The sequence below is a fragment of the Protopterus annectens genome, chromosome 1.part2 (assembly GCF_019279795.1).
Source record: "Protopterus annectens isolate FY-2018-M chromosome 1.part2, PAN1.0, whole genome shotgun sequence".
Lineage (NCBI taxonomy): Eukaryota > Metazoa > Chordata > Ceratodontiformes > Protopteridae > Protopterus > Protopterus annectens.
The window spans coordinates 401,419,295-401,563,473 of record NC_056727.1 but is presented as its reverse complement, the minus strand read 5'-3'; positions in this window follow the sequence as shown (position 1 = coordinate 401,563,473).

Genomic DNA, 144,179 nt, shown 5'->3' with positions numbered 1-144,179 from the left:
TTTACTTAAATACAAACAGTTACAAAACCTAGCCAAAAAACATGTCATAAGACACAAAACATCTCACTACAACCATTTACAAATAAATCATGCAAAAAAACCCAAACAATTCTGGAATTCTATTAACTCTCTTCTTAAGACTGGTACAACAAAGAACCCTTGCCCTGATACTAGCAAATCTGACCAAGAAATTGCTATTCAACTCCTTCTTCACCTCTTATATTGCTGAGCTAACCAAAACCTTCCCCAACAACATCCCCACTCCCCTCTTCCCAAGTCTCCACATCCTCTCCTCCCTCTTCCCCTATCTTTAAACTCAAACTCGTAACCACCCACTTTATAAAAAAACTTCTGTCCAAACTCAAACCTTGCACCAATGCTCCTGACAACATCCCCTCCTCCTTCTTAAAAATTGCCTCCGACAGTATTGCTCTCCCTATTAGCATCCTGATAAATAGATCTCTTCTCGAGTCTTATGTACCCAAACTATGGTGCTCTGCTTTTATTCTCCCACTCCACAAAGGTGGCAAAAAATTGTAACTTCTCTAACTTCCTTCCCATAGCCATCCTCTCTCCTATCTCACAAATTCTTGAAAAATGCATCCACCTGCAGCTCATGCCATTCCTAACCGAACACCAGCTGCTCTCTCCTACCCAACACGGTTTCTGCCCTGGGCATAATACAAACACAGCCCTTCTCTCCTTCTTACAATCTGTCAATTCAGCTTGAGAGTCTGGTAACTTAGTTTCATCTGTTTTCTTAGATCTATCTAAAGCTTTCAATACCATCTCCCACTCCCATCTATTAAACCATCTATTCAACCTCAACATCTCCCCAAAAACTCTTTCCTGGTTTTCCAGCTACCTTTCTGACAGGTCCCAAGCCATGAAATGGGGCCAAGCCTCCTCCAGCTTCCTTCCTACCCCCACAAGAGTTCCCCAAGGCTCTATACTTGGCCCTCTTCTATTTAACATCTTAGTTAAGGATTTCCACAAAGCTATTCCCAATACCAAAATTGTCCAATATGCAGATGACTCTACTTTGATCTGCTCTGCTTCCAGCTTTAAAGAACTCCAATCCCTAACTCAAACCGCCTTCACAATCACGGAAAAATGGATGCACGAAAATCACCTCTCACTTAACGCTAACAAAACTAAGATTCTTCTTTTCACCCACTCAAAATCCACCACCACCGAAAAAAATCCATTTCAAATTTCTTGCCTTAACAACTCCAACATTAACACCATTCCCTCCGCTAAACTCCTAGGGGGTCACAATCGATGAACACTTAAAATTCAATACCCATATCCAACTTAACATCAAAAAAACCCATATAAAACTCGGCCTACCATACAGAAATAATCAATTCCTCTCCCCCTCTACTCGACATACCTTAGCCAATACATATCTCCTCTCATCTCTTCTATATGGTGCCCCTCTGCTTACAAATCTATCTTCTACCCTAACCTCCAAACTGGAAGTATGCTACAATAAAATTTCCAAATTTGCCACCAAGGCAAATTCCCTCTCTCATCACTGCACATCACTGCAAACTCTAAATTGGCTTGAACTCCCCAATCAACTAGACTACCTCCAAATTGTCTCAGCCCACAAATTAATCTTTCAACCCACCCTCTGCCCCACACTATCCAATATTCTCCACCCTTACACTCCCCCAGACCCCTTAGATCTTCTAACCAAAACCTTATTTCCATCCACAAACCAAACGCCAAGCCAGACAAATTTTACTCTCCTTTTCCCTTGCTAAAAAATGGAATGCCCTTCCCTCTGCCCTGAGGACCGGTGACAACCTACACTCCTTCGAAACTCAACTCCTCTCCTACCTGCATACTCACCAAAAGTGTAACTGCACACTTCACTCTATACCCCCCAAGCTCCCCTCCTCCTTCTCTCCTGGCTAACCTTCATACCTTCCTTATTTCTCTCTTAGTCACACATTGCTAATGTAACTAACAGCTACTCCCATCCCTATGCAAATTGCCTATCATCCTCCTGGACTCTTTCCTTAACTTCAAATGTTACTGAATTGAAGGACTACCAACTTGAATGCATACTACCTACGATTTAAAAAATTCAACCTTTTGTATGTAAATCAATTTTATCTTTGAATTTTATTTGTACTTCTTAAAATTTTATCATTATGTCTTGTAACATTGTATTATGGAGCTTTTCTCCCCGGGCCTCCACTGAAAATGGGCTCTTTGGCCTAGTACACTTCCCCGGTCACCAAACTGGAATAAATAAAATAAATAAATAAATACATAAGTGTGTGTGACAAACAAACCCCCCCAATGCAGACTGACCTGACATCTGTGTACTGGTATGCAGAGGCTGCCATGACTGATACAGTATTACAATGGTGAATACAGGAGGCTTACATGGATGCCCCTCTGCTGTGGATGCTGTGGCACCCACGTCTATGATGTATGGGGTGATGGATGCTTGGGAGCTGGTGGGTGAACCCAGGTTTGCCAGGAATTCCTCTGTGGGCAGGAGTGACTGTTCTGTTGCAGGCCCTCCACCAGTGACAGGATGGTCCCTGGCCACAGCAGCGGCCCTTTGCCATGCAGTGTTTACCATATCTGTTGCCCGATTTTGGACCTGCTTGTAGCTTCTGTCCTATAGCCCTACTAGGTTGACTGCTGTGACAAGGTCAGCCCACAGTGCTGTATGTTGCTCATGATTCTGGCAACTCCTGGACAGTAGAATGTTGTGATGCAGTCTGAGGCCATCCAGGATAACATCATTTTCAGCACCTGAAAATGGGTGGTGCTTCTGCTTATACATCATTTCTGAAAGACAATAAGAGGGGAATACATCACAGGACCCCATACATTGCTGTCCACTATGTGCTGACCCTGCACATCCAAATTGGCCTGCACTATCCACTGCTACCTCCCACATCATACCCCACTGTCAATCAACACAGTATGTATGTGGCTATCAGCAACATAGTAGCAATACCAGTTATGTCCCTGTGTGCCGTGATGGAGTATGCTGTATGTCTCCACTCCCAACAATGCCATCTACTGTGGTCTGTCCCCTATGGGCAACATCCCAGTACCATGTCATGCAGCCACAGTCAGACAAATAGGTGTGAGTTATTACAAGTATATGTGGACAGTCCAGCAACATCCGTGTGCCACACTGACAGACAGCAATGCAAACATGCTGTAGGATATTTTCCCTGTAGGTGTCCTACTTCACCAGTAGGCAGAAGTTTGCAGAATGTGTACATGTGCCTGATATATGTGGTCATTTTGCAAGAAACATGTGAATGTTTGGAAAAAAGCTGGACAATAATTGCTGGTTGTTCTCAGAATGTAGAGAATCTGGCTGTCACATGCCAGAACCCTCAGATAATATCTGTTACTATAGTCATACCCTTATTTTATATGACCAATATGTACACTCTATCTCTGATGTTGGGCCTGTGTCTCTCCAGTAATAATGGCTATGACATTAATTCCTGCTGTAGGGGGTTGACAGGTATGCTAGCCATAGCTGTCAAGTGATGAGATATGAATGTTGACAAAACAGTGACCTAGTCAGAGTACATCAGGGACAGTCAGGGACACCTTTACAATGTCTGAACTATTCCTGTGTGACATGCAAAGACTGAGCGGAGCTGAATGACAGTACATTATGTAATATGACAGCTGTGTCCACCCTTAATTACTATCACTATGTTTGACAGATAATCCAGTAGCATTCGTACAGGAGCCAACCATTGTAGGAGGAAGTTTGGGGGCCAGAGCTGTGAGTTAAGTCACAGCATGCACAGTTGAGAGGCATCCCTGTAGCTTTTGGACAGCAAACTATCATCAGCATGGCATTCCCAGAGATGTACTACAGGCCTACTGTTGTAATCCCTGTTCCACATAACTGCATCCTCCCATCTGCATCCCATTATATGGGGACTTGTATTACATACCTAGTAGAGAGATGTAATCCTTTTGTGCACAAAACCTCAAGAAAAATGTTTCCAAAATTGCAGTCTGTCTTGATAAAGCAAGTTACACACCTGTTTTCCATAGGCAGTTTTGCTTTTGTAGGTAATGGTCAAAAACAGGTAATTTCCTGTGCACCAATAAGTGGCTCAGCCCTGCTAATTGCATCCAGAACAGCTGGGTAGCACTTTCATTAGCCAATGACATGGCACAACAGTACAATATTTAAAGCCTTCATGTAGACCTTAGCCCCTTTCTTAGTCTGTGAGATGGTTATTAGTGAGGTGTGAAGACTACATCGCAAAAGGTAGGTACAAATACTGTCCACTGTTGAGATTTATGAAGTATGTCCACAGTTTTGCATGCTATGTTTGGCCATTCTGGCAGTTCAGTGTTAAACATTGTGGGTTGAGATCAGTAAGTGGGAAGAGACATATGAGTGTCAGACATCATACCCATCAGAATATGCATGTTGCTGCAGTATCTGCTGGTCTGTCAGCTCTGAATGTTTGTAGGGGCAGACTGTGACACATCTCTGTTGCTTGACATTTTCCCCTCACCCCTTTATGTATGGGTGTTGTGTGGATTCCTTCTTCTACAGGGTTGTGAAGTATGGTATGTCTGTGGCAGGTAGCTTAACATACAGTTGCATATGTTGCTGTCTGCAGCTGCTGCTTTTTGCCTAGGACTCAGAGTGGGGAGTGTGAACACTTTGGAGGACAGCAAGCTGTGTATGTCACTGAGGGAGCAGTGTCAGCTCTGTCATTAAAGCACAGCCAGGGTAAGGGTACCCATAACAGTCCAGTTAAGGCATGTGGTCATGGTACATCTGTTATGTAACAGTGCCAATCAGAGAGTAGTAGGCGAGATATAGGTAGGCTATATGGATATGTGCAGTGTGTGCTTACCAACAGTACCTACAGGCCTTTGACTTGCTAACATGGGTAGCAGTTAATTCAGTAGCACCAAGCCGTTTTGGTGAAAACTGCATGACTAAGTCATTATCTGCTGTAATCACAAGAGTGTAACTGAAGTACAACTCACTGTATTCGAACCCAGGAAGGTGGGTGGCAAAATATACTTCATGCAAGACATTTAACAGACTAAGCTACTGAGTCAGTGCTGCAGCAGGTGTGTTTGCAAGACATATGTGCATGCATACAATCTGTGGCACCAGAATTGTATTAGCATGTGTTTTCTGAAGGTATGAGGTGTAACACTGGCATGTCTGTCATGATCTTCTAATCTCAATCTTTAATGACCTGCCAGTAGGTTAGCAGACACATATGTTTTTGTGAAAACTGTGCCAAACTAGGGGGCACAACAGTGGACATTCTGCAACAATCTATACAGTTGACAGCTATACCTGCTATCTCAGGCCTCATGTACATCCATTATTATTTATTTGGCTGTGTACTACTGCAGTGTCTGCATCACAGTCCCAAGTACACTGCCAATTTCCCCATTATATGTACTTGCAGTGTGTCAGTGGCAATCAGGATGTGTTGGTGGAAACACCTATTTTAATTCTTTTAATTCAGAGTTGAGTGGCCTAGTTGGCTACTTCACTGTGCTGTAGTTGATAGGGGCCTGGGTTCAAGATGTGGCAAGGGTGACTGTTTTGCAAATGTACCTAACACTGTCAGAAACACATAAGATGATTGCGGCAGTTTTAAGCAGGTTTACGGGGGTTAGCTCCACTTAAACCCATGCCAATTATAGAAAAAGAAAAGAAAAAAGGAGTGATAGGAAAGTGGTGAAATGGGGGCAAGCAAGGGGAAAAACATACTGAAAGGCAGGTAGGGTTGTGCAGGATGGGTGTAGGAAAGGACCATAATTCTCCATTACTTGTACAGCAACAGCTGTGCAGGGTGTACAGAATTTGGAATTTGGAGACTCACACCCCAGAGAGAGGGGTGAGGGCGTCATAACTGTGTTGATTAATTCATGTAATAATTAATTATGTCCAGTGGATGTGGATGCAAAATGGAGAGCTATGTGCAGGGAGATATTTTTTTGTGGCACAGGTGACCTTTTTTTTTTAGAAGAGAGAGGAATGTTGGGGAAGGGATATAGGTACATGTGATAAGGTAAGTTGGGTAGGAGAGGTTGCATTTGCAGATAGACAAGCCAGACAAGATGGCATACAAGGGCGGTGTGTGACACATGAGTGGGTAAACACCTTGGATGGAGAGGGTGTTGTGGAATCAGAGATCCATGTGCCCCCAGACAGCAGCAGTGTGACTGAGCTCCCCACCCATTGGCAATCAATACTACTCCTTCACTGCCTCGAAGGTGGTTGTGTTAGAGGGTGGGTGCTGGGGCCACATTATCCATCCAGGTTGGCCAGTCTGCCCTAAATCTGGCGCAGGCAGTTCTCATAACCATGATGCACTATCCTGCACACCATCACCAGTAGCTGATCCTGAGTGACAACCCTCCAGCCCTGCTCTTGGGGGGACAGGCCCCATCCCCTGAAGCAGTTCTACCCATAGGTGGTGCAGGGCCAGCAGAGGGGGCACCAATGACTTGGGTCCCAAACATGCTGGGACCTGGTTCCATAGCAGAATGAGGTAGGATAGACAAATCACCAGGAACTGGCCTAACTAGTCGAGCTGTGGTGTTGAGGTATTTCAATGTGTATAGGTTAGTAATGAGCGTAACATGTAGTTAGTTATAACAGCAAGCCACAACATTGCAAATAACCCAGTAACATAACATTGGATAGTATATGGAACATGACAATAAGTGAGATAACAGTCAGTTTAGTAACAGCATGCCAGTAACAGTTATGGCATAAGGCCCTGAACATATATAATTCAACATGTTATGTCAGTATGCAACCACTGTATTATATAACAATAATAAAACTCAAGGCCCAACATAATGTTTAGAGAACAACATTTGTTAATAGCAAACCATAACCAATATATAACAATAATAAATTATGATGAAGATAAGGGATTGGGGAGAGAGAAATACAGTCCATTAGTGCCAGTATAGGCTATATAATTTGCAACAGTACTGTTAAATATTCTACAGGTCTGCCCTTCCTTTATCTATAACAGTGCTCTATAGCTGCTGTAGCATGTACATACCCCTCAAGCTATCCACATGGGACAGTATGGGCCAAGCTGTAACACCTACAGGTACACAACTACAGAAGATTATTACATGTCAGGTGGACCTATATGACTACCAAGGTGTACTGTGGACTGATGTAGTGTGACTGTGCTATGTCAATGGTAGATCTGTGACAGAGGGATTAGGTGACAGTGACTACAGTCTGTGACAGCGTGACATTTGAGAGACATGTATCGTGTACAGTACAGAGATTAAACTATGATGCCATCCTTGGCAGGCATGAGGTTAGGCTGTCAGCAAATGTACAAAGAAACAGCAGCCATAGAGCCATACCAAGATTACACATTTTATTTATTGCATTATCTTTTATTAGTATTGCACTTCTTGCCTTTATTTTCTGACATTTTATTACATTCATGACCAATGCTGTTAACAGTCTGTTACTTCTAAACACACAATTATTAACCCATACTAAAGGCTACTGCACCCATTTACTTGTAATTCATCTGGGGAAAAATCTGTTAACAATACATAACCGATTCAGTGATATTTATTAGTACTTGTGACTAGATTCGAACCATGGTCTGTGTGTGACAAAATGTACATCAGACACAGCATTAAACAGACTGAGCTACTGAGCCACTGCTGACTATTGACTGCCTGATATTTGCCTAGAGCTCACCTGGAAACAAAATATGAACTGGTAATAGTAGTACAGTTTTATACAAGACTGCAGTGACAGTTGAACACACATGTATGAGATTCATGCATGACAGAGATACTAGGTAAACTGTACATTAATACATAGAATGCAGTTGTACACAATAAACTCTTAGTGGGTGAAAATATCTGTGACATGTGCAAACCATATCAGAGTATTGAGTTGTCTACCTGACCCATATACAGTTGCAGATAGTTTTTTGTAGTCTACAGCTATTACAATGTCATACTTGCCTGCAGCAGCATACCTCAGAGCAGGAATGCATATAGCTGAAATGCAATAGTTAACACAAGACAATCCTGATATACCCGATATACCTTTGGTGTTCCTGGTATTGCTTCAGATGTTAGTGCAGAAAATGTCATAATGCGTACATCTTGTAGTACAGCTTTAAATTTACAGTTTAGCATAACACTCTTTCTTAGCTTTACCTTGAGTCAGTTAGTGGTATTCTTTGTGTTTTTATTTCAGAGCAGCTGTCATACTCAAGTTCATGAACAACAGCCCTACTTACACACATATTATCCAACACAGCTTTATTAGGGGTACCTTCATGCAGTTATTGTCATATTTTTGGGATAATGCAGGTGTTGCAATAGAGCTGTAATTCCACAATGATGAATCTTTATTTCATTAACATTGTCAGGTTTAATGCTTTAATCTTTATTGCATTATACTTTGCAGTAGACAGTTATTGCAGAAGAGCCCTACGTCCACTATCATTGCATTACACAAATCTGTACATTATGTATCTATTGGCAGTGACTGAATTACTCTATCTTGTATATTTAACTATAGACTGTAAATTAATCAGTACTCACCAATCTCATGGTGCAACCTGGCCAGGCGCCCTGCATGGGTCTCTAGGTTGTGAACTCTCTCCTCTGCAGCTGTAGGGAGAGAAGTATACCATTATGCATGCCTGTCTATCAAACATTCAGATTAGGTATTGGTAAAACAATGCTAACAGCACTTACTAACTTGAGGGGCATTCCCATCCCAAGCATCCTGGACCCAGATGTCCAGAAGTCCCCTCTTCCACCACTTCGGATTGTCATAATAGTCATGGACCTACTCAACTGTGTAGGGGATACCTGTTGCACTGGTGAGATCACGTGTCAGCCAGGCCCAGGCCTCCGACTTGTACTCCAATCTCTGGTACTCACCCTGCAGCAGCCAAACATCATGGTATTTCACAAGGAGTCAAACCATGGCCGTGGGCTCCAGAATGCCCCATCACTGTACCCTGGAAGCATGCACCCTCTCCAACACCTACCATAGTTCCTGCATGGGTAAAATCCCAACAGATTATGCTGTATTCCCACCTGTTTCACTTAAATAAACCTGTTTTCCCACTCTTACACGTCATTAGGCCATTTTTAAAAATGTGGTGTGCCACTTAGCACCGCACACACCTGCTGAGCTCAGCTGAGCAGTGCTTAACTGGCAATGTTCAGCAATGCTTAGCGGTATGCAAACTAGCTTAGCTGAGATGAGCAATGCTTAAACTGGCATTGCTTAGCAGTGCTTCACACCACTTAGCAATACACAAACTAGCTAAGCAATGCTAAAGTATTCCTAGTTTAAGCAGTGCTTGGGAAGGTTTAGCTTAATGCAGCAAAACAGGAATTAAAAATAATTAACATAAATTGTATTTACAAAACAATTGCTTAATAATTTGTGCATTTAAAACCTGCACCCACTGCAAATAAGGCTGTCACACTAACTATATGGCTACATGGATGTGTATAATTCTGCTATACTTTTACATATCCCTCTCAACTATGTTTAAGCACTGCTGAGCACCACTGTGCAACATGAAAACCTGCTCAGCTATGCTTAAACTTGACCTTTGCATTGATAATTAAATGTATCCTGTTTCTATTTTGACATGTCTGACGTGTCAGTTGCTGCGCTATGCAAACCTAAAAAAATTATTATATATGCATACACTGATATCCAGCACTTTGACAGTAGAGGGGTGTGTTACTCATCTCCAGACACAGTAAGACACTCCCTACACTTATTCAATAGCCGTGTTACATGGCTCTCCCTCAGTAATGTGCCTTCATTAATATGCATGGTGCTCTGCAGAGGGGTAACCCATATGCAGGCACAGCACCTTCCACGTCAATCCTCACCTCACCACTAACACAAGTGAGGGGCATCCACATAAGGAAAAGATAACAAACATACACAATAAAGTACAATTTCCCTTAAGAGAACACAGAGATCACAGTCAGTCTGGGGCTGGTTTCTCCCTTTCTTTCCAGATCCTCAATAAGACTCCCCACTGGCACAGCTATAGGCTTAAGATTCCAGCCGAGTAGGCAAGCCAAAATCTCCAACACCCTCTCTATCCTACCAGTGCTTCATGCCCCTGCCCAAGTAGCTCTCTCACACACACACACACACACACACACACACACACACACACACACACACACACACACACACACACACATACACATACAAACTTTGAGATATGACTTATATACAAAAACACAGACACTCCTGGGGAAGGCTGGCACATGTTCTCCATCTATGCCCCCTTCTGCCAGATTATAAGGTAGTACTGACTTGCCACCACCTACTCCTATCAGCTACTAAAAAGGCCCTTGCTAAAGGGTATCCAATTATTACTGTGCAATGTTATTTTCCAAATAGGTAGTGTTGCCCAAAGCTAAAGCTATTGAGTGGCTTTGTACAGTTTTACCAAAGACATGCAAGTACTCTTAAGAGCTTAAATTATCTCTACACAAAACAGCCACAGTTGAAAGGTTTAAAAATATTTAATAATAAATAATGAAAACACAAGACAATACTTCTTACTACACAGTGACAGTCAAGAGTTCAGAGATCACAGACAAATGCTTAAAAATAATACAGCAGAATAGTTCTGACATCAACACAGAAAAATACTTAGTTTAATCTTCCTAATTCCTAGCTATTTCTAAGAGAAAACACAATTCTAAATAGCTTACATGTAGAGCAAAGCAGTGCTGGTGATGTTGGTTGTGCTAAAGACAAAATGCTCTTAGCTCTCTGATTCTCTCTCTTTAAATTGATAACACCAAGCTGCTTCACATGACATCATTCTTCACACTTCTCTGGTGGTGTTCCCAGGTTAACAGAAACTACATTTACATTCTTTACACCTGGTCAGAAACCAGAGCAATAAAGGACATTTATACATGCAAATTCTAGCCATTACCTCTGGTCTTAAAACAATAGGCAGGGTGCCTCCCTCTAGATATATCGGCTCTGAAATTTGACATCAAAGACAGTCATGAAATGATTGACTTAGCTTTCTTACAGCAGACTGCACTGTAGTTACATTTTTGCAGTTCAATATCCAATGCAGTCTTTTCACATTTAAGAGAACAAGCCTGTGGCTTACAATAATATTTACAAATGACAGAATTATCTACAACATTCTATCTGGCTAGGCTGGCAGCCTTCGCCTATCTTCACACATCTCCCCCACTGGAGAACTCAAGCTAATTTTTCAAGTGACCCATGAGAAATGCTGCTTCAGAGGGTTAGGTCTGTCTGAATATACCTTACCTGATTCCCTGTCTTGAAAGCCCATCTGCATTCGCATTGCTAATCCCACTGCAGTGCTGCACTGACATATTATATGCTTGCAACCCTAGGCTCCATCTTAGAACCTTGGCATTTTGCTGGCTGGCTCTGTTTAACCATGTTAGGGGGTTGTGATCTGTCACTACAGTGAATTTTCTTCCATACAGATAAGGCTGAAGTTTCTGCAGTGCCCACACTATGGCTAGACATTCCTTTTCTACAGCTGCATAGCATTCCTCCCTGAGGTGGAGCCTATGACTGGGATAAAACACTGTGTGCTCTTCTCCCTCTGAAGAAATCTGGCTACGAACAGCCCCCACCCCATGGTTTGAAGGATCCACCTGAACAACACATTCTTTGCTGTAATCTGGACTGGCTAACACAGGGTGTCCTCCCAAAGATTCCTTAAGCTTCTGGAATGCCTGCTCACATGCTGTGGTCCACACTAACTTATCTGGCCTGTTCTTCCTTGTAAGGTTTGTAATGGGAGCAGTTATGGTACTATAACTGTGGACGAACTTTCTGTAGTACCCTGCTGTCCCTAAGAATGCTCTCACCTGCTTTTTGGTAACAGGTGCAGGCCATGCCTGAATGGGTTCTACTTTGGCAGGTTCTGGCCTGATCAGACCACTTTCCACTCTATGTCCCAGGTAGGAGACCGCTGCCATACCCACCTGACATTTGCTCAGCTTAATGGTCAACCCTGCCTTCTGTAGTCTGCCCAGCACATCCCTGATATGCTCAAGGTGCTCTTGTCAGGAATGGATGTAGATGGCAATATCATCTAGGTAAGCAAAGGCAAACCCTCCTTCTCCTCCTAGGATATGATCTACCAGCCTATGGAAAGCTGCTGGGGCATTTTTTCATCCAAAAGGGCATCTTTGTGAACTCATACAAGCCAAAAGGAGTCACAAAGGCTAATCTGTCTCTAGCACAGGGAGTCAAAGGCACCTGCCAGTAACCTTTTCTAAGATCAATGGTTGTAAGATACTTAGCCCCACCCAGCTTCTCAAGGCCCTCATCTGTCCTAGGCATGGGGGTGCGCATCTGACTCTGTGTGACTATTTAATTTCCTTTAGTCCACACAGAACCTGGTGCTGCCATCCTTCTTTGGCAGAAGCACCACTGGGAAGGCCCAGGGACTGTTGGACTCTTAAATTACCCCTAGTTCCAGCATTTCCTGTATCTCCTCCATCAGAGTCTGTCTTGACACTCTCAAGCACCCTATAAGGGGCCTGCCTAATAGGCCTTTGGGGTCTTGTATCTACCTGGTGCTGCACCAGGTGGATGCACCCTGGTTTCTCAGTGAACATTTCCCCAAACTCCTGTATAACTGCTCGGATTTCTTGAACCTGGGTAGGAGATGGCTGCTGGGTCATTGCTGCCCCTTTCACTGAGGTGTCAGTCCAAGCCTCACTGAGGAGATCACTCACCAGATCTCTCTCAGACTCCTACTGCATTCCACCCAAATGCTCAGCACAAGGGCCTCCCTATCATGGTATGGTTTCATCATGTTAACATGGTACAATTTGTGCCCCTGCCTCCTGCTTAGCAGTTCCACCATGTAGTTAACATCACTTACCTTTCTTACCACCTTGTATGGTCCCTCCCAAGCTGCTTGCAGCTTGTTGTGTCTGACAGGAATGAGAGCCATTACCTGCTGCCCCACCGCATACTCTCTAACTCAAGCATTCCTGTCAGACCACACCTTTTTCTGTTGTTGGGCTTCTTCCAGGTTCTCCTGGGCCAAGCCCATGAGTTCCTTGAGTTTTGTCCTAAGGTTCAGGACATATGCCACAACAGACTACTTGTGCAATTCACACTGAGCTTCCCACTCATCATGAATTAAATCTAAAGAGCCCCTCACCCTATGCCCATACAGCAACTCAAAGGGTGGAAAACCTGTAGATTCCTGGGGAACCTCTCTGTAAGTAAATAACAGATGGGGCAAATATTTGTCCCACTCCCTCTTAAACTCCCTGTAGCATGGACTTGATTGTAGAGTTTAACCTCTCAACAAGACGATTAGTCTGGGGATGGTAGGGGGTGGTCTTCATGTGTTTCACCCCACAGGACTTCCACAGACAAGCCAGCAGGTCTGACATGAAATTGGTACCTCTGTCAGTCAGTATTTCTTTTGGGAAACCTACCCTGCTGAAAATCTATTCCAAAGCAACTGCCACCTTTTCTGCCTCAATGGAGGACAGAGCCACTGCCTCAGGGTATCGTGTAGCATAATATACTACCACTAAGATATACTTTTTCCCCTGTGGAATTGGGGTACTAAGAGGCCCCACAATTTCCATATATACCTGTTGAAATGGCTCCTCAATCACAGACAAAGGCATCAAAAAAGCTTTCCCCTTGTCTCCTGCCTTGCCTACCTTTTGGCACTGCTCACAGGTCCTTTAATACCCTGTTACATCTCTGGAAATTCCAGGCCAATAGAAGTTTTGCATAATACGTCTCTTTGTATGTTTTATGCCCATATGACCTGCAACGGGAATATTATGGGCTTTGGCAAGAAGCACCAGATGGTAGGCTCTAGGGACTACCAACTGCTGTACTCTCTCACCTTCTAGCTCTCCCTCTAGGGTCCACTCTCTATACAGTAACCATTTGTCCCAGTATACAGATTCCCCCTTTCCTTGAGAATCAGGTGCCACCCTAGCTACCTGCCTCAGGCTTTGCAATGTAGGGTCTGAGAGCTGAGCCTGTCTCAACTCTCTCTTTGTAACTCTTCTCAGCTCCCCTTCCACAGGAAGTCTGGCATCCTCTGACAGTGGTGCCTCACTGTCATCCTGGGTACTATTACTACTCACCTCTACTTTTGCAGTCACTCTGTCCAAGGGAACATCATTACCCAAAAGAAGCTGTGGCTCACCTTCAGTCTCACTGCTACAGAGTAGCTTGCTCCCTGAAGTAACCACCTTACCAGTCCTGGCTGCAAGTATGCAGTCTGCCGAGGTCTCCCCCAGGCTACCAGACCCACATGCTTGTCTCCTAGCCTGACTGCGTGTAACTGCATAAACACATGGTACTGTCTCATTCAAATCCTTCCTTATCAGGACATCTCCAGGATGGTAGTTTGGTACCCCTGTTGTCTCAAGACAACCTACTATTGGCATTTTGTCTTTCCCACTTACTGGCCCTCTCACTTTTTGTTCCCCACGTTGCCTCCATGGACATCTGTATGCCACATGGCCCCACTGGTTGCATTAAAAACATTTACCCCTAGGTCCTGGATGTGTAGCTGGACTAGTGGCTTTCCCTGCTACTGGCAGATTCTGTTGGGGCAGTCTGTGCTGCCCACCATGGGTTCCTTTAGACCTATGAGCAGTACTGGGGGTCCCTTTCCTATGCAGGAATGCCCTGCTTGCTAGGTTTATGTCTCCCTTCTTCCCTAACTCATCTGAAGTAGCACATTGTCTAACAGCTAACCAGATCCTCATGTCCTCAGGCAAAGTGCTGAGAGGTTGTTCCCTCATCAAAAGGTCTTCCAGCCCTTCAAAAGTGGTGACGTGACATCCACTCACCCACCTATGAAAATAAGTACTCAGTTCAGCAACATATTTACACACACTTCCATCTGCCTTGTGTGTATGCTCACAAAACCTTTTCCTATAAGTTTCAGGTGTTAGCTTAAAACATTCTAACAAGTGAATTTTAATAGCAGTATAATCAAAATAGTCACAATCAGCAAGATTAGACAACACAGTTACAGCTTTACCATGAATTAAGGGGGTCAGGAACCATAGCCAGAGCCTTTGGTCAACATCATACTATTTAGATACTATCTCAAACATATGTATGAAACTATCAAAATTGTCCAACCCTGTAAACTGTGGAAACAATTTACTGACCTTTTGTGCTTCTGGGGTCCAGTTACTCCCTTCCCCATTACCTCCATGACTCTGGCGAAAAGTCAGCACTTCCCTTTCATGCTGCCTCTGCCTTTCCTTCTCCTCAGCTTCCAGGCATAGCAGTTTCTCATTCTCCTCAGCCTGTAGATGTCTCAGTCTCTCAGCTGTTTCTATTTCCAAATGCATGGCCTCCAACTCAAGTCTATTTAGCTCCAGATGGGTTTTTAAGTCCTCCGCAGAAAGGTCGAGCTATCCTTTGTCTGAGGGAGGTACATCTCCACTGCCAGTCTGATTGTCCTCCTATTTGCTGTTTTCTGGTGCAGGTGTGACCAAGGCTGCAATCAGGTCTGCCTTAGTCAGGTTTCCATGCACCAGTCCCCTAGCCTGGCACATCTCAGCCAGCTGGCTCCTTGTCAGCTTTCCATACTCCTCTGCTGACATGCTGCCTGCTCTCCCTGACTCACTAAGAAATAAAACAATTGTGATCTGAACTCTGAGTATTCACTGTGTGGCTGATTTGGAGTACAAAACACCTTCAGTGATCACTGTGCACAAGCTACAGGAATTCACTCTACCCACACCACTACAAGCCAAATAGTATTTGCCAACCAATTAATATGTAGTGTGGATATCACACGACTGCCAAAGAATTAATATGTGATGCCCATGCACTGGCCCAGCAATCAGGGAGCCTCAGTCCTCACCACTAACACCAGTGAGGGACATCCATATAGGGAAAGGTTAACAAATACACACACAGTACAGTACAATTTCCCTTAAGAGCACACAGAGATCACAGTCAGTATGGGTCTGGTTACTCACTTTCTCTCCAGATCCCAAATAAGTCTCCCCACTGGCACAGCTATAGGGTTAAGATTCCACCTGAATAGGCAAGCCAAAACCTCCAGTACCCACACTGTTCTACCAGTGCTTTGTGTCCTGCCAAGTAGCTCACACACACACACACACACACACACACACACACACACACACACACACACACACACACTTTGAGATATGAGTTATATACAAACACACAGATACTCCTGAGGAAGGATGGCACAGGTTCTCCAGCTATGCCCCATTCTGCCCAGATTATATGGTAGTACCGACCTGCCAACACCTACTCCTATCAGCTACTAAAAAGGCCCTTGCTAAAGGGTGCCCAATTATTACTGTACAATATTATTATCCAAATAGGTAGTGTAGCACAGGGCTAAAGCTATTGTTGTGACTTTGTACAGTTTTACCAAAGACATGCAAGTACTTTTAAGAGCTTAAATTATCTCTACACAAAACAGCCACAGTCGAAAGGTTTAAAAATATTTAATAATAAATAATAAAAACCCAAGACAATGCTTCTTACTACACAGTGCTAGTCAAGAGTTTAGAGATCACAGAGAAATGCTTAAAATAATACAGCAGAATATTTCTGACATCAACACAGGAAAGCACTTAGTCTAATTTTCCTAATTCCTAGCTATTTCTAAGAGAAAACACAATTCTAAATAACTTACATATAGAGCAAAGCAGTGCTGGTGATGTTGGATGTGCTCAAGACAAAATGCTCTGAGCTCTCTGATTCTCTCTCTTTAAATTGATAACACTGAGCTGCTTCCCATTACATCATTCTTCACACTTCTTTGGTGTTCCCAGGCTAACAGAAACGTAATTTACATTCTTTACATGTGGTCAGAAACCAGAGCAATAAAGAACATTTATACATGCAAATTCTAGCAATTATCTCTGGTCTTAAAACAATAGTCAGGATGCCTCCCTCTAGACATATTGGCTCCAAATTTTGACATCAAAGACAGTCATGAAATGCTTGACTTAGCTTTCTTACAGCAAAGTGCACTGTTGTTACATTTTTACAGTTCAATATCCAATGCAGTCTTTTCACATTTAGAAGAACAAGCCTGCGGCTTACATTAATATTTACAAATGACAGAATTATCTGCAAAATTCTATCTGGCTAGGCTGGAAGCCTTCTCCTATCTTCCCACATCTCACCCGCTGGAGAACTCAAGGTAGTTTTTCAAGTGACCCTTGAGAAACACTGCTTGAGAGGGTTAGGTCTGTCTGAGTGTAGCTTACCCCATTCCCTGTCTTGAGAGCCCATCTGCGTTGGCATTGCTAATCCCACTGTGGTGCTGCACTGACATATATACTTGCAACCCTAGGCTTCATCTTAGCAACTTGGCATTTTGCTGGCTGTCTCTGTTTAACCACGTTAGGGGGTTGTGATCTGTCACTACATTGAATTTTCTTCCATAAAGATAAGGCTGAAGTTTCTGCAGTGCCCACACTATGGCTAGACATTCCTTTTCTGCAGCTGCATATCATTCCTACCTGGGTTGGAGCATATGACTGAGATAAACCACTGGGTGCTTTTCTCCCACTAAAGAAATCTGGTTGAGTACAGCCCCCACTCCATGGTCCAAAGCATCCACCTGCACAACACATTCTTTGCTGTAATCTGGACTGGCTAGAAACAGGGGGTCCTCCCAAAGCTTCTTTAAGCTTCTGGAATGCCTGTGCACATGATGTGGTCCACACTACCCTATATGGCCTGTTCTTCCTTATCAGGTCTGTGAGGGGAGCAACTATGATACTATAACCGTGGACGAACTTTCTGTAGTACTCTGCTGTCCCTAAGAATGTTCTCACCTGATTTTTGGTAACAGGTGCAGGCCATGCCTGAATGGATTCTACTTTGTCAGGTTTTGGCATGATCTTACCACTCCCCACTCTATGTCCCAGGTAGGAGACCACTGCCATACCCACCTGACATTTGCTCGGCTTAATGGTCAACCTTGCCCTCTGTATTCTGCCTAGCACCTCCCTGACATGTTGAAGGTGCTTTTGCCAGGAATGAATGTAGATGGTAATATAATCTCAGTAAGCAAGGGCAAACCCTTCTACTCCTGCTAAGATATGATCTGCCAGCCTCTGGAAAGTTGCTGGGGCATTTGTCATCCCAAAGGGCATCTTTGTGAACTCATACAAGCCAAAAGGAGTCACAAAGGCTGACCTGTCTCTAGCACTGGGAGTCAAGGGCACCTGCCAGTAACCCTTTGTTGGTTGTAAGATACTTAGCCCCACCCAGCTGCTCTAGGGCCTTGTCTGTCCTAGGCATGGGGTATGCATCTGACTCTGCGTGACTATTTAATTTCCTGTAGTTCACACAGAACCTGGTGCTGCCATCCTTCTTTGGCACAAGCACCACTGAGGAGCCCCAGGGACTGTTGGACTCTTGAATTACCCCTAGTTCCAACATTTCCTGTATCTCCTCCCTCAGAGTCTGTTTGACTCTCTCAAGCACCCTATAAGGGGCCTGCCTAATAGGCCTTTGTGGTCCTATATCCACCTGGTGCTGCACCAGGTGGGTGCACCCTGGTTTCCCAGTAAAAGTGTCCCCAGACTTCTGTAACACTGCTTGGATTTCTCAAAACTGTGTAGGAGATAGCTGCTGGGACATTGCTGCCCCTTCCACTGAGGTGTCAGTTCGTGGCTCACTGAGGAGATCACTCACCAGATCTCCCTCAGACTCTTCCTGCAATCCACTGCAAATGCTCAGCACAAGGGCCTCCCTATCATGGTAAGGTTGCATCATGTTAACATGGTACAATTTGTGCCCCTGCCTCCTGCCTAGCAGTTCCACCATGTAGTTAACATCACTTTCCTTTATTACCACCTTATATGATCCCTCCCGAGCTGCTTGTAGCTTGTTGTGTCTGATAGGAATGAGAACCATTACCTACTCCTCACAGCATACTCTCAAGCTCGAGCATTCCTGTCATAACTCACCTTTTTCTGTTATTGGGCATCTGCCAGGTTCTCCTGGGCCAAGCCCATCAGTTTCCTGAGCCTTGTCCTGAGGTTTAGGACATATGCTACAACAGGCTCCTTGTGAGATTCACACTCACCTTCTCACTCATTGTGAATTAAATCTAGAGGGCCCCTCACCCTATGCCCATACAGCAACTCAAAGGGTGGAAAACTTGTGGATTCCTGGGGAACCTCTCTGTAAGTAAATAACAGATGGGGCAAATATTTGTCCCACTCCCTCTTAAACTGGTATGCAAATGTCTGTAGCATGGACTTGATTGTAGAGTTTAACCTCTCAAGAAGACCATTATTCTGGGGATGGTAGGGGGTGGTCTTCAGGTGCTTCACCCCACAGGATTTCCACAGACAAGCCAGCAGGTCTGACATGAAATTGGCACCTCTGTCAGTCAATATTTCTTTTTTTGTAACCTACCCTGCTGAACATATCTAACAAAGCATTTGCCACCTTTTCTGCCTCAGTGGAGAACAGAGCCACTGCCTCAGGTTATTTTGTAGCATAATCCACTACCACTAGGATATACTTTTTCCCCTGTGGAACCTGGGGTACTCAGAGGCCCCACAATATCCATTGCAACCCTTTGAAATGGCTCCTCAATCTCAGGCAAAGGCAGCAAATGGGCTCTCACCTTGTCTCCTGCCTTGCCTATCTTTTGGCACTGCTCACACGTCCTGCAGTACCCTGTTACATCTCTGGAAATTCCAGGCCAATAGAAGTTTTCATAATACGTCTCTTTTTATGTTTTATGCCCATATTACCTCCAAAGGGAATATCATGGGCTATGGCTAGAAGTGCCAGATGGAAGGCTGTAGGCACTACCAGCTGCTGTACTCTCTCATCTTCTAGCTCTCCCTCTGGAGTCCACTCTCTATACAGTAACCCTTTGTCCCAGTATACAGATCCCCCTTCCCTTGAGAATCAGGTGCCTCCCTAGCTACCTGCCTCAGGCTTTGCAATGTAAGGTCTGAGAGCTGACCCTTTCTCACCTTTCTCTTTGTAACCCTTCCCAGCTCCCCTTCCATAGGAAATCTGGCATCCTCTGACAGTGGTGCTTCACTGTCAGCATGGGTCCTACTACTCACCTCTACCTTTGCAGTCACTCTATCTGAGGGAACATCACTACCCACAAGCAGCTGTGGCTCACCTTCAGTCTCACTGCTGCAGAGTAGCTTGCTCCCTGAAGTAACCACATCGCCAGTCCTGGCTGCAAGTATGTAGTCTGTCTGGGCCTCCCCCAAGCTACCAGACCTACATGCTTGTCTCCTAGCCTGACTGCATTGTAACTGCCTAAACACATGGTACTGTCTCATCCAAATCCTTCCATATAAGGACATCTGCAGGATGGTAGTTTGGTACCCCCTTTGTCTCAAGACAGCCTACTATTGGCATTTTGTCTTTCCCACTTATTGGCTCACTCAACTTTTGTTCCCCACCTTGCCTCCATGGACATCTGTATGCCACATGGCCCCACTGGTTGCATTCAAAACAATTAACCCTAAGTCCTGGATGTGTACCTGGACTAGTGGCTTTCTCTGCTACTGGCAGATTCTGTTGGGGCAGTCTGTGCTGCCCACCATGGGTTCCTTTAGACCCATGAGCAGTACTGGGGGTCCCTTTCCTGTGCAGGAATGCCCTGCTTGCTAGGTATATGTCTCTGTTCTTCCCTAACTCATCTGAAGTAGCACATTGTCTAACAGCTAACAAGATCATCATGTCCGCAGGAAAAGTGCTAAGGGCTTGTTCCCTCACCAATAGGTCTGCCAGCCCTTCAAAAGTCGTGACCTGACATCCACTCACCCACCTATGAAAGTAAGTGCTCAGTTCAGCAATATAGTCGCACACACTTTCATCTGCCTTGTGTCTTTGCTCACAAAACTTTTTCCTATAAGTTTTAGGCGTTAGCTTAAAACATTCTAACAAGTGAATTTTAATAGCCATCTTGTCTTTTGGCTTTTCCTGCTTAGGGGTCACCACAGTGGAACTCCGGTCCGCTAATGATTGGCAGTGGATTTTTACAGTACAGAGGTGCCAGCCCAACAGCCCACCTTCACAGAAGGCACACCCATTCACACACACACCTACCTGCATGTCTTTTAAATGTCACTCGACCATGGGGAGGACAATCAAAATATTCACAATCAGCAAGTTTAGACAACACAGTTACAGCTTTACCATGGATTAAGGGGGTCAGGAACCTTACCCAGAGCCTGTGGCCAGCATCAGACTGTTTACATACCCTCTCAAACATATGTATGAAACTATCAAAATTATCACCCTCTGTAAACTGTGGAAGAAATTTACTGACCTTTTGTGCTTCCCAGGTCCAGTTACTCTCTTCCCCATTACCTCCATGATTCTGGTGAAGAGTCAGCATCTCTTTTTCATGCTTTCTCTGCCAAGACCGTCATGAAATGCTTGACTTAGCTTTCTTACAGCAGAGTGCACTGTTGTTACATTTTTGCAGTTTAATATCCAATGCAGTCTTTTCACATTTAGGAGAACAAGCCTGTGGCTTACATTAATATTTACAGATGACAGAATTATCTACAAAATTTTATCTGGCTAGGCTGTCAGCCTTCACCTGTCTTCACAAAGACTTCTACTTTTTAAATATTGGCTTGCTAAACCTTAAAATATGCAAAGCTCTGAAGTGCCTTTGTGTATTGGCATTCAGACAAAACAATGCAGGCTCTGCATTTCAAAATTGTACCCCATAATACCTTGCACCCAGGCTGATTTCCTCCTTCACCCCACCCTTGCTACACTTCTGCTTGAATATATATTTATGACACTATTAGACTTGTGAATAATATCTAACAGGATGGTGTCTGTTGAGGCTTTATATGTGAGGCAGAGGTCACCTTTCAGTAGCTTGTATAATACTGAGAAGCGGGATAAGGCTTTCAAACAGTCCACATTGTTGTGATTTAGACTTTTGATTTTCTCAGTGAGGTCATTCTAATTGTAACAGGTGACTGCACAAGTACATACTGAAAAGGGCATTATACACAATGATCAACCTAATGAGTGTCAAGTGTAGAGGAATGATTACATATTTGGACCTGAGTGCCATACATTTAGGTATAAGTTATGCAATGAAAAGACTCTTCCCTACAATATATGGTGATCAAAAGAGAGCTCATTGCTGATATAGCTTCCCAGATGCCTGTCTTCTCACACTCCTGTACCTGTTTTTAATGCCTGCTACTTATTTAGTCCATCAGATGAGCATAACCTTACCTATGGTTCAGGTGTATCAATGTTATTTGCAGTTTCATCACCTCATATCTGCTCCGGCTAGATAATGATTAATAGCTCATAAATGTCTTGGTAGCCACATATGCCGCCAACATGCATATCATAGCCAACTATAGAACTGCAATTATGACACCCAAAGTTCACAAAGGCTAACTTAACAAATTAGAATCCCGAATTATTGAGCATAACAATCCTTTTGGGCAGTTTCAGCAATCCATCAAATAACTGTAAAAAATACACTAGAAAAATAAATATGCACACCAGTTCCTGGGTATAATCAGCATCCAATCCCTAGATCAATTAGTGCTTACCCATACTATAGTCCCAAAACTCTTTGAACTGGTTCTCACAAAATATTTATAGTGAAAAGTGTACAGACGTATGAGGGAATATAAAACATCATAAACAGTATGAATAATGCCATTTAAAACACATGACAACCAAGCAATTTCTGATATTAATGTATTTTTTACTGAACATTATGCAAGCGTAGGAAATTATTTAGTTGAAACAATGAATGTGAATCAAAGTTTGGGTAAAGAAAACTGCCAAATCAGAATGCAGAAAACAGTCATAAAACCAATGAGAGAAATGAGAAGTGCAGTGCAAGTAACCTCAGAGAACCTAAATGGTTATTTATAAAGAAAAAGGGTATAGATAATGCACATTTTAACATATATCTTACAGAATATGCTTTAAATAGTGTTTGTCACTGAATATGGAAAAGCGATAGCATAGTATCAGTTCCAAAAGAAAGTACTGGTCATGTTCCATCAAACTTCAGATCAATTAGCTTAAGATGTATAATAGGTGAGACATTTGAAAGGATTTTACTTAAGTTACTGTCATTAATTTGCCTGGGAAACAAGCCATATAAAGCATGCTTTTTTTCAGGGTATATTGTGTAGCACTAATTTGATTTCTTTCTTAACACCTGTTGTGGAACCTTTAGACAATGAGAACCTGACATTGTCTATCTGCACCTGGCAAAGGTGTTAGTATTCTACATTAAAGAATAGTGACATATATGACAGAATTGACTTTAAATAATTATACAGTTGGCTGGATATCAAACTGGCTAAAGTTGACACAGTTGTGTATAAAGATTAGAGAAGGACAATGTGGATATTTTGCAATAAATGTTTACCACAATAATCAGTACTGAAGCTAATACTATTTAATATTTTTATGACAAAATATAAATGTTTAATGTAATATGGACTCAAAACTTTGCTGATGACTTAAGGATAGCAAATATGATGACTAACCCTAAGAATCACTATGAATTATAACATAACTTAGATAAATTGTATAACTGGACAATGCAAATTCAAATAAGTTTCAGTGTTAAAAGTGTAGTAATACATCCTGGAAAAGACATTGGGGGAATTCAATAAAGCCTACAAAAACTGATTTTCCATGTAGGCATAGTGGCATGGAGCTTACATGGAAGCAAGCAGCAGTGTGATCCAGAAAACAAAGCAGAGGGGTGTGCACCAGCATGAGGATATGGAAGATATGTGCAAAACAATGCCCTGTGTGTCCAAAACATAATGCAAAATAATGTAATATAAATAATTTTTTTAATACCCATATTACGTTTGTGCAGAGTACAGCAGTGGACAAATGTGCTTTTATGCAATATATATATATATATATATATATATATATATATGCCGCGGTGGTACAGCAGTAGCATTGTTACCTCACAGCAACAGGTTCTCCCGTTTGATTCTCGGCTTGGCTTGGGAGTGCCTTCTGTGTGGAGTCTGCATGTCCTCCCCGCAGTTGGGTAGCATTCGAAAGACATGCGTGCATAAATGGGGGCACCTTCGTTGAAGGTTGGGCGTCGAGCTTGCACCTCGGTGTTTCATAAAAATCTACTGCCAATCATTAGCAGACCAGAGTTCCGCTGTGGCGACCCCTTACCGGGAAAAAGCCGAAAGACAAACATATATATATATATATATATATATATATATATATTTAAAAGTGTAAAAACAAAAATTAAGAAATATGTGAGAATAATGCATTATAGGGCCCTGCATGGAGTATGTACAGTGGCAGATTTCAGTGGTTGCTAAGGAGGCAGGCCTTGGAATACTCTAGTATCCAGTTTGTATGCACTGATCTGTATGCAAATGAGCTGGGGTTATTGAATAATAAAAATGGGCTACTGTGTCCGCAGATAAAATCCATGTAGCTGCAGGACCATGTTGGTGTCCACAGAAGAGCTAGCTGACATCAAAAGGGGGTGTGTTACTCTATGTTTAAGTGGATTGGAGCTCAGTGGCACCCATTTGTGTGGCACACCTCTCAGCTACGCAGGGGGGTGTCCAGTCTGCTAAGGTTTTTTTTAGCTGTGGGGCATGTGTTTTAACTGGTTTGAGCTGTGATGAGTGTGCCCATCCATGCGGGTCTGTCTATTGACTGCTGAGCATTGTTTATTCCAGCGGTGCAGGTTTGTGCGCTGTGCCACAGTGCTTAACAGGGAAGGCAGTTAAAAAAAATTGCCAGTGAAAGCCAATCATGTATAAATTACTGATAAACCCTGTTCCACTTACACTGGGACATTCAACCCCCCCCCCACCCAGTGATGTACCTGACAGGTGGAATGCATCATAGTTGGCCAATCACACAGGCTGCATCTGCAGCAGACCACTATAAATTATGCATACACCCTACAATCTGATTTCTCCCCCATACTCTGCATCATTGGAGTATAGACCTGTAAATCTTAACTGACTGAATGCTAGGGGCTGCTGCTGCTGCATCTGTATGTGCTAGATGCTGAGTTCAGTGCTTATGCTGCTGCTGACAATAGGCCTAGACTGAGAAGGAGAAGAGTGTTCAGGCCCAGGGTCACCTTCCAGGAGCTACATGAGCTGGAGATTGTAGAATGCTACATGGTGAGCAGGGACATACTACAAGAACTCACTGAGCTCTGCTACCCTCAGCTCAGACCCAGAGCCAACAGAAGGGAACCCATCCCAGTGGAATCACAGGTATGTGTAGCCCTAAGAATACTAGCTACAGGTACTTTTCAAAGACCAACAGGGGACATGATGGGGGTCTCACAGGCATCAGTATCCAGGGTGCTCCACCAGTTCCTGGCTGCCTTGCAAACACATGCAGTGAGCACATTTATTTACCACCGCACCTCTGAGGAGAGAGCCAGCACTATGCATCTCTTCTACCATGTAGCACACTACCCTGAGGTACTGGGTGCCGTAGACTGCACTCATGTCCATATCAAAGCACTGCCCAGTGAGGACGGTAGCATCTATGTCAACCACAAGGGATATCACTCCATCAACTGCCAGGTCATGAGCAATGCCCAGGGCATTATCATGAATGTGTGTCCTGGCAGCCCTGGCAGTTATCATGACTCTCATATCTGGCACGCATCACAGCTGTACCAGATGTTTGCTGGGGGGATATCCCCTATGGCCAACTACTGGGGGATGCTGGCTATGCACTGGAACCATGGATGATGACACGCATCAGAAATGCACACACACCTACTGAAGAATGCCATAATGAGGCACATGCACAAACTAGGAATGTCATAGTGTGTGTGTTTGGGCTGCTAAAGTCACAGCTGCAGTAGGATCAACACAGGGAAGGGACACACAGCCCCCCACCATTGCCAAGGTCCCCACAGCCACACCCACAGGGGGACTCAGAGAAGGAAGTCCCTGAGGCTGTCCCTGTAGGCAGATGTAGGCATGCCCAGTATGCCATGGCCTTGGCAAAGAGGCTAGGCATAGCTTAGGCACTGATAACCTAGGGTCCTAGGAACTGACACCTTACTCCGACTCACATACATAGTAAAATGGATGTCAGCCACATAACCCAATCTGTACCTCACCATGTATTGACTGTGCACTGTGTGCATCAGACAGAGTCCACCCTGTAACACAGGTATCTCAACTGCTGCATTCACAAGGTAAGTCCCTCTCATTTACAACAAATATACAGGGTTTTACACTATGGCAGCATATGTATGGACCTGCTGCATGTATGCAAGGGAATAGAGTGGGCTGCTGGGCTACTTGCAGAGAACTAACAGCTATGTGGGACAACAGGTAATCTGTCCAATGCTGACTGCCCCATAATATGCAGTAGGCCACAAGACAGCAAACCCCACAGCAGTATGCAAGGAAAATGCCAAACAGCGGGGTCATAGGACAGATGCACAACTGTTAATGCTAGAGTCCCCTACCCCAGACACATCAGTGTTCCCATAAAACTGCAGTCACAGTATGCTTGCATAGATATATCAGCAGACCATACAATCTCAGGTCTCTAACAACTTTGCTACATATTCTAATTTCCACAATATGCAGGGGTCAAAGTGTTATGTCTGTCTGCTGTTGATAGTGTGAGGGAGTAAACTTCATGTTCTGGTGGCTGGCATGGCTCAGTGGGCTAAGTACAGTAGCATGGTTGATGGTGTTCATGGTTTGAAGCCAACTGCACCTACAACTTTTGCATACTCGGTACTCCTATGGTAGGAGTCCCAGAGACTGTTAATATGCCCCAATATGTTACTGCAAGATTGATGGACAAAGACAGAGATCACAGAGGGACTGAGGGCCAAACGTATGACATTATACATGCACTGAGTAACCTAGAAGGTGGCTAGTATAACAGCAGGTTGAAACAGGTCAGAGTAGCAGCAGGATGTAAAGGCCATCACATAACAGTGTCAGTACTTACAACAATTCATAGGGCTCCATTTAGGTGTATAGTACTGGAAAACCCAACTGTATGAGGAACAGAGCAGACATATGGGGTGGAATGCTGAACATCCTGCTAAAACAAATACAGTGAGAGGTGTAAAGACTGTCACCCTGTGTGTGGTGTGACATCATGCACTCCAGTCACATTATACCCACAACCACTTACAGTAGGAAATATGGAGAAAGCCATGAACAGTAGTGGGACAAAGGCGCAAGTATAAGGAGAAGGATTAACTACTGGCCAGACAAATGTAGAAAGTGCAGAGAATAATAGGCCATGCAGTAGCATGGATGTCCTGGTGTGTATGGAGTCACTAACTTAAATGTTTTGCTTCATTTCCTAATGTCAATCTATAATGATTTGCCATTGCTGTACTGGAAAATCACAATGCTATGTAAAACGTACCATACATGTGATACCACACTCTGTACAGTCTATTACAATATGTACATAGCTGGGGAATCCCTTGGTCAAAATATCAGGTGCTGATTCAAGTGCAGCAGCAAATTGACTGCAGCACACAAAATCCCGGACTGGAATACAGGTAGGTCTGGCCTGGAGTCACCTTGTAGGTACTGACAGTCACACTGGGCAAGCTGCTACACTTAGCTAACACGCAGCTACACCTAGGTTGACATCCCAGTTTATATATATATATATATATATATATATATATATATATATATATATATATATATATATATAAAACATATGGGAACTTTTTATAGTCTCGAAATACAGAAATGTCGAATTTCAGTATCTCGAGACTATAAAGCCAAATGTTGAAAATAACAAAAGTTCATAATCATGAATTCGAATATCTCGAATTCACGGTTATGGACTTACGCTACGTTGTTTCCGGGTTTATGTTTGATGGTGAGCAGTGCCATGTGTGGATCTAGGTGTTATGTCAGGTGAGTGTTTTGTAAGGGTTTTGAGTGGGAGGTAGAGTGTATGTGAGTGTGCTGATATGTTTGATGTTTGTGTGATGGACTGGAGAATTTGCGTTTGTGAGTTTGCTTTTGTTTCTTTTATGTGCAATCTCGGAGTTAGTATATATAAGTAGGAGGTTGGTGTGGTAGGTGCAGCCCCCCACATGGGGGGTGCGGGGGGGCTTGCTCCCCTATTTATGTGTGTATGAGTTGTGTATGTGTGTAATTTTGTGTTTTAAATTGCAATGTGGGTGTTTTGGTGTATGTGTGGTGTGGTGTGGTGTGTGTGGTTTGTTTATGTTTTTGAATTTTGCAGTTTTGGGCTCGGGGTTTTGATGTTTTGGTGTTTTGTGGATTCGGTTTCATGGTCTCAAAATACTGAAAATTCGATGTTTCAGTATTTCGAGATTATGAAGTGAATTCATATATATATATATATATATATATATATATATATATATATATATATATATATATATATATATATATATATATATATATTATATATACATATATATAGTGGGGTTATCTGCACCTACACTCACAACATTTATCTGATGGTAACACACCAAGGCTGAATAATGACATAATCCATACAATTACAGAACCCCATGCCTGTGGAATGTTACCCTGTAGACAGACAATGATGAGCTGGTGGTGTAATGTGCAAAGGCTTCAATGCAGACCTTGGGCAGGCCATATTGTCACTGGACAACTGTCCACCTAGCAAATTGTAACCAGCCAGAAATGGTGATACTGTTAACTGTACACACATAACAGGGGTATTAACAGGTACCCCAACTCTAGAACAGTAGATACAATAGCAGCATAAAGCATGTTCATGCTACAGGCCACACATACTGTGTAATGCAAGGCCGCTTTGCGTAGCCCACAAGTACTATTGCTGCAACCACATGTACACCAGATGTAACTGGTGGCATGTGCAATAAGTACTATGAGCTATAATGTGTAATAGTAGGTAGGTAGGAGTTCTAATCTCACATCAGCCACCTTGTGTGTGTAGATATTTCCCTTACAGCAGCATGGAGATGCCCATCTGCCTATGTTTGTGCATGGGCAATCATTTCATGACCCTGTGACTAGCGTCCTCCTCAACATCAGCCTTTCTGTCAACACCTGCTGATATCATCCACCTTAACAGCACTGGCTGACAATCTCAAAACAGATAAGCTCTGTGGCACATGCAATAAGTATGTAGTGCTCTAGTGTATACTAATAGATGGGTAGGGGTTCTAATCTCACAACAGGCAACTCTCTGTGTGTGTGTGTGTGTGTGTGTGTGTGTGTGTGTGTGTGTGTGTGTGTGTGTGTGTGTGTGTGTGTGTGTGTGTGTGTGCGTGTGTGTGTGTGTGTGCGTGTGTGTGTGTGTGTGCGTGTGTGCGTGTGTGTGCGTGTGTGTGTGTGTGTGTGTGTAAATGTATCCCCTTGCAGCAGTGTAGACATGCCTATCTCTGTGCAATGGTTATACATTTTAAGGGTCTGTGACAGCCTACCAGCCTCCCCAATGGCCTCTTTTACAAGGCCTGCTGATGTCATCCACCTTAATAGCACTGTCTGACAGTCACAAAACAGGTAAGTTCCATGGCACATGCAATAAGTACATAGTGCTCTAGTGTATACTAACAGATAGGTAGGGGTTCTAATCTTGCAACAGGCAACTCCTGTGACTATTGTCCTCTTCAACATCAGCCTCCCTGTCAACACCTGCTGATGTCATCCACCTTAACAGCACTGGCAGACAATCTCAAAACAGATAAACACTGTGGTGTATACAATAAGTATGTAGTGCTCTAGTGTATACTAATAGATGGGTAGAGGTTCTAAACTCACAACCGGGCAACTCTGTGTGTGCATAAATGTATCCCCTTGCAGCAGTGTAGACATGCCTATCTCTGTGACAACTTGCCAGCCTTCTCATTGGCCTCCTTTACAAAGCCTGCTGATGTCATCCACCTTAACAGCACTGTCTGACAATCTCAAAACTGATAAGCTCTGTGGCACATGCAATAAGTACGTAGTGCTCTAGTATATACTAATAGGTAGGTAGGGGTTCTAGTCTCACTAAAGGTAACTCTGTGCAAGTGTACAAATATATTCCTATGCAACAGTACACATGTGGGTGTACAATTTACATGCATTTTACTGCCCTGTCAGTAGCTGCAGGCCTTAAATAGCCCACATCTACCTAGGCATAAATGCTATCTGCCACCACCTATATTTGTATGTACAGAACACCCAGGTGACACGTATCAAGGATAACAGGCCTTGTCACAGGGTATGCATGCATGATCATGTTGACTGCCCCCCATTGTCCCTGACACACTGTTCTACAGATATGCACCTAGGTAACCACGCAGATATACAGCAGTACCTTGCTGATGTCATATGCCTACTGTGCTGCCATGCCATCCTGTACCACTGTATTGCCACCAAGCCTCCATAGCATAGCCATTCGGACCCCTGGAATAGACACATATACAGTTCTGTGAGACACCTGTCATTCTGCAGCACTACCACCAATCTAACATCATGCAACAAAGGTACACAAAGTTTGATGTGTACTGATGAAACATGACAGCATACAGCACCTTTCATGGCATAAGACTACCGTACTACAAGGCTACAAGTAATGTTTTATAGTCACCCTGTGCATCAGACACATGTGTGCATGTCTCTGCATCAATGGTAGGGATGGCAGGGATGTGGCACAGGTATCATCATGTGCACAGGGTGTGTTGTGAGGGTGCCAGAGGCCTAGGCTGTGCCAAACAGCTGACAGCATGTGTGTGAGTCAGGAAGGGGTGCTGGCTAGCTGGGACATGGAGATGTGCTGTGTGTGTCTGTTGGTGACCTGTATGTGACAGTGATATTTGAATATTTGTGTGCATGTACACAGTCAAGCCCAGTGGTAGCCCTACACATGTGTATGTTGGACAGCTGTGGACTATACATGGCAGAGTGGACAGTTTACCATCTCCAGCCATGAACACAGGCACTGGCTCTGCCAGGAGTGGCACTGGTACCACCATGCCCAACATCAGATGCAGTGCTAGTAGCTGATGGTGCCTGGTGTCTTCTAGGCCCCTGTCCCTCACAGGACCACCCAGGCCCATGTGCCCATGGCCTTCCACATCATGGTGTGGACAGCACACTCCTTTCTGTAGTGCTGGAAGTACTGCCACCATGGGAGCGTGAGTGTGCATGGCCACGTGGACTCTCAACAGATGGTGTTGCTGACCTACATCCACATGTCCGATGCCTGACTCCAACCAGATGTTCCAGCACAGACGATGTACGGTCAAGGACTAACAATGTCTCACCCTACTGTCTGTTCACTACATCATTGAAACAATCCATGATGTCACCAATGTGGTGGAGGGAGTCATGTATGTCAGACTGAGCTGCATCCAAAAACCTGAGCATCCATGTGGTGTTGCATTCAGAATGTGCCTGTGCCTCCATAACAGACTGAAACATGTGTAAAGTGACCCATGATGTGGCACCTGTGACAGGTGGTGGATGGGCAGCAGTCCTCCTTCGAGCACCCCTGTCAATCTGCCTTTGTGGGACCTAGCCAGCTCTCTGGCTTTGACCAGTGTCTACACTCACTGATACTATAGTTGTCACACTCTCCTGTTTGATGTCACCACACTCTGACTGTCCAATATCTGTGGCCTCAGGGGACAGGGTATGTGTGGGCATACTGACTATGTATGGGGACAATGAGGGAGGAAGTGGTATATCAATCCATGGGACAGATTCAGCCCGCAGCAACCTCACCTGTGCCTCACTATGGCCACAATCATCATCGGAGTCCAATGAATCACAAACATCAGGCTGTGAGGGGGACAGACTCCAACCCCCCTCCCGTTTACCTGTGAGGAGGAAGACAAAACAAGTACAATACTACCTGCACTATTATGTATGTTAATGCACACACACACACACACACACACACACACACACACACACACACACACACACACATAGAGCTGAGGAGCCACAACTGCATTACACATACCACATCTTATTTCTGACCCATGCACAACACACAAACAGACTACAACATACACAGACAAGACAGGCCCTTATAACATGCACTGCAGCTATATCTGGTTAATGTTGCCAGTACTATACACCAGTGAGATAAGCAATATGTCAGTGCATCTGCTAGACCTACACCTAAAGCACAGTGCACCTGTCTTGAGCATACTATGCCAGTTATAGTATCACTGCCTCAGGTATGTACCATCTCCATATTGTATTAAAAGGCATCTGTGAGTGATTGCCTCCTGTATAGCAGATTGCATAGACCTTATCAATAATAACTGCAAATGTGTTACTGATTCTGCAAATACACAACTGTGATTACCCATTCAATGCACTTCAGTTAATCCCTCCAAAATAGAACATACAAGTACTGTACCCTGGTTAAAGAAAACAGTTGTGCCTAAGTCAAAATGACAGCCTTTAACATTCTTAGGTTATATATGATCCATAGGACACCAGTATCACACTTACCAGGTACAAGACCTTTGACTCCGGCCACACCTGACATACCTATGGAAATTTGAGGGAGAGGTATTGTCAGCAATACAAAATGTGGTATTGTTACAGGGTAATATGTGCATATACCAGCACGTACAGTAGCTAACATAATACTGCCTACATTGCTGACATTCTAAGTATATGCGCACAACTGTGCATTAAAACCAATCCCCCCAAAGCAGATGGACCTGACATCTGTGTACTGGTATGCAGAGACTGCCACAATGACTGATACAGGATTACAGTGATGAACAACACAGGAAGCCTACCGGGACACTCCTCTGATGTGGATGCTGTGGCACCCTCCTCCATGATGTATGGGGTGATGGACGGTTGAGAGCCAGTGGATGAACCCAGGTTTGCCAGGAATTACTCTGTGGCCAAGAGTAGCCATTCTGCTGCAGGCCTTCCACCAGTGGCAGCACATTCCTTGACCACAGCAGCAGCCCTTTGTAGTGCAGCATTGACCATATCTGTTGCCCACTGTTGGACCTGCTCATAGGCTCTGTCCTGTAGCCCTATTTGGTTGACTTCTGGGACAAAGTCAGCCCACAGTGCTGCACATTGTTTTTATGATGCTGGCAACTCCTAGACAGCAGAATGTTATGATGCAGTCGGAGACCATGCATGATAACATTGTTTTCAGTGTCTGAAAATGGTGGGTGCCTCCTTCAATACATCTGTCCTGAAAGAGATCAAGAGGGGAACACATCACAGGACCAGATATGTAGATATCCACTATGTACAGACCCTGCACAACCACTGCTACCTCCCATGTCATAGCCCACAGTCTATCAACACACTATTTATGTGTCTATCACCAACATAGTAGCAATACTGGTATGTCCCTGTGTGCCATGACAGAGTGTGCTGTTTGTCTCTACACCCATCATTGCCATCTACTGTGGTGTTTCCCCTATGGGCATAGTCCCACTACTATGTCATACAGCCACTATCAGACACATAGGTGTGTGTTATTACATGTATATGGGGACAGTCCAGTGACACCAGTGTGCCAAAATGACAGACATCAATGCAAACCTGCTGTAGTATATCTTCCCTGTAGATGTCATACCTGTCTAGTACACATGTTTGTGGCATGTGAATGTGTGCTTGATATATGTGGTCCTGTTGGCACAAATATGTGGATGTCTGGCAAATGGTTGGCCAATAATTATTGTCAGCATATAGAGAATTTGGCTGTCACATGCCAGATCCCCCAGAAAAAAAGCTTATGCTACAGTTATATCTGTTACTCTTTTCATACTCTTGCTTTGTATGACCAACATGTACACTCTGTTATTGATGTTGGGCCTGTGTTCCCCCACTTATAATGGATATGACCAGAATTCCTGCCATAAGGGGTTGCCAGATATGTTAGCCATAGCTGTCAAGTGGTGAGATACAAATGTCGACAAAACAGTGACCTAGCCAGAGTACATCGGGGACAGTCAAGGATACCCTTACAATGTCTGAACTATTCCTGTGTGACATTCACAGACTGAGAGGAAATGACTGACAGCACATTATGTGATATGAAAGTTGTGCCCACCCATACATACTGACAATATGTGTAACTCGCAATCCAGTAGCTTTCATACAGGTGCCGATCATTGTAGGAGGGAGTGAGAGGGTTAGAGCTGGGATTTCATTCACAGCAGGCACAGTTGAGATGCATGCCTGTAGCTGATGGACAGCAGACTATCACCATTACACACCCATAGATGTACTACAGGCCTAATGTTGTAATCCCTATTTCCCATAACTGCATGCTCCCATCTGCATCCCATTATATGGGGACATGTATGAGATACCTGATAGAGTGCTAGTCTATCAGCTCACTATGTTTGTAGGGGTAAACTGTGAATGATGCCCCTGTCACTAGAACTTTGCCCCCCCCTTTATGTATGGGTGTTGTCTGGGTCCCTTTTTCTAGGGGGTTGTGAGTCATGGCAGGTGTGTAGCAGGTAGCATAACATATAGCTGCATATGATGCAGGCTGCAGCTGCTGCTGAAGCCTAGGACACAAGGGGGGAGTGTGAACACTTTGGAGGACAGTAATGTGTATGTGTCACTGATGTAGCAGTGTCAGCTTTGTCGTTACATCAGAGCCAGGGTGAGGGTACCCATAAAAGTCCAGTCGAGGCATGTGTTTAAGGTTCATCTGTTATGTAACAGTACCAATCAGGTAACATATACATAGGCTATATGAATATGTGCAGTATGTCTCTGCCTACAGGCCTTTGACTTGCAAACATGGGTAGCAGTTAATTTAGTAGCAGCAATCTGTTTTGGTTAAAATTGTATGACTCAGTCATTATTTGCTATATTCACAAGCATGTAATTGAAGTGCAATACACGGGATTCGAACCCAGGACTGTGGGTGGCAAAATGCACTGCATACAAGGCATTTAACAGACTGAGCTACTGAGTCAGTGCTGCAGCAGGTGTATTTGCAAGATATATATGCATGCATACAGTCTGTGACATAGGATTTGCATTAGCATGTGCTTTCTGAAGGGTATGAAGTGTGACAGTCAAGTGTCTGTCATGATTTTCTAATGTAAATCTTTCATGACTTGACAGTACTTTATCAGACAGATATGTCACCCACTGTCCACGCAAAACTGTGGACAATCTGCAGCAGTCTGTACAGTTGACAGATATGCCTGCTATCCCAGGCCTCATGTACATCCATTATTATTTATTTGGCTATGTACTGCCTGCATCACAGTTGCAAGTATACTCCCATTTTTCCCATTATATGTTCTTGCAATGTGTCAGTGGCAATCAGTATATGTTGGTGGAAACACCTGCGTTAATTTAGAGCTGAGTGGACTAGTGGGCTAATGCACTATGCTGTATTTGACAGGGGTCTTGGTTCAAGACTTGGCAGGGGTGATTATCTTGCAGATGTGCCTAACACTGTGAGATACACATACGATGATTAAGGCACTTTTAAGCAGGTTTGCATGATGAGCCGCATCACTGCGTGCCGCTTAGCTCCACTAAGACCTGCACTAAAAATAACAAAAGAAATGAAAAGGGGGTGATAAGAAAGTGGTAAAATGGGGGGAAACAGAGAGAAAGACATACTGAAAGGTAGGTAGGGTTGTGTAGGAAAGAACCATAGCTTTCTATTTCTTCTACAGCAACAGCTGTGCAGGTTTTACAGAATTTGGAATTTGGAGCCACACACCCCAGAAAAAGGGATGAGGGCAACATAAATGTGTTCATTAATTAATGTAATAATTAGTTGTGTCCAGTGGGCACATGTCTGACATGGAGAGCTATGTATGGGCCAATATATTTTTTTAAGGAGAGAGTGGCATGTTGGGGAAGGGATATAGGTATGTGTGGGGAGGTTGGTTGGGTTGGAGAGGTTGCATTTGTGGACAGACAAGACAAAAAAATAGCATACAGGGTAGTGTGTGACACATGAGGGGGGTAAACACCTTGGCCAGGGAAGGTGTTGTGGAAACAGAGGTGCATGTGCCCCCAGATGGCAGCAGTGTGACTGAGTTCCTCACCCATGGGCAGTCAATACTACTCCTTCACTGCCCCAAAGGTGGCTGTGCTGGAAGCTGTGTGCTGTGGCCAGCAGGCCCCTCCAGGTTGGTGAGTCTGCCCTCAATCCGGCACAGGTGTTGCTCATATCCATGATGAACTATCCTGTGCACCATCAACACCTGCGCACCATCACCAGCTACTGGTGATGGTGTGCAGGTGTTGCTTATACCCATGTTGAACTATTCTGCACTGCGTCATCAGTAGCTGATCCTAGATGAGAACCCCCCTCCATCCCTGCTCTGGGGGGGGGGCTCGTCCCCTGAGGGACCAGCATTGGGGGCACCACTGGCTTGGGTCCCAGATGTGCTGTGACCTGGTGCCATGGCTGGCTGAGGTAGAGTAGGCGGATCATCAGGAACTGGTCTATGCAGTTGAGCTGTGGTGTTGAGGTATTTCAATGTGTATAGGTTAGTAAGAATGGAACATGTAGTAGTTATAACGGCATGCCAGAAAATTGCAAATAACCCATTAACATAACAATGCATATTATATGGTATACAACAAGTAAGATAACAGTCAGTACAGTAACAGCATGCCACTAATAGTTACAGCATAAGACCAACAACACAGGTAATTCAACAAGATATGTTAGTATGCAACTATTGCAAAACATAACAATAATGAAACACAAGGCCCAACATAACATTTAGAGAACAACATATGTTAATAGCAAACCATAATCAGTGTATAACAATAATAAATTATGATGAAGAAAAGGGGTTGGGGAGAGAGAAATACAGTCCATTAGTACTGGTATAGGCTATAAAGTTTACAACAGTACTGGTATACACTCTACAGGTCTGCCCTTCCTTTATGTATAACAGTGGCCTATAGCTGCTGTAGCACGTACATACCTCTCAAACTATCTGCAAGGGACAGTATGGGCCAAGCAGTAACACCTACAGGTACACAACTACAGAGGAGTATTGCATGTCAAATGGACCTATATAACTACCAGGGTGTACTGTGGATTGATGTAGTGTGACTGTGCTATTGACATAATCATGTCAATGATAGATCTGTAACAGATGGATTAGGCAACAGTAATTACACTCTGTGACAGCATGACACTTGAGAGGCATGTATCATGTATATTACAGAGAGTATACAACTATCATGCCATCCTTGGCAGGCATGGGGTTAGACTATCAGCAAACGTTTACAGACACACCAGGCAAACAGCCATACCAAGATTACACATTATTCTTTATTGTATTATCTTTTATTACTATTGTACTTGTTGCCTTTATTTTATGATATCCTATCACATTCCTGATCAATGCTAACAGTCTGCTACATCTGAACACAAAATTATTAACCCATAATAATGGCTACTGCACCTATTTACCTGTAATTTCTGTGTGGAAAACATCTGTTAACAATACATAACTGATTCAGTAATATTTATTAGTAGTTGTTACTGGATTCAAACCCTGGTCTTTGTGTTTGACGAAATGTACATCAGACACAGCATTTAACAAACTGAGCTACTGCTGAGTATTGACTGACAGATAGTTGCCTAGAGCTCACCTGGAAACAAAATATGACCTGGTAATAGTACAGTTTTATACAAGACTGCAGTGACAGTTGAACATACATGGATGAGATTCATGTGTGACAGAGATACTAGGTAAACTGTACATCAATACATAGAGTGCAGGTGTATACAATAAACTCTTAGTGGGTGGGAATATCTGTGACATGTACAGACCATATCTGAGTACTGGGTTGGCTCCCTGACCCATATACAGTTACAGATAGTATATTTGCAGTCTACAGCTATTATAGTTTCATACTTTTCTGTAGCACCGTACCTCAGAGCAGGAATGCATATAGCTGAAATGCCATGGTTAACTCATTACAGCCAAGTGCGCCTCCAGGCGTTTCTGCAGTTACCTTCTACTGTGCCTCTAGGTGTCAAATATTGCTTGTTCATATTTGCATTAATAATTACAAAACCATATTACATAGAAGGTATCAGAATATTTTATCTTGAAGTATACATGATGACAAATGCAATTGTATTGATATTTGACCTCTGTCAATGAGTATTTGTTAAAACTGAAAAGTGATAACTTCATTTTTTAAAGGCTCTAGCCGCACCCACTAGGAGTTAAAGGTACACACTCAAAAGAGCTGTACCGGAGGGAATTAGTTAACACAAGACAATCCGGATATACACAACATACCTTGAGTGTTCCTGGTATTGCTTCAGCTGTGAGTGCAGAACAAATGTCATAATGCATATATCTTGTAGTACAGCTCTAAATCTACATTTTAGCATAACGCTCTTTCTTAGCTATACCTTGAGTCAGTTAGTGGTATTCTTTGGGTTTTTATTTCAGAGCAGATGTCATACTCGATTTCATGAACAGCCCTGCTTGCATATATATTGCACAACATGGCTTTATTAGGGGTACCTTCATGCAATCATTTGTATATTTTCAAGTCTTTCTTGCACAACAGTTGATATAATGCAGGTTTTGCAATACAGCTGTAATTCCACAATTATTGCAGTAGAAACTTTACTTCATTAACATTCTCAGGTGCTTTAATCTTTATTGTACTATAGTTGGCAACAGTCAGTTATTTCAGTACAGGTCTATGTCCATATTCATTGCAATGCACAAATCTGTACTGTATGTACCTACTGGCAGTGAATGAATTACTCTATCTTTTGTATTTGTCTATAGATTGTAAATTAATCTGTACTCACCACACTCATGGTGCAACCTGGCCAGGTGCCCTGTATGGGCCTCCAGGTTGTGAGCTCTCTCCTGTTTAGTGGTAGGGAGAGAAGCACACTATTATGCATACCTGCCTATCACACATTCAGATTAGGTATTGGTAAAACAATGCTAACAGTACTTACAAACTTGTGGGGCATTCCCATCCCAAGCATCCTGGACCCAGGTGTCCAGAAATCCCTTCTTCCACTGCTTCAGATTGTCATAATAGTGATGGACCTGCTCACCTGTCTGGGGATACCTGCAGCACTGATGAGATTGCATGCCAGCCAGTCCCAGGCCTCCACCTTGTATTCTGATCCCTGGAACTGGCCCTGCAGCAGCTGGTGTTCATGGTCTTTCACTAGGAGTCATACCTCCCAACCATCCTGAATTACTCATTTTTTACCGAGTTTTGGGGCCCCAATGAAGGAGTACCACAATTCCCGAGTGGCATCCCTTCATTTCCAATTTTTTAAGCAATTTTTTTAGATTTCGCGCTTTCGGAGCTGACATCATCATGTGCGCGATGACGTCAGCTCCATCAGCCTGTCGGAATTAAGCACAGATGCATGTTTTGCCTGTTTGAATACTCATGCTCATCTGTTTGAGTTGCCTGTTTGAATACTCGGTTCGTCCGTCCGGGCACTCGGGCAGATTTTAATGCCATTGCTTTCATTTTAATGGAGTTGCCTGGTAATGCTGCGTTTTAATGCTGTGCTGTGAATTTTAATAGAGTTTCCTGTAAATGCTTTATTTTAATGCCATGCCATGAAGTGAATGCTTGCAGTTATCTGCATCTGCTGTGCTGACTGCTGTGCCGTTCAGCTGCAGATGCAGGGTGATTAGGATTGCTGAGAGCTACTGCAGATTCTTTCTCTTGAGTGTGTGTGCTTGCACTCTATTTATGTTTGTTTTCATTTGATTAGGAACGAGTGTAGTTTACTACCAATGAATTTTTAGAAGTCGTGATTGTGTTATGACAGTTATGTACATTACATTTAGTTTGCAATGTCAAAGCACTCTTAAAATCTTTGGTACTGATTACATTTGTGTTTTCTATTTCTTAGTCAAGTAGCATAGTCCCCATCCAGTTTTGTAAGTATGGTAAACGGAATAGTTCTTACTTTATTCAGTCTGCCTAAAATATTTTTATCATACATAAATCACCCATTTTCCTTGTATAGCAGTATTCAATGATGCTTTCCTGTTATTTTATAGACTGGGTATGACAGATTAATGGCAAACACCCGACCATGTTCCTGCCAGACATTTGTTTGAATAATCATCAGGAAGGACTGACTTAACAATAAAATGTTAATGTTCTGAATTACTTCTGAGTGAGTGACCCTTGAGAATGCCACTAAATGTATATTGTTACCAACCTTTATATAGGGGAAATGCCATACAAGATTTAAGGCTTTTAGAAAAGTCAAACCTGTCATTAAGTGCTGAATAGTTAGTACGATGTTGTTTCATGTTTTTTTCAAAGCATACAATATGATAGATACTCCAAAAGTATTAGTGTTCTGCAGTTACAACTTAATTTGATCTCATTTTTTACTTCTGTTTTGCAGATTTTATATAGTGCACAAAACAGCTAAGCGCAGCCAAGTGGTGCTTAAATAGCGATTGTTTAAGTAGTGCTTATCATGGTGTATCAAGGCTTAGCAGAGCTTAGTTGAGCACAGCAGGTCATGATTTAAAAATAATTGGCATGATTTATCTTGCAGAAACAATTTCTTAGTTACCCTTCCATGTATTGAAACCCCACTTCTACTGCACAAGAGGCCATAACTCTATCTACGTGTATATGTAGAATGCTGCTCTACTTTTACATATACCTCTCAGCTATGTTTAAGCACTGCTAAGCACTGTACCATAGTGCAAAAATCCCGCTCAGCTATGCTTAAACTTGACCTTTTGAATCATAAATTAAATGCATCTGGTTTCCATTTTAGATGTCTGGCACATTTCAATCACTGCAAGCTATACCTCACTGCACAAATTAAAAAAAAATTATAAGATTGAATTTATTATCAGGCACTTGCACAGTGCAAGAAGTGTGTTACTCATCTATGGACATAGTTAGTGACACACTCCCTACACTGATTCAATACCACCTTCCCCGGCTCTCCCTCAGTAATGCGCCTTCATTAATATGCATTGCATGGTACCGAGGTGATCCACATACACAGACACGGTAACATCCATGTAGGCTCTACACTATTACTGCATGGATGTTATTAAATCTGGGGGATTAAGTACTACATCATGCAATAAATTCTAGGATACTGAAACAGGGATCAATTTATAAAGATCCTGGAATTTTGATTACAAGGTTGTTTACTTTCAAAGAGAATAGGCTCATAGGTTCATAGGTGTTTACTAGGCTAACAACTACAAGGGTATTTTTGAGACTAGGCATGCATTCCAAATCTCTGATAAGTTCTGGTAGCCTTGATAAGTGTAAGCAGGGGCTTGGGAGGTGACACATTTAAAGCAGGAGCCTGGGAGATCAAGAACTTACAGGCTGCCTGTGTTCATTAGACATATTTGCCACACCAGAGAAGAATTTCCTGTTCCCCATCCAGTTGTCCAAGTTACACCTGAATTGGATTAGGGAGGAACTCTGCTTCACATGGATAGGGTCCCTGTTCCAGAAAAGGGGTAGTCTCTAGGGGGTCTATATCACATCATCAAACTCTTAATTTATCAAATACCTAATCTTTGAACCCTAACTGTCAAACTACCTATTCCGTGAATGATCTAATCATTGAAGTGGAATTCATCAAAAGATTTTACTTGGCAATTGTGAAAAAAACATTGTGTGATTGACATGCCAACTGACTGTGATTTATCCATTACTTCATTGTAGTGCAATCTCAGAGATGGTATATTTAATTTGCAGGGGGTGTGGGGATGTAGCTCCCCATGGGGAGGGGTGCAAAAAAATGTAAAACAGGTTCACCTTTCACAGTGTTGGCCAAGTAAAATCTTTTGATGAATTCCACTTCAATGATTAGGTCATAAGCTGAATAGGCAGCTTGACAACTAGGGTACGATGATTAAGTATTCAATAAATTAAGAGTTCAATGATCTCATGTAGACCCATCTCCGGGATAAGCAGCAAATATTCGAACAGTCACACCAAATAAATTTAAAGGACACAAACAGAGCAAGGGATCACAATATTATGCTGCAACAAAGGCAGTCAGTACAAAACCATTTATTTTCTTCCAAATTAAATCCACACAATAAAATAAGCACTTTCATCTCTGCTCATTCACAGACTTCTTCAGATAGCCATATCAAACATTAAACCACTTTTTATACAATCCATTCAAGTGTATCATCAAATCAACGCCCCCAATTTTATACAACAAGCCAACCAGCAGTCACAGCTAATTACATATGCATATAACAATTATAAATGCATTACAGATCTTATCAATAAATATGCTAGTTAAAACCATAAATATATATATATATAAATATATGAAAAACATATATAAAAAAATATATTTACAAAATATATGAATTCTCTTACATAATATCTATTAAAATACAGTGGATCCTATTAGAAAAGCATAAAAGCATGAAAGGCATTAAGACCATGTACTGTTATATCCACATAAAATGATACATTAAAATTCATCTATCTAGGGCTTTCAATTTTCGGAAACATGCCAAAGAAAATGAATCATTAAGTCCCGGCCACTGTATGGCATTTGTTCTAAGTTGCCATAACGCCTCATGTTTTTCTAATATAAGTGACCAGGGACCACCTCTTTTATCTAGGTTAAGGACTTCAATAATAGCAAATTTAAAATTATGGCCTACAAATTCCATACAATGCTTTGCCAGCACATTTCTATCAGTTTTATTCTTTATATCTCTGAGGTGCTCGTATATACGATTCTTAAACTTCCTCTCTGTCTTTCCAATAAAAAAAACAAGGGCACTTTGAACAAAATGCACAGTATACAACTCTTTCAGTATTACAGGAACACTTCTGGTTTAACTTTATGATTATATTGTTTATATTAAAACTAGAATCCTCCCTAATGTATGGGCAATAATTACAACTACCACACTGGCTCATACTGACACTGAAAGTACCCTTGAGGTTGTTTCGAAAATAGTATTTAGACATTTTCCCTTTCTATAGACAATACTAGGTTTCTCCCCCACAAGTTCACTGATGTCCCTATTATTAAGCATAACGATCCAGTTCTTAAATAGTATATCAACAATGTTCCTACTAGAACTGTTGAAAATTGTCACAGATGCAGTGTTAAAGTTGCCTGATTTTGTGATTTCCCCATCATACGGGTTATTAGGGCTGGCAACAATGGGACAAGTGGAATTAACACTAGCGTCATTACTAGTATTAGTGTTGATATTGTCAGGAAGATTCACTTCTTGTTGGTTTAAAATGGGTACAAAATGCCACTTGTCTGTTTATTTATTACTTATTACTTATTACTTATTACTTCCATCTCTGGGATGCATACCTATCTCTCCAGCAGGTCCTATGTATATTACATGCAAGGTTTAAGTCTTTGGAATGGGCAACTTTTGTGCTGTTTGTTTTTTGGATATGCAGGAGATTGGGGTCTGACAACACCTTGTATGCCAGGCATATATCTCCTCTCAACAGTCCGTGGGAGACAAAATATAGAAATAGGGCTTTGAGTCAGTCTGCATAAGGCATGTTACTTATGCCCTGTATTATTTTAGTGAGGAACTGCTGTAGACATTCCAATTGTTGGATATGCCTGGTTAGGTATATACAAAATGGGGCACTGTACTCAATGATAGGTCTGATGAATGCTTAATACAGTGGAACAATGACTTCTTTGGACCCAGATGCCATACTTTTATTTATAAGCTGTACACATAGAATGATTTCCTCACTACTTTAGACACATGATGGTCAAAGGCTAGATAACTGTCTATGTGGGTCTCCAAGTCCCTGACTACTGGGTCAACTCATACTGGTGCATTGTCAATATGATAGTATTCAGGAGTGGATGACTTCCAGAAGGATACAATTATGCATGCGTGGGCATTTAGTTTTAGGCCATGGCTCTGGCACCGGTTGTTTTCTGTGTCAGCCTTTCCTGGAGAACAGTGTTAGTGGGTGATTCAATGACAGCTCCTAATTTGTAACCATCTACAAATTTAGTCATCCAGAGGCCACTGACATTGGCCTTGACTTCAGAGAAGTAAATGCCAAAAGGGGCAGTCCCAGGACCAATCCGTGAGGGACTCCACTTGTGACTGGGCTCTTTATAGAGGTGGACTCCCCAGTTCTAACTTCCTGGGTCCTGTCTGTGAGCCAGCTGGCTATCCACTGGGTGCCATAAGGGTTTGTACCTAACCTCTTAAGTTTGTCAACAGTGCTGGATTGGGTGATTGTGTCAAATGCCTTGGCCAGGTCAAGGTATGTAGTGTGAGCCATTTTGCCCTCATCCCTTGCTTTGGTAACTTTCTCAAAGAAGTCCACTAGTTTGAGTAGGCATGACTTGTCCTTGATGAAACTAAATTGGTTCGGGTCCAGCATCTGGAGGTTTGCTAAGTCATTATTGATCATTTCCATGATAATTATTTCCATGGCTTTGCATATGAGGCTACTGAGACTTATGGGTCTGTAGTTTTCAGGGTCTATAAATGGCCCACCTTTGTGCATAGGGATGACTGTTGGTGTTCTCCATTCATGAGGCATGAATTGGAAGCTACAGTTAAATAGCAATTATAGAGGGCCTGATAGATCGTGTTTGATGAGAGTGGTAAAGTTGGAACTGAATTTGTCAGCCAGTAAGTTTGCTATATCTTTGGCTCAGTATAGGTGGCTCTATTTACAATGAGCTCTGCACACATTTGTGTTTTGCCTTTGAGGTAGCGGACATAGCTAATGAATGCCTTGTGGCTGTCCTTGGCCTGGGAGGCAACATTTACCTCAATTTCATCTTTGATAGGCTTTATGTGTGCTCTGAATTGTTTGTTTAGTTTAATGAGAGTGCTTTTATCCTGCAGGGTGCCGCACCTCCTAATTTTTGCCATGATTTTCTTCCTTATGTTATATAGCCTATTGATGTTGTGATTTCACCAGGGTGGCTTGTTGAGTTAGTTATGTACTTCTTCCTGGTGGGTACACTGCCTGTATTAAGCTATTAACATGCTTCTACAGGGTTTCTGTGAACAGTTCTGCATAGGCACAGTGTTTTCAGGGTTTATGGGGGTTTGAAATTTTGTCAGGTTTTCGTTTAATAGTATGAAATTATCCTTACAGTAGTTCCTGAATACTCCAGGGTTAGCTGAGGTCCCAGGTTTTATTTTTACTTTAAAGGAGTCTATTTTGTGGTCTGACCTTACCAGAGAAGACATTACACTAATGGGTGTGCAGCACTCTCCCATATTAATGAGGACTAGTTCCAGTATTGTTGCACACCTTGTTGGTGTACTGACAATCTGGCCCAGAGAGTTTGTGTTTACAGAATTCATGAATCTCTATGCCTGTACATTTGGTGCCATATAAAATTCCTAGTTAATAGTGGGGTAATTAAAGTTCCCCATAAATATGTTATTGGTTTAGATGCTGAGTGCTTCCAATAAGTTTGAATACATGGTATGGGTTTCCTGTGTAATTGAGGGGGACATATAGCTTTCAAGGAAGTGGTATTTGATTTTTCCTATGGTGATTTGGATGTGGAGAAGCTCAAGTGCATTGTCCTGTTTTAACAACCTTGTGGTGTATTTATTTTTTATGCAAATCAAGACACCTCTACTTTAGTCCCTGTCTATGTAGTAGCTGGTCTAAATGTGTGGAAGGCATTATAGCCTTGCACTGTCAGTGTGATCTCCATGACTTTAAACTGAGTCTCAGTGACTGCACAGACATCAGCATTCTCTAGGGTGAAGACAGCTTCTAGGAAGTGGAATTTTTTGTTTGGACAATGAGCTTTGAGCAGTAACACTTTTAGATTTTCTTGTTTTTGATTTGCTATGTCAGAAGTACTTTCAGTTTGGTATTGCCTAAAAAAAGAACTATGGGGGTGGACAATGTTTTAGCTAATAGTAGAACAATTAATGTTATGTTCATAGGTAGGTACTAGGCTATCGGCCCAAGGGCCTAAGTAAGCCTAGCCAACAAGGTTCCCTGGCTTACGCCACCCAAGAAAGCTATTTTCTTGTGCCCCTGTTGAGCAGAGCCACAGAAGTGATTGCTGGGGTATATTTCTTATTTCCCATCCACTTATCAAGATTTTTCTTGAAGAGTGCTAATGAGGAACTTTGCTTGACATAGATGGGTAGCTTGTTCCAGAGTATGAGAAGTCTCTGGGACAGGAATCGATCCCTCCAGCGTGTCCTGTTTATTGTGGTGACAAGGTTTAGGTCCCTAGAGCATGTAGCTTGGAGGGATTGGGATTTCTTTAGGTGTAACATGTCCAGCAGCTCTGGGTTTGACATAGCTTTATATGTTAGGCAGAGATCACCTCGGAGTAGGCAATATGCTATGGAGTAAAGCAGGAGTTTTTTGAGACTGTCAATGTAGGGCATCTGTTTGAGGCCAATAATCCTCTTTGTGAGTTACTTCTGTGGCTTTTCCAGCTGCTGCAGATGTCTTGTGAGGTACATTACAAAAGGGGCATTGTACTCTATAATGGGTCTAATGAGTGTCAAGTTGAGGGGAACAATGACCTCTTTTTTCCTAGATGAGAACCCTTTTGTGATGAGGTGTGCCACGTAGAAGGATTTCCTGACTACTGTGGCAATGTGATTACCAAAGAAGAGACTACTGTCCACCTGGGTCCACATGTCCCTTATCACACATTTGGCATTAAGTAGACTGCCACTTATGTGTGGTAGTCCATGGGTACAGAGTTTTTACCAAAGGGGATGACAATGCACTTTTTGGCACTGAGCTTGAGGCTATGGCTCTGACACCAGGCATCTGTCGCAGTAAGGTCCTTCTGTAGGATGTCCACATCATTTGGGGACTCAACTATGGCTCCTAGTTTGCAGTCATCTGTGAACTTCATTAGCCAAAGGCCTTCTGTGTAAGTCTGTACTTCAGAGAAGTAGAAACCAAACCTGAGAGGTCCCAGAACTGAATGCTGTGGTAATCCACTTGTCACTGGTTTGAAGTCAGATTTGGAGTCTGCAACTTTTACAGTGTGGATTCTGTCAGTGAGCCAATTGACAACCCATCTTGTGATGTAGGGATTTATACCTAGTTTAGTGAGTTTAGCTATAATTCCAGAATGGGGGATGGTGTTGAAAGCCTTGGCGAGATAGGCTGTGTGAACCACCTTACCCTTGTCTACAGCTTTGGTGACTGTCTCAAAGAAGTCAATCAGGTTCAGGAAGCATGATCTGCCTTTCATAAACTCAAACTGTGTGGGGTCCACAGTTTGGAGGTTACCAATGTCTTTGTTTATGAGTTCCATGAAGATACGTTCCATGGCCTTACAGACCAGGCTCATCAAGCTAATAGGGTGATAGTTCCCGGGATCAGTGGTGGCTCCCTTTATGGAGCTTGATGTGAGACTATGATTTAACATGGTGTTTAGGTGGAGAGCCAGTTCGTTCTGAAGTTCATGTAAAACGCAGCCTGGGATGTTGTCCGGTCCAATGGATGCTGTGTTTTTGGCTTTAGAGAGTGCAGTGTTTACCTGCATAGTTGTGATTACAGGGACTCTGCATTCTTCCTGCATAGTTATGGGCCCTTTAGGGGGTGAGAGTGGGGTAAAGTTAGCACTGAACCTATCTGCCAGGAAGTTGGCGATATCAGTTGTTTCTGTAATTTTCATGCCGTTGTGCTGTAACTCAGTGCAGATCTGGGTGTTGCCATTGAAATACTTGACATAACTATCAGTGGTGATCTTGTTTTTATAGCTAGCTTTGGAGGATCTTATAAGGGATCTCAGCTTCTTACTGAGGCTGACCAGGGAACTCCTCCAGTCATGGGATTTTGCAACAGTTTCTTCATTCTGTTGTAGATTTTGTTTATGGCAGGGGACTACCAGACTGGCTTCCTTTTTTTGGAGGATAGCATCTTGGTTCTGTTTGGGATAGCATGATCCATGCACTTGTGTAAGTGCTTATAGAGTGCATCTGTGTAGGATTCAGCAGTCATAACTGTATTGTCCGTCTGCATGGGTGTCATGAAGTTCACCACTTCTGTCTTAAGAAGCATGAAGTTGGCTTTGGAGAAATTTTTTACCGTGATTTCCTTAATGGGGGGCAGGATGTGGATATCTAGGGTGATTAGCTTATGGTTGGATCTGACCAACAAGGAGTTGACTTCAGGTGTGGAACACCAGTCACTCATGTTGGTAATGACTAGGTCTAGAATATTGTTGCCTCTGGTGGGAGTGTGGATAAGTTGATCCAGGGCATTGGAATTTATGAATTCCAGAAAGTGTTGAGTGAAGGAGTTGGTACATGAGTAGTTTTCCCAGTTAATGGTGGGGTAATTGAAATCACCCATTATTAGGGTGTTTGGTTGAACCCTAATATTTTCCAGTACATCAAGAAAAGAGGAGTGGGAATCCTAGGGCATGGTGGGAGATCTGTAGCAAGCTACAATTTAGATTGCAGTTTTGCCCAGAGTTAGTTGCACTTGGATAACCTCGGATGCATTATGCTGAGTAACTAACCTGGAGGTGTGGATATCCTTGATGAATATGGTCACACTTCCACCTTTGGTGTTCTGGTCCAGGTTAGGTGGCCGAAGTGTGTGGTATGAGTTATAGCCTGGTAATGCAGGGGTGCTCTCTGGAGCCTTGAACCAGGTCTTAGTCACTGCACAGATATCAATGTTTTTCATTTTAAGGAGTGCCTCGAGGGAGTGAATTTTGAGTAGCATTACCCTCAGTTTTTGCTTGCCTGTTCCTGTTACTGAGCTGAATTTGTCATTTGAACCTTGCCTAAAAAAGGCACTATAGGGGCAGCAAGAGCCTTAGCCAGTATCCGGAATCCCAGGGGTGACAGGTGCAGGCCATCTCTGGAAAGCATCATGGTCTGTTGACCATGTTGTCCCAGGCAGACAGATACTGGATCCCCTTAGAATGACATCAGAAGCTTAGCCAATTGTTGAAGTCAATCATTTTGTCCTTGTACTGCGGTATCATTTTGGGCGATGGCAGGATCCTACTCAGGGCTAGGGTCATACCTGCCTGGGCTACAAGATTGGAGAGCTCTTCCATGTCACTTTTCATGTACTCCAGGGAGGTACATCTCAGGTCATTCACACCAACATGGACAATGACAGAGTCATATTTGTACTTGTTGTGGAGTGACCTGAGTGCATGGATTATGTGGTGGATCCTGGCACCAGACAGGCAGCTGACAGTAACCTTCTCCTTGTTTAGCCTGGTAAGTGGCACATCAGTGTGTCTGACTATAGAGTCACCTATGACTAGTGTGCTGGGTATGTTGTTTTGGCTTATGGGCTGTGGTTGAGTGGTACACTGAGTCTGTGGACTGTGTGTCATTTGAGTTTTATTTATTTTATTTATTTTACAATTGTTGACCGGGCTAGTGTAACTGGATATATGTCCATTTTCAGTAAAGGCCTGGGGAGAAAAGCTTCAAGACAAATACAGAGAAATAATGTTTAAGGTTACAATAAAGTTAACATTGAAGAATACTGAAATACATCTTACAGCACAATGGTTAAAAGCTATTTACAAAATATAGAACATGATATTCACATAAAGTCTAGCATAACAGCTTCCGGTTAACAGTTCTGCTTACATATGCAATAAAGAACATAAACTCAATTAGGGAGAGTAGATGGAATAGCAGAGGTGATAGGTTAGTCAGGGTTGCTGCAAGGGTATAACCAGTTTGTTCTGAGGTGTATTTTCAGTTGTTGGAGTTGTTGGAGTTTGGAGTTGTGTTGGGGGGAGGAGGTTGCTTGCGTTTCTGCTTTAGAGGTCTCTTTTGCTTGAGCAGACTATTATTGAGAGCCTCCACAAATGTCTTTGTGTTTCTATGTATAGATTTTGGTGGTGTAGGTTTAGTGGGACTATGTGATGAGAGTGGTGTGGTGCAAGTGTTTACCTTCTCCTCTTGACTGTCAAGTTCAGTCTTGGTTGGAGAGAGCTTTCCTTCCAGTTTGGCTAGATAAGTGCATCTCTCACAGGTTGTAGTGTTGGGTGGTAGGAAGAGAGGGGTGTCTGTGTACATGAGGCAATTGCTACATTGCCCCAAGATGCCTAGATTCATCAGATAGGAGAGAACACTGGGAGCTGACCCTTGGACATGCCTGAATAAAAAATTATTTTCCTCTAGACAAGTGAGGAAAGTGAGTATAAGAGCTGTTTTTCTCTAAGCAAGTGAGGAAAGTAAGTACAAAAATGGTTTTCCTCTAGGTAAAGAGGAAGGCTGAGTGCTGTAGTAATCTGTAGCTTATTTAGTGCTAACAACAAGTTCTGAACAAGTGCTGAGCACGAATAAGCAAATTCAAGTGCTAAAACTAAGAATCTGTACCTGGATATTGTGGTAGATAGGCAACCTAGTGCTTATTACTCCCACTGATAAGCTGGAATGCTTCCCTCCAACACAGAAAGTCTTGAGGGGGCTCAGAAGCTTACAAACAGTCCTGGATACAGAAAATATATATCTGGACTAGACTAGTCATGGGAAAGGTGGGAAACAAGCGCAAATTCAGGCTTTTAAACCAGAAAGTTGAAAGAGATGGAAAAACTGCCACAGCGGCCAATATGTTATGCTCAGAAACATTTTAAGGCCAATAGCAGCCATGTTCAAGAAGGTTTCATTGCCAGTGTTAAAAACTGTGATTAATCCAGTAAGAGAATATGGCACTCCAAACAGCAAAAATGTTATAGATGGTACAAACAATGCTATGGAACAACTTGTTACCACTCCCACAAGAGGGGAAAACATACTGGACCTGATCATCACCAACATGGGGACACTATGCTCCAGACCAGAAGTGTATCCCTCACTGGTAAGATCAGACCATAAACTAATCTCACTGGATATTCACATCCCGACCCCACCCCCTGCCCAGAAAACCACAGTGAAAACTTCTCTAAAGCAAATTTCACACGCCTCAAAACCGAGGCGAAATCCTTCAAAGCCCCCGGACCTGTGGAAAATACGTCCCAGACCGCAGAATCCTTTATAAACACATTCTATGAACACCTTCTGGAATGCATGGATCATGCAATCCCAAATAAAACCAAGACCCAATCCTCCAAAGGCAGACGTCCTGTCTGGTGGACCCCAGCCATAAACAAACTATACAATAGAAGGAGGAAGCTACTACATGATAGAGCAAAATCCCAAAAAGGGAAGGCATCTCTGATCAGTATTAGCAAAAAACTACGGGCACTCATAAAATCGTCTAAGGCCAGCTTCGAGAGACAAATTGCACAGGGCACTAAGGATAATCACAAGGCTTTCTTTAGTTATGTTAGAAACCTGGGTGGGAATTCCCAGATATGCTCAGAATTAGTCCAAAATGACAAAAAATACACCGAGCCCACAGACATTGCCAACATCCTAGCTTCAGGTTCAATGCAAACTCCCCCCCCCTCCCCACCAAAAGGGCAAATATATATCCCAACAGAGTGCTGCCCCCCTGACATCTCAGATGCTCAGGTAAGAGCCGCCCTCTCCAAAGCAAAAAACACAGCATCAATGGGACCAGATGGTGTCCCGAGCTGCGTCCTACATGAACTCCAAGAAGAGCTAAACCCAAACATAAAACTACTGTTCAATCTTAGCCTTACTACAGGATATGTACCCAAAGAGTGGCATACAGCAACAGTGGTCCCTCTCCACAAAGGTGGTGCCTCAACGGATCCTGGAAACTATCACCCCATAAGCCTGACTAGCTTGGTCTGCAAAGCTATGGAAAGGATCATCATGTACCTCATAAATAAAGATATTGGGGACCTACAGACACTGGATCCTACCCAGTTTGGCTTTGTTAAGGGCAGATCCTGCCTCTTAAACATGGTCGATTTCTTTGAAACAGTCACCAAGGCCATTGACGAGGGGAAGGTGGGCCACACAGCCTACCTGGACCTTGCAAAAGCCTTCGATACAATACCCCACTTGGGCATTATAGATAAGCTCACCAGCTTAAATATAAACCCCTATGTCACTAGATGGGTTGCAAACTGGCTCAAGGACAGAACCCACATGGTTAGAATTGCTGGAGCCATTTCAGACTCCAAACCAGTTACAAGTGGCATCCCACAAGGCTCAGTCCTGGGACCTCTCTTGTTCAGTATATATTTATCGGCGGTAAAGGCCAACACGGAAGGACTGTGGCTGACCAAGTTCGCAGATGACTGCAAACTGGGCGCCATAATCAACTCTCCAGCCGACACAAGCATCCTCCAAAAGGGCCTCATAGAAACAGACAACTGGTGCCAGAGCCATGGCCACAAGCTAAACACCAAAAAGTGTATAGTCATCCCCTTTGGCAAAAACAAAGTGCCCACAAATTACCACATAGGTGGTAATCCATTAAGTACAGAAGAAGTCATTAGGGACCTGGGGACCCAAGTTGATAGCTATCTCTCATTTGACAACCACGTGGCCAAAGTGGTTAGAAAAACATTTTATATAGCCCACCTAATCATGAAGGGATTCACATCTAGATCAGGGGAGGTCATCATGCCTCTTTACTCATCCCTCATCAGGCCCATAATTGAGTACAATGCCCCTTTTGGGATGTACCTTACCAGACACCTGCAGCAACTGGAAAGACCCCAAAAGTACCTCACCAAGAGGATCAAAGGGCTCAAACAGATGCCATATGCTGCCCGGTTAAAGAAACTCCAGCTCTACTCAGTGGCATACCACCTGCTCAGAGGCGATCTGTGCCTGATGTATAAAGCCATGTCCAACCCAGAATTAATGGACATGCTGCATCTCAGAAAATCCAAATCCCATCGAGCTACGTGCTTGAGAGACTTGAACCTCAGCACTGAAATAAATAGGACATGCTGGAGGGACAGATTCATAACCCAGAGGCTCCCTTCACTCTGGAATAAAATCCCAGTCCAGGTTAGGCAGAGTCCCACATTGACTCTCTTCAAGAGAAATCTTGATGAGTGGATGGGAGATCGTAGGTTTCCCCCGGCTATCACTTCTGTGTCACTGTTAGACAGACGCACAGTATACTAACCTCAAAAAAAGGCATAGCAAAATTAATTTAAAATGGTTGGCGAAAGTCAAACACACTCTGGCTAGGCCTATAAATGCCCTAGGGCAGATAGCCTAGTATGAACCTATGAACAAAAGCATTTCACACACAGAATAGACCCAGTAGAGGAAGTTCCATAGGAGAAACAGATGACCATACTTAAACTTCAGATTTTTTATTATAGACTTAAAAGAAGTAACCTGCTTGGGCATAAAAAAACTCCAAAGACAATATTTTACAAAGTATGTTAATTAGTATGGCAAAGCATAGTAATGATACAAGAAATAATAACATTTTTATTGTAGATAAGTATAAGACATCTATTAAAGGAAAGCTTTTTTCGGGCTAGCATGGCAAAAAAGTTGAAATAATTTACCATTACATTTGCAGGATAGTTAATAATTTAAATGAATTTTAAAAATTGCTAGAATATTTTTTGGGAAAAGAGTTTACTAGACTAGGAAAATGGAACTGGACCAATATGAACATATTAGGGTTTTAAACCCATTTGTACATTGAAACAAATATGAGTTTTCGCTTTACTGGCCAAATCTAAACATTGTACCATAGTAGTTTCTATGAGATCTTAGCCAAAGGCTGTCTTGAATCCAGCTGTTTTCAGAGACTTCATCTAGGCACTGTTATTTATTTATTTATTTATTTATACTTTGCTGACAATGGCCTCTTTTCAAAGGAATAACCAGTGATGGTATTCATACTGACAAGTGGAAATTTGTCCAGGGCACCTGGGAACTTCCCTTACAATTGGTAGTAGTGGAAAGCATTTGTGTGTGACACAACAGACTTCCTGTTCCTGTTTCAGGCACATAGGTGGGCTGGAGAAACAGGGAGAAATAAATGGTTGATACAGCTTGTGCTGAAACTGGAACGAAAGTTGCTGATAATGTAGTCGAAGTGGTAGAATCACTACCAGAAGTTGTTTTTCTGATGATGTGAGTTCAGAAAAGAGACTAGCAATGGAGAAAAATGACATTGTAAAGGAAAATGACATTGTAGCTGAAACAGTGATGGATTCAGAGGAAGTTTTTCAGAGGAGATTGTTTGAAGGAGAGACAGTTACCTCTGAAAAATGCATAATTACAACCCTTCAATCTGTGGGGGGGGGGGGGGAGGCATTTGCTGGATGATTATTTGTAAGAAATGGAAATCCAAAGTGACACAGAAAGTGGAGCAGCAATTTCATCGAGTGACATCTTGGATAAAAATAGAAAAAGAAAATGGAGAAGAAGAGATTGTGCCATTAAACGTTCTAGAAACAAAACCTTATGCACAAACTGCTAGAGAAGGAACAAAGAAGAAATAAAAGAAACAAAAAAGAAGTATACAATACGTATGAGCAGTAAAAAAGAAGAAAGTTTGGACAGGTATGAGGTTTGAGACTCTTTCATAGCACCTCTGGGTGTCAAAGCAAAAGAGGTAAGAGCATATATTTTAATTAATAAATAAATCTTTTGTGACTTGATATTTGAGACTGGGCAGGCCATGGAAATTTTTTTGGGGGTGCATATGAATAAAAGAAAAATATTTACCCATGATCAGAATATGTGGTGCAAGCTTTTTACAGACAAACAAAAAACGAATAATGCTCCAGGTTAGAACTGAAGTTGAAGTAATAGAACTGGAAGAATATTTGTTAACAATATGTAAAGAAGTAATGGACACTGCAAAAATATATGATGAAAGAGGACTACGGACTGGGGGATGGGAATGTGGAGTAATGCTGAAAATTGAAAATGATAATGTTATACGTGTACCTAGTATTATTAATGTTAATGGTAATAGGAGTATTGTGACATACAGGGCTCACCCAAAGAATTGTTATTTCTAAGGAAAAATGATAATTTAATCAATGAATGGGATAAAAAAAAGATGTTATTTATGTGGCAAAAACGGGATAATGCAAAAAAAAATGTGATTTAAAGTGCAAACAGTGTAGCAATACTGATCATTCATGGCTAGAATGTGAGATGAATGTGCAAGAACATGAAAATGAACATGAAGTGATACAGGAGAAAGGGACAGAAGAATGTGTTATACAAGAAAATGTACAAAAAGATGTGACTGATAAACAGGTTATACATGAAGTCAAAGAAAGTAACAAGGAAAAAGAAACAGAGGAGAGGTGAGGAAGAAGCTGACTGGTGCACAGTAAGAAATAAAAATAATTCAATAGGGAAAAGAAATATAGAAAGGAATTCAAAAATATAATTCTTAGAGGAAATAAGAAAGGAAAGGGATAACATTTTCTTATACTAACTGTTCTTAAAAGCTGAAAATATTAGTTTTAAATGTGAATAGTATGAAAATCTTAAGAAGATAATAGGTATATTACAATGGTGTGCCGCAGTAAATGTACATATTATTGTTTTAGAAGATATAAGATTATTAACAGAGGAAGAAAGAACACAAACTGAAAAGCTTTGGAATGGTGCAGTAGTTTGGAACATGGGGAAAGAAACGTGCTCTGGCGTATGTGAACTAGGACAAATTAAAGTAATAGACATGAAATGGAAACATATGTGTATAGAATTGTAGCTTTATATGCATATGTAGCAAAAGAGATAGAGAAATGATGTTTAAAATATTCTTGAATAGGTTTGTGTAAATATGGATATTATAGTGGTGGGTGATTTTAATTGCACTTTAAGAAAAATAAGAGCAACTGTGATATTAAAATGGTTAAAGAAATTATGAGAAATGGAAAGTTAAGTGCATGTGAGAATAACTACTAGGCCTACAAAAGGAATGAAATCAGGACAGAAATTGATTATTTTTAATATCTGGCAGCTTAAAAGTTATAAATAAAGGAAATAAGTATGCTGGATTTTCAGTCCATGTGGCTATATGGGTTAAAGTACAGGAAAATGGACAATATATAAGAATAGGAAAAGGAATAAAGAGAATTAATGAAAAGGAATTAGATTTAGAAGAAAAAAGAGCTTATGGAATTATGAAAAAAATGTATGAATATGAGAGAGTTTTATGAGACTTGGACTTTTTAGTGGCTTAATTTAAAAAAAAAATATAATAAAGTGTTTTTGGAATGTATAAGAAAGAAAAGAAGAAAAGAAAGAGAGAGAGAGATAATAAACATTCAGAGAATTATTAGAGAAGAAAAATTCCTTTTATGAAAAAAAAGAAATATATAAAAGGAATCAAATTAAAATTAACAACTTGTTATATAAACAAAAATATTGTTTACACGGAAAAAAGAAACAATAGCACCATGTTGTTGTTGTTGTTTGTCTTTTGGCTTTTCCCGGTAAAGGGTCGCCACAGCGGAACTCCGGTCCACTAATGATTGGCAGTAGATTTTTACGAAACGCCGAGGTGCCAGCTCGACGCCCAACTTTCAATGAAGGCATGCCCATTTACGCACGCATGTCTTTTGAACACTACCCAACCGCGGGGAGGACATGCAGACGCCACACAGAAGGCACACCCAAGCCCAGCTGAGAAGCGAATGGGAGAACTTCTTGCTGTGAGGTAACAAGGCTACCACCGTATATCGGAGTAAAATAATAAAAGAAGGAAAATAATAAGAGAATTAAAAAATAAGGAAGGTAAGCAAATAAGATAGCCAGAAGGAATATACAAAATAATTAAAGAATATGTATTGGAATTATTTGTTAAAAGAAAAGAACAAATTTATAAAGGTGAAAAATTAAACAACAAAGACAGTGAGCATTTAGAACAAAAAATAACTATGAAAGAATTGAATGAAATTCTGAATGATATTAACATGAATTCTGCAACAGAGCTGGATGGAATTGGTATGTATAAAGAAATGAAGGAGTGGCAAAAATAATTGTTATAGAAGTTATGAATGAATAGTTAGAAACTGGAATTAAAGAGAAAGATATATGTACAGGAGTTATAAAATTTATATTTAAAAGGGAAATAAAGATGAGATAAAAATTAGAGACCTATAACATTGAATAATACAGATTATACAATTTCTATGAAAATAATAACAAAAAAGTTACAAAAATGGACAGAATATATGACCAAAATCTAGTCAGAAGAAAAGGAAAAGGAGGTCAAGAGTTATTATGGATAATAAGAGAAATAACTGAAGATATCATAAATAAAAATATAGAAGTGAAGGTTATGATAGGGATATAAGTAAAGCATATAATAATATTCAATATAAATCATTATGGGGAATTTTGCAGGCATATAATGTAAATAAAAAAATATTACAAGTAATCAAATGTGTTTATGAAAGGAACTTTGTGAAACTAAATATGAATGGCTGGATTGGGGGAAAAATAAAAATAGAATGCGGAATAAAGCAGGGCTGCCCAGCTAGTAGTGAAATTTTCTCATTAGTTATGAATGCAATAGGAAAGGAGATTAGTAAAAATGTCAAGTAATGGTGGATACAAAATGATGAAGGAAGTACATTTGCCAATAATGTATAATTATGCGGATGCTATTGTATTAATTGTTAAAAATAAAGTTTGGTTGGAAGAAGTAAATGAAAAAGTAAGTATAAATTAAAAAACAGTTTAAATATAAATAAAGAGAAAAGTAAAGGATTTGGTTTGGAAGGTATTATAGGAGGTATTGAGTTCAATGAAAAAATGTATAGATATATTAGGTATAATATTTGGAATGAATGAATACAGACAACAACAATGGGATAATGTACTCAAAGAAGTAAAGGATATGACTAATTTTTGAAATCATATAGATGTTCATATTGGAAAAAAGCACACTTGCTGAACACCATGGTAATAAGAACAATTGCTTATGTTGCTAACATCTATATGATTCCTATTAACTATGAAAAGGAGCTAATGATGATTATATTTTCTTTTATATAGGGCTCTAGACTGAATCCAGTCAAGACAGGGATTCTATATATGAAAGAAGAGCAAGGAGGCTTGAGTTTAATAAACCCAATAATACATACAGCATCTTTAATTCCATATAAGGTATTAAAAGAAATTATGAAGAAAAATAAAAACTTGATAGAAATGATACTATATTATAAATACAAAGAATTGTGGGAAGGAATGGAAGTTAGGAAGGAAATAAAAAAGAAAACGTGAGAAAAAATAGAAAGGAATGGTACTTAAATATTACAAAAACATTTTAATGCATTGATCCATGGAAAGATTTAGAAATAGATAAGAAAAAAAGCCATGATGATGAGATATAATAACTATAAAAAGATTAAAGACTGTAATGATTTTTTATGGAGATTGTCTATTAGAAAACTGCCAGTTAAGGCAAATATGCCATACAAGAAAAAGCAAGATAGAATATGTAATACATGTGGAAAATTTGAGACTACTGAACATGTGTTTTTCAAATGTGAAAGAATTAATAATTTGTAGAAAGAAATGTGTAAATATGATAGGGTGAGAAGTTTGTTAAAACTTGAGCAAATAAATATGGACATAATAGAATTTAGTTATTATGGTGCACAAAAACAGGAAGAAGTGAAGAAAATGGACAGAGTAATATTGTATGTTTCATGGGCTATATGGAATGAGAGTAACCACAATAAAATCTTGCCTAGGACACCACGATGGAAACCCGCACTCCAAGTAACACAGTTTATTAGTAGAAATAACACAAAATAACGCTAAAAATCCACAGTGCGTTTTCGATCAACAATCTTCTTCAGCAAAAACTGAAACACTGAATAATGCTTCACTCCTGATTAAATACCCTGCCCTGTTGTCTGTCCAATTACAGAAATTGCTAATTAGTTTAAAAACATCAACTAATTTAAAGTACCAGTATGTAAAAAAAAATGTTTTTAACTTAACACACTGTATTTTAGTCAAATAGTTTTAAAATAAATAAATAATTGTTTACATAGTTAGAATATGAAATGACTTGAACATATTCTGATTAAAAAACATGTATGGTGTTATAAAATTTCACATTAAAACCACTTTGTTGTTTAAAAACCTTTTTAAACTGATTTCTTCCAAGTTATATATATTGAATGTGATAAATGGTGACATCTGGTGGCTTTGTGATGTAAGTACAAGAGCTTTATAATTTTGCAGATCTAAGTTTTAGTACTGGCTTTATAGACAAATAATCATTCAAACCTGGAAATTTATTGGAATCCAGTACTATCTGCCAGTATAACTCTTTATATTCAAGTTTATCTTCCCATAATCCACCCCTAATATCCCTAGGTAAAGAGTCTAGCACAAAAAAAGAAAATTCTGCTTGTGGGCAAGAAACTTGATGTCTAAACAATGCATTTTTCACATTTTGTTTTTTAACTTCATATAAGTGTTCGTAAATGCGACATCTTAGTTTCCTTTCTGTTTTTCCCACATAAAACGAGGTACAGAAATTACAGGTTGCAAGATATACAACACCATTGCTGTTGCAGTTAAATGTACCTCTGCTAGTGAGTGTTCTATTCCTAGCTTCCAAAAAAATCTCCTTTTTGTTGTTAATCCTGGGGCATTGGGAACAAAACCCACATTTGTATGTCCCCACACCCCGGGTGCCAGTTTTCTTGTCTTTAGGGCCTCCAAATTCAAACATTTGTTTGAAATTGGTGTCCCTCCGATAAATAAATTTTAGTGGTCTTTGATTTTTGAAAGGTAAATCTGAAATTTGAACAAATCTTGACCATTCCTTAGATATAACTTGCCTAATAGGCCCTGAATCCCCCGTATAATCAAGTATATACACTGTATCTAAAGAAGTGGTTTCTTTGGAGCCCAAATCGTTGGTTGTACTAGAGATGTTCTGTCCTAGAATAGGGGCAAATCTTTTGTGCCTTTCTTGGACCAGTTCAAGTAAAGCCTCATCAAGTAGTGGTCTTGGATAACCCCTATCCATTAACATGTTACAAACATTGTTACTTTCACTTGAAAATTCTGAGTCGTCTGAGGTCATTCGACTGACCCTAACAAGTTGTCCCTTCACTATGTTTTTCTTTTGAAAATAAGGGTGAGAACTTTGGTAGTGAAGGTATGAATTTGAAAAGGTTTTCTTGCGATGTATACCTGAGGAAAATCCTGTAGCCTGCTTTCTAAGTATAATGTCCAAGTACACACATTGTTCCACATTTGCCTCAAATGTGAAATCCAAAAAGTTGGTGGTGTCTTTCAAATAATCCAAAAATTCATGGAATTTTTCCATTGTGTCTGTCCAAAATATACATATGTCATCCAGGAATCTCTTGTACAAACACCAGCATTGGGTGTATGGACTGTTCAAAATGTATAGTTTTTCCCACCTTTTCAAAACTATGTTGGCATATGTAGGGGCACATTTGGCACCCATGGCAACATCTTTCTTTTGTTTAAAAAATTCCCCTTGGAAGTACATGCAGTTGTTTTTTAAGATAGTTTCCATGAATAAAAGACAATTTGTAAAATCAAGGTGTGACAAAGTGCCTTGGTCCAAAATCTCTTCTTCCAACCATAAAAGGCCTGTCTCGTGTGGGATGGAACCAAATAAATCCACTATGTCTAGGGTAATAAAAATAAGGTCCGGTGAAAATAATTCTGTTTTAACACTCCTAAGAAAGTCCCAAGAATCCTTAAGGACCGTGTCTCCAGTGTATGACAAGACCTTCAGTTTGTCATCTACAAATTTGGCTAGTGGTGTAGTAATAGACCCCTCAGCCGAAACTATTAACCTAAGTGGTGGATCTGTGGAATTCTTGTGAACCTTTGGTATTCCAAATACCGTTGGGATCCGAGGGTGTTGATTAAATAGAAAGTTGTGTTGGTCCTTACTGATGGAACCTTCCAACAGTAAGTCATCCAACATTATATGTATTTTGCTTTTAGCTATGTTCACCTCATTGATCGAGGCCTTAGAATATTTACTAGTGTCATGTAGGGATTCCCTCATCTTGGATTCATACAAAATGTGGTCCATTAGAACTGTCCCCCCTCCCTTGTCAGGATGCATCACCCTCAAATTCTCATTCTGTTTAATTTCATTTAATAGTTTTTTCTCTGTTTGTGATAGGTTAGGAATAACATAATGGTTTGTGATAGTATTCCTTAACTTTCTTTCCATTAAGTTGCCAAAATTCCTACGTTGTGGGTGAAGCAGTGGATTAAAAACACTCTTCCTTTTGAGACCTGGGGTGGATGGTGTAGTTACTTCTGACCCATTGAATAATAAATATAAATTTTGTTTTCTCAAGAATAGTTTCAAGTCTATGATGGATCTGGGAATACTGGCCTTCCTATTGGGAACAAATTTAAAACCTTTTGAAAATAATTCAAAGTGTTCAGGCTTTACCTCCAGGTTACTATAGTTGAAAATTTTGTAATTGTTGAGATCCCAGGTCTTCCCTTCCTGGAAGATGGCCACGTGATTGCCTATCTCCTGTTGTAACCCCTCTGGTTGTAGTAAACCCGATTCTGGTTGCGGATCCGATTGGATCGACGGAGGGGGGGGGCCCTAACCTAAAGGGTATTCTTCTTCCTGAGGTTGGTTGTCTCCAAAATTGTCCCTATGGTCATAATTGGGGTTTGGTGAGAGACACCTCTCTTCCCTAGTGGTCCTGTAGTCTTGCATCCCTGAATAAAACTTAGGTTTAGGGTATGCTACATTGTTCCTATATTCCTTCAGGTCCCTAGCCAGGTTGCCACACTTCCTGTTCATGTTAGTAATGCAGTCTGAGTCTATTTGCCCAAAAATGTCATAATACTGTTGTTTTTCTTTGTCTACTTTAAAAAGCAAATCATTAATTATCCTGTTGTTAGTGGTTTCCATTTCTTTTATCAAACAAGCCATAACCCTCTCGTTCTCTGTTAAAATGGCTTTAACAACCTCAAACCCACACTGGTCAAAAATGTTTATTAAATTCAAGTGAAAAACAGACCCTTCCTCAACTTTGTTAGGGAACTTTGATAGTCTTAACCCCTTCGGTACTACCTCCTTTGCAAAGCACTCCTTTAAATAACTGCAATCACATTCTAAACGTTTGTATTTGTCTAAAAGAAAGTATAATTCATCAAGACTTTGTTGGCATGTTTTGTAAGATTTAGCCCCTTTGTCACAAGTGTCACTTTGCATATTATAACATTTGCGCAAAATACCTTGAAAATCAAGGTTACATTGTTTGTTAATGTCACTTTTGTTAATGTGTCCAGAAAGTCCTTCTCCTGGAATAAATGGTGGCGTTCCACTGTTTCTATTGAGTGAACTGCCACTCCGAAGAAGTCTCGGGAAGTCAACAAAATTTTGGCTCCCATGTGAAGTGGAACCATTGGCTTGGTTAAATGAGCCAATGTCAGGGCAGGGAATAGCTTGGTCCGCTCCTTGGTGCGTTGTACCACTCATTTGTGCATTGCTCTGCAAACCAGGACTGAAAGCCCGTTGAAATGCGCTAGTATTGGAACCGGAATCACTTTGGCCGGCTCCTCGAGGTGAGTGTACTGGTGGTGTGGCGTTCCTACGTCCGGAAGCCCCGCCTACCAGGGAATAGCAAACCGGAGTTAGTAGTTCCACTAGTTGGGTCAACTGACCTATTACCTTCCTGAGTTCACCTCTGCTTTCGTAGCAGAAGTCTGTGTTGGATGCTGCTTCCGTGGTGTCAGCCATCCGAAAATTGAAGCAACAAATACAAAAAGGAGATGTAGGCAAAATGATGAAAGCTAGTAACCACAATAAAATCTTGCCTAGGACACCACGATGGAAACCCGCAGTCCAAGTAACACAGGAAGAAGTGAAGAAAATGGACAGAGTAATATTGTATGTTTCGTGGGCTGTATGGAATGAGAGACTAAATGAAATTAAATACAATGGAAAATGGACTTTGACAAAGATTGTTGAGAAAATGTTTTGGTTGGAGATAAAAGAGTGGGGGAATGCTTTAAATAAAGTTTATAATGTAAGGAGATTTGTAAAGAGATTTAAATAATATAAATATGTAAATATGTAATGTTTATATCAATAACCTTCTCACTCATTTCAATAAGTGTTGTGGGATCTTTTACATCTATAAGAGCTTCTACCAACTCAGGCAGATGGGCCCTCAGTTTCATGTCTCATCTGAAGGATGCCACACTCAGGAGTGCACCACCACCCTCATGCTGCAGTGCAGTATCAGTATTGGAATATTATTCTGCCTGGTGTAGGAATAGAGTCAACAGCCTTCTGACCTTCCAGCACCAGAGGTGAGTGTGCTACCTGTTGAGCTACTGAAAACTTCCTAGTGAGAGCTACAGGCCTTGTGAAATTCAAACGCCTCCCATTAAATGATGACACCCCCCCCCCATAGTTAAAAGGGCATAAACCCCTCTCATTTTTTATTTCTACCTAAGCTCCTACATTGAAGCATCTATTCCCATCCATAACAAATATAATGCCAAGTTCTGAAGCAACCCCCTTTGGTAGAACCCCAGAATAAGCAAATTCCACAGCAAGAATGGACTCAAAATATTAAACTGGGAGCTAAGGCAAACATCCAAGAAATGAAGACCAAAAATGAGTTAAATAATGCAACCACATCCAGATATAATCACAAACCCTTTGGAAAGTGTGTCAGAAATCTTAGAAACAACACTCACTGTTGCAATGAGTTGATATCTGACAGCACCATCTACTAAATCACAAAGGATATTCCAAGTATCCAGGCAGACAAATTTCACCCAAACTTCTCCCCCTGTCCTCACTGTGCACACTATCAAATCTGAGTATTCCCTATTAACATAAAAGAAAAAGTATTAGATCCTCAACCAAAAAAAAAAAAAAAAAGACACTACATTTATGTGTCCAGACAACAAAGTAGAGTGCTTTCTTTTTAGTATGGAACACCGGCTTGTTGACACCCTGAAAGACCTATTTCACCTCAGCCTGTCCAAAGGCTAAGTTCCAGAAGCCTAGAGACCAGCTGCAGTGCCCCCCCATATAAGGGCAGCCTAACTACTTACCCTGAGAACTACATATTGATTAGCCCACACCAGTTTCATATGTAAGGTAATGGATTGTATCATTATAGAATGTATAAACAAGAATATTGGCAACCACCTATTCCTCTCCCATAACAAATATGGCTTTGTAAAGGACAGATCCTAACTACCTATCCTGAGTGACATCTTTGAAACAGTCACTGAGGTGCTAAACAAAGACAAATCACTGCTCACTGCCTACCAAGACTTGGTAAAGACCTCTGAAGGATCCCACAATCAGGAATCATTGATAAACTAATCCAACTAAAAGTGAATCCTAAATAACTAATTGGATAAAATAATGGTTACCAGACAGAAACAATTCCATTATGTAAGGTGGACACTTTCCTCAAAAGGACTTGTTGCCAGCAGCATTCCCAAAGAGTCCATTCCAGGACCACTGTTTATTGGCTTATACTTCTACGAAATCAATGTTAATGTCAAGGGTTTGTGGCTGACCACATCTGCTCATGGCTACAGATTTAAAACCATGAAAAACCACTCTCGTGACACCCCATAGACTCCAAGAGAGCCTAAATCATTTAAATTCATCCTGTCTGGATATGGACTGAAGCTTGATGCTAAAAACTGTAGCATTTTACTCTTTAGAAAACAAGAACACCCCTGCCACTACCACATAAATGACACCTTCTTAACAGCTGATACTGTTATCAGAGATCTGTCAGGTTTGTCGAAAATGAACTCTTCTTTAACAACCATGTAACACCAGTAGTTAGAAAATCCTTTTACCAAGACAAGTTAATCAGTAAAGGAGGAGTATCCTCCGTGTCCAAGGAAGTTTCAGTCCCCTTTACTCTGCCTCTGTTTGCCCATAAGCAAGCAATAATGCCAATCAGGGTGGGTGTTATTAGGGAATTAACACACAGCCAAGGGTGTTGTGAGACCTGATACCACAGATAAGTGTTATGGCACATCTACTGATATGTGACTCTGCTAGATTTCTCCATTTAAGGATTGGATACTTTTGTTGTTTTTTCCCTCTTATAATATTGAAGTTCATAGGTTCATAGGTTCATACTAGGCTATCTGCCCTAGGGCATTTATAAGCCTAGCCAGAGTGTGTTTGGCTTTCGCCACCCATTTTAAATTAATTTTGCTATGCCCTTTTTCGAGGTTAGTATACTGTGCCTCTGTCTAACAGTGACACAGAAGTGATACCCGGGGTAAACCTATGATCTCCCATCCACTCATCAAGATTCCTCTTGAAGAGAGTCAATGAGGGACTCTGCCTACCCTGGACTGGGATTTTATTCCGGAGTGAAGGGAGCCTCTGGGTTATGAATCTGTCCCTCCAGCATGTCCTATTTATTTCAGTGCTGAGGTTCAAGTCTCTCGAGCACGTAGCTTGATGGGATTTGGATTTTCTGAGGTGCAGCATGTCCATTAATTCTGGGCTGGACATGGCTTTATGCATCAGGCACATATCGCCTCTGAGCAGGCGGTATGCCACTGAGTAGAGTTGGAGTTTCTTTAACCGGGCAGCATATGGCATCTGTTTGAGCCCTTTGATCCTCTTGGTGAGGTACTTTTGGGGTCTTTCCAGTTGCTGCAGGTGTCTGGTAAGGTACATCCCAAAAGGGGCATTGTACTCAATTATGGGCCTGATGAGGAATGAGTAAAGAGGCACGATGACCTCCCCTGATCTAGATGTGAATCCCTTCATGATTAGGTAGGCTATATAAAATGTTTTTCTAACCACTTTGGCCACGTGGTTGTCAAATGAGAGATTGCTATCAACTTGGGTCCCCAGGTCCCTAATTACTTCTTCTGTACTTAATGGATTACCACCTATGTGGTAATTTGTGGGCACTTTGTTTTTGCCAAAGGGGATGACTATACACTTTTTGTCATTTAGCTTGAGGCCATGGCTCTGGCACCAGTTGTCTGTTTCTATGAGGCCCTTTTGGAGGATGCTTGTGTCGGCTGGAGAGTCGATTATGGCGCCCAGTTTGCAGTCATCTGCAAACTTGGTCAGCCACAGTCCTTCCGTGTTGGCCTGTACCTCCAAGAAATATATACCGAACAAGAGAGGTCGCAGGACTGAGCCTTGTGGGATGCCACTTGTAACTGGTTTGGAGTCTGACATGGCTCCAGCAATTCTAACCATGTGGGTTCTGTCCTTGAGCCAGTTTGCAACCCATCTAGTGATATAGGGGCTTATATTTAAGCTGGTGAACTTATCTATAATGCCCGAGTGAGGTATTGTATCAAAGGCCTTTGCGAGGTCCAGGTAGGCTGTGTGGACCACCTTCCTCTCGTCAATGGCCTTGGTGACTGTTTCAAAGAAATCGACCAGGTTTAAGAGGCAGGATCTGCCCTTAACAAAGCCGAACTGGGTAGGATCCAGTGTCTGTAGGTCCCCAATATCTTTATTTATGAGGTCCATGATGATCCGTTCCATAGCTTTGCAGACCAAGCTAGTCAGGCTTATGGGGCAATAGTTTCCAGGATCCGTTGAGGCATCACCTTTGTGGAGAGGGACCACTGTTGCTGTACACCACTTTTGGGTACATATCCTGTAGTAAGGCTAAGATTGAACAGTAGTTTTATGTTTGGATTTAGCTCTTCTTGGAGTTCATGTAGGACACAGCCCGGGACACTGTCTGGTTCCATTGATGCTGTGTTTTTTGCTTTGGAGAGGGCGGCTCTTACCTGAGCATCTGAGATGTCAGGGGGGGCAGCACTCTGCTGGGATAGATATTTGCCCTTTTGTTGGGGAGGGGGGGGGAGTTTGCGCTGAACCTGTCAGCTAGGATGTTGGCAATGTCTGTGGGTTCGGTATATTTTTTGTCATTTTGGACTAATTCTGAGCATATCTGGGAATTCCCACCCAGGTTCCTAACATAACTAAAGAAAGCCTAATGATTATCCTTAGTGTCCTGTACAATTTGTCTCTCAAAGCTGGCCTTAGATGATTTTATGAGTGCCTGTAGTTTTTTGCTAATACTGATCAGAGATGCCTTCCCTTTCTGGGATTTTGCTCTATCATGTAGTAGCTTCCTCCTTTTATTGTATAGTTTGTTTATGGCTGGGGTCCACCAGATAGGACGTCTGCCTTTGGAGGATTGGGTCTTGGTTTTATTTGGGATTGCATGATCCATGCATTCCTGAAGGTGTTCATAGAATGTGTTTATAAAGGATTCTGCGGTCTGGGCCATATTTTCCACAGGCCTGGGGGCTTTGAAGGATTCCACCTCAGTTTTGAGGAGTGTGAAATTTGCTTTAGAGAAGTTTTTCACTGTGGTTTTCTGGGCAGGGGGTGGGGTCGGGATGTGAATATCCAGTGAGATTAGTTTATGGTCTGATCTAACCAGTGAGGGATACACTTCTGGTCTGGAGCATACAGTCCCCATGTTGGTGATGATCAGGTCCAGTATGTTTTCCCCTCTTGTGGGAGTGGTGACAAGTTGTTCCATAGCATTTGAGTTTATAAATTCTAGGAACCTTTGGGCTAGGGTGTTGGAGCTAGAGTACTGCTCCCAGTCTATGTTTGGGTAGTTGAAGTCGCCCAATATAATGGTGTTTGGAGAGACCTTTATATTTTCCAGTGTTCTCAGGAAGGCCGAGTGGGGTTCCTGGCTTTGGAAGGTTGGTCAGTAGCAGGCTATAAACTGGAAGGCAGTTTTACCCACTGTTAGTTGCACATGGATAGTCTCTGATGTTTCATGCTGTACCACCAACCTGGAGATGTGGGTATCTTTGACGAATATTGATACTCACCCTCCTTTTGTGGTTCGATCCAAGTTTTGGGGCCGAAAAGCATGGTATGAGGTATAACCTGGTAGTGCTGGGGTGCTCTTGGGAGCCTTGAACCAGGTTTCTGTTACTGCACAGATATCGATGTTCTCCATGCTAAGGAGAGTTTCGAGTGCGTGCATCTTGAGGTTTAGGCTTCTGGCGTTGAGTGGCATTACTCTTAGTTTCTTATCCCTTGTGATACCTATGGAGGTGGGTTTGTCTTTTGAGCCTTGCCTAAAAAAGGCACTATGGGGGGTAGCAAGAGCCTTTGCCAATATCCGAAAGCCCAGGGGTGACAGGTGCAAGCCGTCCCTAGCGAAGCATCGTGGTTTGTCGAGCATGTCATCCCAGGCTGACAGGCATTGGATCCTCTTTGAATGACACCAATACTTAAGCCAATTGTTGAAATTGATCATCTTGTGTTCATATTGTGGCATCATTCTTGGTGAGGGTAAGATGCTGCTCAAGGTCAAGGTCATACCGGCCTGGGCTACATGCTCAGAGAGCTCCTCTATGTCTCTTTTCATGTAGTCTAGGGAGGTACATCTCAGGTCATTCACACCAGCATGGAGAATGACTGAGTCTTATTTTTACTTGCCTTGGAGTGACCTGAGTGCTTGTGTTATGTGGCGGATCCTAGCGCCCGACAGGCAGCTCACCATGACCTTCTCCTTGTTCAGCCTGGTGAGCGGGACATCAGTGTGCCTGACGATAGAGTCACCTATTACAAGTGTATCAGGTGTGTTGTTTAGCCTTAAGGGCTGTGATTGTTCGGCACACTGGCTTTGTGAGCTATGTGTTGCACGTGTTTTGTTTTGGGGTAGCAGTTGCTTGGGTGTCTGCTTTGGAGGTCTCTGCTGCTTAGGCAGATTTTTATTTAGAGCCTCTGAGTATGTTTTTGTGTGTTTATGTGTTTGGTTTGCTGTCATGGTAGGTCTGTGTGAGACCGGAATTGTAGTGAGTGTGGTTTCCTTCTCCTCCTGACTGGTTACGCCAGTACTGAGTTGAGAGAGCTTAGCCTCCAATTTGGCTATATGGTTGAATCTCTCAAATGTGTTGGAATTTGTTGGGAGGAGGGCAGGGTTGTCTGTGTACATGAGGCAGTTGTAATATTGCCTCAAGATTCCCAGATTCACCAGCTGGACCGGAGAGGAGATTGACAACTGACCTTTGGACATGCTAGAATAGTATTGGGAATTCCTTTATAATTGAAAAAAGGGCCAATGGTGACCAAGGTACTCAAGGGGAGTTTGTGAGGGTGTAGTGCTTTTAATTTTTTAGTGCTGACTTATATAATTGCTTTAGTGAACAAGTGCCAGGTAACTTAAATGCAATGTGTTACAAGTTCATTTTATTTTAAATTTTGTTTTACCTTAAGTTTTTTTTCATGTAGGTTCTAGAGTCAGTTGCAAAATCTTTTTCCATTCACTGATTGAAAAAGAATTAAATCTAGATAATTAGTGTGAGGAGCTGAGAAATAGGATTGCTTGTTTAGCTGCATTCTTATTTAGTTACAATGCCGTTACTGTAAATTTGACATTGGAAGCTCCTCCCAGTTTCATCTTTTTTGTTCATTCTACTGGGCACGTAAAGGTCTAACTGGGAAAGACCTCCCCTTTGACTCATAACGCTTGAGTTAGCTTCTGTTTTGTATGATCCTGCTCAATAAGTGCACTTCAGTATTCACAGTATCAATCTCTTTTTCCATATTACTTTTAACATGTGTAACATCTGGGACTAGACTACCAACTGTTGGAGAGCCTAGGAACTGCTTTTAAGGAATCAGCCTGGGAACAGAGCTTCTGTTTTGTTGCTAGTAAGAGAAGGAGCAGAGGAACATTATTTCCTAGCCTTCACAGAGATTACCAATCACCGGAAAGCCTGAAAATTGCTTCTTTGGAGCCATCTTAGGATTAATGCCACTTATTTGCTTCTGGTGAGAGAAGAAGCAGAGACACATTGATTCCTGTTGGTCTTTGATTGAGCAGTGTGTATGGGACTTCAATGAATCGTCAGATTGCAGTTTTGGTGAAGAACTCTTTATGCAGCTTGGCTCTCTGTTGCATCCAGCTGCTGTAGGTTCTTTCCAGGGTATCTATCAAGAGAAGACTACAGTAAGTGCACTGAACACAGCAACATCTGAGTTAAAACAACTTCTCATGAAGCAGCTTGGGATTACTGTTACACTTCTGCTTCTGGTGACAGAAGGAGCAAAGGATCATTGATTGTTAGCTGCATGCAACTGTGCTGAGACCAGCTGTATCTCCACCATCAGTCAGATAGCACCTTCAGTAATCAACTCCAAACCTCATAAGCATTACTTCCCCTTCAGCCCACATTAGTAAGCACCCAGAGCCATGGATTTGCACTTTTCAGCCATCTCTGTAGCCAGCTTGGTTAAAATGGGCATCTTGAGAATATTTAGCAATTATTTATTGTTTAATGGAAACCACCTTTTACTTAAACAAGCTAACACAGTGTCTGTGAGATGCAGTTATTTAATGCTATTTGAGACAAAATTCTTACATGAAAATATTATAAATAAGCAAGTTGTCAGTACCACAAAACACCAGACTAAACCTATCATACACAGATCAGCCCAGTCTCATAGATCTGCATTTCATTATTCTTGAAAGTAACCTACCTAAACCACAAAGGCCTCCTAAATGTAACCCAAGACACAAGCAGTCTCAGCAACCTCACAAACACAATATAGGCAGCACCCACCTTGAAACATACATCAAAGAATCACAGTATCTCAATCCAAAAGCCCATTAGGCAAACCCCCACAAGATCCAACATTCTAAACATAGCTGACGCAGCTGCAAAACACGCTGATGCACCATTTATCAGGCTATGCAAGGAGAGGGGCACAATCAGTTGCTTATCACGTGCCAGGATTCATTACATCACAGAGGCACTCAAGTCCTTGCACCACATGTACACATATGACACAGAGTACATATGAGTGTAAATGATTGAGTTGCACCTCCCTGGGCTATATGAAGAAAGACATGATGGATCTCTCAGAGTATGTCTTTGAGGCAGGTATGAACCCTGCCTTGAGCAGCATCTTATCACCATGAATGATGCTCTATTACAAACACAAGGCCATTGATTTCAATAATTGGCTTAGCTTCTGGTATCTTTCAATAGAGTTCTAATATTTAACAGCTTGGGAAGAGGTGGTAGACAATCCTAACTGCTTTGCCAGGGATGACCTATCCTCCCAAGGCTTTTGTATAGTGGCTAAAACTTTGTCTACCTCCATTGTATATTTTTTAGGCAACGTCAGTTATCAAATGTTTCCAACATAACAAAACAAACTCCAGATAACATAACACTATTGCTGCTCAATGATAGGAGTCTTAATGAAAAATTCCTCTCCCAACAATCACTCCTTACCCTGGAAAACATTGATATATGCATTGCTACTGAGACGTGTGTCAAGACTATTCAGAACACACCGTCAGTGCAGGGTACCACACATTCAGGCTCACTGTATTGGATGAACAGACTAAAGGCAACAGCACCTCAATATTTGTAAAAAAGAGAGAGAGCTTCAGGCAAAATTAAAGTTTTAGGGAGCGAGTTAGACAAGAAATTAAGCATATTGTTACCTTCTGAATTTTTCTCTAGCAGAGTTTGACAGGAAAATAGCTGAATTTTAAGAAAAGTTTTGATATAATCCTTTAGTACACCAAAGTTTATCATAATTCACTTGAGTTGTTTAGGATTATTTAGAATTAAAATTTCCTGTCAGAAATATATGTACTAGCAGAGCAGAATAAAAGCGCTGCTATCCTAGTCTCATACTGGCCACGCTCCTTAACATTAAGGAGTCTTGATATTATTATTGCTTTTGACTCGGTAAACTAGAAATATTACTTCCTGGTTTTAGTATTATTTTTATTGAATACTTTTAGTATTAATAACACATGCATTAGATATACCCCTTTAATGTGTTGCTTTCATTACCCCTCCTACTTTTTGGGGTAAATGTGTATCTGTGATAAATAGCTTGATGTTTTTAAAACATGTTTTTTGTATTATAAACTACTTTAGGGCAATATTAAGCATTGTTTTTGTAAGTAAACACTGTCGAAATTAGGTAGATTGATGCAGTTCATTGTTTGCACCTTGTACTTATTAAATATAACAGTGTTCCGTATGCAACTAGCTGTAAAGGAAGTGACATCAAAAATTATCAGCTGTTGTTTTTTTAAAAAGTAGCGCTTGGCGCTTTTTACTTTTGTCTGAAGAAGCTCTTCTATGTGAGGAGTGAAAACGGTCTTATTAAATATACGTTAACAACATTTCTCCAGCCTGAGTTCCTTTGTGGCTTGCCTTCGCGCTGTGGTCATTGGTTTTAGAAGAATATAATTTCTCAAGTAACTTTACACAGCTTATTAATCTTTTTTATAATGATTGTTTTTCAAAGGTTAAAATAGGTACTTTTACTTCTGATTCTATATAAATTTTGAAAAGAACCAAACAAGGTTGTCATCTTTCCCCTCTGCTTTTTACCCTAATTATAGAACCATTTGCTAATTTCTCAGATCAAATATAGATATAAAAGATATTAACATAAATGAGAATTTAAACTCTAAAATTCAACTGTTTGTTGATGACATTCTACTGACATTAAATGACAATGATAATTCTCTATCTGCAGTTATCTTAGCAATGGTTGTATTTCAAGGAAGATTTGGTTTAACATTTAACAATGACAAAACAAAAATCCTACTTATAAATGCAAATACTGTATGAATAGAATCAACAATGAATTCATTAAATATATTGTCTAAGAAAAGAAAATTAATTATTTAGGAATAATTATAACAGATAACATTAAAGATATAAAAAAAACATAATTATACCAACATTATAAACAATATAAAGAATCTAATGGTCAAATGGAATACAAATTTCTTCATAATGGAAGAGAGGTTATCTATAACCAAAAATCTTATATATTATACAATCACTAGCATTACCTCCCCACACACACACAAAACATTGTATTAAAGAATTTAACACTTTAATTTTGAGATTTCTCTGATAACCCAATAAGCAAAGAATTGTTTTAAACCATCATATGAGAGATTGGGCAGCAGGAGGGATAGGGCTACCAGAACTGTAATTATATTCATTATCATCAATTTTAAAAACAATATATCTTTGGATTAATAATACACCATTAAGTGGAAAGAGTTTTTAGGAAATCTTTTTATAAACTCCCTAAATATTCTAATAATTATCTCATAATAAATGGTCTACATTAGTTATTAAAGGATTACTTATGGGAAAAAGTCACCAAACAAGTCACTCCTTTTTAATTTCTACTATGTTAAGCACTTTTTTAAAAAAGTATATATAGAAACCTGGCATATAAAGCATGGATCTTCCTTATATGTCCTATGGCATATACCCAAAATAACATCTCCACCTCAAAGTTAGAAACAATGATCACATTTAAAAAGAAAAATCTGTTATATTGGTTTCAATTAATGAAAGATGAACAACTATATTCTCTTGATTATATTAACAACAAATAGACAGTTTACTATTAAAATCTCGAGTTGAGATGCCCGCAGATAGAAAACTGGAAACATGGATGTTCGAATTTCCATCTTGCAGGACATCTCCATGTTCGAATGTTTATATCAGCAAATGCACGGTGCATTCAGTAACATAAACTTGAAGTACTCTACAGAGATCATGGAACAGTGTGATTTGGGAAATTCATCCCTTTCCTCATTGTAGTGTGATCTCAGAGTTTAAATATATAGTTAGCAGGTGGTGTGGGGGGCACATCCCCCACAGGGTGGTGCAGGGGGGCCTGTCCCCCTGCAAAAATGTTATGTTAAGTATAGGAGTTTCCTTTACCTGAGCGCCTATATGTGCATCATGTAATCTGTTCAGCAACAATGTCAAATCTGCTGAATTCATTCATAGGTTCATAGGTTCATAGGCAGGTACTAGGCTGTCTGCCCGAGGGCATTTTTATGCCTAGCCAGAGTGTGTCGGCTTTTGCCGCCCCATTGATTAATTAACTGAGCCTCTGTCAAACAGAGCTAATGAAGTGATCCCAGGGGTGTATTTTCTGTTACTCATCCACTCGTCAAGGCTTCTCTTGAAGAGTGTTAGTGAGGGCTCTGCCTAATGTAGTTAGGAATGTTGTTCCAAAGCTTGGGGAATCTTTGTGACAGGAATCTATCCCTCCAGCATGTTCTATTTATTGTTGGGGCAAGGTTTAGCTCACTAGACCACGTGGCTCTCAGTGACTTGGATTTCTTTAGGTGGAGCATGTCCATCAATTCTTTGTTGGACATGGCTTTGTAAGTCAGGCAGAGATCACCTCTGAGTAAGCGATATGCCACTGAGTACAGCTGGAGTTTTTTCAGTTAGGCTGCATAGGACATATGTTTGAGGCCAGTAATCCTCTTGGTGAGGTGCTTTTGTGGTCTTTCCAGCTGTTGGAAGTGTCCTGTGAGGTACATCCCAAATGGGGCATTGTACTCTATGATAGGTCTGATGAGTGATGAGTAGAGGGGCACTATAACCTCTTTATTTCTAGATGCAAACCCCTTAGTAATTAGATGGGCCACATAGAAGGATTTCCTAACTACTTTGGCAATATGATTGTCAAAGGAGAGATTACTATTACCTGGGTCCCCAGATGTCTTATTACCTCTTCTGTATTAAGGGGGCTGCAGCCTATGTGGTAATTTGTGGGTGTTTTGTTTTTCCCAAAAGGAATGACTATGCATTTTTTGGAATTTAGCTTGAGGCCATGACTTTGACACCAGGTATCTGTCTCAGGAAGGCCTTTTTGAAGGATGTCCATGTCAGCCGGAGAGTCAGTTATGGCTCCCAGTTTGCAGTCGTCGGCGAACTTGGTTAGCCATATCCCTCCTGTTTTTGCCTGTACTTCTGAGAAATATATGCTTAACAGTAGGGGTCCCAGAACCGAGCCTTGCGGGGCACCACTTGTGACTGGTTTAGAGTCAGACCTGGAGCCCACTATTCTTACTGTGTGTGTTCTGTTTGTAAGCCAGTTGGCAACCCATCTTGTGACGTAGGGGTTTATGTTCAGGCTGGTGAGTTTTTCTATAATACTCGAGTGAGGAATGGTGTCGAATGCCTTGGCGAGATCAAGGTAGGCTGTGTGAACCACCTTTCCCTTGTCTATGGCCTTGGTGACTGTTGCGACCATGTTGTTTTGTTCATTGTGATGACAATTCAGCTGATTCGACATTGTGCCGTGTTGTATATTTTGAATTTTTTTTTTTATTTGGTGTGTCGAATGGAAATTATTTTTCCATTTGACATTTTAATAGTAAACTGATAAAGACATGTGGCTAGATGTACAGTCCTGCAGACAACTTGTAGAAGGTGAAAATAAGTTAATGCAACCAAGGACAACAGATCATATCCCAAAATTAATTGAATATCTAATATCCTTAATGCAACAAAACATATTGGGACAGGGTTTCATATCTAAATTATATAGAATTATAAGAAGATAAACAAAAAATTGCAATGACAATTATTGGAGCTATTTTACCCAAATTCGACTGATGAAGTTTAAACAATAATTCTAATACCTTCTAAATATACAACTTCATCTCTTATATGGAATCTCTTTACTTGGAATTTTTTGCATACATCATTCTTCACACCACATAAAACTGAATTAATGTTCAAGCAGAAACAAGTTTGTTGGAGATGTAAACATTAACTTAAAGCTGATTGGCAACACATGTATTTTGACTGTACTGTCTTAACACCTTATTTGGAATAACGTTAATCTCTTTTTACAGGCTTGGGAGATAAATTTGTTTTATCTAAATCATTAATCCTTTTAACACTCATTCCAATATGTGTTAAAAAATGAAATATCGCATTTTGTGGTCTATACTATCTATAGAGAGAAAGGTAATAACTCAGAATTAGAAGAACAAATCTACATGCTCCTTCAAAAATTTATAAATATTGCAAATGAAATCTGTCATTTGGAAATCATTACAATTAAGTGAAGAACAACCAGGATTACCTCTTGCTACACTGCATGGACAAAACTTAGAGGTCTGCTTGACAAACAAAAATAACTGCGTTTTCGATTTAATGTAATGTATAATAACTTGAATGACTTGGTTAATGGACACTCCTGTAAATAGTTGTTTTTTTTTCTTTTGTGTGTCAGGCTTAGCTGACTTTTTTTTCATTTATTATGTTCACAAATCTCTGTCTGTAAATTTTGTTGTGATTATTTTACAAACTGAACATCCAATAAAAACTTTTAAAAACAATATTTACAAAAAAATACTTCACCTTCTGAATAGTTAAACAAAGTAACAATCTTAGATAAGACATCAATCTGGAACTCATTTATGTCCAACTTACCATTAACAAGACCATTTTCACATCATGGCTAACTATTGATCGCCCTCTATGTTCCCCTCCACAGATAACTCCTTCCTAACTAGTATTGAGTCCCCTATACGTTAAGTCAAACATTATACTAATGGAGACTTCATCTTCCCTATCATTAACTAGGAAATTAATGCATCCTCTAACATGTATGTCCAGAAATGAATGGACTTCATCACTACAAATTTTCTGAACCAGTTTGTCTGCACCCCAACGAGTGTTGTAAAAATCCTGAACATGATCCTTTACAATATGAGGCAGCCCTCTTACCTTTCAGTTGTAGCTCCTTATCAAATTGTATCACAAATCAGTCACATTTACATTAAGACTAAAGCCAGAAGCATCACCCAATACTTTGGTATTCAGAGATCATGCCAGGATGGGGCAAGAGGGGCATCTGGCCTGGGTGCAAAGTGTTGGGGTGTAATCAACTGATCTTGGTCTCTCTTTAATGCAGTGTCAACTTTTAAAAGCCAGTATTGCATTTGCAGTCAAACCTGAGCACTACAGTGCTCCATGTGTGGTCTGAACTGTAGCAACTGCTCAACATAACATTTATTTAAAACATGCATTTATTTAGAAGTGAAGAATTGGAATCACAAAAGCTATAATACTGTTTTATATTGTGCTGTCTCCAATATATAATTTGCTTGCATTGAATGATAATAGTTTATGCTGCAGTTTTATTAACCCCAACAACTGCATATATTAATGGGAAGGAAAAAAAAAATAGTTGTTTGTTACTGATTAGAATAGTTTAGAGGAATTAAGAAGAATGAGGAACTTACAGGAGAGATTATCAGCTGTTGCGATTTATCATTTTCACATTCTGTAATTAAATATTAATGTCAGGATGTGACACTCAGGCCAGAACAATAGTACACAATTGCTGACGACATACACATATAAATTCAACAGGCATGACTTCTTTTATAAATAGTCGATTGCATACAATACTAGAATTAATAAGAAGAGTAATCACCTTATGAATAATAAGAAAATGCACAAGGAAAGAAACATATTTTATGTAATGTTAATAAAACAGTAATTTCAGTAAGTTAAGAAATATATACACATGCTACAATTTCAAATAGACAGCTGATCATTGACTAGAACTTTGATGGCAGATTTTAGAAATGCAAGTTATACAAAATAAGTTAGAATATCAGTGAACAAGTAAAGCATAAAAATATATTATTATAGTAAACTACTTATAAGGAAGACATATCTTACATATAGCTGTATATGGCAAAAAACTAAATGTATGAGATCTCATATAATTCTTACAGAAAATTAGATAAAACATTTTCAAAACGAAAATCCTGGAAACTGAAATCTGAAATATGGTTACATGAACTTTGAAGCTTTTTTCTTATTGTACATCACTGGATTATTAAGATTACCTGAAATAACTCATTTCATATGCAAGAGCTGAAATTTGGGCATTTTATTGCTGAACCAGTTTTTGTCATTTTGATAGAAAGTAGAGTAGATTTTTCAAGATGTTTGAACATGGGAGAGGAGAATGTGTTTTAAAATGGCCATTATATAACTTTAAATACAATATAGGCTATGAATGTTTTTTTGACTCTGTTGAATAGCAAGTTATTCCCTTTAACCTTAGTAATGGTTTCCCTATCAGAAGAGTGAATGCTGAAAATAGCGAACACTCTTCTGTTGAACTGTAACGTTCGAAATCTGAGAATGTCGAAGTCATGGAACAGCGATTTTTTTCCCATGATAAATGTATATATGTATTAATTCTCCTATTGTATAATAGTTTGGTAAGCTTAGATTGCCTGTCACCTATAAGTTTATAGATAAATGTATCTTTTCCTGTCCCACTCTGTTCTACTTTTATATTTAAAGATTTAGATATAATAATGCTAAATGACCAAATAATTAGAAATATTTAATAGATAATAATAGTACTGTTATATTAATATATGTGTATTACATTATCTGTCAGATTATTTATTATTTGTGATTAATAGATGTGGATTATTAAACTTTTATGTAGTAATGGAGAAAACAGTATTAAATGGCAAAATATACAATTAAGTAACTAACCTCTTAATTTTTTAACTTATAATATATAATATTAATTATATGTAAGTCACAGTAGCTCTTGGCTAGTTTTTGATGAAATTCTTGGTCTTGGTTGGTAGAAAAACAGTTTAGTAGTTTGTCAATTTGATGCACAAGCTAAGAAATTTGGTATCCATGGTAGGTTGTGTTTTATTAGCAATATATATAATTACAGTTGTAGACTTGTTTCTCTTTTTGTTACTTACAGGTTTTAGTAGTTTAGTTTGTACAAAGAACAAATTCACAAAATTACAGAGGCTTCAGATAGTGTTGGAGGAATACATTAGAGTATTATACACAACTACATTAATATATGTGGATAGATGTGTCATGTTATCTCTTGGTAAAATAAATATTCTCAAAAACACAGTATGGGTAGTTTTAAACTATTGTCTATTAATGTAAATGGGTTAAATAATGGCAACAAAGGGAAATCATTAATGAAATATTTAAAATTAAATAGAGGAGGCATCATATTATTGCATGAGACTCACCTGATAGAAAAAGATATCCAATATCTAAATAACTTAGGTTAAGAAATGTTATCATCTGCTTCTTTTAACAAAAAAAGAAAACTGCTATACTTTGGAGAAAATCTACTGTAATGCCTACAGTCATGGAATCTATTAATGATCACAAAGGAATGCATACATTTGTAATAATTAAATATAATGGCCACTTCTATACACTAGTTCATTTTTATTCGATCCATGGAATAGTTGGCTAAAGATCACTTAAACTTATCACAAAAGCATTGGAAGGGTAGTTTCATTTTAGTTGGATATTTTGACTGCATATCTAGTATAGAAAATGCTATTGAACAGAATAAAGCTAAAATTCTAGCATCAGCTAAAACACTAAACAGATGGATTAGTAATAATAATCTTTGCCTTAGTAGTGCTAGCACAGTCGCAGACCTACCCCGAGGCCATCTCTATCCCCCATTTTGTCTTCCGTCCATTAGTTTAAGCTTTTTTTGGTTAATTCAATTGGTGTTCCCCACTTAAGCCACTAGATGGCATGAGAACACAAGGCATACTTCATGTGCACAGCTGAATCACAACTTTAGATCTAGCATATACAGACAAGAAATAATCCATCCTTCGCTTGTACATTTGAAGTACAAACTCCCTTAACATCACAGGAGCATAGTTTTCCTTTTCAAACTACTTTTATTTCTCCCCTTTGCCATGCCTTTTCTGCCAAACACAGTCTACCTCACCTGCTAACTAGTATCCCAGTGCTCGATCTGACTGATTGGTTCTCGGCACTCTTGCCTCTCAGGTCTCGGATCTACCTGCTCTGTTCGCTCTTTGGGCTCACTCCACTCCCCTATCCTGCCCCCAAATATCACCTGCCCCCACTATCTCTACATTTATAGTCACTAAACCACTCCCATATCCAGGCAAGCCAGTTATATCTCTCCACTCTCATTACATCATACAATTCCACCCCCCTTTCCATCTAGTCCCAGTATTCCCACCGCCCCTTATCTACCACCTACATTTAAGCCATCCCATTCCACTTTCCACCCTGCTTTAAATTCATCCATAGCTTGAAGCTTTGATAAACAACTATGCCCAGAAAATATATGTTGTCTATAAGCCTAATACTTCTCCTCTCCCTATTCTGCCTTACCCTTCTCACAAGTCCTCAAATACTAATCACTCTCCTCCTTTTCACACAACCCATCCACTCCCCATAAATGACAAGCACTCCACATCTATCATATCTCACTAGTACCTCTACTGCTTACATGATTTTCACCTTTTTACCTACAAACGTATATCCATCCATAATCACTGTTCTCCAATCTAAAGCAATCCTACTCTTACTCACTACCTGATTCTCAAACCAGATACACAGCACTCTAAATACCTCTTCTCCCATATCTGTCAACTCATTACCATGCATCTCTCTGGGGACATCCACCCTAACCCCGGCCCCTATTCTCCTCATAACTCAAACACACCCTTACTCACCCCCCCTTCAACCAGAAAGCCCATTTTTTCACTACAATGAATGCTCAAAGTTTATGTAACCAAATTCCTAACTTCCATGCCTGCCTTCTCCATAATCAACCAGACATACTGTCTATCTCAGAAACCTGGCTAAATCCCCTTATCAAAGACTCTGAAAGTATTTCTCCCAACTACAACATCATTAGGAAAGACAGGACCCATAAGAAAGGGGGTGGAGTAGCAGTCCTGTAGTCTTCCTCCCTTTCAGTTGCTCCTACACTAAACCCATTCCCCAATTCTCCAGCGCTGAACTAACCCTGGCACTACTTCAAGTGAAGAAACACAAACACATATGCATAGCTGCTCTGTACATACCTCCTGCAGACAGCATCCCTATTCTTCAGGATATCCTCTCCTGCTTCTCCATTAATATTAGCAATGAGACCATAATCCTTGGTGACATTAATATTAACTGGACCTCCATTCAATCTCCCACAAGCTCCCTAAACCTCAGCCTTTATAACTTCTCACAGGTAATCAACTCTGTTACAAGACTCTCCAAGGACTATACCTCCAGTAGCTCCCTTGATTGTATTCTAGTTTCTCACCCTCAATATATCTCTGATAGCAGCACCCTATCTGACTCCCCTAGTGATCACCTGCCCTCTTTCGCTCATCGGCTCCCTTCCTCCTTACAACTAGCCCATACTTACATATCTACACGCTCCCTAAATCCCTTCCTCCTTACAACTAGCCCATACTTACATATCTACACGCTCCCTAAATCCCTTCCTCCTTACAACTAGCCCATACTTACATATCTACACGCTCCCTAAAGAATTTCAACCATGAATATTCTCTAACTCTCTAAAACACATAAACTGGAACCCTCCCCTTAGACAATGCTGTCACCCACTTTAATACAATATTCTTAAATCTATTAAATACTTTTGCACACACAAAGCCAAAAGTATAAAATGTAACACTGCCCCATGGTTAACCAAGGAAACCACAACCTTGATGCATCTATGAGACAAAGCCTGGAAACACTACCAGAAACATAAGTCTCCTTTCTCCCTAAATTAATTTAAAGTACCTCGTAACTCAAAATACTTATCATATCTGACCACAAATCCTATTTCTCTATATTCCAAAATAACCACAAGACAAACCCCAAAAAATCCTGGAATGGTATCACGACCCTCCTTAAACCTGGCAAAAAAGAATTTCTTCTTTTCTGTGTATATATTCCATATATGTTAAATCAATAAAAATTTCTTAAAAAAAAAACTCAACATGGTTGAGAGACATGGCCTACCTTTTACAAAAGATAAACTGGTGTAGAGGCAGTGATATGTCACTGATATTAATAGGTCAGCTACAATAAGATCCATACCATTGTAAATTATACTACTGAGAATAATAACTCTAGAATTCCCAGTGTTATTAGAGGTGCCAACCTTATGGGAGGGCACCACAACAGCTGTTTTCCACACCTTGTGGATATAACCATTAGAGAGACTCAAGCTGAAGAGCTGATGGAGTGTTTTTCCTGGATGGGACTCCTGGCTTCTCAGCAGATATCCATAGGTTCATAGGTTCATAGGTTCATACTAGGCTATCTGCCCTAGGGCATTTATAAGCCTAGCCAGAGTGTGTTTGGCTTTCGCCACCCATTTTAAATTAATTTTGCTATGCCCTTTTTCGAGGTTAGTATACTGTGCCTCTGTCTAACAGTGACACAGACGTGATACCCGGGGTAAACCTACGATCTCCCATCCACTCATAAAGATTCCTCTTGAAGAGAGTCAATGAGGGACTCTGCCTAACCTGGACTGGGATTTTATTCCAGAGTGAAGGGAGCCTCTGGGTTATGAATCTGTCCCTCCAGCATGTCCTATTTATTTCAGTGCTGAGGTTCAAGTCTCTCAAGTGCGTAGCTCGATGGGATTTGGATTTTCTGAGGTGCAGCATGTCCATTAATTCCGGGTTAGACATGGCTTTATACCTCAGGCCCAGATCGCCTCTGAGCAGGCGGTATGCCACTGAGTAGAGCTGGAGTTTCTTTAACCGGGCAGCATATGGCATCTGTTTGAGCCCTTTGATCCTCTTGGTGAGGTACTTTTGGGGTCTTTCCAGTTGCTGCAGGTGTCTGGTAAGGTACATCCCAAAAGGGGCATTGTACTCAATTATGGGCCTGATGAGGGATGAGTAAAGAGGCACGATGACCTCCCCTGATCTAGATGTGAATCCCTTCATGATTAGGTGGGCTATATAAAATGTTTTTCTAACCACTTTGGCCATGTGGTTGTCAAATGAGAGATTGCTATCAACTTGGGTCCCCAGGTCCCTAATTACTTCTTCTGTACTTAATGGATTGCCACCTATGTGGTAATTTGTGGGCACTTTGTTTTTGCCAAAGGGGATGACTATACAATTTTTGGCATTTAGCTTGAGGTCATGGCCCTGGCACCAGTTGTCTGTTTCTATGAGGCTCTGTTGGAGGATGCTTGTGTCGGCTGGAGAGTCGATTATGGCACCCAGTTTGCAGTCATCTGTGAACTTGGTCAACCACAGTCCTTCCGTGTTGGACTGTACCTCCGAGAAATATATACCGAACACCATCAATATTATCAGTACCTATGAAAGTGGTATTTATAATTTTGAGAGATACCAAATGGACTTGGTCCGAAGTGATTTTAGGAGGGGAAAAAATTAAGTAAAAAATACTTCCTTGGACTGCCAGGAAAATGTCAAGTCAACCTAAATATGTAGTTATAGCAAAATTGTCCACTGCACACATTTTTTCCAGCATATAAAAGGAAATGCATATCTTAAATATTCACTTACCTTTCAGAATCATTTGGAATGTGCCTTTCAGAATGTTCCATAGTGAAATAGCATTCATTTGTTTGTGATAACTAGACTCACTCTCCTGAAGTGTGTCCCATATTAAAACACATGGGCTTTTCATCGAGTCATACAGACCTGAACATAAATGAAAGTATAACAGCCATGTTATAAAATCCAGTGTGTCACAACATTGTTAAATGAAGTTAATGTACTAAATATGTAATCAGTGTAATGATGCAATCTAACAAGTCAAGTTTTTAATTTTGCTTCATAATACTAATAGCAAAATTGTTTTGTATTCATGTTGGAAGTAATCGCTTCCTGACCATCAGTGACCCTTTCATTCCCTTCTACCATGCCAGGCCTGTAACACTCCACGTCACCCCATGGGGGATTTTCTTTTCTGAAGAGCAATTTACTTTATTGTATGGTATATTTCTAAGGTGGTGGTGGGGGAATAGAGAGTTGGTGGACAAGCAGCCACGATACTGCAGGGAGCCAGAGTTTTCTTAATATGCCTTACTCGCTTAGCTGAGCTGTATACTTGGGTTTACATTGAGTATAACATGAATTCCCTTTAGCACTTTGGACTGATCATGTCTGAATTACTTGGGCCATTGTCAGTCGTCAGTCTGAACCCAGTTCAATAGTTTGTGTACATAGGTCAAGCCCTCTAGTCTCCATAAGATGACACTCCTCCAGAGAAACTGCATGGAGGATACTTTTTATGGGGTCCCTATTAATTATTCGAATGTTTTAAAATTTGAATGTCATATGATCAACACCATATGATCGAACTTTAAAAAGTTCAACAGTGAAAAGCAACAGCTCTGTATGGTGCAGAATGGGAAAATTTCCCTTTTCTGCACTGAAGTGCGATCTCGGAGTTGGTATATTTAAGTGGGGGGTGCAGGGGGGTTGCTCCCCTGCTCAGAGCATTTGGGTATGTTTTTTTTTATTTTTTATTATATTTTTGATGTTTCAAACTCCACTCATATGTTGTCGAACATATGAGGTTCGAAGTTTTGAAACTTCAAATATATATAAATATAGACCCCTTTTTATGAGGGGTATGTACTATATGTTGCTACTGTGTGAAACTAAGGACAGTACAAGGAAGAAAAAAGAGAATAAAACATAAAAAGTAAAGGAACTGCAAGGGTAGCACAAGCTAAATGCTTAGAACAGGCACAAACACTCAGACAGGAGGGTAAGAAGAAAGTAATTAGCAGCATCATAAACTTATATAAAGAAGATGAATGAAAAACAGCATGACTACTAACCATTCGTTTACCTTAGCTCCTTCCTAAATGTAAGTTATAGGCAGACAGGAAAAAGGCAAGCAATAGAAAGCTGCAAAAGGAAAACATTTTCTATTAGGGACAATTTTCAAAATGTTTGTTCTTACAAGAAAGAAAGATAAACAGAGGAAAACAAACCCTTACAGAATTGCAAAAGAGATAACATTTATATGCGATATAAATACATATTAGATCATTGTGGAAGCAGATATAGAAAAGGCAGGGCACTCTCTCGTCATGCACACACACATTCTCACTACACTTGCAATAACATCATCTGACTAGTGACATGCAGTTCCCCCTTTCTATTCTGTTAATAGTTATGTAAGTAAAAAGCCAGTGAAGACAGCTGAATAATACATTATAAACATGGTTACTGTTGTCTCTTGATTGCTGTACCATAGAGTGTCACACTTGTTCCTTTGTGCAATTTCTGTATGATTATGTAGGGTTGATTAACATACAGTAGGTGAGTCACTGCCATCCTCTGGTTTGTCCACTGTTGCCTAGATATACCTTGTTCTACTGTTGAATTATGTATGACTGGGCATTTTCAATGAAATAATCAAAATAGTTCACCTCCAACAGGACTGCTGTTATTACAGTAATACTGTAACAATGGCAGAGTCTCTCTTGTTCCAGCGCACAAAAGTTCTACTGCCATTGTGTAGGATCACTACTATTGTGTTATGGTTTCACTACTGATAACATGCCATCCCTTAACATTGAGTTAGAACTGGACTAATCAGCCTCAAACATCATCTAACTCAGGAGTTTAACCAAGATTTTTGTTATTATACATAAAATTACATTATAAATTGCACCCCATCTCCATTTTGGATACAGCATTTCTCTAGACAGCTCACATTTTCAATATTGCAAAATGACTCCTGAAATACAAGGCTTAAGAAAAACAGATTTAGCTAATTGTGCATCCTGAAAATGTAAACAATCTATGACTTAATAAAATAAAACAATGTTTATTATCCTTTGACATGGTCGTTGGCAGCATCTCATTTGTGCATCATACATATGCTCCCCAGACAGTCTACTCTTTAGTTATTGTTGTGCTTAGGGCAAATTCACTGCTACACCATAGAAGTATGCCATTCCACTGAGTATGTATGTCTTCAACAGACTCATAATGTTTACCACAGCGAGCATTCCCATTTCAACACATCATTTTGTGACACTCTGTTTGGTAACTGCCACCAAATACATGTGAATTCTCCTTCCCACTGTGTATCCAATGTATCACTAGGCAGGGTCACTGCCACCATCTGAATATTGCATCTTGGGCAGGGTCACTACTTTTCCGCCATCCACTATTGGGAGATTGAGTAAGATCAAGAAAGTCACTTGTTTATACACTTTAATTAGAGTCATTGTTATTAATTTATTAATGCACCAAAGGTGCGGTTACTTTGTTACACAGACATGTTTTAGTGTCACTAAACCTGGGAAGAACTGAGGAATTCTGAAATATTCCATCCATCTTTCCTAAAGGACAAATATCAGCAATGCGGAACTGTCAGAAACTATTTTTTTTTAATATTAGACAATGGCGGGCAGAGTAGGGGAGGGGCAGCCTTACAGTGAAGTTGGTGTACAAACCTTTCTTTCCATCTTAACATTTCCATGGCACTAGTGTTACATCAGCATGACACCACATATATGCTTTATAAGCAGCAATGTTAGTCATTTGAAAACAAGACACTCCTACACCTGTACAAAAAATGGTGTGGAGTTCCTAAAGTAGATTACACAGATTGCCATACCTCAGAAAAAGAGGAAATACTAATGGGAAATGGCAATATCAGACTTAGCACATATGAATCTGCCTTTTCGCACACTAAGTCTCATCATTCCAGTACTCACACTAAGGAATCTTGGAATAACAACCAGTTATCACATTTTGTGGTAAAGTACAAAATAAGTATCAGTAGCATGATTTTATAACTCTGGCTGCAGACTTTAAATCTGGCCCAAGTTAAGTGGAAGAGAAGCAGATTTATAAGGGTACCTTAATAAAGACTCTATAATCTAGTTTGCTGGTGTCTTCAGGAGAATTGATGCATTAGACTGCTAAGAGACTTGCTGATAAGCTTGTTTAGTGCTTCCCTTGTGAAATATTTCTTAAAACGCAAAATGTTTTCTTATTAAAGTGTTTCCTTATTAAGCTTGTTGCTTTTTTTTTTTGTTCATTTTTGTTTCCACAAAATGTTTCACGGAAATCACGGAGTAATTTGTTGTGAAGTAATAATTTACCATTCCTTTTTGTATTTCTTAATGACACAGCCGTGGCTGAAAATGGTCTTTGGGCGAGTCTACTTACCTGGTTAACAAATGAAAAAAAAAACAGAATCTTGTTTCAGGAGGGAGGTAACAGTTTAACCACTATAGAGCTGGTGTACTATGATTGTCTTCCCTACAGTAGTCAGATTACAAATTAATTTATATCTCAAACTGATTCCTCACACGACAATGAAAGTAAATGAAACAATGCCATAAAAATGCCTTTGTAACAGTTTTACAACTAAGGTGTAAGTAGATTACCAGTAGATATGGCCAATCTGGACATTAGCAAAGCTTTTGATGCAAACAGAGAAACTGGAAGGGTTAGAGCTACAACCAAAACTGGGAGACTGGCTAGCTGCATGGCTGAATGGAAGGATACATATGGATGTAGTAAGACACATAATGTCAGGAATTGGGGAAGTGATTAATGGAGTAATTCAGAGGTCTGTCTTGAATCCAGTACTATTCAGGGAGTTATCTCAGACATATCTAATAGAAGGGAGAACAGGATCAACCTCTTTGCAGATAAAAACACGATAAGCACAGCAGTGAAGGATTTGGAATGGCTGAAAAGTGGGCAGAAAAGTGGCAGTAAAGGTTTAATGCAAACAAACAAAAAGTCAGTAGTGTAGCTAAGGCAGGGTGAGATGGGCAAATGACCAGGGTGCAAAGTGTTGGGAGAAACAATCAGCAAATCACAATGTCTCTTTAATGCAATACCTGCATTTAAAAGCTGCTATTGCATAATACTGGCAGGGTATAAACTTTAGCAACTGTTTGCTAAAGTTTAAAGGAAGAATTTTTTTTTTTATATAAAATCTGTTGAAGGAGGGTTTGGGACAGGGCACAGAAATGGGATCTGAATGGCTGCAGCATGAAGGAGGATGGAAGGCCTGTTGTGTGCATCTGGCTACCCTAATGGTTGGTGTGCCAGTATACGGAATGTCCCTTTGTTTTTTTGTTTGTTTTTTGTTGCTCTTCAGTAGAAGAGCTGTGGGTTATAAATCTAAATGTAATAAAACAGGCACTGAGAAGGAGACACGACAATGGTAACCAAGACCGTGAGGTTAATGATAAATATTTATTAAACCACAAATACATGCAATACCATAAAACGCTTAACACCATGTTTTTCATTCACACTTAGAACTTCATCAGACTTGTTAAAACAACACTCTCCCACTATTCAATTTATACTACTATACATAATCAATTATCAAATCGGATTATTCAAGCAATGTAGTGCCAAAAGGCTTAAGGGTATACAAATACCCCAACAATGTTAAGGAGGGGTCAGAATTTTATAATGAACTAATTAGATTTTTGATACTTGTGGTTTTTCTATCATGAAATCAATCATTAAGCAAAATGAGATGGAAATGAAAGGTTTATAGAAGACTGATAAGATTAATAAGAAAATTGTTAATGATTTGTTATTTACTTTGGAAGGGGAAAAGGATTGATATTTGAATATCAGGAAGAAAATTGATGAAAAATGTGCTTTTATTTCTAAAAGTAAGAGTAGGAAATTAGGGAGAGATATACTGGAATATAAAGAAAATAAATGTTATCCTAAGCCCAAATGGAGGGACAATCATTTGCAATACATACAGAGTGAACACACATTGCACTGACGAATATAAGGGAGGAAATGGAAGGCATAGGTATGACTATTGTACAATGAATGAAAGACATTATAATGAGGGTGAATATTATGGTAGTAATGATAGTGAAGAGGGCTTTAATTTGGATTTAACTTACCCTTTAGAATTTCCCAACTCGAGGAGGTCAGAGAGGATAAAAAAACAAACCCACAGTCGAATACAGTTACAATTGGAGGCAGGGTTAGTAGTCACACAGATATCTAATGGAAATAACATTAATTTAAAGGAAGGTTGTAGTAATACAGGAATTATTCAGAGGAAACACTTTTACATTTCAGAATTTTAATATCTTTAGTTATAGTAGATTAGAAGTTGATGAAACACATTTTAATTTGTTCATCATCATTCTCTTTCGGCTTTTCCCGTTAGGGGTCGCCACAGCGGATCATCTCTTTCCATTTCTTCCTATCCTCTGCATCTTGCTCTATCACACCAACCGCCTGCATGTCCTCTCTCACCACGTCCATAAACCTTATCTTAGGCCTTCCTCTATTCCTCTTACCTGGCAGCTCCATCCTTAGCATCTTTTTCCCAATATACCCATCATCCCTCCTCAGCACATGTCCAAACCAACGCAATCTCGTCTCTCTTGCTTTGTCTCCAAACTGTCCAACATGAGCTGACCCTCTAATATACCGATTCCTAATCCTATCCATCCTAGTCACACCAATTGCAAATCTTAACATCTTTAACTCTGCCACATCCAGCTCTGACTCCTGCCTTTTTGTCAATGCCACTGTCTCCAACCCATATAACATAGCTGGTCTCACTACACTCTTGTAGACCTTCCCTTTCACTCTTACGGATACCCGTCTGTCACAAATCACTCCTGACACTCTTCTCCACCCATTCCACCCTGCCTGTACTCTCTTCTTCACCTCTCTTCCACATTCACCATTACTCTGAACTGTTGATCCCAAGTACTTAAACTCGTCCACCTTTACCAACTCTACTCCTGCATCCTCACCATTCCTCTACCCTCCCTCTCATTTACACACATATATTCTGTCTTAGCCCTGCTGACCCTCATTCCTCTGCTCTCTAGAGCATATCTCCACCTCTCCAGAGTCTCCTCAACCTGATTCCTACTCTCACTACAGATCACAATGTCATCTGCAAACATCATAGTCCACGGGCCTCCTGTCTGATCTCATCTGTCAACCTGTCCATCACCACTGCAAATAAGAAAGGACTCAGAGCTGATCCTTGATGTAATCCCACCTCCACCTTAAACGGATCTGTCACTCCCACTGCAGTCCTCACCACTGTCACACTACCCTCGTACATATCCTGTACCACTCTTACGTGCTTCTCTGCCACTCCCGACTTCCTCATACAATACCACAACTCTTCTCTAGGCACCCTGTCATATGCTTTCTCCAAGTCTACAAAGGCGCAATGCAACTCCTTCTGACCTTCTCTGTATTTCTCCATCAACACTCTCAGAGCAAACATTGCATCTGTAGTGCTCTTTCCTAGCATGAAACCATACTGCTGATCACTAATCATCACCTCCCTTCTTAACCTTGCTTCCACTACTCTTTCCCATAACTTCAAGCTGTGACTAATCAGTTTTATCCCTCTGTAGTTACTGCAGCTCTGCACATCACCCTTATTCTTAAAGATAGGTACCAAAACACTTTTTCTCCACTCCTCAGGCATCCTCTGACTTTCCAAAATTTCATTAAACAATCTAGTTAGAAATTCCACTGCCATTTCTCCTAAGCACCTCCATGCTTCCATTGGTATGTCATCTGGGCCAACAGCCTTTCCATTCTTCATCCTCTTCATAGCTGCCCTTACTTCCTCCTTGCTAATCTGTTTCACTTCCTGATTCACTATCCCCACATCATCCAACCTTCTCTCTCTCTCATTCTCTTCATTCATCAGCCTCTCAAAATACTCTTTCCATCTACTCAACACACTCTCCTCTCTTGTGAGTACCTTTCCCTCACTATCCTTTATCACCCTTACATGCTGCACATCTTTCCCAGCTCTGTCCCTCTGTCTAGCTAATCGGTACAGGTCCTTTTCTCCCTCTTTAGTGTCCAATCTCTCGTACAACTCTCCATATGCCCTATCCTTAGCTTTTGCCACCTCTCTCTTTGCCATGCGCCTCATCTCCTTATACTCATGTCTACTTTCTTCATCTCTTTGACAATCCCACTTCTTCTTCGCCAGCCTCTTCCTCTGTATACTCTCCTGTACTTCCTCATTCCACCACCAGGTCTCCTTGTCCTCCTTCCTCTGTCCAGATGTCACACCAAGCACCTTTCTAGCAGTCACCCTTACTAGTTCTGCTGTAGTTACCCAGCTATTCAGTAACTCTCCACTGCCTCCCAGTGCCTGTCTTAACTCTTCCCTAAACTCCACTTCACAATCACCCTTTTTTAACTTCCACCATTTAATCCTTGGCACAGCTTTCACATTCCTCCTCCTCTTCTTGATCACCAACATCATTCTACATACCACTAATCTATGCTGCTTAACTACACTTTCACCTGCCACCACTTTACAGTCTCCAATCTCCTTAAGACTGGCCCTCCTACATAGTATATAATCAACTTGTGAGCATCTTCCTCCACTCTTGTACGTCACCCTATGCTCCACCCTCTTCTTAAAATACGTATTCACCACAGCCATGTCCATCCTTTTCGCAAAATCCACAATCATCTGACCTTCTGCATTCCTCTCCTTAACACCATACCTACCCATCACTTCCTCATCCCTCTGTTCACTTCACCAACATGCCCATTAAAGTCCGCTCCAATCACTAGTCTCTCACCCTTGGGTACACTCACCACAACTTCATCCAACTCACTCCAAAATTTCTCTTTCTCTTCCATCGCACCCAACTTGAGGAGCATATGCACTAACAACATTCATCATTACACCATCAATTTCGAGCTTCATAAACATCACTCGGTCAGACACTCTCTTCACGTCTAAAACACTCTTGGCATATTGTTCCTTTAGTATAACCCCTACCCCATTTCTCCTGCCATCCACACCATGATAAAACAATTTGAACCCGTTTCCTAAACACCTGGCCTTACTTCCCTTCCATCTGGTCTCTTGCACACACAATATATCAACCTTCCTTCTCTCCATCATATCAGCTAGCTCTCTTCCTATACCAGTCATACTGCCAACATTCAAAGTTCCTACCCTCACTGCTACACTCCTAACCTTCCTCCTATCTTCCTGCCTTTGGGCACGCCGCCTCCTCTTCTCCTTCGGCCAACAGTAGCCCAATTTCCGCCAGCACCCTGTTGGCTAACAGTACTGGTGGCGGTCGTTGTTAACCCGGGCCTCGACCGAACCGGTATGCAATTATGAAAAGTTCTCCGCATCAGTAATTTTAATTTGTTCATGAAAGGGTTAAATTTGCGCCTAACCAAAAAAAGTGAGATCAGCAAGTTGCTCATTGATTTCAAACTATCTGTTAGAAAGAAAAACTGAGACTTAATATACGGGGGAATCAGATAAAGAAAAAGTAGAACATTTCAAGAAGAAAAGTACTTTTAACCCTCCGTTACATCCTCAATTGAGAAATTTGGAAGCTGTTGTAGAAAAAGAGTTGAGAGATGCTTTAAGTAAATCTAAAGTGTAGTCCAACTTTCTTTATCAGGAGAGGCAACTGCTTAAGGAATTGAGTAGCAATAAAAATATTAGAATAATGAGGAGTGATGGGCGGGGTGGAATGGATATCATGGACAAAATTCTCTACTTGGGTAAGATGGAAGAACTATTGGGAAATGAAGAAAAATACAATAGAGTATCAATTAATTAAATTAACATCACGTATTCTAAAAATAGATTTTGGCCTAAGAGAACTATTATATGACGAAATGATAGATTGTGATCTGTATAAGTAATAAAACAACATAGTCACCAAACCTCTCAAGCTCACAGGTTCTGCATTGAATATGTGTCCAAAATTCCAACAAAAATAACAGGACTGGGAGACAGCTACAGGATCCAGTACAAAAAGTTTAATAGACACAAGTGCTTTCGTGGTAACCCCATTTCATCAGATGTCAATATAAAATAGCATCAATTTTACCCCCTTCATATATATATATATATATATATATATATATATATATATATATTTTTTTTTTTTTTTTTTTTAAAGTATAAGATATGAATTAACTTTTAAGTCATGTGATCTGGGGGGTATGTATATAAGATCTATATAAGTATTTGTTAATAGAAAAAACAAGCGTTTCTCCCCGGGCCTTCGCTGAAACAGGATCTGTGGAATCTAGTCGGACTTTCCCGGTCAACAAATGTTAATAAATAAATAAAGTAATACCCTCAATGTTTGGTATTCCTAAAGTGCATAAGGACCTAGATAATCCCCCTTTAAGGCCTATTGTTTCTGCTAATGGGTCAAAAACACACGCAATAGCAAAATACATAGATTGAAGAATAAAGCAGTATGGGTGGAGCATATGGGACTACTAAATGATTCATGGGACTTTTTGAAAACCATTTATCAAAAGGTTTTCAGTAATAACATTATCTTTGTAACAATTGATATTATTGATTTAATTTCAGTTATTCCCCATACCATTGGAATGGAATAGCTTAAGGAAGCTTTACTGGAAGCTAAGAAATTTACTTTTAAGGATCTTAGAGTTATAATGAAGTTGCTAGATATGGTACTTAACAATAATTTTATAATTTTTGAATGGAAATTTTTTAAACAAGTTAAAGGAGTAGATGTGGGGGCATGTTGGGCCTCCAGTTATGCTAAAATATTTCTAAATACATGGGAGAAAAATATATTTTTAATTCTCCTTGTAAAAATTGTTGGTGTTTATACAATAGGTAGTTGGATGATTTGTGTATCTTTTGGAAGGTCACAGAAGAAAAATTGTATGATTTTTAAAACTATATAAATAACACTATTGAGTTTTTAAAGTTTACTTTTAATATTACAAAGGAGTCCGTGGATTATTTGGATGCTACAATATATAAGGATTTGAATAACAAAAAATTAAAATCTAGAGTATTTAGAAAGAGTACATTTTCAAATTTTTATTTATATTTCACCAGTGCCCATCCATACAAACAAAAAAGAAGCATTGTAAAAGGACAATTTATCAGAATCTCCAGAATGACTTCTGATGAAGAGGATTTCTTATATGAAAGCATTAAATTAAGAAACATGTTTCTTGAAAGAAAATATCCTGGTAAAATGATAGAAGACATCCAAAAGGAAGTAAAAGAGGGGAGAGCTAACAGATTTAGTCCTATTTTAGGGAAAGGGTTTTAATAAGAATATTAATACCTTAGCGATGCAGGTAAAATGGTTAAATAATGAAAGAGGTAAATTCACTGGGTCATTTGTTTTGAATTATAATAATGAAGCCCCTGCTATTAAAAGTATTATTTAAAAAAAATGAAGATGTTTTCAGGTTTTTTTTTCTGATCTGGATACAATTTTTAAACAGCCATTAAGTTTCACCTATAAAAGAGACAGAAATGTGAAAAATATTCATGAGCAGTGGCCCCTCACTAGAAAAGAATTTAGTAAAAGAAAAGGGACCTTTAAATGTGGGAAGTGTCCCCACATAAAAGACACTGAGAATATATATATATAAAGAGGAGAGATAGACTAGTAAACGGTAAACAATTCTCAAATTGTGATAGTAAAGTAGTTGCTAATATCGGTGACTGTAAAAAATGTTCAGCATTTTACGTGGGGAAAACAGAAAGAGCTCTTAAAAGAAGAATATATGCGCACCTTTATGATATTTACAAGAAAGATATTAATACTGCACTATATAAGCACACTATAAATTGCAAAGATGCTAATTTTTCATTTTTTGTACTAGAAGAAGTGCCTAATGAAGTTGAGGGGGGTGAATGGGAGACAAGAATTGAATAATTTTGGAAGCTTGCAAACCCCCTCATCTCAACAAACAAACATGTTTCCCTTGCCCCCGTTCTAAAGCTAGTGGATAGATTATAAATAAGGGTTAGTTAGGGTCACTTTCATATTACTCTAGTTTTAAGGTTAGTTAAATACACTTTTAGTTTTTGAATTAGTAATGTATTTGTACCACTAAATGGTAGTAAAGTTCAAAAGATTAAGTTCCTTTCCATCTCACAAAGAAAGTGGTTTAGAAACAGTAATTATTGCTGTGTTTTTATTTCTTATTGATTATATATAATATAATATATATAATATATTGATTTTGCATTTATTTAAATCAATATATTACAGATGGTGGTGCTGCGGTAGCATTGTCGCCTCACAGTAAGACATTGTCCTGTTCGATACTCAGTTAGAGCGTCTTCTGTGGGGAGACATGCATGAATGGTTGAAGGTTGTGTATCAGAGCTGGCAACTCGGCACGTAAAAATCTACTGCCAATCATTATCGGACCGGAGTTGCACTGTGGCGACCCCTAACTGGGAAAAGCCATAAGACACAACAACAACAACAACAGATATCTTTTATATCTTATATTTTTATATTTTACACATAGTAGACTGTTATTTAATAGCTGCTATGTGTTTTTTGTATAACATTGCTTGAATAATCTTACTGGATAATTGGTAGCATAAATTGAGTATTGGGACGGTGTTGTTTGATGAAGTTGTAAGTGTGAACGAAAAATGCAGTGATTAAGTTAATCATTTTATGGTATTACATTTTTTCGTGGTTTAATAAATATTTATCATTAATCCCACGGTCTTGGTTATCATTCTCGTGTCTCCTCCTCAGTGCCTGTTTTATTTGAATAAGGTGGTTGGGACATTTGCTCTTTTTGGCACTGGTTTCCTTTATTTGTGCTGCAAATGTAATAAGCCGATCACTTACAATGTTGTGATCAGCTTATTACAGTGAGTTTTTTCTATTTTTTTGTTCTTCACTTGATGAGCTGAGGAGGAAGGCCACTGGTTTTTAGTACCACCCCAGGGCACTGGTTGACCAGCTATGCTTCTGTACAAAGTACTGCACTTAGGCCACAGCAACCCTAATGCAAAGTATTTACTGAGAGGAATCAAACTGGTAGTAGTAGGACAAGAGAAGGATCAGGGGGTGTTGATGACATGTGAATTGGACCAATGACAGCAGAGTGAGAGAGCAGTGGCAAGCGTCAAAGAGAATGCCTAGGGTATACCCTCATGAGGATACATTCCAAAAGCAAAGAGGTAATGCTTCCATGTGTTGAGTATCTTTGCAATTCTGGAGACAGTAGACATAAAAGGACATTAGGCTACTTGGAGGAATTCAGAGGAAAGCTACCTACAAGTTATGTGAAATGAATGAGAAGGAATGCCAGCAGAGGTTAGAGGAGTTAGAGCTCTTCTCATCTGAGAGCAGAAAAGACCGAAGGGATATAATGTTACATCAGGGAGATGTGAAAGCTCATTCTGAGCAGGAAGGACAGAGTGGGAAGGGTTGGGGTACAGGCAGCAAAATGTAGAGATTAATTACTCCCTAGGTCTCTGAATGTGCTTTTTCTAACAGTAGATTGTGGATCTTTAGAATGGAGTACCAGAATGGGTAGTGGAGAAAGAATCCACAAATTCAATCAAGAAGGAATGGAATGGAGAGGAAGTAAAATGTTAAGACACTTAAAGAGCAGACTAGATAAGACTGTTGGCCATTTCTGCTATCAACCAAATGTAATCTAGTGCAATCTATGCATGAAATATTTATGAAACATTTGACCAGGCACAAAAATACAAACCCTGTAGGACTGAGACTAAGTTTTTAACCTCTGCTATTCCAGAAAAGTTACTATCCAATTTATTTGCATTTGTGCTTGTGTCTAAACAAGGGTTCAAAGTCTTGGTGTAAATGGCTGAACTGAACACACACACACACACACACACACACACACACACACACACACACACACACACACACACACACGCTCGCACACACACACACACACACACACACACACACACACACACACACACACACACACACACACACACACACACAGGGCATTCATTCAAACTTCCTCCTTATGTATTCAACTGTCCCAGGCTTATGTGACTTTGTTGTAAAAACATCATGCCTGAACCTAAAGCCCATATCCATACAGGAAGAATGCAGAGTCCCTGTAATCACAACTACTCAGGTAAAAGCTGCACTCTCTAAATCCAAAATCACAGCATCCATGGAACGGACAACATCCCAGGCTGCATTTTACATGAACTTCAGAATGAACTGGCTCCCCACCTAAGCACCATGTTCAATCATAGTCACACATCAGGCTTTGTGCCCATTGAATGGTGCACAGCAACAGTTATCCCACTCCACAAAGGGAGCCACCACTGATCCTGGGAACTATAGCCCTATTAACCTGAAGAGCCTGGTCTGTAAGGCCATGGGCAGTATCATCATGGAACTCATAAACAAAGACATTGGTAACCTCAAACTCTGGACCCCACCCAATTCGGGTTTGTGAAAGGCAGATCATGCCTCCTGAACCTGATCGACTTCTTTAAGGCAGTCACCAAAGCTGTAAGCAGACGAGGTAGCGTGGTTCACACAGCCTATCTTGACCTCGCCAAGGCTATCGACACCATCCCCCATTCTGGAATTATAGCTAAACTCACTAAACTAGGTACAAATCCCTACATCACAAGATGGGTTGCCAATTGGCTCACTGACAGAACCCACACTCATACTCCAAATCTGACTTCAAACCAGTGACAAGTGGAGTACCACAGGGTTCAGTCCTGGGACCTCTCCTGTTTGGTATCTACTTCTCTGAAGTACAGGCTAACACAGAAGGCCTTTGGCTAACAAAGTTCTCAGATGGCTGCAAACTAGGAGCCATAGCCAAGTCCCCAAATGATGTGGACATCCTACAGTACAAACAGTATTTGACAGAACTTTTAAAATGCAAGGAATGTTAAGATCATCATTTCTGAATGAGCAGTAAAGTGATGTTATTGACTTAAGCGATCTTATGGGGTAAATCAAAACTTACAATTTTTTAATAGCAAAGATAACTGCTTACATTTTTTTTGGATTTTTTTAATCAGATTTACCACCATGTGCACAGGCTGCTAGCTCTTGACCTTTATCTCCATGGATCATCCATAATTAGGTTTAGGAACATAGAAAATAAATAACTGGAGAAAAATGCACCATATTGACACTTTTCATCAATACTGGTACTTACATCTGCAGCAGCCTAGCAGTGCAATTAGTGCCGCCTGTGTTCTTTTCTCCCCTTTAAGTACGGCTTAAGTCATCAAAGTGGGTGGTCCCATCAGCTGATGTCACTGTGATGTCACAAAATAGGTGGGGCATGGGTGGGAGAGGGGGTGGGAATGGGTGGAGTTATGTGTGATGCGAGGGGCGTGACTTTAGTCCAGTTTTAGCCGCAAAGAAACCTGGCAACCCTAGTTGGGACATTTGCTCTTTTTGGCACTGGTTTCCTTTATTTGTGCTGCAAATGTAATAAGCCGATCACTTACAATGTTGTGATCAGCTTATTACAGTGAGTTTTTTCTATTTTTTTGTTCTTCACTTGATGAGCTGAGGAGGAAGGCCACTGGTTTTTAGTACCACCCCAGGGCACTGGTTGACCAGCTATGCTTCTGTACAAAGTACTGCACTTAGGCCACAGCAACCCTAATGCAAAGTATTTACTGAGAGGAATCAAACTGGTAGTAGTAGGACAAGAGAAGGATCAGGGGGTGTTGATGACATGTGAATTGGACCAATGACAGCAGAGTGAGAGAGCAGTGGCAAGCGTCAAAGAGAATGCCTAGGGTATACCCTCATGAGGATACATTCCAAAAGCAAAGAGGTAATGCTTCCATGTGTTGAGTATCTTTGCAATTCTGGAGACAGTAGACATAAAAGGACATTAGGCTACTTGGAGGAATTCAGAGGAAAGCTACCTACAAGTTATGTGAAATGAATGAGAAGGAATGCCAGCAGAGGTTAGAGGAGTTAGAGCTCTTCTCATCTGAGAGCAGAAAAGACCGAAGGGATATAATGTTACATCAGGGAGATGTGAAAGCTCATTCTGAGCAGGAAGGACAGAGTGGGAAGGGTTGGGGTACAGGCAGCAAAATGTAGAGATTAATTACTCCCTAGGTCTCTGAATGTGCTTTTCTAACAGTAGATTGTGGATCTTTAGAATGGAGTACCAGAATGGGTAGTGGAGAAAGAATCCACAAATTCAATCAAGAAGGAATGGAATGGAGAGGAAGTAAAATGTTAAGACACTTAAAGAGCAGACTAGATAAGACTGTTGGCCATTTCTGCTATCAACCAAATGTAATCTAGTGCAATCTATGCATGAAATATTTATGAAACATTTGACCAGGCACAAAAATACAAACCCTGTAGGACTGAGACTAAGTTTTTAACCTCTGCTATTCCAGAAAAGTTACTATCCAATTTATTTGCATTTGTGCTTGTGTCTAAACAAGGGTTCAAAGTCTTGGTGTAAATGGCTGAACTGAACACACACACACACACACACACACACACACACACACACACACACACACACACACACGCTCTCGCACACACACACACACACACACACACACACACACACACACACACACACACACACACACACACACACAGGGCATTCATTCAAACTTCCTCCTTATGTATTCAACTGTCCCAGGCTTATGTGACTTTATTTGTAAAAACATCATGCCTGAACCTAAAGGGCCCATATCCATACAGGAAGAATGCAGAGTCCCTGTAATCACAACTACTCAGGTAAAAGCTGCACTCTCTAAATCCAAAATCACAGCATCCATGGAACCGGACAACATCCCAGGCTGCATTTTACATGAACTTCAGAATGAACTGGCTCCCCACCTAAGCACCATGTTCAATCATAGTCACACATCAGGCTTTGTGCCCATTGAATGGTGCACAGCAACAGTTATCCCACTCCACAAAGGGGGAGCCACCACTGATCCTGGGAACTATAGCCCTATTAACCTGAAGAGCCTGGTCTGTAAGGCCATGGAACGTATCATCATGGAACTCATAAACAAAGACATTGGTAACCTCCAAACTCTGGACCCCACCCAGTTCGGGTTTGTGAAAGGCAGATCATGCCTCCTGAACCTGACCGACTTCTTTGAGGCAGTCACCAAAGCTGTAGACGAGGGTAACGTGGGTCACACAGCCTATCTTGACCTCGCCAAGGCTTTCGACACCATCCCCCATTCTGGAATTATAGCTAAACTCACTAAACTAGGTACAAATCCCTACATCACAAGATGGGTTGCCAATTGGCTCACTGACAGAACCCACACTCATACTCCAAATCTGACTTCAAACCAGTGACAAGTGGAGTACCACAGGGTTCAGTCCTGGGACCTCTCCTGTTTGGTATCTACTTCTCTGAAGTACAGGCTAACACAGAAGGCCTTTGGCTAACAAAGTTCTCAGATGGCTGCAAACTAGGAGCCATAGCCAAGTCCCCAAATGATGTGGACATCCTACAGAAGGACCTCACTGAGACAGATGCCTGGTGTCAGAGCCATGGCCTCAAGCTCAATGCCAAAAAGTGCATTGTCATCCCCTTTGGTAAAAATTCTGTACCCATGAACTACCACATAGGCGGCGGTCTACTTAACACCAAATGTATGATAAGAGACCTTGGGACCCAGGTGGGCAGTAGTCTCTCCTTTGATAATCACATCACCACAGTAGTCAGGAAATCCTTCTACATGGCACACCTCATCACAAAATGGTTCTCATCTAGGAAAAAATAGGTCATTGTTCCCCTCTACTCGACACTCATTAGACCAATTATAGAGTACAACGCCCCTTTTGGAATGCACCTCACAAGACATTTGCAGCAGCTGGAACGGCCACAGAAGTACCTCACAAAGAGGATTACTAGCCTCAAACAGATGCCCTACACTGACCGTCTCAAAAAACTCCATCTTTACTCCGTAGCATATCGCCTACTCTGAGGAGATCTCTGCCTAACATATAAAGCTATGTGAAACTCAGAGCTGTTGGACATGCTACACCTAATGAAATCTCAATCCCTCTGAGCTACATGCTCTAGGGACCTAAACCTTGTCACCACAATAAACAAGACATGCTGGAGGGATAGATTCCTGACCCAACGACTTCCCATACTCTGGAACCAGCTACCCATCTATGTCAAGCAAAGTTCCTCATTAGCACTCTTCAAGAAAAATCTTGATAAGTGGATAGGAAATAGGAAATACACCCTAGGGATCACTTCTGTGTCTCTGCTCAACAGTGGCACAGGAAAATAACTTTCTTGGTTGGCGATAGCCTAGTACCTACCTACGAACAGCTGAAGTAGTCAGAAAGAGCAAAGGTCAAAGTTCAACAGATATGTGAACCATGCCATCTTAACATTAAACGTGTAGTTGGCAACATTTCCTTGTTTATATTGTCATTCTCATTTTTATTATGATTATCTCCATCACATTTTATTGACACTGTTGGTAACAGCCAAAGCAGACATTAATCTACCAGGGTGCATTAGCAGCTTTTCACATTTCTGGAATTCAGGCATGATCACAAAAATCACTAACTTCTTGTCTGCAAGCTTGCAGAGTTGTCAGTGGTCCTTAATCAGTTTATGGTGTCTAGCAGTGCTTTCTATATTCTGAAAGCACTACATCGTATATCATAAGTTCATAGGTGTGTACTAGGCTAATGGCCCTGGAGCCTTTACAAGCCTAGCCCGTAGATGTGCCCTGGCATGATTTGCATACACTTTTAACTTGGATGCAAAACACTTTGAGCAGAATTCATAAATTTAGTTTGCACTATGTAGGGTCAGTCAACAGAAATAATGGATATACAAGAGAAAATGCAACTTTTAGAAAGCAAGAGAAAAATGTTGCAGAACAGATAAGCTATTATGCACCAAATGGGCCAACGCTGTTTGGTCCTTATGTAAAAGGGCAATGAAGCACTCACAGTTCACAGACAAGCAAATTATGCAGCAGACCTATCAGAAGGCTTACTAAACAGAAGCCATCACCACATCATTGACGGAGGAAGCACAGACAGTGAGAATATAAGAGTAGTAAACACATGAACCTGAAACTGCCCAGGACACTCCAGGTACACAAAACTTCAAAGGTAGTATACCACAGACAGATACACAAACGTAGACACCACTGATATGTATATAAAAGCATTGGACAGTGTATGCAGTCCCCATGAACATAGCAAATACTGCTGCTATCATCATCCTTTTTCACAGTAGCTATACTGTTACAATAGAAATGTGCCCAATCTGTATGCTGTATACGTCATGCAAACCAAGTGAAAAGAAAACTTTTACAGCTTTGGTCTCAAGGTGAATTTCTTAGCATTGATGTCTTAAACACATAAGCTGATTATGATCAGTGTCCCATTCATAAGCCACTATATTCAGTTTGCATTGGCATTTCTGACCAGTAGAACACATTATGAAATAGTTATTTGCATTTTACAATTCTTAAGTAAGATTATCACTGGCATTTCTTTCATTAGCTATTCTAGGAATTAATAATGTCCAGCTTTCTTCTACTGTAATCAGATGTTTCTGTATTGGTTTCAAATCTACATACTTCTCCCTGTACTAGAAATGTATTGAAAAAGAGTATGGTCATTATTTATTTCTGTTCTTTGGTCTGTCCCCATGCTAGTATGTCAGCATTTATTTTAAGGTTGGCTTGGTTTTCTGCAAAATAAATGTCAAACAGGAGTGGGCCTAGTACAGATTCCTGTAGTACCCCACTCAATATTATTTCACATTCAGAGAGTGTACTGGAAAATTTCACCACCTAAGATCTGATAGATATCTAGTTTGCGAACAATATAGGGGGTTACATTAAGTTTGTCTAATTTATCATAATTTAGGCATGGGAAATCGTTTCAAAAGCTTTGGTCAGGTCAATATAAGCAGTATACACACAGTGGTTACTGTCCATAGCCTCTAGCCTTTTAAAAGAATCGTACTAGGTTCATGAGGCAGGACCTGTTCTTCCCAAAACCAAACTGAGTGGGGTCGAGTTCAGTTAAGTTGCCTATGTCTGCATAAATGAGTTCTGCTATGGCTTTGCATATATGGCTGGTAAGGTTGATAGACCTATAATAACTGGGGTCTATAGAGAGGCCACCCTTGTGTAGATTTATAGGCACAAATCTGATCAGGCAAAGTAAACTTCTAGACATTATAATAGATGACAATCTCAAATATCACCAGCATATACTGCACACCAATAAACCTACACACCAGAAACTACACTCTCTATATAGGATCAATGGATTCCTTACTGATACTACAAGAAAAACTCTAGCTACCACCTTCTTAATGCCAACTCTCTTAAATGCTGCTCCTATCCTAACAAACTTAAACAATACTCAAAGAAAGAAACTTGCCTCCTGCTACAATAAAATAGCTAAATTTGCAATCAATCTTCCTTATAGGACCCACAATTGTCAAAGCTTAAAGCAATTAAACTGGGTTGAATTACACAACTACCTAACAAATTCACAAATAACTACAGCACACAAACTCATTCATCATCCAGACAAATGTCCTGCACTACAAAACGTATTACTGCCCTACTTTCCAGCAAGGTTCCAGCAAGGGACCTCCGCTCTAGTAACAACTTCTTATTACTTACAAATAAGTCAAATCATGTTGCAGGAGACTCGCTCTACTCCCAGTATGTTGCAAAACTCTAGAATAGTATCTCCACATAAATAAAACACTCCGACAAACTCAGTAGCTTTAAACCACTGCTTAAACAACAGCTTAACCAGTCCTGGTCCTGCACATCCTCATGACAAGGTTAAGAATTTGTGTTCACCATACAATACTCTGCAAATTCTCTCCTTAAACAGAATACTGTCAACCTCTCACTGAAATGACAAAACAATTTTTATACATATCTGCTGTCTGTACAATCCACTAGGGCTTTTAAATTAGTAACTTCCTCCTCTGTAAGATATTAGAATATATAACTGTAACTACTGTTTGCGTATAAATTTAAATAGAAAAGTAATTACTCTGTGTTTAACTGGAACTTAGTATGATGCAATATAAGCAAATGGGGCTTTTCTCCCCAGGCCTCTGCTGAAAATGGGTATCACCCAGTAGGACATTCCCAGCACACAAAGACAAATAAATAAATAAACCCTTTAGATAGGCTGAGGCGGAAAAATAAATAAACCCTATAGACAGGCTGAGGCTGAACAGTTTAAGTAAAGGCTCAGAAAGTGCATACTTGGTACTGATGAGAATACAACCTGGTATGTTGTCTGGTCTGACAAGGATTCTAAGACTTGTTGCAAGGTGATTTTAGCTGAAACTATGTCTTCAAGGATAGTAGGGTTAATAATGTGTGTAGGCGAAGTAAAGTTAGCATTACATTTCTCTTCTAATATATTGGCTGTATTCTTTGGGTCAGATTGCATGATATTATAGGATCATAGGAATATACTAGGCTAATGGTCCTAGGGCCCTTAGAAGCCTAGCCATGTTCTACCCTTATTTTCATTTAGACAATTCACATTAAACAGATGCTGAAGACCTTGAATTTTCCATTTGAGGAACCTTTGTGGTCTCTCCAATTGCTGCAGGTCCTTGGAAATGTACATACCAAAAGTACATACCAAAAGAGGCATTGTACTCAATTATTGGCCTGATGAGGGAAGAATACAGGGGGGTTATAACTTCTTTTTATCTGGAGGCAATGCCCTTACTTATGAGATGAGCGATATAGAAACCCATTCTTACCACTGTGGAGACATGGTGGTCAAAGGTAAGTTTGCTGTCAACCTATATGCCCAGGTCTCTGACCACTGAGTGCATACTTAAGTTGTTGCTACTAATGTGGTAGTTAGCAGGAACACTGCTCTTACTAAAAGGGATGATAATACATTTTTTGCATTGAGCTTAAGGCCATGCCTTTGGCACCAATGATTTGCCTGTGTACGACCCTCTTGTAGAATGTTGACATTGTTTGGAGATTCTACGACCACTCCCAGTTTGCAGTCATCAGCAAACTTTGTCAGCTACAGACCTTTAGTTTTTGCTTGTACTTCAGAGAAATAGATTCCAAACAGTAGAAGTCCTAGGACTGATCCCTGTAGAACACCACTGGTTACAAGTCTGCTGTTGGAGGTGGATTCACCTATTCTGACTGTATGGGTTCTTTCAGTGAGCCAGTTAGTGACCACTAATTGTTATGGACGAGCTCAGAGCACTTTTGCACATTTTTCATTAACCATCTGGCATAGCTAAAGAAGGATTTGTAATTTCCTTCTGTATCTGAGGCTACCTTTAGTTCACATTTTGCTTTATATTTTCTAGTAGTCTTCTTAAGTTCTTTCCTGTCATGGTTCAGTGTGGATTTGAGGTAGGGGGATGGGAATTTCTTGCAACTTTACACTATCTTCCTTCATTTATTTATACGGGACTTCAACCAGAGAGGCTTATTCCTTAATTTACTAATATAGTTAGGGCACATGGGTATTAACTTTTCTCTGCAGCTGTTTAAGTGCTGGTAAAACTTTGAGATGAATGAAACAACCCTCTCATTTGGGTCTATTTGCAAGGATTGTTGGGAATTGTGCATATGTCTTCCACAAGCTGAAGTATCCCCTACAAGCTGAAGTAACTCTGCCCTAGACAAGTCCCTCAAGGTGATTTCATTCATTGATGGGGTAATACAACTAGGCCTGACACAAAAATTGACTAATTCATGATCAGATTTAACTAGGGATGAGGTAATAAGAGGTGGGGTACAGGTGGGCACTAGGTTGGTAAGGACTAGGTCAAGGATCTTAGAGCTTCTAGAGGTCAGTTTTACAATATACTCCAGCACATTGGCATCAACAAACTCTAGGAAGGTCTGAGCATAACTGTTTTTAGAGGTGTAAATGTGCCAGTCAAAACTTAGGTAATTGAAGTCAACAAGCAAAATATTAGTTTGATCTCATCTCACGTTATTCAACTTACATAATATTTTTCTGTAACATCCTTTCATTATGGCAAAATTATGGACATAACAATCATTGTATTTAAAATTAAATGTTATTCTGTCCTTGTTCAATTCATTTTTAACACCATGGCTCTGTCTCAGAGTAAGTCTCAGACTAATCAAGCATGTAATTCTAATGTTCATTGTCTGACTCAGTTCTTTAATTCAGTGACTTAAGGCTCAGTATATTCAGTTGGACCTTGTAGCCTCTTGAAAACAAAATGATAGGCATGTGCCAGATTCTTTCCTGGTTCACAATAAATCTGTTTTGCCCAATAAAGCAATATCCTGTCTTCCTTCCTTTCATTCAAAACTCAATAGATTTTCACAGATTCTTCCCATGCAGTACACTTTAGATGGTATTTACATTCCTGGGTTTCAGCTGAGCATAGCAGTAATCCAAAAAGAGCTGCACAATGTTGATATGCAAATGTAGTCAGCAGATGTTATTCATGATGACTATGTCGATGCGCAACATGCTTACTTAAGGTAAAAGCATAACTAGCTGAAGATGTATTTTATGTGAAGAAAAGCAGGCAAAACGATTATGTGCATAAGGTGTTGTGCATGTTGGTGTATTAATGGAATTCATAGAGATAAACATAAAAGGCCTCATTTGAATACAAAATGCATTAAGTACCCTGAACTTATGTGAGTAAGTTAAACATTTGGGATTAGTAGAATTAGGCATAAAATTGCTTATGGAAACTGTGGACTTTTAAGTAACCCGAATAAAATACAAATTGGAACCAGAAAGTGAAAAACACACTTTTTTAATAACAAGTTGAGTGATTTCATCCTAGTACAAGGACTTCATCAGAAACAAAACCAACCTTCAATTTAAAAAACAGTATAAATATCTACCACAATTACTGCTTTCCCCAGCACTTAAAACAGTATGCCATCCTATTTGGTTAATTAATCCCTAGTTCATTTAAACTATTTAAATAGACTATATCATAATTAAATACTAGAAAACTACACTAAGCAGTTACATCAAATTCATTTAATCAAAGGTAGTGAGTTCATAGGTTCATAGGTTGGTACAAGCCTAGCCATAACAATCCCTGGCTATTTGTTAAATGACATATATATTATAATATAAAAAAAACAGTAAAAATGCAATTACAAAAAATATATTGCTTTAAGCTTTAAAACACTGCTGATCCTGACCATGTCATTCAAACCCCAACCCTCAGTAGCATTAATTACCAACTGCCATTTTAATTCTTTCTCTTCAAGAACATCATTCAAAGGAATGCTCCTGATATCAACTGTTACATGGTCAATGACAAAAACACTTAAACTTATGGCTGCCCTGTAACTTAAGGTGCTTGTACAGTGCACTATGATCATCTCTGTTTTTAATATATTATACATGTCTATAAATCACTGCGGTGGTGGTGCTGCGGTAGCGTTGTCGCCTCATAGCAAGACGTCCCATTCGATTCTCAGCTAGAGCATCTTCTGTGTGGAGGCATACATGAATGGGGCGTGCCTTCATTGAAGGTTGTGCATCAGGGCTGGTAACCCGGTACGTAAAAATCCACTACCAATCATTAGCGGACCGGAGTTCCGCTGTGGCGACCCCTAACCGGGAAAAGCCGAAAGACACAAAATACATGTCTATAAATCCTAGGTTTGAAAGGCTGCATCATTTTTCCAATATAAAAGCTAGGACATTGTTGGCACCGTTCCACATAAACCACACCTTTACTAAAGCAATAATATTTTTGATGTAAATTAATTTTATCATAATCCTTAATATGAAAAGTGGACCCTTCCAAGCTATAACTGCAATGTTGCAGCATCCACATTTATTCATACCCCCAATTTCCCCTTTGGGGTTAATATTGTCCACTAATGCCTTAAAGCAAACATCCTTCCTCTACACAGATTTTTGTTGTAGTGCCAAGACTTCAAAATATTCCTTCTTTATTGCAAAAATAGACCAGTTTTTATTAATAACACTTCTGATGTGCTAAAAATCTAAATTATAAGTAAGGATAAATGCTCTTTCGTAACCAGGTTTATCCACATCTAAAACCAACTTATTATATAATTTGCCCTGCATAACAAAGGATAAAAAAATCTCCTTATCTATTTTAATTTTTACCTCATTCAAAATCAGGATGGCAAATTTACTAGAATAACCTCTCAGTTCCAGCATGGAAATAAATTTTAACCATTCATCTCTAAAAATATCTTCTTGTGAAATCATTCATGAAAGTCTCACTAGTTGGCCCTTAGCTAATGATGTATTCTGATGTATAGGCTGCCAACTACTATAGTGAAACAGGCAGTTAGAATATGTGGGTTTCCTAAAGACTCAAGACATCCCAGTTCCCTGTTTTTGTAAATCACAATATCTAAATAATTAATCTGAGTATGAGATCAAGTCAGAGTGAATCTTAAAAAATCAGTTGTTGAATTCAATATTGAAAAAAAAATCCTATCCCAGCTGACCAGAACAATACAATATCATCTGAAAAGCAGTCATATAATAACCAACAATTATTGTAAGGGTAGGAGAAAATAAAGTATTTCTACCAGTGTGTCAAAACAATGTTTGCAAAACAAGGGATGTAAGCAGCACCCATGACCACACCATTGTTGCTTAAATATCTGGCCTTCAGAATAAATAAAGTTATTGTCTAGTACCATGCCCAGCCAGGTCTGGAATGTTTTAATATGACTGTGATCAATCCTAGTATTCAAGCATAAAAATTCATAAAACTAAGTTAGTCCAAGTTCATGTGGAATGACAGAATACAGATCTTTAACATCAATTGTAACAAAAAACAGATTCTCGTGAAATAATGAATTTGAAATCCTGGATAAAAAATGCTATGAATTTTTATACAAGTATGAAATGTTGTGAATAACATTATTGAACTGAAGATCCAAAAACTTAGCTATTGTAAAAGTGTTTAAAGACTTAGCATCCACAACTGGATGAAAAGGCGGATCAACTAAGTTTTTGCAGATCTTAGGAATGCCAAAAATGTTGGGGATCCTAGGGTACGATATTGTCAAACATTCAAATTCAGTATCTGTAATATATTCATACAGGACCAGTTCCTGCAGAAAAGAATCCACCCTTCTGTAGAAAATATTTTTCTGATTAATAGATACTTCTTCATATGTGTCGCTAAATAACATTGCCAACATCTTATTAACATAACCATGTGTATTCATAACCACTAGGGCCCCACCCTTATCTGGCTTCATAAGTCTTATTTTCCAATTGTCTATATCCCAATTTTTTTATACTGTCTATCAATAAAAAACACTTATCGGACAACAAATTACTAGTATAAGAAATATGATTACACTTAATACATCTGTCTAATCTCATGTTTGCACAATTTTTCAAATAGGGACACAATTGGAAACACAGGAGGATTAAATTTACTAGTTTTTTTATAAACATCAGTTTTTTTCAAACTCTGGGTATCATTTTGCAAAAAATACATCCCCAAATTCAAGATATGGGTATATAGCTTTAGGTTAATCAGTGTGTCATGAATCCTGGCTCTCTTATTGGGAACAAAGGTGAGACCTTTTTCAAAAAGGTTTGCCCAACATTCATTGACAGCAGACCACTGTAATTGTACACTCTAAAATTGTGGTGAGTCTTCCAAACAACAGTTAATAAATCTACTGTCTGAAATGTGCCCTCTGGTTCCTTCTCCTGTCGCTCTGGGCTTGAAAACCTGGATTCTGAGTATTCTGAGCCATAAGTTGATTTCCTATATAATTTGGGTTCTTCCATTCATAATTCCTTAGACGTTCTGATCTCCTGAGGGGAGGGGAGTCTAAAAGGAATTCCACATCATATTGCTTGTCATGTTCACAAAAGTTATCCTCATTAATACCTAAAGATTCATTATTCCAGTTAGTTGAATTAATGGGATGAGAAGAGTGCAAAAATTCATTATAGCCAGAAAACTTAAATGTAGGTGGGTGGGGAAAAGCCCTACCCTCATCACAATCAATTTTATCTCTATGAAGATTTTTAAATCTCTTGTTTTAACCTTGTTGATAGTATCATCAGCTTTGTGAAGACACCCCTATATTCACTATATTTCATTTGAAACATCAAATCCATAGTTAAAATTCCATCTAAAACCGTAATCTCATTGTTTAACAAAATTGTTTGTTTCAAATTATGTTTTAACACTACCTACGTTAATTCATGTCCATGTCGATTAAACAATGATAGCAGGTCTTTATGCAGTACAGAACCCTCCAATAGGCTGGTCAGAAACTTCCAGTACATCAGACCCTTCAGGCTAAATTCAGCCAAATGCATTCCTTAAAGTAGTTATTCTCAAGTTTTAACTTGTGAAATTTAGTTAACTTAGCCTGAAGTGATGCTAACGTTTTGTCAAAGAAACACAAAATCTCTTCTATAGATGACTGGTCCAAACTCCAGTGAGTAGTGAGGTATAACCAATCATGTAATGAACCACCACCAGGCAAAATCAATGGTTCCATTCTCTAATTGCCATTGGTCATCATGATCGATGCTGCAGGAATCTGATTGGAACTGGAACTATTACTCACAGCAACACATCTCTGAGATTACATCCAACTTGTATCACAAGACTAAGAATTAAATAAAGCTTGACTAACATAGTCATCCTTTCCAAAAATATTTCTTTGTGAGGCAAAGCAATTCATTTGCTGGGAAACCTGCTATAAAAGCAGTGTTAAATTACCAATAGATGCAAATAAATTCTCATTCACAGAGTGTACTACACCATTGGCTCTACCATTCTTGGCTCTTGACATTACCTGAGGCATAAAACAAAACCAAAGCAGCACAGTAGAAAACTCAAAGTAACCCGAATAAAATAAAAATGGGAGCCAAAAGGTAAAAAACAGACTCTTTTAATAACAAGTTAAGCACTTTTGTACTGCATGGTCTTCATCAGAAACAAAACCAACCTTCAATTTAAAGAACAGTATAAATACCTATCACAATTACGGCTTTCTCACGGCACTTAAAAAAGTATGAGATCCTATTGGTCACTTAATCCCCAAGCCATTTAATCAATTTAAATAGAATACATCATAATTAAATACTAGAAAATTACATCAAATTAATTTCGTTGAAGGTGCTGATTTAAATGACATATATATTATGACATAAAGTTAAAAAAAAAAGTAAAAGTACAATTACAAAAAATATATTGTTTTAAGTTTTAAAACACTACTGATCCTGACCATGTCATTCAACCCTCAACCCTCAATAGTATTAGTTACCAACTGCCATTTTAATTCTATAATTTCAAGAACACCATTCAAAGGATCACCCTAGGTATCAAAGGTTCATCGGTTCATAGGTAAGTACTAGGCTATCTGCCCAAGGGCATTTATAAGCCTAGCCAGAATGTGTTGGCTTTCGCCACCCCCTTAGATTAGTTTCCTGTGCCTCTGTCCAGCAGAGCCATTAGTTCCCTGCGCCACTGTCCAGCAGAGCCATTAGTTCCCTGCGCCACTGTCCAGCAGAGCCACTGCAGTGATCCCCAAGGTAAATTTTCTGTTTCCCATACACCCATCAAGGTTTCTCTTGAAGAGTGTTAGTGAGGGGCTCTGCCTGATGTATATTGGAATCCTGTTCCAAAGCATGGGGAGTCTCTGGAATAGGAATCTATCACTCCAGTGTGTCCTATTTATCATTGTGGTGAGGTTTATATCTCTAGAGCGTGTGGCTCTCCGGGGTTTGTTTTTTTTTTAGGTGGAGCATGTCCATCAATTCTGGGTTGGACATGGCCTTGTATGTCAGGCAGAGATCATCTCTGAGTAAGCGGTATGCAACCGAGTACAGCTGGAGTTTCTTGAGTCGGGCTGCATAGGACATCTGTTTGTGGCCAGTAATCCTCTTGGTGAGGTACTTTTGTGGCCTTTCCAGCTGTTGCAAGTGTCTTGTAAGGTACATCCCAAATGGGGTGTTGTATTCTATGATGGGTCTAATGAGTGATGAGTAGACAGGCACAATAACCTCTTTTGTTTTAGATGCAAACCCTTTTGTGATTAGGTGGGCCACAGAGAAGGATTTTCTAACCACCTTGGCAATATGATTATCAAAGGAGAGATTACTATCTACTTGGGTCCCCAGATCCCTTATTGCATTTTCTGTATTTAGGGGACTGTCCTGTAATTTATGGTTACCTGGTCAATGACAAAAAAACTTATGGTTGTCCTGTAATTTATGGTGCTTGTACAGTACACTATTTTCATCTTTGTTTTTAATATCATATAGATGTCTACAAATCTTAGCTTTTAAAGCTTGCATGATTTTTCGAACCCAAAGGAAGGGATATTGTTGGCACTGTGCCACATAAACCATACCTTTACTAAAGCAATAATAGTTTTAATGTAAATTAATTTTATCATAATCCTTGATATGAAAGTGGTCCCTTCCAAGGTAAAACTGCATTGTTTGCAGTGTCCACATTTATTCATACCCACAGTTTCCCCTTTGTTGCTGGTATTTTACAGTAATGCCTTAAAGCATATATCCTTCCTATACATAAATTTTGGTTGGGATCCCAACACTTCCAAATATTCATTCTTTACTGCAAAAAATAGACCAGGTCTTATTAATAACACTTCTGATATCCTGCAAATCTAAAATAAGTAAGGATAAATGCTCTTTCATAACCAGGTTGATCCACATTTAAAACCAACTTATTACATAATTTGCCCCTTCATAACAAAGGATAAAAAATCCCCTGGTCCATTTTAATTTTTACCACATTCATAATCAGGATGACAAAGCTACTTGGATAACCTCTCAGTTCCAGCATGAAAATATATTTTAAGCATTCATCTCTGAAAATATCTTCTGTGAGATCATTCGCGAAAGTCTCTTTAGTTGGCCCTTAACTAATGATCTCTTCTGATGTATAAGGTGCCAACTACTATGGTGATGCAGGTAGTTAGAAAATGTGGGTTTCCTAAAGATGTTAGACTCAAGACAACCCAGTTCCCTGTGTTTGTAAGTAGCAATATTCAAATAATCTGATCACAAGACCAATTCAGAGTAAATCTTAAAAAAATCAGTTGTTGAATTCCAATATTGAAAAAACTCCTGTTATTTAACTATGCCAGCTGACCAGAACAATACAATGTCATCTAAAAAGCAGCCATATAATAACCAACAATTGTAAGGGAAGGAGAAAACAAATTTGTTCTCCCAATGTGCCAAAACAATGTTTGCAAAACAAGGGGTACAAGCAGCACCACATGGCCACACCATTGTTGCTTAAATATCCAACCTTCAAAATAAATAAAGTTATTATCTAGTACCATGCCCAGCCAGGTCTGGAATGTTTTAATACAACTATGATCAATCCTAGTATTCAAGCGTAAAAATTCGTAAGCCAAGTTAGTCCAAGTTCATGTGGAATGACAGAACAAAGATCTTTAACTTTAATTGTAACAAAAAACAGATTCTCATGAAATAATGAATTTGAAATCCTCGTTAAAAAATTCTCTGAATCTTTATACAACTATGAAATGTTGTGAATAACATCTTTCAACTGAAAATCCAAAAACTTGGCTAAAAGTATTTGAAGACTTAGCATCCACAATTGGACCCAAAGGTGGATTATCTAAGTTTTTGTGGATCTTAGGAATGCCAAAAATGTTGGGGGTCCTGGGGTTAGATTTTGCCAAAATTCTAATTCATACCTGTAATATACTCATTCAGGTCCTATTCTTCCAGAAAATAATTCACCCTTCTGTAGAAAATATTTTTTTCTGATTAATACACACTTCTTCATATGTGTCACTAAATAACATTGCCAACATTTTACTAACATAATCATATGTATTCGTAACCACTTAGCCTCCACCCTTATCTGGTTTCATAGGTCTTATTTCTCAGTTGTTTATATCCTGATTTTTTTATAATGTCTTTCAATAAAAAAACACTCAGCAGACAACAAATTACTTGTATATAAGGAATATGATGACACTTAATAATCTGTCTAATCTCATGTTCACACAATTTTTCAAATAAAGACACCATTGGGAACATAGGGGGATTAAAGGTACTAGGAGTTTTTTACAAACATCAGATTTTTTTCAAACTCTGGGTATTATTTTGCAAAAAATACCTCCCCAAATTAAACTTATGGGTGTATACCTTTAAATCAATCAGTGTGTCATGAACCCTGGCTCTCAAACTGAGAACAAAGGTGAGACCTTTTTCAAAAAGGTTTACCAAACAATCACTGACAACAGCACCACTATAATTGTCACACAACAGTTAATATATCTACTATCCAAAATGCCCCCTCTAGTTCCTTCTCCTGCCTCTCTAGGCTTGAAAATCTGGATTCTGAGTATTCTGAGCTATACATTGATTTGCTGTATAATTCAGGTTACTCCAGTCCTGATTCTTTAGATGTTCCAGTCTCCTGGGGGGAGGGTAGTCTAAAGGGAATGCCCCATCCTCACATGTTATTTCACATACATAAGATTTTTTTTGTAACATACTTTCATTATGGCAAAATTATTTGCATAGCAATCATTGTACTTGACATTAAATGTTATTCTGTCCTTGTTCAATTAATTTTAACACCATGGTTCTGTCTCAAAATAAGTCTCAGACTAATCAAGCATGTAATTCTCATGTTCATTTGTCTTTGACTCAATTCTTTAATTTAGCAACTTAAGCATCAATATATTCAGTGGGACCTTGCAGCCTCTTGAAGAAAAAAAAATGGTAGGCACATGCCAAATTCTTTCCTAGCTCACAGTAAATCTGTTTTGTTCAATACAACAATATCCTTTCTTCCATCCTTCCTTTCAAAATTCAATAGATTTTCACAGTTTATTCCCTTGCAGTACACTGTGGGTGGTGTTTACATTCCCAGGTTTCAGATGAATGTAGTGTTAATCCACAAAGAGCTCTACAATGTTGATTTGCAAATGTAGTCAGCAGATGTTATTCATGATGACTATGTAAATGCACAACATGCTTACTTAAGGCAAAAGCATAACTACCTGAAGATTAAATATTCCGATGTCCTGAGGGGAGGGTAGACTAAAGGGAACTCTCCATCATATTGATTGTCATGTTCACCAAAATTATTATCACTAATAACTGAAGATTCATTATTATTGTTGAGTTAATGGGATGAGAAGAGTGCAAAAGTTCATTATAGCCAGAAAACATAACTGTAGGTGGGTGGGGAAAAGCCCTGCCCTCACCGTAATCAATTTTATCTCTATGAAGTTTTTTAAGTCTCTTGTTTTAACCTTGTTGATAGATTCATCGGCTTTATAAACAGCCCCCCCCCCATATTCATTATATTTCATTTGAAACATCAAATCCATAGTTAACATTCCATCTAAAACCATAATCACATTATTTAACAAATCCATTTGTTTCAAATTATGGTTTATCAGTACCTCCATTAATTCATGTCCATGTCGATTAAATAATGATAGCAGATCTTAATGAGTATAGAACCCTTCACTAGACTGGTCGGAAACTTCCAATACCTCAGACCCTTTGGGACTAAATTTAGCTGAATACATTCCTTAAAGTAGCTATTCTCAAGTTGTAACTTGCAAATTATTTGCTAACTTGGCCTGAAGCAATGCTAACTTTTTGTCAGAGAAACACAGAATCTCTTCTGTAGATGATAGATCCAAACCCCAGTCAATATTGAGGTATAGCCAATCATGTAATGAACCATCACCAAGCAAAATCGATAACTCCATTTTCTTATTGCCACCGGTCACCACGGTCAGTGCTGCAGGAATCTGATTCGATCTGTAACCATCACTTACAGCAATACAACTCTGAGATGGTGTCAAACTTTTTTCACAAGGCTGGGAATTAAATAAAGATTGTTTAACATAGTCATCCTTTAAAAAATATTTCTTTGCGAGGCAAAGCAATTAATTTGTTGGGAAGCCTGCTAGATAAGCAGTGTTAAATTACCAATTGATGCAAATAAAGTCTCATTCACAGAGTGTACTATACCATCAGTTCTACTGTTCTCAGCTGATTACATTATCCAAGGCATAGAACAATACCAAAGAACCACAGTAGAAAACTTGAAGTAACCCAAATAAAATAAAAATGGGAGCTGGAAAGTGAAAAACACACTCTTTTAATAACAAGTTAAGCGCTTTCTTCCTGGTACATGGACTTCTTCAGAAGCAAAATCAATCTTCAATATAAAAACCAGTATAAATACCTGCCACAATTATTGCTTTACTACGGCACTTACAAAATATGCCATCTTATTGGTTAATTAAACCACACTCCATTTAAACAATTTAAATAGAATACATCATAATTAAATATTAGAAAACTACAGTAAACAATTACATCAAATTCATTTAATCGAAGGTTCTGAGTTAATGACATATATATATATATATATATATATATGGGATCCGGACACATGCTCGACTAGCATATGTCCGAATCACAAAACATCAAACACACATACACAAAAGCGCTTAACATCAACAAGCGCTTCCGTGTATGTGTGCCTGTTTCGTAGATCGGACTACAGTGTGGGTAAGGGAAAATTCCCTTTTCCCCACTGTAGTGCGATCTTAGAGTGAGAATAATAAAGTAGGGGGGTGTGGGGGGTGTAAGGGGGTGAAGCCCCCCTGCAGAAATGTAGATTTTTTTTTTTTTTGAACTACACATACATGGAAGTGCTTTTTGATGTTAAGCGCTTTCGTGTATGTGTGTTCGATGTTTTGTGATTCGCACATATGCTAGTCGAGCATGTGTCCTAGACCCATATATATATATATATATATATATATATATATATATATATATATTATGATATAAAGTTTAAAAAAACAGTACAAATGCAATTTAAAAACATATTGCTTTAAGCTTTAAAACACTACTGATCCTGACCATGTCATTCAAACCCCAGCCCTCAGTAGTGTTAGTTGCCAATTGAAATTTTAATTCTTTCCGTTCAAGAGCATCATTCAAAAGACCAACCCAGTATCACAGGTTACATGGTCAATGACAAAAAACTTAAAACTTATGGTTGTCCTGTAATTTGAGGTACCTCATTTCTCAGTTCCTATACATAGCTTGGTACTTATCTACCCTAACCTTAGTTTGGTACCTCTGTCCCATAACCGTAGCTTGGCATTTACCTTCCCTAACCATAATTTGGTACTTATCTCCCCCTAATCATAGCTTAGTACTTATCTCCCCTAACCATAGCTTGGTACTTATCTCCCCTAACCTTAGTTTGGTACCTCTGTCCCATAACCATAGCTTGGCATTTATCTCCCCTAACCATAGCTTGGTACTTATCTCCCCTAACCTTAGTTTGGTACCTCTGTCCCATGACCGTAGCTTGGCATTTATCTTCCCTAACCATAATTTGGTACTTATCTCCCCTAACCATAGCGTGGTACTTATCTCCCCTAACCATAGCTTGGTACTTATCTCCCCTAACCTTAGTTTGGTACTTCTGTCCCATAACCATAGCTTGGCATTTATCTTCCCTAACCATAATGTGGTACTTATCTCCCCCTAAACAAATCTTGGTACTTATCTCCTCTAACCATTGCTTGGTACTTATCTCCCCTAACCTTAGTTTGGTACTTCTGTCCCATAACCATAGCTTGGCATTTATCTTCCCTAACCATAATTTGGTACTTATCTCCCCTAACCATAGCTTGGTACTTATCTCCCCTAACCATAGCTTGGTACTTATCTCCCCCAAACCTTAGTTTGGTACTTCTGTCCCATAACCATAGGTTGGCATTTATCTTCCCTAACCATAATTTGGTACTTATCTCCCCTAACCATAGCTTGGTACTTATCTCCTCTAACCATTGCTTGGTACTTATCTCCCCTAACCTTAGTTTGGTACTTCTGTCCCATAACCATAGCTTGGCATTTATCTTCCCTAACCATGATTTGGTACTTATCTCCCCTAACCATAGCTTGGTACTTATCTCCCCTAACCATAGCTTGGTACTTATCTCCCCTAACCATAGCTTGGTACTTATCTCCCCTAACCTTAGTTTGGTACTTCTGTCCCATAACCATAGCTTGGCATTTATCTTCCCTAACCATAATGTGGTACTTATCTCCCCCTAAACAAATCTTGGTACTTATCTCCTCTAACCATTGCTTGGTACTTATCTCCCCTAACCTTAGTTTGGTACTTCTGTCCCATAACCATAGCTTAGCATTTATCTTCCCTAACCATAATTTGGTACTTATCTCCCCTAACCATAGCTTGGTACTTATCTCCCCTAACAATAGCTTGGTACTTATCTCCCCTAACCTTAGTTTGGTACTTCTGTCCCATAACCATAGCTTGGCATTTATCTTCCCTAACCATAATTTGGTACTTATCTCCCCTAACCATAGCTTGGTACTTATCTCCCCTAACCATAGCTTGGTACTTATCTCCCCAACCTTAGTTTGGTACTTCTGTCCCATAACCATAGCTTGGCATTTATCTTCCCTAACCATAATTTGGTACTTATCTCCCCTAATCATAGCTTGGTACTTATCTCCCCTAACCTTAGTTTGGTACTTCTGTCCCATAACCATAGCTTGGCATTTATCTTCCCTAACCATAATTTGGTACTTATCTCCCCCTAAACATAGCTTGGTACTTATCTCCTCTAACCATTGCTTCGTACTTATCTCCCCTAACCTTAGTTTGGTACTTCTGTCCCATAACCATAGCTTGGCATTTATCTTCCCTAACCATAATTTGGTACTTATCTCCTCTACCCATTGCTTGGTACATATCTCCTTTTTCTTTATGCCTCAGCATATAGCTTGTCTACTAGCTCTGCTATCAAACAGATAACCATATGTCACTTCATTTATAGCAGTATTAATAACAAATGTTACTTGTTGATCTTTCTGGTTCTTCCTCAACAGCTCAGATGCTCTAGCCACATCAGACACATGGCTAAAGTCTGTCTTCCTCCTCATGCCATTTATTGAATGCAGACTCAGTACTTTCAGAAACGAAGGAGGCATAATCTTGCTGATTGTTAAAAACACTTCAGACTATTTATTCTACCTCTAAGGATCTTGCAGGACCTTATTCATTTGTAGCAAAAAATTGCCTTATGGTGGACATTACATTCTAGGCACAGCACACAGTTCTCTCTAATTTACTAAAAGACTTTCAGTACTCTGAACCACCCAACCATTTCACAGGAGTTCACAAGATGGCCACCTCTCCCCTGTTGCTCTTCTTATGTGCATTAAGAAGACATTAAGGCTTGGGTGTTCGTTCAAGTAGTTTATTGTATACAGTCAGGATGGATGGCAGGAACATTGAACTTAGCCAAAGTATCTGACTGACTACATGGCAGCTCACTCAAAATGTTGCTCTTACTTGGCATGAGTGCAGTACTTATAGGCATGTGCTGACTCACTGGAAAGTTTCTTAAGTGTATATTACATATTCTGATCTATATGCTCCCTCTTTACTGAGCTGTCTCATATAAACAATGACATTTCAATATGCATACAATTATACAGACACTAATAAAGAAAAACAAGTCATTTCCAGGTTGCTGTGTATCTGGATGTAGGTTTCGAGATGCAGCCTGATCTCAAAATAGTTAGGACTGCGTTTAGCAACAGGAACAGTCACTGGGGAATGTTCTGCTTGTGGACTCTTGGGCATTTTCTCAGGAATGGGGATTGCTGATGAAATGTCCTCTAGAACAAGAACATTGGACAAGTCACTCTGAGAACTAGAGTCTTTGTCACAGGCAAGATGCTGTAACACTGCTTCGGACACTGGTAACACATGCTTCTGATTTCATCTGAATTCCATTCCCTGTGATCCCACAATGTACAATCTCGGCTCTTGACACAAACTTTTCACAAAACTGATGCGATCAAAACCTTTTGATGTCTGCATCCTCACTATCTCCCCTTTTTGTAAAGAATGGAGCAGTTTGCTGGTTATATCATAGTAAGACTTCTGGGCCAAAGACTTTTTCAGCAGTTGGGCTTTTACTGCTTTGTTGTTCTTAGCACTTGGAACCAACAAATTACTGCTGATTGGTAATGTGGTTCTGGTTGTCTTGACATAAGTCACTGGGCAGGTGAACCAAGATATTTATCACGGGGAATGTTTCTGAGATTTAACAAGTTTAGAAAAACATTGGTATGGTCATGTCTGGATTTCTCTAACAGCTGTTTTGCACTTTGAACTGCACGTTCAGCCAAGCTGTTTAACTAAGGGTATTCAGGATTATTCGTAATATGACCAAAGTCTCACTCTTCTGCAAATCTGTTGAACTGCTGATTAATAAAGTGTGCACCATTGTCAGAAATAACTCTGTGTGGACTAACATGGACAGAAAAATGTCACTTCAACTAAGTAATGACAGTACTGAAAGTTAGGTTGGGAAGTAGGTCAATCTCGAACTAATTTGAATAAGAGTCTACAAACACCCAATAATATTGACCATTCCACTCAAAGATGTCTGTAGCTACTGTGGACCAAGGTAGTTCAGGAATCTGCCTTAACTGAAGTGGTTATTTTTGTTGATGGAGCTTTGTACTCTTACATACTGAACAAGATGAAAGTACTTTCTCAATATCTCTTGACATAGAAGGCCAAAATACTAGACCTCTCACCCTTCTTTTGGTAGAATCAGTTCCTGGGTGGCCATGATGCAAGATCTTTGTACTCTTGTTGCAAGGATTTTGGAACAATTACTTTAGGACTTTTCATGATAATACCATTGTGTGACAAAATCTCATTTCTGTATGGAAAATAAGGTTGTAGTTCTACTGGTAAACAAGATTGCTTTGAAGGCCATCCTCAACTGATAAAGACGTTTAGCCTCTGAAGAACTGAATCTGAAGCTGTGTGAGTTCTGAACTCATCAAGATGTGTGGAAGAAAAATTTCTCACTTCCATGACTTCAAAATCAAGTTGCTCAGTATTATGCTGTTCTGTGTTTTTTTCTGGGCAATCTAGATAAGGTATCAGCAAGATAAAGAAGGTTGCCTTTTGTGTAAACAAGATTGAAATTGTACTTTTGCAATTTGAGCATCATTGCAGTCTAGCTGGAGCTGTATGCATAGGCTTTCTCAAAATAGTAACAAGAGGTTGGTGATCAGTTTCAATCTGGATAGGACGACCATAAATATAATTATGGAACTTCAAATATGCAAATGCAATTGCCAAAAGGTTTTTCTCAATCTGGGCATACTGCGTCTCAGTCTGGGTAAGAGTTCTCAATGCATAGGCTACTGGTCTACCCTCTTGAAGAATAACTGAACCTAGACCAAACTTAGAAGCATCACAGGAAAGAGTAACTGGTTTGTGAACATCATAGTAGCTGAGAGTTGGTGGGTAGGCAATTTTCTGTTTCAGGACATCAAATACTCTTTGGTGCTGTTCTGACTATAAACAAATTACATCTTTGCATGTCAGCTCTCGTAATGGTGCTGAAAGTTGGCTTAAATCTGGATTGAACTTGCCTAGATAATTAACCATGCCAAGAAAACGTTATAGGGCTTAGACATTGTCTGGAGCTGGCATCTCGAGAATTGATGTTTGCTTTGAAGGATCACATCGTAATCCTGAAGTGGTAAACAAGTGACCAACATAAGTAACTTCTCATAGCCTGAATTTGCACGTCTGAGGATTCAGCTTAAGATTCAGTTCACATGCTCTTTCTAGAACTTTCTTGAGGTTTCTGTCATGTTCAACTTCACCAATGCCTCCTACTAGAATATCATATACTATAATAGCACAGGGATAGCCAGAAATAATTTACTCCATTCCATGCTTAAACACTTCACTGGTAGAATTTATTCCAAATGGCATTCTCAGAAATCTGTATCTTCCAAATGGCATACCGACTGTGGTTAACAATGAAGATTTTCGGTCAAGCACAACTTGTCAAAATTAACTCTTTCCATCTAAGACAGAAAATAAAAATAGTGGCATTTGGCATGAGGGCAGCAACTTCATTGACTGTGTACATTGGATGATGAGGCCTTTTTAATGCTTTGTTCAGATCTCTTGGATCAATACATATTCTGATAACATCTAAGCTTTTCTTATGAGCTACTGCCATGGAGGATACCCATTCAGTAGGTTCTTCTACTGGACAAATTACTCCTAGCTGCACCATTCTGTCTAACTCAGCTTTGACTCTGTTCTGCATAGCTACTGGAACTTTCGGTACTTGTTTAATAACTGGACTGACCTCTGGGTCTAACTTCATGAAGTAGACAACTGGTAGTTTGCCTAGCTTGTCTGCAAAAATATCAGCATACTCAGAAAAAATAGTTTTGGCAAAATTTCAGCTGTTGTCATTCAGGCTTACATGGTGATCTTCTTTATTAAATGAGAGCAGTCTCATTTTCAAACTGCCTCTGAGGCCTAATAATGACTGTACATGCCTCTTGACTATGAAAAATTGCAAGCCATAGCTGCTCCCAGCAAAATAATATGAAAGTACTACTGAGCCTTTGGTTTGAATCTCTTTAACACCATAAGCAAAAAGCTTCACACACTTTGTCAAATCAAGTTGTTCTACAGCTTTTAATCTAGCAAATGTTTCTGCTGACATAACATTGCACTTTGAGCCAGTATTTATTTTGAGCTCTATAGGATTCCCATTAAGACAAACAGCACAAAAGATCTCATTCTTTGCCCACAAATCTACTACATTAACTCTTTCACCAAGCACAGACACACCATCAACATAAAAAGTACTGTTCCAGCTTTCTAATTATCAACTTGCCTCTTGGAATGCCCTCTTCTAATAAAAAGAATGTGCCTTATTTGATTTACAAACCCTTTTGAAATTATTCCATTTATTGCAAGAATGACACTGCTGACCAAAAGCTAAGAACTTCTCTTTTTTGGGTTTATGATTACCAGGACAATTACAAGAGTTGACTATGAAGTTGGGTGGGGGAACATGTTTTGACTTTGCTGACTCACCCTTATGCTTCACTGAGCATGGTCTGGAATTTGCTGGAAAGGCTCAGAGTTTCCCAGAGACTGTTACAGGACCTGCAGTAGCTGCCATGTGCCTGGGCCTGTTTCTTTTAACTACATGCTCCACACTATCCACATGAGCTTTGTCACTATGCCTTCTGTAGCTATTCTCATTTGTAAGCATACTTGTTTGCTTTTCTGTAAGCTTGTATATCTGACAAATCTCAATGGCATTATTCAATGTTAAATCACTGTTTCGATGCAAAATCTTTCTCACTGTCTCATTATTAATACCACAGACAAGCCTGTCCTTTATCAACTCATCTCTCAAATCACCAAATCTGCAAGTTTTATCCTTATTTCTCAAGTCAGTTATATATGCTGCAAAAGTTTCACAATCACACACAAAGATCCTGTGTGTAAAATAAGTGCCGCTCCATTGTAGTATTTGTTTGGGGGTTACACATTTCTCTAAATGTATGTTTTAAGCACTCTTGGGTCTTCCCTTGATTCAGCCGGTACCACAATATGAACAATCTCTTTCAATGGCCTCTGAACCAGATAAATGAAACAGAATAAATGCCTTTGCATGTGTGTCTGTCAGAAAAAGCAGCATGTATGAAAATACTGTACTCCTGCTCAAACACTCTCCAATTAACTGCAATATTGTTAGCAAATACAAGTGGTGTGGGTCTGCAAAATCCTTCTGCCATGCCAGCAGATTATAGTAAAACACAATGCAAAATGGCCCTTGTAATTATGTATGAACATTCACACAACAGGTACTAGTAATAATATTCAAATGCACAATAAGCTCTTCAAAAGACTGCACTCTCAGAAATTTGCTTTGAAATAACTGTACTTTGTGAAATATTCTTTGAAACAACTTTACTTTGTGTAATAACTGTACTGTAATACTGCACACACTTGCAAACACTTTGCACACTTTGGATACTTTGAATAACTTTAGTTAATACAAAACAGTAGTACATAACAAAAAATATGGTTGTTTTCTCTTCTTTGTACATTTTATGCAATTCGGATATCGTTTCAAACATTTTCTTAATTATTTTGAATATTTTTATCAATATGTTGCAGTTTCAGACATTTTGTTTAATAAGAAAGTTGTTTGGAGTGCTCTGAGTGCTTAGTTTTATATTTATAACAAAATAAATAATTCAAACAAGTTTTAGTACTTGCAATTTGTTTCTGACCTGTTTTTTTAGTCATTTGAGATGTAGGGATGCTCCACGCCTGTATATTCCTCCAACTTTAACTGGTTGCTTCATGGTTGTGATTCTGGATCCCATTTTGATACCATGTCACTCTTCTTATGTGCATTAAGAAGACGTTGAGGCTTGGGTGTTCATTTAAGAAGTTTATTGTACACAAATAAATCAGGATGGATGGCAGGAACATCAAATTTAAACAAACTATCTAACTGACTGATTACATACTAGCATGGTCTCACTCTGGCTGCTCACGCAAACTGGCACTCTTACTTACATGTACTTATATGTACGTGCTGGCTCACTGGAAAGCTTCTTAAAGGTATATCACACACTCTGATCTACATGCCCCATCAAGCCCTAGATTTCTCATTATGATAGTGGCTGCCAGATCTTTTCTCAGCTTTCTCTTTAAATTTCCCATCAAGGGAACTCATGTTGAATGTGAGATGCATACATTTATTTAAAAGTGCTCTTTCTTTATTCCCAAATGTGTGCCTTATATTTTCAGCCTTTTCTTTTCTTTGGGCAAAATCCTGATGCAGTTAAAAACCTCTATAATAATCTTCATATCAAAAAAATCCTATCACATCTAACTCTTCCAATTTCTGTCTTAATTTTAGTTTCAACTACTTGAAACTTGAAAAATATTTAAATAGTGGTCTACAGTCAGGTTATTGACTTTGGTAACTATAATACTTTTGCCATTTGAACATGGGTTTGGAATCAGTTTTAGTGACATTAATGCCATATATCAAGAAATGGACACTGTCTAACATGGATAATGGTCTTATGCTCATGCTATCCTTGTTAACTTTAAGTATGCCCTTGAAATTGTAAACCATGCACATTTAATTTCTAGTTTTTTTTCACAACTGGATGTTGTATAACAGCTAATTGAGTTGTTCAGATTCATTTTTCAAGCACTGTAGCTAAAGACCACATTAGAGTTTTATTTGTTTTTATTCTGAGTGTCATTGTTACCACAGAAGTCAATTAGGGATCTGTCTTGGGCCCTATTATTATTTCTTTTTTCTATTTGTAATTTTATTTTTTATATTCCTGGCCTCAACTTAATTCTTGCTTGGGCTTAAAGCTGACAAAAAAAAAAATAGTTCTGTTCAAAACTCCAGCAACATCAGGAAGCGGTTTGATTGCAATAAAACTCAGTGTTAGCACTAGCAAGACAAAGTCAATGCGTTTCAAAACACAAAGCCCAACTAGTAAAAATATAACCGATCTAACACAAGTAGAACAGGTGTACGGCAGTCTTCTTTACATGTCTTGGAGCCTGAAGCCCTTTTTAACCCTTTATATGCACACCAACCAAACAAACAATGAAACATCAATCTATAGTATGCTAACCAAACTAACAATAATACAGAAGCTTGCCAGCCTCATAAAATGGAAACTCACAGCCCCATTAACCAATCTGATCTAAAAATAAGCTTGTGTATGTCCTTCATTTGTCTAGTCTAGGCCTTTCACATATCACTAAACTTCTTTAAATGATGCCTTACAAAGTATGTATCTTTTTCACTCTAGTTGAATCTACACAACATTGCCAACTTGACTCTAGAAAATGCGAATTTGCTGTCAGCCATAGACAGGACTGTATTTTTCACATCCTCTCTCAGATATACATTTTTAAACTTCAGTTCTGCCTACCACTAGCCAACAACCTGGTCACTAGCTGATTTCACTATCCATTAAAACCCCCCAATACAGTTACTTGTGCATCATTGTTGTTCTAACTAGAGGTAAGTGTACATTTTAAAACATTTCTACGGTAGTCTGGAATTTTCCCTGCATGTATTAAAAACAACTTTACATGTTATATATTTAGAAAATAATTATTTAGCTACCTGTTTTAGTCAGCAACATGCAAGTATTTTGCTGTCTCAGGTTGCTGATATTTGTACATCCATATTATTTTATTAACTACCTCTTATTTGTAACAAGTTTGTTGTTTCTGATATCTGTTCTGTACTCTCTGCTCAAAGTCTTGGTCACTTTTTCTTCTCTTAACTAAGACCATTTTATATTTAGTCCTTAAAAGTCTGAAATTCAATACTAAGGGCAGTATTCATAATCATTAACGCAAATGTGTTAAGGAATTCGGGGTGAGCACAAACAGGCGGAGGTGAGATTTGTTCTTTTTTTATCTATATTCTCATTGTTTCCAGTGTTTTCCAATAAAATCTTTCAGTTTTTTTTTTTGCTGTTTCAAACACAAAAATTGGGGAATCGCTAATCAAATTGGACCTTGTCTCATTAATTTCAAATGTGTTCCAGTTATTCTTTATAATTTTCAAACCTTCATTGTGTCCACTATTGTATTGAACAACATAAGCTTTTTCAAACCCAACCAAAAAAACTTATTCTGGTAGCGGTTAGTGCCTGAATTTTCAAGTGAAACTCCCCTTCCAAGCATTGCTAAAAATCACTACACTTTAATTAGTGATATTTACCATGAATTTATTTCCTGGGGTAACAGTTTTGTACACTCCAGTCTTAAAAATATCATCATCACATACCATTCTACATATCCTGATGAACTGCCCTTTTACCAAACCTCACTTTAATTTTATAGGATGGTATCTATTAAATGTAAATAACTATTACTAAAAGTTGAGTTTCTATACCCCATGGAAGAAAAATGCCCATCCTTCTTGTAAACAGTAGTATTAAATCGTTATTGTGTCAGATATGTAGGTTAATTTTAAAAACTTAGTCATGAAGTGTTCGTAATCACTCCCTCTAGTTTATAGTATAAAATGTCACCTAAATATCACAAATATAAAGAGCAATGTTGATAGTAAGATGAATTAAAAATATATTTGCTTTCCCATGCAAATATGACTAAGTTGGCATACATGGGGGCACATGTTTCTCCCATGGATACCCCTTTAATTTGTTTAAATATCTCCCCTTCACAGAAAATAAAATTGTTTTCCATTACTATGTTTGTACAATCCATGGCTATCTTAGTTTCATTAGCATTTAAATAGTCCAAAGTTAAAACAGATTCATGGGGAATACAAGTAAATAAATTAAAAACATCTATTGCAATAAACAACAGATGCTCATGGAATAATTATTTTTAATTCTCCCTAAAAAATCCCATGAGTATTTGAATAAATAATGCATTTTGGAAAAAATATTGTTTTAATTTCCTATACACACATAGGACCAGGTGCATAGTTTTGGAAACTTCAGCCACTACAATTGGCCTAAATGGAGGATCATTGATGTTTTTATGTACTTTTGGTATCCCCAAAATAGAAGGAATTCTATGTTACCTTGTTCAAAAAAAAGTTGTATGCATTTACATTTGTTTGTCCTTGTAACAACCAGTCCTCTTGGGTTAAATCAATCCTTTTGAAACTAATGTTAATTTAATTCCTAGAAATTTGTATATATGTGGTCTCATCCCTTAAAATGTTATTTATAGCCCGAGTATATTTCACAGCTTCGAAAATCACACCACACTCTTTATCAGGTTTCATCAAACAAACTGTTCTATCATTTGTAAGTGTATTTAACAGCATAGTCTCCTCCTTATTTAAGTTATAAAACTTATGGCCCCTTCTTCTATAGTCTAGTTGGTATAACACAGAAATATAGGCTTTCTCAAAACTCTGCACTATCGGGTCACTAGGTGGATTAAAAGTGCTCTTTTTCTTAAAGATTGTGCAAACTAAATGTGGTGGCCTGTCTTTAAAATATATAACTAAATTAATTCCCCTGGCAAATAATTTAAATTCTAATATAACTTCTACAACATCAAAATTTTTCTTAGGAACAAAGGAAAAACCTTTCTCAAACAGAGAAAAAAATTGTCAGTAATTTCTAAATGACTGCAATTAAATATGTTACAGCCATTTTTTCTTAATTAACTTATCTCCATTATCATTAATAATTAATCTACCACTCAATTTCTTTAAATTAAGGTCACATATGGCCTCCTTCTCCGGTGTTGAGCCCTTACGGGCTCAGCTTGTTGGGGCCAAACTTGTGTAGAAGAGGTGTGCTCCACGTTCCACCCCTGTTCCATGACCCTCTGTGATCTGCGTGTGTGTGTGTGTGTGTGTGTGTGGGGGGGGGTGATATTCTAAAGGGTCAGCTTCATAAGCTCCACTCTTTTCTTCAACTGTTAATACATTCCCAACATTTTCTATATAGTTCAAGCCTTCATTTTGATCAACATCACAGTGTGGATCATTTACCCTCTCACCTCATTTTTTAGTGTTGCTCCAATTAATTCCATCATTTCCACTGGGACTGGAATATAACAAATATGCACTATTTCTTCTACATTTTTTTCTGATCTCTTTCTAATTTTTCTCTGTTTCTGTTTTTTTACTAAATCACAATAATTGTTCATCCTATTGAAAATATAATCATTTATATTTGTAAAACTCAAGCAGTGAATCAGCAGTAATTTTGTTGTTCAAATCCTCTACTTCATTCAAAAGCTCTAAAATTAAAATGTGATTGCACATCACTTTTAAAAGCTCAAAACCATGCAAGTCAAACATATCAATAAGTCCCTTAAAAATCCAGAATGCTCTGTCACTCCATTCAGGAATTTGCAACATCACAAACCTTGCAGGACCATCTCAAGGTTTATACATTCAGTAAAGTAAATATTTTCCAACCACAAACCATTATTGAAGACATACATCCCTGAGATGTTGAGTTCATCCATTTGTTCCCAAAATGTTGATAGTCCTATGGTTACGACCAATGTTGTGCTAGATTTTACCATAAGTTCCATCACCACTCGGTAGTAGTCGAATATACTGTTTTTTGTCACATTCACCTTCATCCATGACTGCCTGTGTGTGTAATGCACAAAAACTACATCCAGGTGAAGGGTCACTACCATGAGACCCTGAATGTATAAACTGCATTTGTGAAAGTAGATCTATCAAATGGGTGAGTTCTCGTTTCACAATGTAGTGGGCTTTAAAAACAGTTCTGAGGAAGTCCATGAAGGTATTAGGACAAAACTGCTTAATATAAACTCATTGGATGGTCTTTGTGCATCAATTATTTGTGGATTTTAACATTAAATACACAATTCTTGACCATCAGTTCCAGGCTGAGCACTTTATTCTCCTCAGGGACAGATATGTAGCTCTGTATCAACTACTAAAATACAGTGTGTCATAAAGCAATTTTGGTTACACCAAACCTTCCAGTGTTATCAGTACCTGATCTAACAAGCATGCTAATAAAAAGATTTTGGTCAAGGAGATGTCACACCCAGCAGTGAGTGGCTCTAACCCTGCTTAATACAGCTCTCACCATACTTTCCTAATTCTGGTTCTGGCTCTTCGAATGATGGCAGCACCTGTGAAAGCATGAGGCCAACATATTGGCTGGTCTGAGAAAGAGAACATAGTAATGCTCTTCCTTTTGCCTGACTCATACTTGGAGAAGACCCAGGTGTGCTTGCATCACAGTTCATGGAAGAAAATCAATATCTGGCAGGAGTTGGGTGACCACCTGTCAGGCCTAACAGGTATAACTCACTTCAGTCAGCAGTGCCATCAGAGGTATGATGATTTACAAAAGCATAGTGCTGACCGGTTAGATGAGTGGGTTAACCAGGTTACATTGAGAAGGCCAGAATTCTACAGTTAGTAAATTTTTTAATCCATAAAGTGTGAATAACGGGTGACTTGGATGCATGTATTGGGGCAGACATAACAGGATATGAGGACTGCCTAGGTCCACATAGGTGGGACAACAGGAATAAAGACGCAAAGTCCATTCTAGACTTCTGTCTGGCAAATGGCTTTATGGTAGCCAACATATGGTTCAGAAAGAGAGACAGTTGCAACATCACATACAAGAGTGGCCAACATACAATTCAGGCAGACTTCCTCCTAGTAAGGAAAGGGCACCAGGATATAATCCAGTGATTACAAAGTTATCCCCAGTGAAACAGTCAGCCCAGAGTATAAATCACTGATTGCCAAAATCAGCTGCAAGCAGTGCTCAGAGAAGGATGTAATGTTAACAGAGACCAGTCAGAAGACCTGGAAGTTGGCTGGAGAGAAACTACTGCAGTTCAAGGAATTATGCATGGTTCTAGCACCAGAAGAAATAGATGGAGCTGAAGAAGAATGTCAGTGCCTCAAAACAACATGTACGAGGACTACAGAATATATATGTGGCCGAGCCAGCTATGGAAATAAGGTACGTAATGGAAGCTGGTTGTGGAATGCAGAAGTCCAGGAAGTAATCCAATGAAAGACGGAGTGCAGGAAAATGTGGGAGATAGAAAAGATGGAGCAGGTTAAGAAGGAGTACTGCTTGGCTAGCAAAGAGGTTAAGAAAGGAGTTGCAATAGCAAAGAACAGGGCATTAGAGGCACTCTACCAGTTTTTAGAAAGTGACTCAGTCGGTGGCATCAGGTTGCAAGACAAAGACAGAAAGATAAAGAAGACAGTCAGACACCCTCCATAAGAGATGCCAGCAGCAACCTGCTCACCAGTCCACATGACAAAAGGCAGATGGAAGGAGTACTTCCTGCAGCTCCTGAATGAAGAAAACCCCACAGAAGCTGTACTGCACCAGGAGGAGGCCACCACAGAAGAACAGCACGAAGGAAAATGAAGTCAGGTCACGGCAGATTTGATAAAGATGCTGTGTGAGACAGGGGAGAAATGGCTCTTGGGGATACTCATAGCAGTGTGTAGAGAAAGACATATCCCAGATGACTGGCGAATAAGCATACTCATGCCAGTGTACAAAATCAAAGGGGACGTTCACTATTGTGGGCAGTACAGAGGTAACAAACTCCTTGCACATTGCATGAATGTTCTGGACAGGGTGATTGATAAATGGATATGCAAATGTTTTGAAAGTAAGATGGGGGATGGCAGTTTGGATCCAGATCAGGATGCAGTACAACTGACCCAATGTTTGCAGTGAGACAAATAGTTGATAAGAAACTAGAGATGTAGAAAAAGTCCAATTGGGCATTTGTAGACTTGGAGAAAGCATATGACAAGGTCTCAAGAAAGTTGATTTGAGCAGTCCTGTGGTGTTTGAAGTCCCAAAAACATTGGTAGAATTAGTGCAGACTATGTACAAGAACCCAATGACTTGAGTATGAGCAGTGTTCAGTCTCACAGAGGGGTTCCCAGTGGGAGAGGGTGTGCATCAGGGTCCAACTCTGAGCCCACTGCTGTTCATACTGGTGATTGACTATATTAGCAAAGAGGTCAGTGGGGACAGATCAACAAAGCTGCTCTGTCCAGATGATGTGGCACTACAGGCAGACTCTGAGTGAGAACCTCAGCAAAGGATAAAGGAATGAAAATGGAAACCTGAGGACACATGGGATGAAAATGAGTACAGATAAAACAGTGGTAATAGCAGCAAACTGAGGAAATCTGAAGAACCTGAGAAATGAGATAGAAGGGAAAATAGTGGAACAGGTTAACAGTTCCAAGTATATGGGAGGGGTGGTTGAGGAGAAGGGAAGTCTGAATGAAGAGGTCAAAGCTAGAGTCAGAAGGGCTGCAGCCAACTGGTATAGAATGCCAGGTGTAGTATATGACAGAAGAAAATTGAAGAAGTGTGGGAGTGTGGGAGGTGGGAGGTTGGCATAGTGGTTAAGGCACAAACCCTTCAGGCACAAGGTGCAAGGTGTGAGTCTCACATGGGGTAATTGGCTGGGCTTGGAATGGCTCATAAGGACACTTAGCCTGGTACTAATTTAACTTTCTATGCTGCTATAGCTCATTAACCCTTTTTAAGTGCAACCTGGATTACTGGATGGGGAACAGAAACTACACCCTTGGGATTCCACTTTTGTCCCTGCTGGACAGTGGCTTAGGGTGCTGACTTGTTGGAACATGGGCTACATTCTTGGCTAGGCTTGTAAGGGCCTCAGGGCCAATAGCCTAGTAACCTCCTATAATCATATGATCCTATGAAGCTGAAACGTAAGGTGTACAAAACAGTAGTGCAGCAGTACTATTGTATAGTACAGAAATCTGGGCAGTAAAGGCAGAGCAGATGAGAAAGTTAGAGGTGACGGAGATGAAGTGCCTGAGAGGGGTGGCAGCATGCACACTGTTGAACGGATAAAGAAATGCAAACATAAGAGGAGAAGCCAAAGTAGCTCCAATTGCAAAAAAGATCAAAGAGAAAATATTACAGTGGTTTAGGCACATGTTCAGAAAAGCAGAAGTCAGTCTGGTGAAGGAGATTTGGGACAGACAGGAAGAAGGTAAGAGGAAATGAGGGCATCCAGCAAAGACGTGGATGGATTGTGTGAGAGAAGACCTGTGATAGCCAGGCATGAGTACTGAAGAAGCCAGGAGTGTGGCATTGTTTTGAGAGAGATGGTGACTGTCAACATGACACCCCGACCTCATGTAGAAAATGGGAAAAAGGGGGGTTGTGGATGATGGTGATATATCTATATATACAGATATACATATAAAATACAAAAGGGGTTAAAAATTGAATAAGTGCATGTACTTCAACAGCAAGATATCTTTACTTAAAAATATGTACTTGTGGTGACATTCTGAAATGCATAAGCATTTATGTAATCAGGCATCCACCCTTTCAAGAAAGAGAGAAAGTTGTACTATGTAATAACAGGTTATACTAATAAATGGAAATGTCAGTAAAGAGTATGAAAATAACATCTGTATACCTAACTTTGTAAATGTATTAGTAATATTCCAATATTAGTAATGCCGACTGCAAATAATATACAGTTATGAAATAAAGTTGCAGTTATAGATGTAAAAAATTGTGCAGCATTGCACTGAAAAAGTTGTAATAATTTTTATAAATATTACATTGTCAGTTTTTATGGCAGATTACTAAACATAAATTGCTTAACTTAATAGGTTGGTACTAGGCTATTGGCCCTAGTGTCTGTACAAGCCTAGCCATAACAATTCCCTGGCTATTTCTTACCATAGTATTACCTCCCTGGACCCCTGTCTAGCAGGGCGGCTGATGCGATCCCCAGGGTGAATTTCCTATCTCCCATCCAATGGGTTTAAACAGCCTCTGCAAGGCTCGAACCCAGGACCCTGCACACCATAGTTATGTCAGATATACGTTTATAATGTTTGTTCATAAGTATTTCTAGCTGCACATACAACATGCATGCCTCTCAACCACTTACCACAAAAAATCTGAACAAAGCCTGACATAATGGGGTTACAAAGGCTCAAAAATAGAGACAGATTTTAAATATTGTTCTTATAAACTTAGAAAGTTGCTAGAATAACATGGTATGCATTAAATGCATTTCCTAAAGGATATGAAATTTGAAACTCAAATCTATGATATTATTTAGCCATTTCATTTCTCAGATCATCCTCCTGATTTGCCAGACAACCAAAAATGTTATAAGAAACAGACCGAAATCTTGAGGCAAAAATCTAGACATTCTGTGAAAATCTGGACAGTTGAGAGATATGAAATATGACTGAAATGACAATCACCATACCCTAGGCAGAATGCCTCTTGGGAGAGGGGAGAACAAGTTGTTTTACTTCCCTGTTACTTACTGTACATCAGAGAAGTTCTGCAGCAAAGGAAATTCACACTTCCTTGAATTGTTACATTACAGCCTTTGCAGTTCCTGTTTTCCACAGAATGTTAGATGCAGTTTTTAAAACAAAAAACAGGACTCATTTCATATTGTTTTACTGTCCTTCTCAATTCGATAGAATACTTAACTACTGTATTCTAATAATGCACATGTATGCATTCAACAGTTTAAATCAGACAGAAAAAGACAAATAAGAAATGCTTACAGAGACTATAAAATGAGTATATGTGGAATGCATTCAAATACGGTTCCCTATCACATTGTCAAAAGTTCAAATCTCCGAAGTCGATATGGCCGAGACCATATCGCCAAAGATTCAAATTGCTGACAATTGTGTATTAGGATCACCGTACAGTGCGGAATCTGGGATTTGCCATTTTCCTCACTGTAGTGTGATCGAGGAGTTGGTATATTTAAGTTGTAGGGGGTGTGGAGTGCGCAGCCCCCCATGTGGGTGGTGCCCTCCTGCAAAAATGTACAGGTTAATCATTTTCAGAGATTTGAACTGTCGGTGAAGTGATAGTGATCCTCAAATACAGATAAACAAGTTTATCCTACTCTCTTTTACTTAAATGGTAGCATAAACAGTAATACAGCAATGCCTTTAAAACAAATTTCAGTAGTTCTCTTCCAAACAAATGTTGTTATACCTTTGCAACTCAAAGAAATGTAAATGAAGACAGGAACAGATCAAGAGAAATGTGCTATACTGTCATTTTTAAACATGATTAACCGATTTCTTTTCTGACAGATGTCTGGGTAATGTAAAACGTGTTTGAAAAGTACAGAAATGAAATACAAAACCAGTGCCATTTCAATTCATCACAAGTGTGCATAAGCACTACTGTTATACATTCTTCACAGTTACATAAGCACTTCACCAATCACTTCCCCTAAGAATATGCATAAACACTTTCCATACACAAGTTTACTTCAATAAAGACATTTTTCTGCAGTGGTTTATTGAGTTGTTACCTTGCATTAAAACAGTATTGTGTCTATTTATTGTACTTATCTGTTTTGTCTCTCCCCACCCTTTTTTCACTTTTATTTATTATTTTGCTTATGTGTTTCTTTCTCCTTTGTTGTTTTGCTTCTCCTCCATTTTATTTTTCTTTTATTCAGGTTCACATCCTGGAGCCACATTCTCCAGGGACCTAAACCTTGTCATCACAATAAACAAAATATGCTGGAGGGATAGGTTCCTGACCCAGAGACTCCCCATACTCTGCACTAGACTGCCCATACATGTCAAGCATAGCGCCTCCTTGGCCCTCTTCAAAAGGAACCTTGACGACTGGATGGGAGATAGGAAATTTACTCTGGGGATCACGTCAGTCACCCTGCTAGACAGGAGTCCAGGGAAGTAAATATTGTGGGAAAGCATAGCCAGGGAATTGTTATGGCTAGGCTTGTATAGTCCCTAGGGCCCATAGCCTAGTACCCGCCTATGAACCTATGAATCTAAATCCCTCAGGAGCAGACTAGGCAAGTACCTCCCAAGCTAGGGTGATATCGCCCTCTGCCTGTCTGGGAATGTCCTCACAGGGTAGGAGTGGAGATACCGGTCCTGCAGGCACTCCAGCACATGATAGCCTGGCAAGCCTCACTGAATGAGGACTTTGTAGTTTCTTTGAGGACATACTGGTAGAGGTAGTGGACAGGAGAATTCAGCCAGTCAAAGCGTCTCTTCATCATGTAGAAGAAATAATCACTTAGTCGGTGCTGACCACTGCTCCAACACAGGCTCCTACCCCCTCAACATCAGTGTTTCCCACTGCAACACCATTTGGGAGTGGACATGTTTAAGACTCTGTGGGTTGGGTACATAGTTTGGACTTCCTCAGCCCTTCTTTCCTTGTCATTTCTCCTTCACCCTTTCCCTATTTTCCATCCACACTAACCTCTTACAAAAAAAATTGAAAAATAGAGGGGATCTATCCCCTGACAAAAACATAATGTCCATCCTCTCCCACATCCTCCATCGCAAGCACTCTTGATGTCTCCCTTGTGTTCACCTCTTTGTTTTGTCTTCTCTTTTTTCAATTTGTCATCTCACCGCCCTTTCCATTGTTTAATGAAACCATGAGTATCCACAAAAGGATACCCCATATGTGAAAAAAGTTATAACCCCTATACTTAAAAAAAAAAAAAAAAAAAAACTCTTAGCTGCAGCTTTTCTATAATGCTTTCAGTGGGACTGCATTGTCACGCTTGCCTGTGATATGCCAAGGCACAGACCATTTACGATTCTGCAAAATACTTTGCATGTACGAAAAGACAAATTTTGTACAACTTACACATTTACAGAAAATGGACGTGCTTGTAGAAATTGCTTCACTTTTCCATATAAAATGCAACTGCATAACCCTGGCCTTATTTACATATCCGCATAGTGCTGCTGTCCGCAAATGACTACTGCGCACCTCTGCAGCCCTAGACTATGAACACTGCCCTATCTTTCCACATAATGGGCATGTTCTACAGATATATTATTCTTTATCACTGTTGTTTTGGAGTTCATCACTGCTGATTGCATGTATTTGCTTTCATTACGTAACTGTCTCTGCATCAACAGCTCTTAATTACATTGACCCAGTCTATTGATGAAAAGTATCTTCTGACCAGACTACCATCCTTGTATAGCAAACAAATGTACAAAACAGGCAAAAATAAACATATATTGTGCAATATAACTTGGTTGAAATTGCAATTTATTCGTTAGTCTGTGGAGAGTTTATCATAACTGAGAAGTATTTCTGTGGTAATTTTGAATCTGTGTTTTCCCATAACAGTTTTGACATTTAGTAGTGTGTCTGCAATTGTTAAGATGCTCATTATTTATACTCTTCTGTTTTTTTAAGGCAGATTAGCTACTTTCATTTTAGTTTTAAATGGTTGTTTCACTTCTGGAACAAATTATACAGTATACCGTTTGCTAACTGTAATTTTTTGACATAAGGTAACTAAAAATCTGTAAGACTGCTTTATTAAATAAATCTATCTGTTCAACCTCTAGAAATTAAACATAGGGCCCTATTCAAAAAACCTTGTTCTGAGTGTAAGTAACCATTTACAATGAGAGCAGAAAGCAGGTCTTTTGGAATCTGGCTCCCAGTGTAAGCCTGTTTATAGATTGGCCTTACACTGAAGTAAATCACTTACACTGAGAGCAAGTATTTTGTAATCAGGTCAGACTTACACCGAAAGCAACACTTTTGGAATCTGGCCCACATAATGGAATCTAGATAGTTTCTTAAGGCTTCTGGCAAGCACTTTCAATGATATGATTATGAAAGTTTCATACTAAAAACAACATTACATAGCAAATAATTTCAGCCTCAATTTGACACGAGCCAGGGTGTTAATCACTCTTCAGCTTTGCTATATCCCTGTTCCGTCCAGTATAAAGTAGGCCTCAAACAGGCACTCTAATGATATTCCATATTGACTAGCAGGTGAAGAAATAAGCTTGTGCACTCCCAGCTCAGATAGTAAGCCCAGAGCTTCTGCTGGGAAAACTCCCCAGTCAGTATATTATCTCCCATGATTGTTTTTTAAAAGACACCAACAAAATCCTTTTGAATATAAATCAAAAAATCTATGTGAACTAAAAATAGCTTTGAATGGACATATAATGCTCTAAAATATATTCAATATAATGTTCTGATAACTGAACTAAAAGTATCTGTACATCTAGATGAATTTCATAATGTCTAATACAATGAAACCACAAGATATTTTAATATAATTCATCATTTGTCTTTGTCTCAGTCAGTGTCTGGCATATCTACAGTTTGTCATCATCAAATTCCCTGAATGTCAAGTGACAGATTTACAAGATGCTTAGAACAGAATGTCAGTTACGGTTTTCTATAGGAAATCACTGCAGAAACAATTTCTAGGTGTGAGCAGTGATTCCTATGTTGTGGAACATTTTTCTATTCTTTGTGATTGTGCAAACAAGGAGTTGGTATATAAAGTTTAGGGTAGTATGAGGAGCTTACCCCAGGAGGTGCAGTACTTCACCTCTAGAAAAAAATGCTTACTGTTGGAGATTTCACCCTATCAGTATTACGTGCATTTGTGTTTTGCATTTTGGTTCCTCTGTATTTTGTAAGCAGAGATTTTGTAGTAGATCTGTGTTCCCCGTCTTTTCTTATACAATCTGAGCTACTAAATATGAGGATGTATGCCATGACCTTTCACCTTTAATGGTTGGCATAGTGTGAATAAAAGCCATTTAGTGAAAACTCTGTACATTAGTCTAAATCGGTACCAATCCTTCTCCTTTAGTAGCCCATGAGGGTAGTCACACAGTACTGTGTGTGTGTGTGGGGGGGGGGGGGTTCAGTTGACACAAAGGATTAAGGCTGTGAGGTGTGGGTCTAATGGTGCAGAATATGATTCTCTTCCCCTTCATTTGTCAAATGTGGGACCATGAGCAAGTCATTTAACCAGACATTGCTCCTGGGTCTCCATTGAAATGACAATCACCATACCCTAGGCAGAATGCCTCTTGGGAGAGGGGAGAACAAGTTGTTTTACTTCCCTATTACTTACTGTACATCAGAGAAGTTCTGCAGCAAAGGAAATTCACACTTCCTTGAATTGTTACATTACAGCCTTTGCAGTTCCTGTTTTCCACAGAATGTTAGATGCAGTTTTTAAAACAAAAAACAGGACTCATTTCATATTGTTTTACTGTCCTTCTCAATTCGATAGAATACTTAACTACTGTATTCTAATAATGCACATGTATGCATTCAACAGTTTAAATCAGACAGAAAAAGACAAATAAGAAATGCTTACAGAGACTATAAAATGAGTATATGTGGAATGCATTCAAATACGGTTCCCTATCACATTGTCAAAAGTTCAAATCTCCGAAGTCGATATGGCCGAGACCATATCGCCAAAGATTCAAATTGCTGACAATTGTGTATTAGGATCACCGTACAGTGCAGAATCTGGGATTTGCCATTTTCCTCACTGTAGTGTGATCGAGGAGTTGGTATATTTAAGTTGTAGGGGGTGTGGAGTGCGCAGCCCCCAATGTGGGTGGTGCCCCCCTGCAAAAACGTACAGGTTAATCATTTTCAGAGATTTGAACTGTCGGTGAAGTGATAGTGATCCTCAAATACAGATAAACAAGTTTATCCTACTCTCTTTTACTTAAATGGTAGCATAAACAGTAATACAGCAATGCCTTTAAAACAAATTTCAGTAGTTCTCTTCCAAACAAATGTTGTTATACCTTTGCAACTCAAAGAAATGTAAATGAAGACAGGAACAGATCAAGAGAAATGTGCTATACTATCATTTTTATACATGATTAACCGATTTCTTTTCTGACAGATGTCTGGGTAATGTAAAACGTGTTTGAAAAGTGCAGAAATGAAATACAAAACCAGTGCCATTTCAATTCATCACAAGTGTGCATAAGCACTACTGTTATACATTCTTCACAGTTACATAAGCACTTCACCAATCACTTCCCCTAAGAATATGCATAAACACTTTCCATACACAAGTTTACTTCAATAAAGACATTTTTCTGCAGTGGTTTATTGAGTTGTTACCTTGCATTAAAACAGTATTGTGTCTATTTATTGTACTTATCTGTTTTGTCTCTCCGTACCCTTTTTTCACTTTTATTTATTATTTTGCTTATGTGTTTCTTTCTCCGTTGTTGTTTTGCTTCTCTTCCATTTTATTTTTCTTTTATTCAGGTTCACATCCTGGAGCCACATTCTCCAGGGACCTAAACCTTGTCATCACAATAAACAAAATATGCTGGAGGGATAGGTTCCTGACCCAGAGACTCCCCATACTGTGCACTAGACTGCCCATACATGTCAAGCATAGTGCCTCCTTGGCCCTCTTCAAAAGGAACCTTGACGACTGGATGGGGGATAGGTAATTTACCCCGGGGATCACGTCAGTCGCCCTGCTAGACAGGGGTCCAGGGAAGTAAATATTGTGGGAAAAAATAGCCAGGGAATTGTTATGGCTAGGCTTGTATAGTCCCTAGGGCCCATAGTCTAGTACCAGCCTATGAACCTATGAACCTAAATCCCTCAGGAGCAGACTAGGCAAGTACCTCCCAAGCTAGGGTGATATCGCCCTCTGCCTGTCTGGGAATGTCCTCACAGGGTAGGAGTGGAGATACCGGTCCTGCAGGCACTCCAGCACATGGCAGCCTGGCAAGCCTCACTGAATGAGGACTTTGGAGTTTCTTTGAGGACATACTGGTAGAGGTAGTGGACAGGAGAATTCAGCCAGTCAAAGCATCTCTTCATCATGTAGAAGAAATAATCACTTAGTCGGTGCTGACCACTGCTCCAACACAGGCTCCTACCCCCTCAACATCAGTGTTTCCCACTGCAACACCATTTGGGAGTGGACATGTTTAAGACTCTGTGGGTTGGGTACATAGTTTGGACTTCCTCAGCCCTTCTTTCCTTGTCATTTCTCCTTCACCCTTTCCCTATTTTCCATCCACACTAACCTCTTACAAAAAAAATTGAAAAATAGAGGGGGTCTATCCCCTGACAAAAACATAATGTCCATCCTCTCCCACATCCTCCATCGCAAACACTCTTGATGTCTCCCTTGTGTTCACCTCTTTGTTTTGTCTTCTCTTTTTTCAATTTGTCATCTCACCGCCCTTTCCATTGTTTAATGAAACCATGAGTATCCACAAAAGGATACCCCATATGTGAAAAAAGTTATAACCCCTATACTTAAAAAAAAAAAAAAAAAAAACTCTTAGCTGCAGCATTTCTATAATGCTTTCAGTGGGACAGCATTGCACGCTTGCCTGTGATATGCCAAGGCACAGACCATTTACGATTCTGCAAAATACTTTGCATGTACGAAAAGACAAATTTTGTACAACTTACACATTTACAGAAAATGGACGTGCTTGTAGAAATTGCTTCACTTTTCCATATAAAATGCAACTGCATAACCCTGGCCTTATTTACATATCCGCATAGTGCTGCTGTCCGCAAATGACTACTGCGCACCTCTGCAGCCCTAGACTATGAACACTGCCCTATCTTTCCACACAATGGACATGTTCTACAGATATATTATTCTTTATCACTGTTGTTTTGGAGTTCATCACTGCTGATTGCATGTATTTGCTTTCATTACGTAACTGTCTCTGCATCAACAGCTCTTAATTACATTGACCCAGTCTATTGATGAAAAGTATCTTCTGACCAGACTACCATCCTTGTATAGCAAACAAATGTACAAAACAGGCAAAAATAAACATATATTGTGCAATATAACTTGGTTGAAATTGCAATTTATTCGTAAGTCTGTGGAGAGTTTATCATAACTGAGAAGTATTTCTGTGGTAATTTTGAATCTGTGTTTTCCCATAACAGTTTTGACATTTAGTAGTGTGTCTGCAATTGTTAAGATGCTCATTATTTATACTCTTCTGTTTTTTTAAGGCAGATTAGCTACTTTCATTTTAGTTTTAAATGGTTGTTTCACTTCTGGAACAAATTATACTGTATACCATTTGCTAACTGTAATTTTTTGACATAAGGTAACTCTAAAAATCTGTAAGACTGCTTTGTTAAATAAATCTATCTGTTCAACCTCTAGAAATTAAACATAGGGCCCTATTCAAAAAACCTTGTTCTGAGTGTAAGTAACCATTTACAATGAGAGCAGAAAGCAGGTCTTTTGGAATCTGGCTCCCAGTGTAACCCTCTTTATAGATTGGCCTTACACTGAAGTAAATCACTTACAGTGAGAGCAAGTATTTTGTAATCAGGTCAGACTTACACCGAAAGCAACACTTTTGGAATCTGGCCCACATAATGGAATCTAGATAGTTTCTTAAGGCTTCTGGCAAGCACTTTCAATGATATGATTATGAAAGTTACATACTAAAAACAACATTACATAGCAAATAATTTCAGCCTCAATTTGACACGAGCCAGGGTGTTAATCTCTCTTCAGCTTTGCTATATCCCTGTTCCGTCCAGTATAAAGTAGGCCTCAAACAGGCACTCTAATGATATTCCATATTGACTAGCAGGTGAAGAAATAAGCTTGTGCACTCCCAGCTCAGATAGTAAGCCCAGAGCTTCTGCTGGGAAAACTCCCCAGTCAGTATATTATCTCCCATGATTGTTTTTTAAAAGACACCAACAAAATCCTTTTGAATATAAATCAAAAAATCTATGTGAACTAAAAATAGCTTTGAATGGACATATAATGCTCTAAAATATATTCAATATAATGTTCTGATAACTGAACTAAAAGTATCTGTACATCTAGATGAATTTCATAATGTCTAATACAATGAAACCACAAGATATTTTAATATAATTCATCATTTGTCTTTGTCTCAGTCAGTGTCTGGCATATCTACAGTTTGTCATCATCAAATTCCCTGAATGTCAAGTGACAGATTTACAAGATGCTTAGAACAGAATGTCAGTTACGGTTTTCTATAGGAAATCACTGCAGAAACAATTTCTAGGTGTGAGCAGTGATTCCTATGTTGTGGAACATTTTTCTATTCTTTGTGATTGTGCAAACAAGGAGTTGGTATATAAAGTTTAGGGTAGTATGAGGAGCTTACCCCAGGAGGTGCAGTACTTCACCTCTAGAAAAAAATGCTTACTGTTGGAGATTTCACCCTATCAGTATTACGTGCATTTGTGTTTGGCATTTTGGTTCCTCTGTATTTTGTAAGCAGAGATTTTGTAGTAGATCTGTGTTCCCCGTCTTTTCTTATACAATCTGAGCTAAATATGAGGACGTATGCCATGACCTTTCACCTTTAATGGTTGGCATAGTGTGAATAAAAGCCATTTAGTGAAAACTCTGTACATTAGTCTAAATTGGTACCAATCCTTCTCCTTTAGTAGCCCATGAGGGTAGTCACACAGTACTGTGTGTGTGTGTGGGGGGGGGGGGGGGGTTCATCTGACACAGAGGATTAAGGCTGTGAGGTGTGGGTCTAATGGTGCAGAATATGATTCTCTTCCCCTTCATTTGTCAAATGTGGGACCATGAGCAAGTCATTTAACCAGACATTGCTCCTGGGTCTCCATTGAAAATAGGCTGTGTATACAGTGGGCCTACCTGGTTAACAAATTGTTATTATTTTTAGCATTATTATTATTATTACCAATAATTACAACAACATGTTTATAGAAGAACAGTGCACTATTTTCCATTCAGTCAAAAAAATGTCCTATCATTCAGTTCGTGTAAAATAATTTATAAAATAATGTTAAACCCTTCACTGCAGATTTACATATAAATATGTCTATTGCATGCTTGCAGTGCTGTTGGTACCTATATTTGAACTGCCATTTCTGAAAGTTATCAAGGGACATGCAAGGTTAAGGATCTAACCATTTCCAGATGATGTGAAAGCTAAGATCTTAGATGGTTCCATTGATAAGGCTTTCTTTTTTGTGTCACTTTCTCAGAAAATTCTTCGACCAGCGGAAAAAAATGTTGAAATGATGTAGTTTGTTAACGGATTAACCATCAATTTTCTTGATAAAATTTAGTTGATAGTTGAACTAGTGGATAGAAACTACACTTCATGAAACTGGACATTTTATAATAGACAAACAACCAAAGTAGTGAACTTGCAATGAGTTTGTTTTGAAAGAAAATGCAGGAAGAGAGAAACAGGTGGTGACAAAGACAAAAGCAACACTGCAGTGCTTCTTATTAGTAGGACAGAGCTTTTATCCACACACTTATAACACACACACACACACACACACAAACACACACACACACACACATATATATATATATATATATATATATATATATATATATATATATATAGGGTCTATATTAGATTGTCGAAGTATGAATACTTCGAATCACTAAAGATCGAACTTTAGTGATCGAAGTATTCAAACATCGAAGTCTTATAAAATTATTTTTAAAACACAAACAGTGAAACCTAAAGGTTGTAAGTAGGGGATGGAAGATGGAAGATTTCTGTTTCCTACACTGTAGCCAATCTTGGAGTTGGTATACTTAAAGAGCGAGGGGTGTGTGGGGGTGCACGGGGGCTTGCCCCCCTGCATATACCCTTTTGTTTGTTTTTATTTCTTGTAAAAATAATTTTATAAGACTTCGAAGTTTGAATACTTCGATCACTAAAGTTCGATTTTTAGTGATTCGAAGTATTCATACTTCGACAATCTAATATAGACCCGATATATATCTTTATCCTCATATTTTTTCCCAACATACCTCCCTATACAGTCTCTACTAATTATAAGCTTGACCACACCATCCCATTTCCAGCCTCACTCAGCTAATCACTCACTCCGGTCCTATTTTCCTTCTGTCTGGCCAACTACTAAAGACAAGCAACACCTTATTCAACCCCTTTCTAAAACAGTTTAAAGCAAAACAACACTCTCTTCTATAAATCCCTGCAAACTGTCATTGTCGTTTATGTCTTATTGAAGACAGGTGTTGCTAACTAGTACTGCCACATCTACCTTTCACTCTTAACTACCAGTGTTTTCACTAGCTACAACATTTCACTTCTACTTACACGCCTAACATCCTTCCATCACCCTCTACACACTAGTCTCCAGCATTCCTGTACCTCCAACACAAGTGGCACACAATCAGCCCACAGTCACTTTACTATAGCTCCTAACCTGTTCAGCACTTCCAGTATTCATCTCTTGAAAAACTGCTATCAGTGACATAACCCCATTTATCATAAACTTGGTGTAAAGTACAAAATCAAATTTAAATGACTCTTTCACCACCATCATCATACCACACCAACCTTAAAATTAAGTGGACGAGTGCAGGGGGCGTGTCTGAGAGCAGAGCTCTCAGAATAAACATGCCCCTGCAAAGTAGAACAGAAGAATGTGTAAATAAATGAGCGAGACAGCTCACAATTGTCTGCATATCCCCACCAACATTCCCCATGTGTTCAACAGCAACATTACAGTCAAATTAAATGAAGAAACCC